Below are 144179 nucleotides of genomic sequence, written 5' to 3'. Positions count from 1 at the left end.
GGGGGGCGGCGCGGCTCTTTTAAAACATCGCCGCCGACATGGGGGGCTCGCTAGCACCCCCCCGAACCCCCAACCCGGGTTTGGGGGGGTGCTAGCAAGCCCCCCATGTCGGCGGCGATGTTTTAAAAGAGCCGCGCTGCCCCCCAATCTTCGGCTCCTCAGCGGCGAGCGAGTGAAGCCAAGCCGGCAGCAATGTCGCCGCCGCTGCAGCCAACGCGCGCTACGATCTTCCGGGCCAGCCAGGCTCAGTCACGGAAGGCAGCCGCTTGGCCCGGGATGCTGGGCCGAGAGGAGCCGGGCTTGATCCGCTGAGCCTGGCTGGCCCGGAAGATCGTAGCGCGCGTTGGCTGCAGCGGCGGCGACATTGCTGCCGGCTTGGCTTCGCTCGCCGCTGCAGCCAACGCGCGCTACGATCTTCCGGGCCAGCCAGGCTCAGCGGATCAAGCCCGGCTCCTCTCGGCCCAGCATCCTGGGCCAAGCGGCTGCCTTCCGTCACTGAGCCTGGCTGGCCCGGAAGATCGTAGCGCGCGTTGGCTGCAGCGGCGGCGACATTGCTGCCGGCTTGGCTTCGCTCGCCGCTGCAGCCAACGCGCGCTACGATCTTCCGGGCCAGCCAGGCTCAGTCACGGAAGGCAGCTGCTTGGCCCGGGATGCTGGGCCGAAAGGAGCCGGGCTTGAAGATCGCAGCGCGCGTTGGCTGCGGTGGCGAGGGCTTGCGATGGAGGGTGGAGGAAGCGGCCATGGGAGGGCGAGCTGCCTCAGGGAGGAGGATCGGGCGGGACCAGGTGGGGGCTGGAATTTCTCCGCTGGGAAGAAGCGGCCAGGGCGAAGGGTGGGCGAGCGGCGAAGGGCGGGCGAGCGGGTGCTGGGGAGGGCTTCTCGCCCTCCCGCCAGCAAGAGGGGGAGCGAACGGCGTGGGCAGGCGAAGGGCGGACGAGCGGCAGCGAGGAGTTTGCGTGGGCGGTGGGGAAACTCCTCGCTGATGCCAGCAAGAGGGGGAAGACCCAGGGAAGCCGCCCAGCAGCTGATCTCCCGGTTGCCATCTACGCATGCGTGCCCATAGAAAAAAAGGGCACGCATGCGTAGATGGTATTTTGACTTCCGGGTTGAAAAATCGCAAATTACCCTGTTCGCAATGGTCGGGGACGCAATAACCGGGGGATCACTGTATTCCAAATAAATGAGTCTTAATATTTGGTTAAAATGATAGTACGGTGTTCCCTTGACTTTCACGGGTCCGACATTCGTGAAAAGTGTATACCACGGTTTTTAAAAAAATATTAATTAAAAAATACTTTGTGGGGTTTTTTCTATACCATGGTTTTTCCCGCCCGATGATGTCATACATCATCACCAAACTTTTGTCCGCCATTGCTGATTGGCTGAAATCTCAGCCAATCAGTGGTGTTATCCCGGCGTGCATTATTTGTGAATAGTTTTACAACTATTAAAACTATTATAAGACATGCCCAAGATGCCTCCTGAACGTTCTGCGCTGAGTGTAGCCAGCGACAGTAAAAAGAGTAGGAAGATGCTGACGATTAAACAGAAGATTGAACTGTTAGATATGTTAAAAGAGGGTCGCTCATATGCGGAAGTTGGGCGGCATTATGGAATAAACGAATTGAGTGTGAGATACATTCAAAAGGATGAAAAGAAGATAAGACAAACAGCTGTGATCACATTCAACAAGGAAGCAAAAAGGATGGCGACGCCTAGAAATAAACGGCTTATAAAAATGTAAGCTGCTTTGTCCATATGGGTACTAGACTGCCATAAGAAGAGCATTGCATTGGATACCAATGCGATTCAGACAAAGGCACAGCTATGCTACACCCGTCTGGCGAATAAAGAAGGAGGCAATGCAGCTGAGGAAGAAGAAGACATTGATGGTGGTGCCGATGACTTAGATGACCCCCAGCCATCAACATCAACTGCTTCTCCAACCACATTCACATTCACGGCAAGTATTTATTTATTTATTTATTTTTATTGATTGATTGATTGATTTTGTCCAATACACAATGAAGGTTTTAGTGGGTATACACATAGTAAAATATATGATGAAGGTTATAAAGGATATACTGATAGTAAAATATATTTAATAAAGAAGATAAGATAAGATATAGAAATAGAACATATCAATGAAAGAATAGAAGAAGAAATATAGGAATAGAAGAAAGGTATAGGAAATATAGGAGAGCAATAGGACAAGGGACAGAAGGCATTCTAGTGCACTTGTACTTGCCCCTTACTGACCTCTTAGGAATCTGGATAGGTCAGCCGTGGATAATCTAAGGGTAAAGTGTTGGGGGTTTGGGGATGACACTATGGAGTCCGGTAATGAGTTCCACACTTCGACAACTCGGTTACTGAAGTCATATTTTTTTACAGTCAAGTTTGGAGCGCTTAATATTAAGTTTAAATCTATTGTGTGCTCTTGTGTTGTTGTGGTTGAAGCTGAAGTAGTCGCCGACAGGCAGGACATTGCAGCATATGATCTTGTGGGCAATACTTAGATCTTGTTTAAAGCATCTTAGTTCTAAGCTTTCTAGGCCCAGGATTGAAAGTCTAGTCTCGTAGGGTATTCTGTTTCGCGTGGAGGAGTGAAGGGCTCTTCTGGTGAAGTATCTTTGGACATTTTCAAGGGTGTTAATGTCTGAGATGCGATATGGGTTCCAAATAGATGAGCTGTATTCGAGGATGGGTCTGGCAAAAGTTTTGTAAGCTCTGGTAAATAGTGTGAGATTGCCAGAGCAGAAGCTACGTAGGATTAGGTTTGCAACTCTTGAAGCTTTCTTAGCTATGTTGTTGCAGTGGGCTTTGGCACTTAAATCTTTTGTTATTAGTATACCGAGGTCTTTAACCGAGTGGGGGTTATCTTTGATAATTTGATTATTCAGTTTGTATTTGGAGTTCAGATTCTTTTTCCCAATGTGTAGGACAGAGCATTTGCTAGTTAAGATTTGGAGTTGCCATGTGTTAGACCACTCAGAAACAGAGTTCAGGTCTTTTTGGAGGGGAGTTGTGTTATCGGTGGTGTTGAAGAGTCAGCGAAGAGGACACAATTACTTGTGATGTAATCGCAAAGGTCATTGATGTAGAGATTAGATTTATTGGATTTATATGAAGAGCGTTGGTCCCAGTATGTAGGTGCGTAGGAGGGCTGGTTTGATAATTTTCAAAGGCACTATGGCCTGAGGAGCGTGTCATTGCACGGAGAAGCTGCCTCAGTGGATACACATGCAGCCGAGGAGTATGTCCATGGCACGTTTAAGGAGATAATTGAAGAAGGGGCCTACCTTCCAGAACAGGTCTTTAACATGGACGAAACAGGCCTGTTCTGGAAGAGGATGCCATTGCGCACTTTCTTAATGAAAGATGAAGGCAAAGCCTCTGGTTTTAAGGCCCAGAAAGATTGGGTAACTTTGATTAGGTGTGGAAATGCGGCCGGCTTCATGATCAAGCCAGGTCTCATTTATAAGTCCCGAAATCCCAGGGCCCTAAATAACAGAAATAAGAATGCATTGCCAGTGTACTGGATGCCTAATCCTAAGGCATGGATTACAAAAGCCCTCATGTGGGACTGGTTTCATCAGTGCTTTATCCCGCAGGTGAAGGATTTTCTGGCTGACAAAGGGCTCAATTTCAAAATGCTTCTCCTAATGAACAATGCTGGAGGCCATGATGACCTGGTGCATGAGCATGATAGGGTACAAGTCAAATTCTTGCCACCAAACACCACACCACTTATCCAGCCGATGGATCTGCGCGTTTAAGGTGCTGTACACATGCAATTCCCTTGGAAGCCTCATGGAAGCAATGGACACTGATGAAAACTTCCCATTGAAGGGGTACTGGTGTGAGTACATGATTGCATCGTGTCTGAAGAACACTGAGAATGCCTTAACGGATATGAAGAAACAGACAATGAATGTCTGCTGGAAGAAATTGTGGCCAGAAGTGGTGCACGATTACAAGGGATTTGCTCCCGAAGAAATTCAACATGCTGCAGTCCATAAATCTGTGAAGCTGGCACAGTTACTGAGTGTAGAAGGCTTTAATGACATGACACCCGATGAAGTCAATGGTTTGCTTGATGAGCATGGTTTACCGCTGACAGACAAAGATCTGGAGGATCTGACCAAGTCAGCGAGTGAAGAAGAGGAGGAAGAGGAAGCTGAACGAACTGAGGAAGAAGAGGTTGGCCCAACACTTCAACAGCTTGCAGAAGTGCACCGAAGCGCTGCACATCTCCAACAGATTGTGGAACGTTGGGATCCCAACATGACTCGTTCAATACAATTTAAGGCCTCCCTTGATGACATTGTCACACCATACAGAGCCATGTTAGCCCAGAAAAAGAAAATGCACCAACAGCTACCCATACCTATGTTCATCACAAAAACCAAGAGGTCTATCACGCCATCGCCTTCAGCGTCCATTGCAAAAGTGCCTGATGAAATGGTGATTGAAGAAGATCATTAATTATGTTAATAATTATTGCTAATAAATAACAAAATAAATAATTATTGTTAATAAATAATTATGTTAATAAATATCAGGATCATTAAGTATCTGATTCAATTATGAGTACCAGTAATAATGGTGAGTAATAATCTAAATGGTTGTTAAGGGAATGGGAAATGGTAATTTAGGGGTTTAAAGTGTTAAGGGATGGCTTGTGATACTGTTCATAGCCAAAAATGGTGTATTTACTTCCGCATCTCTACTTCATGGAAATTTGCCTTTCACGGGCGGTCTTGGAACGCATCCCCTGCGAAAGCCAAGGGAACACTGTACTTCCATTGTTTAAGTATAAATTTTGTTAATATAGAAATTTTACTTAGAGCCTATTAAACAATTGAGTTAGCTGTTTACCTACAATCATATGTATCTAAGTCCCATTGAAAAGGAATAACCTTACTATCAAGTAAATTTTTATTAAGGTTAGTTCCCTTCTTCCCTTCCCTTAGACTTTACATAGTTGAATTATAGGGTATTGAATTGATTAGTATCATCTGTATTATAGAGAGAAATGAAAACTTTGTGCCCAGACCAGAGGTCTGTGTGTTTGTATGTGTGTGTGTGTGTGAGAGAGAGAAAGAGACAGAGAGAAAGAGAGACAGAGAAAGAGAGAAGGAAAGAAAGAAAAAGGAAGGAAGGAAGGAAGAGAAATAGAGAAGAGAAGAGAGGGTGGGAGAGAATGAAGAGGAAGGAAACACCACAAACTCTGGTACCAGACATGATTTCAGAAGACACTTTGAAATAGCACAGCAATTTAGGGCTGGAAGCAGTGAGCACTTACCTCCATTTACCAGGACGCCTCCCAGCGGGCGGCAGTCATGGGCAGGTGGGTGGTGGTCATGGTTACATGGGCATATTTAAGTATCTTAAAGGAACAGGCTGTGGCGGCTGCCTTCTGGGCAGCTTTACTGTGAAGGGACGAACAAAAGTTTGGCCAAGTCATCTCCTCCTTCTCAGCCTCAAACATACACACAGAGCAAACACACATACACCTCAGGACCTTCTGCTAGGAGACAGCACATGAGTGAGCCCCTCTGGCGCTGTGAGATATGTGCATTTTTGCTCTATGTATATGTTTGAGGCCAAGAAGAAGGAGATGACTTGGCCGAACCTTTTTGCTTCCCTTCGAAGTTGCTTAGAAGGCAGCTGTGGCAGCCTGTCCTTTTTTATTTATTTATTAAAACAGGGTACAGAAAAGCAAAAGGGATATATACAATATACATTCTAACATTTACACTTTACTTATATAGTACACGTAGGAGAGGGAGGAAAGAAGAAGGGTAGGGGGTTGGGGAAGAAGGGAAAGAGATATAAGGGGAAGGGGGATAGGAAATTGAAGGGGAGTGGTAAGAAGAGAAGGCCAGCGTTAGAGCTGGGGCTTTCATGCTTTGCAGCCTTTAGTTTGAGCACATAGGTGGTGTAAATTTCCCTAAAGTTTTATCCATATGTTTTTGATGTAATTATTAGTGCCAATACGTATCAGTGGTTTAAGGGTTTGTTTTCTTTGTAATTTAAAATTCGTGTCAATCAATGTTTACAGTTTGTCGTTTCAATTTGATGTTATGATTTGTGATGTAGGTTGCTAGTTTTTCAAGTTGTTTTTGTTGGATACTTTTCTTGATGAACAATTTTTAAGTAATTCCTTTTTTTTAACCAGAGGTGCCATTTGTCCCATGCTTTGTAGAAATCTGTCTCATCCCTGTGTTTGCAGTTCCATTGTTAGCTTGGACATTTCTGCACATTCCATTATTTTAATCAAAAGTGGTAGAACGGTTGGTTTTTTTCCTTGCTTCCAGAATTGTGCATATAAAATCCTTGCGGCTGTAATAATGTGAATTATAATATATCTGTTTTCTTTACTAAAGTTTTGTCTTATGATTCCTAATAAAAATAGTTCGGGTTTTGCATGGATGATCTGGGAAGTAATTTGTTCTAGCATAGTTTTGATTTTATACCAATATTTTTGGGTGGTGGTCATGGTTACATGGGCATATTTAAGTATCTTAAAGGAACAGGCTGTGGCGGCTGCCTTCTGGGCAGCTTTACTGTGAAGGGACGAACAAAAGTTTGGCCAAGTCATCTCCTCCTTCTCAGCCTCAAACATACACACAGAGCAAACACACATACACCTCAGGACCTTCTGCTAGGAGACAGCACATGAGTGAGCCCCTCTGGCGCTGTGAGATATGTGCATTTTTGCTCTATGTATATGTTTGAGGCCAAGAAGAAGGAGATGACTTGGCCGAACCTTTCTGCTTCCCTTCGAAGTTGCTTAGAAGGCAGCTGTGGCAGCCTGTCCCTTTAAGCACAGCAAAATTTAGTTTAGCAACTGGGAGTTGCCACTTTGGGGCCTGTAAGTCCCATCCGGAAAGCAGAGAGAAACAGCATTCCACCCGGCTGCTTCTCTCTGCCACAGAGCTTTCTGGATGGGACTTAGAGTATCCAAAGCTAAATTTTACTGTGCTGTGGAAGATCCTCTCACTCTCTCAGCAAGAGCAGTGATGGAGAGAAGCAGCCACTGACCCAGAGAGAACATGGAGTCGCTCCACTTGTTCTCCGGCAACCTGTTTTCTCTCCCCTGCTGCTCTTGCTGGGAAAGCATCTTTCACAGAACAGCAAAATTTACTTTAGCGACTGGGAGCTGCTGCTTTGGGTCCTGTAAATCCCATCTGAAAAGCGTTGCGGCATAGAGAAGCAGCTAGGTGAACCGTCTTGTTCATTTCCAAATTGCTTCAGCCCTCCTGCGCCCCTGCCATCCCCTCAGTCCTTCGGCCTAGCATGGCAGGCTGCAGGCTGAATAAATTGCTTTGGCCCAGGTGCTGCCTTTGAGGCTGGGGGTGTGTGGTGGCATGCAGTCAGAGGTTGGGATGAGGCTGGAACAGGAATTGCATTTTCCCCAACCCAGCTGAGGTGAACAGCAAGCGGACGGAGGCTCCAGCGCAAGGCCGAAGCAGGGGAATAGTGTGTTCCTGACCCTGCCAAGGTGAATGGCAAATGGGCAGAAGCTCTGGAGCAAGACCGGGGCTGTGGAATTGCGTGTTCCTCAAATGGTTGGAGTGAATGGGAAAGCAAGCCAGGCAATTAATTAATTAATTAATCAATCAATCAATCAATCTATTTATTTATTTATTTATTTATTCATTCATTCATTTATTTGTTCGTTCATTTATTTATTCATTTATTTATTGGATTGGATTTGTATGCCGTCCCTCCCCGTAGACTCGGGGTGGCTAACAACAGTAATAAAAACATCATATAAACAATCCAATATTAAAACAGTTAAAAAACCTTATTATAAAACCAAACATACCTAGACATACCATGCATAAAATTGTATAGGGGGAAAGAGTATCTCAGTTACCCCATGCCTGGCGGCAGAGGTGGGTTTTAAGAAGCTTACGAAAGGCAAGGATGGTGGGGAAGGGGACAGGGGAAGCTAGCTAGGCCACAGCACCACATGGGATGGAGCTGCAGTGGCAAAGTAAGCCAGACAAGCTGGAGGCCGGGGACTGTGGTGGTGGTGGTGAAGCTAGCTAGGCTGTGACTTTTAGGCTTATTTATCCGAGGCAGGCAGATCAGGGCTGCTCAGTTGGGACGCAGGCAGGTAAGGTGCAGAGACTGTGGGAAGGTAAGCAAACCATGAAGACTGTGTAGTCAATGAGCCACACAGTGTGCTATGCCGGGGAGGCCAGATGAGGAGTGGCTGAGCAGGGGAGCCAGAATTTTTACTACTAGTTTGCCCAAACCATGGCTAAATCCCACCTTATCCAATTCCATTTTAAATTGTTTTTTCTCAGATTTTAGTAATACACTATTTTTTGGAGTATAAGACACACCTTAGTTTTCGGGGAGGAAAATAGGGAAAATCTGCTTACCAGGTATTCATCTGGTTAGTATCCTTAGTCTGGTCAGCTTCAGCACATTATTTTATCCCCTGGTTTAGGGCTTAAAAAACTTTATTCTGAGAGAGTAACAATGATAGAGCTTGCAAGCAGGAAGAGCTGGGAACATCGTTAGCACCTGGTTAGGGCTGGAAAGAAACTTATTCGGAGCAAGTTAGAGCAGTGAAAAAAATCCTGCAAAGACTTAGGGCTTGGAAAATATTCTTCACAGAGAGAAACAATGAAAGAGCCTGCAAGGTAAGAGCTGGGAAGATCATTAGCACCTGATTAGGGCTGGGGGGGGAAAGCTACATTCAGAGTATAAAACGTATCCTAATTATCAGCCCCTTTTGGGGAGGAAAAAGATGCATCTTATACTCTGAAAAATATTGTAATTTATGTCTGGAATTCTGGACTTTTATATAGCCCAAGGGCTATCAATAAAGTAAACTAATCTTATGGAAGGCTATCACAGCTGAAGTTGTTGTTGTTGTTGTTATTATTATTATTATTATTTTTTATTTTATTTTATTTTTTTTAATTTATTTATTAGATTTGTATGCCACCCCTCTCCAAAGACTCAGGGCAGCTCACAACAATGATAAAAACAATATTATAGTGAAACAAATCTAATATTAAAAAGAAATATATAAAACCCTATCATATTAAAACCAGACAACACATGCATACCAAACATAAAATATAAAGAGCCTGGGGGAAAGGTGTCTCAAATCCCCCATGCCTGTGAGCAATGACTCCCTGTCCAAATAGGGCTGCAACTGGTGCACCAGGCGAACCTGGGCAAACGCCCTCTTCGCCACAGCTGAAAGATGATGTTCCAATGTCAGCTGTGGATCGAGAAGGACGCCCAAGTTCCGTACCCCCTCTGAGGGGGACAGTAATTCCCCCCCCCACAGGGTGATGGATGGACAGATGAAATTGTCCTTGGGTTGCAAGACCCACAGCCACTCCGTCTTGTCGGTTGAGGTTGAGTTTGTTGACACCCATCCAGGCACCGGCACATCCCTTCCACTGTTTCGTTGACGGGACATGGGGTGGTGATGTATAACTGGGTATCATCAGCATGTTGATGATACCTCATTCCATGCCCTTGGATGATAGTATTTTTCCCCTTATAATTCCTTTGCAACACTGTAGATAAGCTAAGTGTGTAAGTTTACTGCCAATGTATCACAGTAGGAATGGAATGGAAGTATTGTGTAATTTCTAGGTCCATGAGAGTAACAAAACTCAGAGCAGAAACTCCTGGCAGAATTATCTTGTCAGCAAGCTTTTAAGGGAAAGGAAAAATCCAAGTTGGGGATCAGCAAATTGAAGGAAGGCATCTCAGTCCAGAAAATGGATTGGAATATCAAATCTAGAACAAGATGAAAACTGTGAATCACCTTTGTGTTTTTGCAAAAAAAACCCACAACCCTCTGTGAACATGAATGTAAAATTTAGTGAAATTGAAGTCAGCTGGTGAGATACTCCAGATCAGAGAGCCCACTTGTTATTATTGGGAAAGAAATGTCAACTTCTGGAAAGAAATATGGACATGGTGACATGACCAGATAAAAGTTATATGGAAAGAAGCAACTTCCTAAGGAGAAATTTCCTGATAGTTAGAACAATTAATCAGTGGAACAATTTTCCTCCAGAAATTGTGAATGTTCCAACACTGGAAGCTTTTAAGAAGATGTTGGATAGCCATTTGTCTGAAGTAGTGTACGGTCTCCTGCCTAAGCAGAAATTGGACTAGAAGACCTCAAACGTCCCTTCCAACTCTGTTGTTATTATTTATTATTAAGGAAGTCTTATAACTAAATATAATGTAATAGTTAAAGGGAGTTCCTTTAGTTTTTTTTTACATCTGAAATGTGGTATGTAAAAAGCAACTAAGGAAATGAACCATACTAGTTGTTGTAAGAGTGGATTATCACACACTTTATCACATTGATAAAGAAGCCAATAGACATTGAATAAACAATATTCAGATATAGAATAATCCTTTGAGGAAAGGGCATGTTGATGCATCAAATTCATATTACAAAATGAGACAGATTTCAATTTAACATACTTCCCAATACTAGCTTCCCAATACAAAGCTTATTTAAAATATAAAGTGGATTTTAATCCTTATTAAATTAGGCAGCAGAATATTTTTTTTAAATGATCATTGTTAGGGCATTTCACTGTTTCCAATTTGGATCAATTAACTTAACTTGCTTGAGTGACAAAAAAACCAGAGTCCTTTATAATACAGTATATGTTATTGGTTTGGTATAGAAACAGCCCAATGTTTTATTTGTTATAGCTGTCCCAAATACAGAGTGGTAGTTTATTTCTTATTTTAGGATTGGGCTTTGATACTGAAAATAGATACTGAAATCCCCCACAGCATAAGAATAAAACATTGAGTACTGATTTTCTATTGTTCTTGGATCCTTCTAATATAACAGAGTCTGGATGCTTAAGGAATCTGCAATTTGCTATCAAGAATTAGCAGTTAGGTAGAGTAGATTTTTCAGGAATATAATATTGATTTCCATTAATTAGTTTAACTCCATCTATAACCCTATAAAATATTTTTCCATATCTAAACAATGTGACAGCATCTATATACTGCCAGCAAAGAGAAAGGTTAGGGGGGGTGCTGGGAAGCCCCCCAGGCCGGCTGCGACCTTTTAAAACAGCCGCGCCGCTTCCCAGCTGAGTCCTGAAGCCAAACGCCAAAGGCGAACTTCCGCGTTTGACTTCAGGACTCAGCTGGGAAGCGGCGCGGCTGTTTTAAAAGGTCGCAGCCGGCCTGGGGGGCTTTCCAGCACCCCCCCTAACCCCCAACCCGGGTTCGGGGGGGTGCTGGGAAGCCCCCCAGGCCAGCTGCGACCCTTTAAAACAGCCGCGCCGCTTCCCAGCTGAGTCCTGAAGCCAAACGCGGAAGTGGTGTTTTTTTTAATTAATATTTTTTTAAAAATCGCGATATAGCGTTTCGCGAAGATCGAGATCGCGAAACTCGAGGGATCACTGTACACCATTTTTGGCTATGGACAGTATCACAAGCCATCCCTTAACACTTTAAACCCCTAAATTACCATTTCCCATTCCCTTAACAACCATTTACTTACCATTATTACTGGTACTCACCATTGAATAAGACACTTAGTGATCCTGATATTTATAAACATAATTATTGATTAATAATAATTATTTTTTTTGTTATTTATTTGCAAAAAATATTAGTCATTGCGTGGGAAAAACCGTGGTATAGGAAAAAAACCGCAAAGTATTTTTTAAGTAATATTTTTTGAAAAACCGTGGTATAGGCTATTCGCGAAGTTCGAACCCACGAAAATCGAGGGAACACTGTAACCTTTCCCTGGAGTGGGAGGGAATGTAGATTTTATAGTATCCTTCCCCTGGAGTGGGGTGGGAATGGAGATTCCCCTGCCATGCCCACCAAACCATGCCCACTAAGCCACATCCACAGAACCGGTAGCAATTTTTTTGAATCCCACCACTGGTTAGTGGTTGGTCCACTCTTTCCCTCCACTCATTTCCCCTCCTCTTAATTTTTTTTTAGGAGCTTTACATTACCACAACTGTGGCAGGGTGACCTTTTAACATCTAAAAATCACTGGTGTAGTAGCAAATCCTACAGAGCAAAAAGGGAAAGGAGCTACAGAACTATCAAACAGGATGGGAGGGGCTGGAAGGATTTTTGACCAGGCAAAACGAAGGCTCCAGCTTTTTCCTGAGTTGTCTTTCTCTATCTCCTTTGCATGTTTTCTTACATCAATAGATAGCAAGTTTTCTGAAGGCCAATTGCTCAGCCTCGACAGCAATAAAATACAGTCTATTTCCCTTCCCCACCCTAAATTACACAGTTGAAGCAACCAACTCTGCAGTCTGGGTTCTGTTTTGATAATCAAAAGAATCCTCAGCGCACAGAAGCATCATCTGTTTTATTCTAAGCATGCATGACAGGTTTCTACAAAAGAGCGAGCAGATCTTTCAGCCTTTCCATCTGCCCTCTCCTGTCATGCAAAGGATCCTTCTAGATATCTCGTGGGGAAAGGGGGGGGGGAGAGAAATATTACACAATGCTACAATTGCTATAAGGGAAAACTTAGAAGGTGCCTTTTCCTTTTCTTTTCTACCAAGGAACTCTGGATTTCCAAGAGTTTGCTTTCTGGTTCTGCGTGGCATTCTCCATTTTTTCAGTTTGAGCAAAGTATGTTCTGGAGAGTAAAGGAACAACTGATGGGTATTCTGCAGGCAAACGAAATGTTAATAGTCCCTTAGAAACTGCACAGTGGGAAAGGGATAATTCAATCACAGGGAGAAAAAGAAGAGCGACTAGAAATGGGCTCAGTGGGAGGGAAAGTCATTTCTCCAGCTGGGCCTGCATCAAAGCAAGTAAAGGGGGAGGTAAACCTCCCAGGTTTCAGGGCACCTATTTCCAAGGGAGCCTGCACTGAACTGCAGCATTTTAAAAAAAACACACATTCAGGATAGAACGTTTTGTCATGTCCTTCCCTCTCATCCTCAAGAATATTATGGCACAAAAACTGGCAACGTAAGGGGAGGAAACGGTGAGAAGAAAAAATTCTTGCAAAACCCTCCTGCCATCCTTGCCATACATCCCATTCACCAATATCGACCATCCTTGACTTTATTTATTCGTATAACCTTACTTATTTAATGCTATACATTTATGCATAACAATCTAATAGGGGTTTAAAGAAAGGGAAATGTATGTATGTATGTATGTATGTATGTATGTATGTATGTATGTATGCTCAAAAAAATAGAGGGAACACTTAAACAACACAATATAACTCCAAGTAAATCAAACTTCTGTGAAATCAAACTGTCCACTTAGGAAGCAACACTGATTGACAATCAATTCCACATGCAGTTGTGCACATTCAATTTTGTACAGAAGTATTATTATTATTATTTATTAGATTTGTATGCTGCCGCTCTCCGTAGACCCCGGGCGGCTCACAGCAGTAATAAAAACAGTGTACAATAACAAATCTAATATTTAAAAATATCTAAAACCCCATAATTTAAAAAACATATACACAAACATACCATACGTAAACAATATAGGCCTGGGGGAGATGTCTCAATTCCCCCATGCCTGACGGCAGAGGTGGATTTTAAGGAGTTTACGAAAGGCGAGGAGGGTGGGGGCAATCCTAATCTCTGGGGTGAGCTGGTTCCAGAGGGTCGGGGCCACCACAGAGAAGGCTCTTCCCCTGGGTCCCGCCAGACGACATTGTTTAGTCGACAGGACCCAGAGAAGGCCAACTCTGTGGGACCTAACGGGTCGCTTGGATTCGTGTGGGAGAAGGCGGTCCCGGAGATATTCTGGTCCGATGCCATGAAGGACTTATAGAATATTTCATTCATTCAGATCTAGGATGTGTTCTTTGAGTGGTTTTTTTTGAGCAGTATATGTATGTATGCATATAGTTGTGGGTTCTATATCCTTTTGCTGCCATTTTGCTCAGGGTCACGCCGTGCATGCCTGCAGCAATTAAAAAATAGCTTCTGTGCATGTGCAGAAGCAAAAAGTAGCACAAAAAAATAGCACAAAATCCAAGATGGCAGGGCTCAGTGGTAGGCTCCCACTTACCTCGCTACCAGGATGGTCCTCGACGGCCGACACAGGTGCTCCTGACGTGTGTGCACACACACTGTGTGACATTTGGCTTCCACGCATGCACAACAAGACAAATGTCATGAGATTTTGGCTATTTTTGCTTCCGTGCATGCGCAGAAGCAAAAAACGGCAAAAACTGACAAAAATCTCATGACTTTGAGAGATTTCGGCTATTTTTGCCTGTATTTTTGCTTCCACGCATGCATTGAGCAAATAACTGGCGATTTTCATCATAAATCTGTTGGGGGTGCCATTCCCGGCAGAAATCTGTCTGTGTGCCGTTCCTAGGCCATTTCCACTACCCGGAGGGCATTCACGCTCAAGAGAGGAGGAGCCCATGACTGGCGGAGCTCATGGAGACACCATGGAGATACATGTCCTTCCCTCTCATCCTCAAGAATATTATGGCACAAAAACTGGCAAGATAAGTGGAAAAAAAACAGTGAGAAGAAAAAACTCTTGTAAAACCCTTCTGCCATCCTTGCCATACATCCCATTCACCAACATTGACCATCCTTGACTTTTTAGTGAACTCAAAAAAACCCAAACGTCCGCTTCAGTCTTGCTGCCTATATTGACACTTGCACTGAAATTAATTGCATCGCTCTGTAGGAAATTGGAAAATAACAGTAGCAATGGTACTTAGACTTATATACTACTTTACAGTACTTTACAGCCTTCTCTAAGTGGTTTTAACAAAGTCAGCATATTGCCCCCAATAATCAAGGTCCTCATTTTACCTAAAACACGATTTAAGTATTGCCCACAAGATCATATGCTGCAACGTCCTACCGGTCAATGACTACTTCAGCTTCAACCGCAACAACATAAGACCATGCAACAGATTCAAACTTAATATTAACCGCTCCAAACTTGACTGTAAAAAATATGACTTTAACAATCCAGTTGTCGAAGCGTGGAACTCATTACCGGACTCAATAGTGTCAACCCCTAACCCCCAACATTTCTCCCTTAGACTATCCACGATTGACCTCTCCAGGTTCCTAAGAGGTCAGTAAGGGGCGTACATAAGTGCACTAGTGTGCCTTTCGTCCCCTGTCCAATTGTCTTTCCTTTATCTCATATATCATATATAGTTTCTTCCTTTCATATATCTTCTCTATTTTTACATATTATCTTTATATATATTCTCTTCCATATGTATTGTGCATTGGACAAATGAATAAATAAATAAAAATAAATACCAAACTCGGAAGGATGGAAGGCTGAGTCAACCTTTCGTTGGTCAGGGATCGAACTCCTGGGAGTAGGAATGCTGAATTAGGCTGCAATACTGCATTCTAACCACTGTGTCATCATGGCTCTCGCTAACTCAGTCAAAATAATAAGAAACCCCCCTCAGGATATGGAAATCTTTCATATACGCAATAAAATTCTCCCAGCCTGGACCAATCAACCAAGGTCAACATTTGATCACAAAAGTGATGAAGATTGTCTATCCCACTTGAGAAAACAGAATTTCCTCCACAATGGACCCAGCCCAACCTTCCCCCACCAGACAACTCATAACAGATCAGTTTGGATATAATGGATCTAGTATTAATACAGATATTCCTTATTCAATGTCCACAACTGGAACCAGCAACTTGATAGTTAAGGAAAAGGTTACTAAGTGAAACCATGACTGTGCTTACAATCTTACTTCAGCTTTCCTTTGTTTTTCGGTTCTGTGGAGGTTAGCGAATGCAAAGATTGTGGCAATGTAGGGTCATTATGCACAGACTGCATATGCTTCCATTCAAAATTCAAGCAAATACTTTTGAAATTATGTCTTCGCTTTATATTCTAGCTTTGAAATATAATTTAGCATTGAACCCTGAATATTTTTGCATCAAATCTTGAATGAGGATAAGATTGGCTTTTTCCTCAGTCCTAGAAAGCTAAAAGTAAAAAACAACAACAACTGGCTCCCCTCCCCCATCATTCAACAGCAGGTGACCTTCCTAGTTCAGGTTCAATCTGCAGTCCAGAATCCAACAAAGGAACAGATTAGGGAGAAAGAAGTAGATTTGTAAACAATCATTTGCATCTCTGAAAATGCTGAATAAACTCTCTTTGGATTTTACATACCTGTTGTAAATATATTTTGAGCTTTATTTTCTAGTCAGAAAAAAATCTGGATAGGGTATTTCCTCAGTGGCAATAATGGACTGTAACTATTGAATCTATACTGTCTGAAGTTGCTGTTCCTTTGCTGCAAATATTGTAGGTTTGGAGAAAGAATTCAGCCACTGAAAAGAGAAATGAATGAGAACTATTGCCAATGGATATGCCTCTAAATTACAAAGGTTCATTTTACCCACTGCTATGCTATGCTTTCCTATTTATTTATTTATTTATTTATTTATTTATTTATTTATTTATTTATTTTAATTTAATTTTAATTCCAACTGTGCCTAGGTAGTTTACAAATAATAACTTGAAAAGTTATTACAATAAATAAAAGAAGGGATCTAGTTGTAATATTTAAATAGAAAATAAAAATAGCAGACACACACATACATACACACACACACAAGCCTGCATCCAACTGGTTTGTTTTAGCATAGTGTACAAATCCAGTCTCTAAAGTTTTGAGGGCACTGTTTTTTTGCATCTTATGAAGTGGGAAGAAAAACATGTGTGGGCTAAGCAATAAACCATAATTAAACAAACCATGGCTTAGTTTTTAAGTTTTATCTCTACATTAATGAAGAAATAAATAATACAGAAAATAATTTCAGTCAATTGATTAAAATATATATCTCTATAAAATGATTATTTCTTTTTCCTCTTATTATACCTTATACTGGAAAGTATAAAATTCAGAGCATTAATACAGAAATTCATTGTTTGCTATATTCTGAAACCCACGCTTAATTTTCTACTTTCCAGAGAAGCAAAAACTAGTTATGGAATGAATATTAACAGGGAACTGATGTTGAACTCTATACTGAATTCAGATCATTTTTCAGATCAGCATTCCACAGCTTTTTTCCCCTATCAAAATAGAACAAGTAAATTAAGCACATTCCTTTTTTAAAAACATGAACACAGTGACATTTTACACAAATATTTATTTCTATAACCTTACTTATTTAATGTTATACATTTATGCACTATAGCCAATCTAATAGGGGTTTAAAAAGAGGGAAGTGTATGTATGTATGTATGTATGTATGTATGTATGTATGTATGTATGTATGTATGTTCAAAAAAATAGAGGGAACACTTAAACAACACAATATAACTCCAAGTAAATCAAACTTCTGTGAAATCAAACTGTCCGCTTAGGAAGCAACACTGATTGATAATCAATTTCACATGCTGTTGTGCACATTCAACTTTGTACAGAGCAAAGTATTCAATGAGCATATTTCATTCATTTAGATCTAGGATGTGTTATTTGAGTGCTCCCTTTATTTATTTATTTTGAGCAGTATATGTATGTATGTATGCATACAGTTGTGGGTTCTAGATCCTTTTGCTGCCATTTTGCTCAGGGTCACGCCAAAAATAACTTCTGCGCATGTGCAGAAGCAAATTACACAAAAAATAGCACAAAATCCAAGATGGCAGGGCTCAGTGGTGGGCTCCCACTTACTCGCTACCAGGATGGTCCTCGACGGCCGGCACAGGTGCTCCTGATGTGCGTGCACACACCCTGCATGAGATTTGGCTTCCACGCATGCGCAACAATCCAAATATCATTAGATTTTGGCTATTTTTGATATTTTTGCTTCCGTGCATGCGCAGAAGCAAAAAATGGCAAAAACTGACAAAAATCTCATGACTGTAAGAGAGATTTCGGCTATTTTCACCTGTTTTTTTGCTTCCACACATGCACTGAGCAAAAAACCGGCGATTTTCATCATAAATCTGTCGGTGGTGCCGTTCCCGGGCCGAAATCTGTCTGTGGTGCTGTTCTTCAGCCATTTCCACTACCCGGATGGCATTCACACTCAAGGGAGGAGGAGCCCATGACTGGCGGAGCCCATAGAGACACCGACAGAACTGGCTCCGTGACATCATTGCTAAATTACTAACAGCTCCAAAGAATCGGTTAGAACCAGTAGGAATCCATCTCTGTATGCATGTATATATCATATTTTTTGGATTATAAAATGCATAGGTGTATAAGATGCAGCAAGAATTCGAAGAGGTAAGTAGAAAAAAAATGGGTTGCTCCCCCCCAGCCCCCAGGAGCACTTTGCAGACCTTTCAAACCCTTTGCTCCATTTTTGTGAAAAATTGGCTATTTTTTGAAAAAGTGGGGTGGTTTTGTGCTTCCCCTAGCCCCCAGGAGGACTCTGCAGACCACCCAACCCCTCTGTGCACCCTTTTTTATGCAGGGGAGGGCTTTGGGAAGACAAAAATGGCTGCATTGGGTTAATAAGATGCACCAATATTTCCACGCTTTTTAGTGGGGGAAAGTCATCTTATACTCTGAAAAATATGGTATGTATGTAAGAGAGATTACTTCTTAACTACACTGAAAACAAAATTTCATTGTAATTTGTCACTGGCCCTTGTTGTCCCTTATAAATATGCATAAAAACCCATATTCCTTCCAAGCTATCTTGCTATAACTCAGTATTGTTATTTAAATCATACTGTACATAATAATTACAATTATTATCGTAAGTTATTTTCAGATAAGATATAAAATGGGATGGAGAACATGGACCTTCAGCATTTTGGAAAATCGATAATCTAGTTGATTTTCACCAAATTCTTTTGCATATTTATATGGCATCTTAATGAATTCTTGCTGAAAAATGAAAACCTTGCCATTCAGAAAAGAAAAATCATTTTCTTTTACCAATGTGACATTTTTAGTATAATCAAAAAATCCTACTAAAAAGAAGTGAGATAACTGTGAAGGTTTATTATTTTAACAGATATTTTATATAATTGCTACAAAAGATATGAAACACCACACCCCCATTATTAATTTAATTATTAAATTAAACTTCCAAGTTCAGTATCTTTCAAATCTCATGTTGTTTTGGAAATTGCTAAGAATGAGCAAATGAACACAGAGATAGCAATATTGCAATACTTAATATCTTAGTTAACTATTATTGATTTTGCTACATCAGACCCTCAGTAGTGAGTATCAATTAATATTCAGCTCATCTAGAGAGCAATTGCTACAAAAAGCTGGTTTGTGAGATCAGAAGGTTTTTCTGTGACAAGTCTGGAAATCATTTCCATGAAACATGCAATAATTAGGTAATACTAAGTATAGTGAAGTATACTAAATATAGCAAAACCTATATTTAATGAAGCATTTTGGCAAGCAATTGAAACTCAATTACCGGTGAGACTGTTCTCCTTATTTATTATTTCCCCGTTAACTGCAAGGCCCTAGGGCAATAATGGTGAACCTATGGCAAGGGTGCCACAGGTGGCACATGGAGCCATATCTGCTGGCACATGGACTGTTGCCCTAGCTCCAACATGCATGTGTGGGCTGGCCAGCTGATTTTTGGCTCACACAGAGGCTCCGGGAGGCCGTTTCTGGCTTCTAAAGAAACTCGGATGGGTGTGTGGAGGAGGGCGTCCAGGGAAGCCTTTGGAGCCTGGGTAAGGCCAAACACCTACCGGCCTCTGGGGGCTGGGAAAAGCTGTTTCCTCTCCTCTCCAGGCATTGAATTATGGGTGTGGGCACTTGCACATGTGTGATAGCACAGGCCCACGCTCTTTTGGCACCGCCCTAGAGTTTTGATGGAGACCCTATGGGGCCCTTTCTGTGGGCACGCAAGCCATCACACAGCTCAGCCACTGTAGCAAATGATTAGGAAACTGTCAGAATTAATACCTTGCTTTTTTCCACAAACATCCTCTCCCCCCCTTAAAACAAACAAACGGAGATTTAATTTTAAAATGTGAAAGGAATGAAGAAAGTGGCAGTAATTATTATTGTTGTTGTTGTTGTTGTTGTTGTTATTTATTAGACTTGCATGCAGTAGCCACAATCCTCTCAAGTGGGAGCCCAGATGAATCAGCATTAACATGGAGAGATGTAGAATGAGGCCTAAAAAGCCTCCAGGCACTATTTTATGTGTTACCACGATGTTAGAGTCAGTTGCCTGGCAACCTGTTCTTTAGTTAAAATTTGGGATGGCAATAATTATAGGCAGGAAACCAGATAGGATGGCACCTTTTGTGCCACCTCCACCCCCCAAACGGTTGGAGGCAACTGAGAGGAGAAGCATGGGAGCAATGACATCCATTTTGAGTTGCTCCTGGTTCGGTCCATTTCTGCGAACCAGTAGCTGAGCAGAAGAGGGCTCTGTCCACCCGCCCATCGCATACACAGGCAAAATGATAGCAAATGGTAGATTGAAAAACAGATTGAGAAACAGTGCTTTCAATCCCAATAAACTGGTGCAGATTATGGCCTGCAGAATAGACAGGTCTTAATGTATTGTGAGATGTAAGGGTTAACATGTAAGGGTTAACATGGCAGGGGTGAGCACCCAGTGGACTGTATTAAAAAAGGCCATCTTAAAAGCCACTGGACTGTATGTAAGACAAATAACTAAAGGTAAAAGGAAGAAGAAACCGCTATGGTTTAGCAATGATGTAAGGGCTATAGTCAATGAAAAAAAGGCTGCCTATAGGAGGTACAAAGAGTCTGGAAGTATAGCTGATAGAGAGGTGTATAAAATGAGACAGAAGGAGGCGAAACAGATAATATATGCTGCTAAAGCCTCAAAAGAGGAAGAAATTGCCAAATCTGTAAAGAAGGGGGATAAAAACTTCTTCAGATATATTAGTGATAAGAAGAAGAAAAACTGCGGCATCACAAAGCTTAGTACAGGGAATAATACATGCATTAATGGGAATAAGGAGATTGCTGACCATTTCAATAGCTACTTCTGTTCAGTTTTCTCAAAAGACACCTTACAAAATAATACTATAGAGGGATATAGCATTGCTTCCAGCTGTACGGATTCAGCTCCAGTGATCTTAGAAGCCGATGTCTTAGAAGAACTTGAACGATTAAAGATAAATAAGGCAATGGGTCCAGATGGCATCCACCCCAGAGTTCTTAAAGAACTCAGATCTGTCATTGCTACCCCCCTGACTGATTTGTTTAACCAATCCTTGTTAACAGGAGAAGTTCCTGAGGATTGGAGAATGGCCAGTGTTGTGCCTATCCACAAGAAGGGCAGTAGAGAAGAAGCTGGTAACTACAGGCCAGTTAGCTTGACATCAGTTGTAGTTAAAATGATGGAGACTCTACTCAAAAAGAGGATAAATCAGCACCTAAAAACAATAACTTATTGGACCCAAATCAGCATGGCTTTACTGAAGGCAAATCATGTCAGACTAATCTCATTGATTTCTTTGACTATGTCACAAAGGTGTTGGATGAAGGTGGTGCCGTGGATATTGCCTACCTGGACTTCAGCAAAGCCTTTGATACGGTTCCACATAACGAGCTGATAGATAAATTAGTGAAGATTGGATTTAATCCCTGGATAGTTCAATGGATTTGCAGCTGGCTGAAACATAGACATCAGAGAGTTATTGTTAACGGCGAGTATTCTGAGCAGAGTCAGGTTACAGGCGGTGTGTCACAAGGGTCTGTTCTGGGTCCTATTCTTTTTAATATGTTTGTGAGTGACATAGGGGAAGGTTTGGTAGGGAAGGTTTGCCTATTTGCCGATGACTCTAAAGTGTGCAATAGGGTTGATATTCCTGGAGGCGTCTGTAATATGGTAAATGATTTAGCTTTACTAGATAAATGGTCAAAGCAATGGAAACTGCAGTTTAATGTTTCCAAATGTAAAATAATGCACTTGGGGAAAAGGAATCCTCAATCTGAGTATTGTATTGGCAGTTCTGTGTTAGCAAATACTTCAGAAGAAAAGGATTTAGGGGTAGTGATTTCTGACAGTCTCAAAATGGGTGAACAGTGCAGTCAGGCGGTAGGGAAGGCAAGTAGGATGCTTGACTGCATAGCTAGAGGTATAACAAGCAGGAAGAGGGAGATTATGATCCCGCTATATAGAATGCTGGTGAGATCACATTTGGAATACTGTGTTCAGTTCTGGAGACCTCACCTACAAAAAGATATTGACAAAATTGAACGGGTCCAAAGACGGGCTACAAGAATGGTGGAAGGTCTTAAGCATAAAACGTATCAGGAAAGACTTAATGAACTCAATCTGTATAGTCTGGAGGACAGAAGGAAAAGGGGGGACATGATCGAAACATTTAAATATATTAAAGGGTTAAATAAGGTCCAGGAGGGAAGTGTTTTTAATAGGAAAGTGAACACAAGAACTAGGGGACACAATCTGAAGTTAGTTAGGGGAAAGATCAAAAGCAACATGAGAAAATATTATTTTACTGAAAGAGTAATAGATCCTTGGAACAAACTTCCAGCAGACGTGGTAGATAAATCCACAGTAACTGAATTTAAACATGCCTGGGATAAACATATATCCATCCTAAGATAAAATACAGAAATTAGTATAAGGGCAGACTAGATGGACCATGAGGTCTTTTTCTGCCGTCAGCCTTCTATGTTTCTATGTTTCTAACATGAACTGGAGTACAGCCAGCTGTTAGCAGGATTGCCATCTGGATACTCCCTTAGGGTGGAACGAGATATAAAAAGAAAATGTCAGGTTCTCAATCTGTTGTTTGTTTGTTTCTTTGAACAATGTTAATACTGACATTAACATTAGCAATAATAGGACGGGGTATTATGTGATAAAAGACTATTAAATGAAGACAACAAAGTGGAGCAGGCTTGTGTTGTTGAATTGTTGGGTCTTCTCACCTTTTTCCAGATATACATGTTTTTCCCACTCTCAAACCAACTAAAATTCTCCAAAACATCTTAAGTAAACAAAAAGATGCTTAAGGAAGAAAGAAAACCTCCAACTTTCCCGATTAAGGGTTAGCACCCAATAGTCTATATGCAGAAGTTTAGCCAATGTTGGCGAGACAAAAAATTTAAAAATCCCAGAAAAACATGTAATTCCAATTTGTTTGTACGGGTTGGAGTATTTTGTACAGCTTGAATTTTTTCACAGGTAGGATGGATATCCTTGGAGTCTATTAGGTATCCCAGAGATTAGATCTGGGGCACCCCAATCTTGCATTTGGAACTTTTTAACTTGAGGCCAGCCTCTCTAAAACATTGTAATACAGTCCTGAGGCAGCCAGTTAGTTCCTCAGAAGAGCTTGCAGACAAGAGAATGTCGTCAAAATAGGGGAGGATCCCGGGATGCCTAACAGAAGCTTCTCCATCAGGCTCTGGAAGATCCCAGGGGCCACACAACCCCCAAATTGAAGACCACGACATCAAAAGGCGCCGTGATGGGTGACAATGCATCTGCTGTGGCCTGGTCTACAGAGTTGCTGGTATGCCTGTTGTAAATCCAGTTTTGCAACAATGGATTCTTGTTCCAGAGGATGCAGCAAGTGTTGAACAACAGGGACAGGATATGGATTTACCTGTAAAGCCTTATTCAAAGTTGCCTTATAATCCGCACATATGCAAATTGATCCATTGGGTTTGATTGGGATAACAATTGGGGTTTCCCATTTTGCATAGTCTACAGCTTCCCAAACTCCCTGTACCACTAATCTACCCAACTCTTGGTCCACTCTTCCTTGGAGGGTGAGGCTGTCCAATTAAAAATTACTCCTAATTCTAACAATAAGGAGTGAAAATTACTGCCATTAAGGGCATGGACACCAAAGCCTCAAACCAGTCCAATCCCAATAATGAGGGAAGGGGACCCCCAACAACAATAAGGTTTAGGAGACCAAAAAACTGCTTGTATCTGATGGCAAATTTCCCACAACCTCAGCAGGGATTTGATTACCTTGATAGTCTTGCAGTCGCATAGTGGTCGAAGCCAATCTTCTTTTGGATATGGAGGGAACCAATCTTTTCAGGGTGCTCCAAGGGATAATAGAAAGGGTGGAGCCAGTATCAATCTCCATTTGACAGGGCTTTCCCTCCAATTCTAACCTGAGGTAAATCTTTTTGGAGATCTCAGAGTCGGTGTGGCCAATTACAGTGTCCTTAAGTCTGGAATCTCAATAGATAATAAAACAGTTCCTGTTTTTCCACTCCTGGCCCTGTCTGCTATATACAGGATGATAATTTTGAGCTGATTTGACTTGCTGTCAACATGGCTGGCCAGATCTGCAAACCTGAGCTATGTGCCATTTCCTGCCACAACATCTGCAGATTGGGTTTTTAAAATGTCAATCTGATCATAAATGGGGTCCTCCACCACTCTCACAGCGTTCCTGTGTCCGCCTGTATTCTTTCTTTCGGTTAGGTGTTTGAGCCATTTCGAACCAGCTCACCTCGTACCCCACCTCAGCTAGGGGATCCCAGTCCACCTTCTCATGAGGTATAGAAGCTGCTCCTCTCCCTGAAATAAACCCTGCAGACTTCCGTAACTCCACAGCTGATTGGTTGGACATCTTACAGGCTCTAGCCTCTTCTACACAGATTGGAGAGTAACATCCTTCCTTGCCAGTATTTATTTATTTATTTATTCAATTTTTATGCCGCCCTTCTCCTCAGACTCAGGGCGGCTTACAATATGTTAGCAATAGCACTTTTTAACAGAGCCAGCATATTGCCCCCACAATCTGGCTCCTCATTTTACCCACCTTGGAAGGATGCAAGGCTGAGTCAACCTTGAGCCGGTGATGAGATTTGAACCGCTGACCTTCAGATCTACAGACAGCTTCAGTGGCCTGCAGTACAGCACTCTACCTGCTGCGCCACCCCGGCTCATTGCTCAGTAACCACTTCTCAAGTCTTAAATCTCTTACTGCACATCCCAATTGGTCTAAAAGGAGATCCTCTAAGTCCCGAAACTCACAATATTGGGCAGCTGCTTTCAGAGCTGACATAATCTGATTTATAGTCTCTCTTTCTGCTTGATACCTATGCTTGAATGCATGTCGCCTGGCTTTCTTTAAGGTGAAGGTGCATGCCCTGGTAGCTTGTCAAGGAGTATCGGCCATGAGGCATTCTGCACTTTCTGAAGTGCCATCAAGTTTTGGGCTGCTTCAAACATGTCATGGCCATGAAGGCTTAAAAACACAGCCAGTTTATGATCCATTGGTAGTCCCTTAAAATTGTTTGCCGCCAAGAAACAGTCAAACCTGTCCAAAAAGGAGTCCCAAGAATCTGTCTTTTGGTCAAAGGGGGCAAATGTCGAGAGGGTGGCCATGCTGGAATGGCGGCTCATAAGCTGATTCTGCAGCTAGAAAGGAAAATAAACGACCTCTTATCACCTTAAAAAAATTATCTCAGTGCTTCAGAAGTGACATTTCATTTCGGAGCTGCCAACATCTCACCCTTGTCACCAGTAATGTGTAGACTAACTTGGTGCTGAATGAGAGAGGTGAGGCTGGGAAATGTTCAACCTTTTATTTGGGCCGTAGCCTTGCTAATGTGACTCACACCTGGCTAACTGAGGGAACAAGCGAAAAACTCTATGATCTGACAGCTCTTATATAGTCTCAGCTGTCAGCATCTTAACCAATTGTTGACCTGTAGTTCCCCCGTTTCAGCTGGGGTGGCCTTCAGCCAATCACAGGCTTCTCTGACTCCACGTGGTCTCACTGCATGTAACACTATAGCTTAAGGATTGTAACAGCCACTGAATGGGACAGATAGGAGATTAGCAGAGTGCATCAATGAACAACACCCTTGGCAGGAAAACTATTGAATGTAAATAGGCAGGAAATTCCATTGACAGCACTGGTGATGTTACCATGTGAGGAAATGAAACATTTACAAGTTCACCAAGCTCAAAGACCATAAAGGAATCGCATTTCAGATATTAACACCCTTGAAAATGTCCAAAGATACTTCACCAGAAATCGAAATCAAATTATCAAAGATAACCCCCACTCTGTTAAAGACCTCGGTATACTAATAACAAAAGATTTAAGTGCCAAAGCCCACTGCAACAACATAGCTAAGAAGGCTTCAAGAGTTGTAAACCTAATCCTATGTAGCTTCTGCTCTGGCAATCTCACACTATTTACCAGAGCTTACAAAACTTTCGCCAGACCCATCCTCGAATACAGCTCATCTATTTGGAACCCATATCGCATCTCAGACATTAACACCCTTGAAAATGTCCAAAGATACTTCACCAGAAGAGCTCTTCACTCCTCCACTCGAAACAGAATACCCTACGAGACTAGACTTTCAATCCTGGGCCTAGAAAGCCTAGAACTAAGACGCCTTAAACAAGATCTAAGTATTGCCCACAAGATCATATGCTGCAACGTCCTGCCTGTCGGCGACTACTTCAGATTCAACCACAACAACACAAGAGCACACAACAGATTTAAACTTAATATTAACCGCTCCAAACTTGACTGTAAAAAATATGACTTCAGTAACCGAGTTGTCGAAGCGTGGAACTCATTACTGGACTCTGTAGTGTCATCCCCAAGCCCCCAACATTTTACTCTTAGATTATTTACAGTTGACCTATCCAGATTCCTAAGAGGTCAGTAAGGGGCGAGGACAAGTGCACTAGAGTGCCTTCCATCCCCTGTCCTATTGCTCTCCTATATCTCCTATATCTTTCTTCTATTCCTATATCTCTTCTTCTATTCTTTCATTGATATGTTCTATTCCTATATCTTCTTTTCTATTCTTTCTTAGATATATTTTACTATGAGTATCTCCTCTATAACCTTCATCATGTATTTTACTATGTGTATATAGATATATACCCACTAAAAGCCTCATTGTGTATTGGAATAGATAGATAGATAGATAGATAGATAGATAGATAGATAGATAGATAGATAGATAGATAGATAAATAAATAAATATTATTTGGTAGGTGGGTCCTGAAAATTGGTGTGTGCAGAGTGAGAGGTGGGAGACTCTGATGATAATAGTTTGTTCTTCTTGGTTGATCTTGAAAAAGCTAAGCAATACGAGACCTCACTGGTATTTCTTGAGAGACTATCATGGCTACAAGCCAGGCTGGAAGGGCTCCCAGAAAAGGCAATAACAAACTAATTCTAGTACTGTTGCTAAAGAACCTTCATAGGCATAGACAAAGCTTAATAATATTATATGGTGTATAATAATAGGCAGTGCTAAAAAGTCAAAATGAGCAATAAATAATCTTAGAAAATCAGAGTGGTTGAAATTACTTAATTCAATCATCTTTCAAGTTAGGCAGGGGAATATAGAATATAGATCTTATTAAATTAGGATTCCTATCGACCTACCATATTGATATAGTATTATTGTCTTTTCATCTTCCTGGAGTGTGCCCTGCCTTTTCTATCCTACTTTCAATTTTTTTGTCAATTGGTCAATTAGCAAAGAGACTTTAATTGGAAGAGGCATTACAGTTGCATAATGATAGAATAATTTATGTCATCATATTCTACTACAGCTTGTGTGTGTATGTGGGTTGTTGTTTTTTTTGTTAGGGTTATGGCTTTAATTTGTACTTTTGGTATGCTTGCTGGGTCCTAACATTTTAATTTTTAGAATTGCACATTTCATCCTGAGTAGAATGACATATTTCTTTATGCGCTTTTTACGCTTTAAATTTGGGGCACTGTAATAAAACTTTGGGATAATGCTGACTCGGATGATGCCATTACCTATTTGTGTAGTAGATCTGTTCTACTTTTAAGACTTTCTGAGCTATCAGGGATTATTGGAAGGTACCTAACAGACATCAGCCATTTTCTCTTGCCCAGATGGTATGGCATAAGACAACTTGAAATCACATGGTTAGACAGAAGCTGAAAACACCCTGGAGGGGTGCCTGGAGGATCCAGCATCTTGTTCAAGACAATCCATCTTTTGTTCTCAGAGTGTGCCTTCACAGCCAAATTCTCTTGGCCTTTGGAAAGCCAGATGGGCCAGGGCTGGAAAAATTGGTAGAACAGATCCAAGTTTATTAACACACTGCGGTATGTAAGGTTGGATTGGATTCAGCTTCAGTTAATGTGGGCCATCTTGTTCTTTTCTGTGATTGTATTAGAAGAAACTGAGTTTAAAAGACCAGCAGTTCTAATCCAAAGTAAAAATCAGCGCATTGCAAGACAATGTATTTCAGGTTTTATATACATTTATATCAAAAACCTTTGCAAAGTTGTGAAGCAGAAGAATAGAATAGGGTTGCAGCTTCTTATACAGAAATTGGTGAGGTATTTAGTTTTTGTTTTGTTTAGTTTTATTAATTTATAGCCGCCCTCCTCCAGGCAGACTCAGGGCGGCTTACAGAATGAAATAGACTGAGTAACAATAAATAGAATTTAAAATATTCAAAATAAATAAAATAATAATAATACATTTATGGTCATTGTCAAAACAATGAATTGTCATTGGCAATGAAAGTCGTGTGACACCCAGAGACCAGTCCCACCATACATAAAATCAGAATAGGTAAATTTAAGAATAGAATAAAAAATAGAATAAAAAATAGAATAAAATGTCCCACCCACTACAAATTCCCCACCCTGAACCACTCAACCATCTACATGACAAACCGAGTAATATTGTCCAACAGTTCACTGATGGTGACTCTTTAGTTCTTTGTTAAGTGCGAGTATAGCTCTGGGATAAAAACTATTCAGGAAACGTGTGGTCCGAGTTCTAGTTGTTGTGTATCTTCTGCCAGAAGGCAACAGTTCAAAGAGATTGTAAGCAGGATGAGAAGAGTCTTTGAGAATGGTATGCACCTTCCTAGAACAGCGAGATGTGAAGATGTCGTCCAGAGCAGGTAGCTGGTGCCCAATAATGTTCTGGGCAGTTTTAATAATTCTCTATAGAGCTTTTTTGTTCGCTACAGAGCTGCTCCCATACCTGTTGTGGTTCCGTCTGAGGCCCCTCCGGGAACGGCTGACCTTCTGTCGGTTTCCAGCTCAGAGGGAGAGGCTGAGGAACAGGAGGTGCAGACAGACGAGGAGGAGGAATCCCAGGCTGAAGAAGAGGGAGGACAGCCAGAGTCCCACCAGGGGGAGCTCTCCCCAGCAAGCAGCCTGGATTCCTTAGAGGAAAGTGCACAAGCCATAATTGATCTGCGACAACGAAGAGCTACTCAGAGACGGAATCAATTGGCTAAATACTTTCAGCATTAAAGCTGGGTTTGGGTGTGGTGCTCTTGGGAAAGGCTAAAAGGCAGACCCACCCTTCCTGGCTTGTGGAGTTTTATCTTTGAGAGTCGTGGGACCTGACTGTGAACTTTGGCGTCTTGGAATCCTGGTTTGTGCCTTTGACTATTGAAACCTTGGGGGGGGGGGGGTGCCAGCAAGAAGCTTGCTGTATTGTCTGGACATCAGGACCCTGCTGTACCGTATTATATCCTGTCTGTTGGGAAGATCAGGTTTTCCTCTGTGCTTATTTTTTCCAGTTATAAAATACTTTTGGCTTTTACCAGAGTGTCTGGCTGTTTTTTCCAGTTGGTGTTGAGGTCTGGGGGAACCCAGACAGAACAATACCAAGCTAGAATGCCGTATGTCAGGACATTCTCAATGATGCTGCGATAGTAGGACAACAGTAGATGCTGAGATAAATTTATCTTCCTGAGCATTCCCGCAATAAACCCACAGTAAAAAGAATTAATCATCCTTCTTTCATGCTAATAGCCCGAGTGAAATTGTCACTCACAGTTCCCAGACCTGTCAGCACAGATGTGTCTTTAATACCTTTCAAAAGGCAAGGACAGTGGGGGCGGTGTGGATCTCCAAGAGGGGAGGGGGAGTTGGTTCTTTCTACTCAGAAGGAGTAGAACTTCTCTGAGATATTCCAACATTTTTGCGTGATAACATGTTATGTAGGTATGAAACAGACTCTACACGGTATATTGCTCACTATCAGTTTTGAAGTTGTGGTCGGCTTGGAAAAATTATTTATTGATTTATTAGATTTCTATGCCGTCCGATTCCTCAGACTTAGGGCAACTCACAACAAAAGTGAGACACCATGGTTCTCAAAACCCAAATATATACTGTTGCCCCTGATGAAATATCACAAAAACCTAGTACCTTTTGGCTCATGAATCAACTTCTGAAAGGAACATAAATAAGTAAATTAATTATGTGATATCAAATGAGGCCAACTTCTGATAATTATATGAAGAAATGCCCTTAACTTTCATTTCTCCTTTCTGTGGAGAAATAAAGAATATCCTTGGAAAAATATGGTAATCTGCAGCTTTTCCAAGAATATTCTAATAATATCTTTTAATCCATCCATCCAACTTATTCATGGTCTTCTTCTTTTACTCCCCAATAATCAATAATCCTAAAAATCATTTCTAAATCTGTAATATGAAGTATTTATTTTCTTTTTCTTGCTATTTCTCAAGTTTTCACAGCCATACCCTCCCATAGGAAAAATAAGATAACATTTTAGTGACAACAAAGATTTGCATAGCTAAAGTAATAAGTATGCTGATCTTTGTTGTTACTGAAATAATACTTTCACTATCTTATTTTAAATTTCCTATTTCCTTCATATAAAATAATTTATTTTCCCATCTCCACTGTACTGCTATCACGATTTATTCTTAAACTCAAGATACAAAATTATCTACTGCAAGTTAAATAGGAAGAATGAATAACATTACCATAATTTTATTTTCTTAATATTTAACATTAATTTGAAGTTTTCACTATGCATATTTACTTTCCTGTTGAGCTCTCCTAAATCTTTTTTCTGTTCAGTTAACATAGTTGTTGTATTTACATATCTTAAACTGTGAGTATTTCACTTTTTAGTTCTTATTCCACTTCCTGTGCTGCCATTCTGATAATATATTCACTACACCAGTTAGGCAGATATGGGCACAATCTGTTTCAAATTCACTCTTTTTTCTATTCTGAACCATTTTGTTTCTCCAAATTCTAACTATATCTTAGTATCTTTATTATTCCAGATTGAGTGTTAAGAGGAGAAGTCTGCATTGGTTGCCGATCAATTTCCGGTTACAATTCAAAGTGTTGGTTATGACCTATAAAGCCATTCATGGCATCGGACCAGAATATCTCCGGGACTGCCTTCTGCTGCACGAATCCCAGCGACCGATTAGGTCCCACAGAGTTGGCCTTCTCCACGTCCCGTCGACTAAACAATGTCATTTGGCGGGACCCAGGAGAAGAGCCTTCTCTGTGGCGGCCCCGACGCTCTGGAACCAGCTCCCCCCAGATATCAGAGTTGCCCCCACCCTCCTTGCCTTTCGCAAGCTCCTTAAAACCCACCTCTGTCATCAGGCATGGGGGAATTGAATTTTTTCCCCTTCTCCCTAGGCTCATAGAATTTATACATGGTATGCTTGTTTGTATGATTGGTTTTTTAAATTGGTTTTTTTTTAGATTATTTTTTAATATTAGATTTATTACATCGTTTACTTTGTTGTTGTTAGCTGCCCCTAGTCTTCGGAGAGGGATGGCATACAAATCTAATAAATAAATAAATAAATAAAAGTCTGCAAAAAGAAATGAGATGCTGAAAACTAAGTGTTGTGATTCCGTCTGAGGCTCCTCAGGGAACGGCTGAACCTCTGCCGGCTCCATGCTCAGAGGGGGAGGACGAGGAACAGGAGGAGGAGGAGGAGGCCCAGGCAGATGGGGAGGAGGAATATCAGGCCGAGGGAGAGGGAGAACAGCCTGAGTCCCCCGGGGTGGAGCTCTCTCCAGCAAGCAGCCTGGAGTCCTTAGATGAAAATGCACAAGCCATCATCGATCTCAGGCAGAGAAGAGCAGCACAACGAAGGGGACAATTAGCCAGGTATTTCCAGCCCTAAATAGGCAACAGCTGGGTTTGGGTGTGGTTCTCCCCAGAAAGGCTGAAAAGGCAGACCCACCCTTCCTGTATTGTGGAATATTATCTTTGGGAGTCCTGGGACCTGGCTGTGATCTTTGGCGTCTCTGATTCTGGCTTGTGGTCTTGAAGGCTGAAACCTTGGGGGGAAAGGCGTGGGTCTTATTCTCTACAGTGGTATGTGTGCCAGCAAGAAGTCTGCTGTATTGTCTGGCCGTCAGGACTCTGCTGTGAAGCCTCATAGCCTGCCTGTTGGGAAGAACAGGTTTTTCTCTGTGTTTATTTTTCAAACTATAAAGTGCCTTTGCTTTTACCAGCGTGTCTGGCTGTTTTTTCCAGTTGGTGTTGAAGTCTGGGGACACCCAGACAGAACACTAAGGTTATGTCATTTTAAAAAAATGAAAATCAACAGGCACAAGGCAAGCAGAAGGGACAGCAATTTATCTTTCCACATCACAGTTTTTCATAGCTAAAGGTGCGGCCAGTCTGATTACATAAAACACAAGATTATTTAGCACCTCCATGTAGGAATCTATACATTTTGGGAAATATGTGGAACAAAATCTGTGCATCCTTCCAAACTTTACAAGTTTCAGAAAACAGCAATTTCTTAACATCCAGCTTTCCCAGCCATACCCCCCCCCACTGGAAAAATAAGATATAATTTTAGTAACAACAAAGACTTGCATAGCTAAAGTAATAAGTATGCTGATCTTTGTTGTTACTGAAATAATACTTTCACTATCTTATTTAAGTTTCCTATTTCCTTCATATAAAATAATTAATTTTCCATGGCAAGCAGAAGGGACAGCAATTTATCTTTCCACAGCACAGTTCTTACACAGCTTAAGGATGTGGCCATTCAGTCTGATTACATAAAATACAAGATTATTTAGCACCTCCATATAGAAATCTACAGATTTGGGGAAATGTGTGGGACAAAATCTGTGCATTCTTCCAAACTTTACAAGTTTCAGAAAACAGCAAGCATTTTAAAAGTGTTGTGATTTTCCTTGACTCCCAGAAGACAGACAGTCATTGACAAAAAAGGCAGTAATCTATCCTTGATCATGGTACTAGGGAAGAGAGTACAGCTTGCCAAAAATGCTGTACTAATGCCTACAGATTGCAAACAGTTGGGTCCCAAGTAACAGCTTGGTGAGGAGGTGGAACAATGGAAAAGTTCCCAGAATGGCTCAAGTCTAGCAGGAATTAAATCTCTAAGAGATCCTTCTCTATTTGAGGCACAAAAAATATGATGCCAGCATATGAATAATTGTATATTTGAAGATAAATTACAGTGCTTTCTGAAACACTTAACATAACCATGCAATAGCTGTATTATCTATGGAGAAGTTTACATTGGCTATAAGTTTTGTTTTGTGATTTTTAACTCATCTTATTTATTATATTTGCTTGTTGTTCTTATTCCATTTTTGTTGTTGTACTTTTTATTTCTGAGTCATCCATAATCTTTACAAAGATTAATAGCTATATGGTAAATAAATGATTAAACAATCTAGAAATCTGATATAGGGGAGGTTTGGCTTATTCTAAAACTGCCCCTCTTTTGTTTCAATGAGTTTTAACTTGTTTTATGCAGAACAACCTCCCCAAATATCAACAATCAATTATATGGGAAAAATCATTAAAGGGCATTTACTATACATAACTATTAATGCAACCAGTTACTATGACATTTAATTTATGCGTACTTGTGCAATTTTTAAAGAAAACAAGTACTTTCAATCCTCAAGTCTATGAATGCCTTTAAGATTTCTGTTTTTATTTTAAGATGAACAAATTGGAGGGGAAAGAAATTTCACCCAAAACAAACAATGGCCATACAGTCTTATATTTTTTCAGAGATAATGATATTAAATTAAATGTATTTATTCTAATAAAGGATGTGAACAAACTATAGCACATCTAAACTTGAGGGAAATGTGCAATGGAGTATCCCAAGGCTTTGTTTTAGGTCCAGTACTCTTCAATATACTGTATTCATCAATGATTCAGATGAGGAGATAGATGGAGAACGTATCACATTTGCAGATGACACCAAGCTGGCAGAAATAAGCAACCAGAAGATAGGTTCAAGATATAAAAGGATCTTGACAAATTTGAACACTACAACTATCTAACAAAATGAAATTCAATAGTTAAAAAAAGTAAGGTTCTACATTTAGGCAAGAAAAACAAAATGCACAGGTACAGTACAGGTGGTACCTGACTCAATAGTAGTAACTGTGAGAGAGATTTTGGAGTCCTAGTAGACAATAACTTATATATGAGCCAGCAGTGTGCAGCAGCTGCCAAAAAAAGCCAGCACAGTTCTAGGCTGCATTAACAGAGTGATAGAATTAAGATAACATAACATGTTAATGCCTTGTAATACTTGTAATACTGCCATCAGGTAAAAAAGATGTTGACTCTAGAAAGAATGCAGAGTAGAGAAATAAAGATTATTAGGGAAGTGGAGGTTAAAACATATAAAGAGCAGTTGCTGGAACTTGGTATTAATGAAAAGAAGGACTAGGGGTAACCTGATAGCAGTGTTACAATATCTAAGGGACTGCCCCAAAGAAAAGGGAGTTAACTTATTCTCCAAAGGACCTGAAAGCAGGGCAAGAATCAAGAAAAGAAGCAACCTAGAACTAAGGAGAATTTTTCTGACTGAACAATTAATCAGTGGAATAACTTGCCTTTAGAAGTTGTGAAACATAGAAACATAGAAGACTGACGGCAGAAAAAGACCTCATGGTCCATCTAGTCTGCCCTTATACTATTTCCTGTATTTTATCTTAGGATGGATATATGTTTATCCCAGGCATGTTTAAATTCAGTTACTGTGGATTTACCAACCACGTCTGCTGGAAGTTTGTTCCAATATTTTCTCATGTTGCTTTTGATCTTTCCCCCATCTAACTTCAGATTGTGTCCCCTTGTTCTTTCCTATTAAAAACACTTCCCTCCTGAACCTTATTTAACCCTTTAACATATTTAAATGTCTCGATCATGTCCCCCCTTTTCCTTCTGCCCAGAATATACAGATTGAGTTCATTAAGTCTTTCCTGATACGTGTTATGCTTAAGACCTCCCCCCATTCTTGTAGCCCGTCTTTGGACCCGTTCAATTTTGTCAATATCTTTTTGTAGGTGAGGTCTCCAGAACTGAAAACAGTATTCCAAATGTGGTCTCACCAGCGCTCTATATAAGGGGATCACAATCTCCCTCCTGCTCCAACACTGGGAGTTTTTAAGAAGAGATTGAACAACCATCTGTCTGAAATAGTATAGGGTTTTCTGCCTAAATTTCGGGTTGGACTAGAACACCTCCAAGGTTCCTTCCAACTCTGTTATTCTGTTATTTCTTTTTTTTCAAGCCATATCTATATTGATAATTGATTTACTTTTTAAACAACAGCAGATTTTTCCAGATTTGTATGGCAAAGTAGAAAACCAGAAATTAAATATAAACTGTTGCAAGATATGAACAAAACAGGTAAGATAGGTTCAAAATTGCATTTTGAGGCATATTGTTTGGTATGAATAAAGAACTTCAAAGAATAGAAGATTGGAACTACAGGAACATGATTTGAGATTTTGTTGGCACGGCTATTCATGGTTTAACAAATGTAAAGTAAATTTAAAAACATGTTGTTAGATCTGCCATACTCAAAGTTTAGAATATATACAAAGAAAGACTGTCTCCTAAAATCCCTTATGGTTGTCACCCAAGGGAGCTTTTTTTAAAAATAAGAACTAATATAGCTATACAAACTTGGCTGACATATGCTAATTTACTAACTTTTATTGATTAAATTAAAAACAAGGGAAGAGCTGGAAAAGAAAAATTATATGTGTCAATGGTTTTTTCTTATGCATAACTGGATAAAAAGAATTATGATTCTGTAGATAAAAATGAGATTCTGAAAGAAATTTATATATTAATGACAAATGTCTTACAGCGCTATCTGTTCTACCAGCACATCTACAGTCACAGGATCAAAATTCATGACAGTTCAAATGAGTACAGAGTTTATTACATGATAAGTAATAAACTGGCAACTACAGGCCAGTTAGCTCTGGTAACTACAGGCCAGTTAGCTTGACATGTTGTAGTTAAAATGATGGAGACTCTACTCAAAAAGAGGATAAATCAGCACCTAAAAAACAATAACTTATTGGACCCAAATCAGCATAGCTTTACTGAAGGCAAATCATGTCAGACTAATCTCATTGATTTCTTTGACTATGTCACAAAGGTGTTGGGTCAAGGTGGTGCCGTGGATATTGCCTATCTGGACTTCAGCAAAGCCTTTGATACGGTTCCACATAAAGAGCTGATAGATAAATTAGTGGAGATTGGACTTAATCCCTGGATAGTTCAGTGGATTTGTAGCTGGCTGAAGCGTAGACATCAGAGAGTTGTTGTTAATGGCAAGTACTCTGAGCAGAGACAGGTTACAAGTGATGTGCCACAAGGGTCTGTTCTGGGTCCTATTCTTTTTAACATGTTTTTGAGCGACATAGGGGAAGGTTTGGTAGGGAAGGTTTGCCTATTTGCCAATGACTCTAAAGTGAGCAATAGGGTTGATATTCCTGGAGGCGTCTATAATATGGTAAATGATTTAGCTTTACTAGATAAATGGTCAAAGCAATGGAAACTGCAGTTTAATTTCTCCAAATGTAAAATAATGCACTTGGGGAAAAGGAATCCTCAATCTGAGTATTGTATTGGCAGTACTGTGTTAGAAAAAACTTCAGAAGAGAAGGATTTAGGGGTAGTAGCAGACGTGGTAGATAAATCCACAGTAACTGAATTTAAACATGCCTGGGATAAACATATATCCATCCTAAGATAAAATACAGAAAATAGTATAAGGGCAGACTAGATGGACCATGAGGTCTTTTTCTGCCGTCAGACTTCTATGTTTCTATGTTTCTAGTAACAGTCTCAAAATGGGTGAGCAATGTGGTCGGGTAGTAGGAAAAGCAAGTAGGATGCTTGGCTGCATGGCTAGAGGTATAACAAGCAGGAAGAGGGAGATTGTGATCCTGCTATATAGAGCGATTGTGAGACCACATTTGGAATACTGTATTCAGTTCTGGAGACCTCACCTACAAAAAGATATTGACAAAATTGAACGGGTCCAAAGACAGGCTACAAGAATGGTGGAAGGTCTTAAGCATAAAATGTATCAGGAAAGACTTAATGAACTCAATCTGTATGGTCTGGAGGACAGAAGGAAAAGGGGGGACATGATCGATACATTGAAATATGTTAAAGGGTTAAATAAGGTTCAGGAGAGAAGTGTTTTTAATAGGAAAGTGAACACAAGAGCAAGGGGACACAATCTGAAGTTAGTTGGGGGAAAGATCAAAATCAACATGAGAAAATATTATTTTACTGAAAGAGTAGTAGATCCTTGGAACAAATTTCCAGTAGACGTGGTTGGTAAATCCACAGTAACTGAATTTAAACATGCCTGGGATAAACATATATCCATCCTAAGATAAAATACAGGAAATAGTATAAGGGCAGACTAGATGGACCGTGAGGTCTTTTTCTGCCGTCAGTCTTCTATGTTTCTAAGAATTTTCACAAGAGTCTGAACTACTAATGGTCAAAGCAAATTGGCTGTAGATACAAATCAATGGAGTACAAGGTGGGAACAGAGAGACTTGAAACTGATTATACATTTGATCCTCCTTCAGGTTTAGCCTGGTCATCTCCTATACCTCCTACCTTTACAAGTGATTGCAGGGACATTGCATCTTCACCCACCCACCTAATGTTCCCCATTAGGTCTCCTGGCCCTTTTTCCCACCTGGCTGGGTCCTCAATGACCTTGAGCCTACTCCCAATACTGCTAGGTCGTACATCCTTGAGCCTCCTCCTATCATATCATGCCTTGCTCTACTTACCTCTTTCAAAGATTTTCTTTCCAAAAGAGAATTGGCGGATGTGCTATGCAGTCTTCATATACAGAAATTATCACATGCCATTGCAGAAGCAACTACTATTTTGAAAGTGGCCATGCCCTGAGAATTATAGATGCTCTCAAAATGGAACCTGCTTCTGGGAAGGCACAAAATGGCTTCTTTATAAGAAAGTTACAGGGTACGTTGGCTGATATTTTTTTTCCTGAAAGATATTTCTGAAGATCACCTTGCCAAAAGGTGATCTTCTCTTTCCATTAATTTGTATTTTATCTTTCTTTGAAACTTAATAAAGAACGTTTAGAGAAAAATCTGCTGGATTATCCCTCTCATTTACATGATCTGAAAATAGATGGAAAAACATCATCTGAAATGGAATTGCCACTCAACACTCTCCAAATATACAGTCAAGCTATTGCAGTACAATTTGGATTAAATATTGTGCCAATCTTACCATCAGCAAGAGAAAAATAACAAAGACTGAAGGAGTCAAGATGCCGTACAGAAATATCATTAAAAATGTAGATGGAAAAGATTGCTACAAATATCTGGGCATCCTTCAGGCTAATTATATCACACACACTGGAATCAAGGTTAATAGTAGATGAGAATGAAGATTTCCAGAGAAGAAGAAAATCTCTAAGAATAACAAACTCAGTGGCAGAAATAACATCAAATCCATTAACATCTGGGTAATTTCAATCATTAGATATACAACTAAAATAATGGAAGATGCAAATTGAATTAAGAGCCTAGGATAGGAAGACAATGAAACATGCCTTTCATCCATACAACAAAGCTGAGATTTACCAAGGAACATAGATGGGCATGGAATATTGTGAGTATACCAGACAACTGAATAGGCATTGGAAGCACTATTTAAAGGATAGTAAAGACATTTGCACTAAAGCAGCTTTACTCAATACCAAAGAGACCAAACGGACCTATAAGAAAAGCCAAAGGAATAGAACAAAGACATGGCAAGGCAAAATATTTTACAGGGACTACATTAAAAAATAGCAAGCAAAGCAGATTAACAAGACCTGGTAATGGCTAAGAACAAGAAACAGAACAAAGAGACGCAGGTGTTAATTCTGACTGTGCAAGACCAAGTATTAAGAGAAAATGCATATAAAATGAGAATTGAAAAGACAACAGATAGCAAATATCATCTCTGTAAAGGAGCTGAAGAAAAAATGGAGCACCTAGATGGCTGCTGCAAGAAGACAGCATTGACAAAATAAAAAGAATGGTGCATTGGAATACCTGCAAGAAATACCATTTGCCAGCAAGTAAAAACTGACAGGACCAAAAATAAACAAAGCAATAGAAAAAGAAGAAGCTAAAGTGTTCTGGGAGTTCAGGACGCCAACAAACATCTGCCACACAATACCTCAACCCTAACAATTGTTGATAAGAAAGGTAAAAAAAAGTTCTGAATAATGGACATTATCCAGTAGCTGAAAACAGCAGAATAGAAAATAACAAAAATAGTACCAAGTGCCTTGGGTACAATCCCAAAATATCTAGAGTATCAGTCAGACACTATCAACATGATAGGTGACAAGATAGGCAGCTAATAAAACAAACAAATAAAATTACCATAAATAAATTACAAAAAACAATTTATATCCTGTGACGATACTTTTAATATTGTTAAACATCTGCCTATCCCAGGCCCTTAAGGTTTTGATAGATAGACGAAAATACCAAATCCAGTTTAAACATCTATCTGGTCACAATAATGCCTTTTAGAATCTAGGTTTGTGAAGATATCTGGGCATTCCCCTTCTGTCTTTCCTTTCAGTTTCTTTCATTTCCATTTTAATGGAATTTTCTGTTTTTTTTCCTGGCAGTCCCAGTAGCCTGGCGACACATGTAAAACCTTGCTGACATCCTTGCCAAACAGACTATGTGTGGGAGTGACAAATTACATGGCATTTGTGGGGGAGAACAATTAGGGAAAAGAGAGAGAGAATATCTGTAAGTAAGCTTATGAGAATATTAACTTGTTCTATGCAAGGGAAAAGATCTTCCTTTTTTGTTGCCATATTTTCATCTAGCTCACTAAAAAGAGAATTTGCTTTTAATATTTTAAGAATGGATTTTGTCTTGCGTAGAAAGATGTACAAAAATCAAGGGCAGCTGCTGGAAACAGTATCGCACAGAAAATGAAGGATATTCACAGATGTCCCTTAATTAACTTTTTCATCTATGGATATCCTTCATTTTTTGTACGATCCTATTTCCAGCAGCTGCCCTGGATTTTTGTACACATTTTTGTTAAATTCCCAAAGGGCATGTTTTCATCTACTTGTAGGCCAGTGTGAATGTCCAGGAAGATTTGAGAATGATGGAAAGAGGAGTAGTAGAAACCTACTATTAGCAGTAGCATCCCGCACCATGCACAGCAATAAAAGAGCTCAATATAATAAAGTTCTTTCAAAGTTTTTTGAAAGAACTTTATTATATTGAGCTCTTTTATTGCTGTGCATGGTGCGGGATGCTACTGCTAATAGTAGGTTTCTACTACTCTTTCCATCATTCTCAAGTCTTCCTGGACATTCACATTACTCCGAATTCCAAGATTAAGGCAAAAAATATAGAGGTCATGATCAAGGATATATACTGTATAGAGAAAAAATACTTTTGAGTGATTACACAGCATGAATATTAACCCATGTCTATTCCAGAATAGCCTATATTCAGCCAGTCTCCATTTTCTAGCATGAATTATTTCACCCATACTGCTCTTTTCAGATTTTATACAATGCCATTTAGGAATAATATTCAGGTAAATGGCTAGAGTTGCCACTAAAAGCCTAATCCATCTCTATCTGCTCTGCAGAAACTACATAATTTTGTTTGCATCTTATTTCTCACATATGTGCATTCAAATATAAATTAAAATACATTAATATGTAACCATCAGCTTGCCATTCTGCATCCAACAACTGATAACAGTACTAACTGAAAATGTAGTAGAGAGTTTTTTTGTTGTTTCTCAGCATCCTTCAGCCAAAAGAACATTTTCCATGTTTTCCAAGAGACATAGTACAGATGACTGCAAAGTACACTGCGCACACAGATGGAGAAAAGCCTGCAGCAATTTCTATTTGTGATGATAGGGATTATATAATATCTACATGTATGTGCATGCATATTCTCTCAGGCAGTGATCCTTGGGTGTGAGAATAAGATGTTGCCATTGATTTTTAAGACTGACAAGTCTTAAAATAAGGGAGCCCTAAATCAAAGAATCAAAAGAGCCATAGATGTTATTATACAGTATAACATAATACTAAAAACTGGTGTACTGTAAATATATTTGTTGGAAGTTCAAAGCTGTATAAAAGCCATGTATTTTGACTGCTGAGTAGCCTAGAGCTGCACATGTTATGTTAGCTTCTGTTGTACCGATTCAGATATGAATAAAGCCACCACCTATTATTTTTTTGTAAAATGAAAGAAACAAATCATCATTCAGCCACATTTGTGTAAGTTGCAATATTCAACCAGTCTGGTCATGCTGGATGTGGAATTCTGGGAGTTGAAGTCCACATAGCATAAAGTTGTTAAAGCTGAGAAATATTGGTCTTGATTAAAAGACAAATTTGGTACTATTTCATGGCAAGTTTATTTATTTCTCCTTTATCCCATTTCAAGGCCACCCATCTCCTTAAAAACTTCCAGATAAAGCAACTGTGCCCATTAAAAGAAATTATAACCAAACAGAAGAAACAAATATAACAGAAGAAGTCTCTTCTCCATCTTTCCAAGTTGGTACTTCCTCAGAATGATTATACCTTTATTATTTTTATATATACTTAATATTCTTCCCTCCTCCTATATTCTCCACAACTCTGTGAAGTGGGTTGGGCCAAGAGTGAGTGATCCAGCTGGTTCTCATGCCTAAGGCAGAATTAAACTCTGTCTCCTGGTTTCTAGACTGATGCTTTAATCACTAGATCAAACTGGTTCGTTGTACAGATATGTACGAAACAGTGCCATCTTGTCTCTGAAGTTGTATTTTCTCAGTGGCAGCATGGAACGGCATTCCCCAAGACATTTGAATGGTCCCAACCCTGCTAGTCCAACACAATATGTTATTTCTTCAAGCATTTAGGTAGATAGATGAGCTCTGCTAGCTTGTTTTATTATTATTATTATTATTATTATTATTATATTATTATTATTATTATTATTATTATTATTATATTAATTAGATTTGTATGCCGCCCCTCTCCGGAGACTCGGCATGGCTCACAGCATATGATATAAAACAATAAATACAAAGACAAATCTAATTAATTAAAAACTACATAAACTAAAAACCCAATATATTAAAAATCAATCAAATTCAAATCAGTCATGCATCACATTTATTGGCCAGGGGGCCAAGATCTAATTACCCCAAGCCTGGTGACATAAGTGAGTCTTAAGACTCTTATGAAAGGTAAGGGGGGGGGCAGTGCAAATCTCTGGGGGGAGCTGATTCCAGAGAGCCGGGGCCCCCACAGAGAAAGCTCTTCCCCTTGGTCCTGCCAAACAACATTGTTTCTTCCTCTGCTAGTAGACTTTTGTTTATCCTCAGATATAGGGATAATGCTAACCCTAATATGTTGCATTTCCCCCCTATGTTTAAATCCTTGTAGGTTGCCCAAAGTTATTTGGTTGAAATGGGCAGTTATAACTCTATATAAATAAATTTCCCACATCCAAGAGTGTTCATAATCCCGTTTTTCCAATCTCATTCTATTTTTTACCACTTATAGTCTATTACTGACAGGAGCTAGATTTAGCCAGCATAGCCATGGGAAAAGGTGCACCTACAACTTTTTTTTTTTTTGAAATCTTCATCTGTTTTGTTGAAATCTGATTTTCCATCAAACATCAAAGACATAATTTTCTGGTTTTAATAGAGCAGTCCAAGGACTTCTTGATCCATGAAGTGGCCAGATCATCACATTCATCCATCAGTCCACAGTTGGTTTAGTAGGAAGAAGGGAGGACCTGGCAGTGGTTTTTTATTTTTTATTTATTTTAAAAATAAAATAAAATGAAATTTGTAAAAGTTCTGGATTATTAGATTTTTTTGCCTAATTCTATAAATTTTGGTGTATGTGACATTGTCTCAAGTGGCACCACTTAATATGATTAAAATATATAGCTGCCAACCAGGTCAAATTTAAATAGAGGTGCTTGTTCTTATAAGGACAAAAGACACACCCTCATTTTTATACAAGTTCAGATCAGAACTTACCGGTACTTCAATGGCCCTCTGGAACTTTCTGAAGAACAGAGAGTAGGAAGTGAGGGATGAAGAATGCATGTTCTGTTATTATAATGTATTAGTATTGCTTCAATTTCATTATTGTTTTATTGATGTACTCTGCTAGGATCCATATAGATCAATGGCATATAAATGATGGAAATAAATGAATATATTTATTCTGCATAGTTCAAAAGAAAGCTTATTATAAATTTATAAGGAATTATAAGTGCATTAAAGATAATTAAATTAATACAATTGAAATTATTTTCTTTAATCAAAATAAATGAGTATCTGTGCAATGATAAAAGGATGGGAGAGAAATGGATAAGCTGGAAGATCAAACATGAGAAAATGGATGAATAAAAAAATTGAAAAAATTGCTGTCAGTCGCTTATATGGAGAATCTGGGTGGAATGAGATTACTGTATGACATCAAATATATACCCCCTTCCCTTATCACTTTCTCAACATTGGATTGTGGCATGACTGCAGTTTAGGTCATTGAGAATGAAGGATGCATCGATCGATTCCTGTATCCATATTGATACACAAACATTATATATTCCAAATTACCTATTGGAAGCAGAGTTCCATTTTCAGATTGGAACAAAGTATATTCAGTGTTTCATTTTTCCTTGAGTTGAAAACATTAGAATTTCTCAGTTCTACACAGTGTGATTTATGCTTCAGGCTTACTTTTATTTTTGAATAGAAACATCATGATTGTTATAATTTAAACTGTGTAGGTATTTTAGACAGCCAGTTTAGGGTAGTAGTTAAGGTATCAGGCTAGAAACCAGATGGTGGTGAATGCATGTTATGTTGGGTAATCTTGGGCTGGTTATGAAGGCAATGATGAAGTGATCCCTCGTTTTTCACGGGGGATGCGTTCCAAGACCACCCGTGAAAAACGATTTTCCGTGAAGTAAAGATCTTTTTTTATGTATTTAATGAGTATCTGGACTTTTAAAACGTACCCTTTGCATTAAAAAGTCATTCTATAATGTTTCTCAGCTGGAACTACATGTGATATCCTACCATTTTCAGGACTGTAGAACGATTTTATGATTTTTTAATGGATTTAAATTTTTTAATGGATTTAATGGATTTAAGCCCCCTTTGAAAAACCCGTGAAGTAGCAAATCTGTGAAAGTTGAACCCCGAAGTAGCGAGAGATTACTGTATTTCAAAAATATTACAAAGAAGACTGGCTGATCCAAAGGGCAACACTGATTTGAAGGCAACAACAAAAAGGATTTTATCTGCCCCCAACAAAAACAAAATTCCAAGTCTACCATTTTGCATAATTGTTCCTACCATACCACTGTGGCTCCTAATACTGAAAATCACAAAGAAGGCATCTTCAAAGTTGTGGCAACCATGTAAAATTTAAAAAGGGGGAAAATAAATGTAAGGTGGGTTCCTATTTTCCTGTCCACTATTGAAGGTCTTGCAAACATTGCTCATTAATTATCTGAAGGTAAGATTCAGACTTTGGTAAAGACTCTTATGGTAAAAATGTTAGGAGTCACGCCTACGGTGATTAGCTATGTGGCACTTCTTCAACAGACCTTCAACAGGGGGAAAAACTGTTGCTTCTCATACAGGCTGAAGAGAAAGTATTTTCTGTAACTTGGTTCACATATCCTGCCAAATCTTTATCATGGCTTGCTTAGTAAAATGGCTGGATTCATACAATGTATTCTATAAAACCGAATAAACACACACACACACACACATACAATCTTCTCTTTATATATGTGTATATATATAATGTATGTGTGTGCAATGAAGGGCTACCAAAATTTTTACTATCCCACTGTGGGTATGGCTTATGCAGGATGCCCTGCATTTTCTTTCAACATTTTTCAGTGCAAATTGGGTGCTCTGGGGTGGAGCTCCATTTTCATTACCCCATTTAATAGGAAAGTGAACACAAGAACAAGGGGACACAATCTGAAGTTAGTTGGGGGAAAGATCAAAAGCAACATGAGAAAATATTATTTTACTGAAAGAGTAGTAGATCCTTGGAACAAACTTCCAGCAGACGTGGTAGATAAATCCACAGTAACTGAATTTAAACATGCCTGGGATAAACATATATCCATCCTAAGATAAAATACAGGAAATAGTATAAGGCCAGAGTAGATGGATCATGAGGCCTTTTTCTGCCGTCAGTCTTCTATGTTTCTAATGTGTTCCACCCCGTCTGAGCAGTAGCCCACCCATGTTTGTGTATATGTGGTGTGTGTGTGTTACTATAATGTGTGAGCCTAATTAATAAAAATTCTGGATTTTGAAACTAATTTTGTATTGTAATAGCTTCACGTTTTATCACTAGATGGAAAGGACAAGAAAAACTGGTATCATCCCCCATTTTACCTAGGGATATTATTAGAGTAATTTAAAATGTCAGTATTAAGATATTTGCTCATGCTTGCCGACTCTGGTCCATAGAACAATTACTTGTGAATTATGATGCCCTCTACTGGCTTAGTTATTTGTCAGTCCAGAAGACATATCCTAATGGAAGCAGCATGTAAGAATGTAACATTTGCCATGATGCATATATATATCCTGAAAGAGATTGGTAAAAGATTATAATCCTGAGGCTTGATAATTAGAGAGCAAAATGGGAATAGAACTTCAAGCTGCTTCCATATGACCATCCATCCCTACTATATAGAAATCTGGCTAGGGAATTTTCTAGGATATGAAATAATTGACCACATAACAATACCACAATAGCAAATTTTTGTGTATTGTAAAGGAAAAGGAAAAAAGAGGTCATATTTTGCTATTTTTTTAATTTAGGCAATAGTCCTAAAAATTGTTGAGCACTTAACATAATTCTGTCAGCCAGTTAATTGAACTTCAAAATAATTTCTGAGCTTAGTTCAGACTCACATGCTATACTTGATTGTTACCCCTTTTATCTTATTATATTATTATTATTATTATTATTATTATTATTATTATTATTATTATTATTATTATTATTATTATGTATTAGATTTGTATGCCGCCCCTCTCCGAAGACTCGGGGCGGCTCACAATAGTAAAAGAACATAATAGTAAAACAAATCTAATATTAAAATATATATATATATATCTTTAAAAGATATATACAGTGGTCCCTCGATCATCGCGAGGGTTCGGTTCCAGGACCCCAAGCGATGATCGATTTTTCGCGAAGTAGCGGTGCGGAAGTAAAAACACCATCTGCGCATGCGCAGATGGTGTTTTTACTTCCACCGCCGCCCGCCCTTCGCCCGCCCCGTTGCTCGTGCCTGGGGTTTCCCCGCGCACGTGCCGCCCGCCCACCCACGCCGTTGCTGGGGCCGCTTCCCAGCTGGGAAGCGGAGCTGGGATGTCCCCAAGCGCGCACGCGTTGCTGGGGCCGCTTCCCAGCTGGGAAGCGGAGCTGGGGTTTCCCCAAGCGCGCGCGCACCGCCCGCCCGCCCACGCCATTGCTGGGGCCGCTTCCCAGCTGGGAAGCGGAGCTGGGGTGTCCCCGCGCGTGCCGCCCGCCCGCCCACGCCGTTGCTCGCGCCGCCGCTGGGGTCTTACCGGGGCAAGAGGGGGAAGACCCAGGGAAGCCGCCCAGCAGCTTATCTGCCCGGCGGGAAACTCCACCATCTACGCATGCGTGGCCATAGAAAAAAGGCACGCATGCGCAGATGGTGGAGTTTACTTCCGGGTTGAAAACTCGCGATATAGCCCTTTTGCGATGCTCGAGGACGCGAAACTCGAGGGATCACTGTATATATATATATAAAAGATATATTAAAAGATATATATATATATATATATATATATATATATATAGATAGATAGATAGATATAGATATATAGATATATATAGATATAAAACCCCAATAGTTAAAAAACTATACAAAACATACATACCAATCATAAAATATAGGAGCCTGGGGGAGGTGTCTCAGTTCCCCCATGCCTGGCGATATAGGTGGGTCTTGAGTAATTTGTGAAATATGTATTACATACACTAGATGCCCAAATAGTATGTTATTTTTGCTCATCGAATTATTCCATTCAGGGCATTTTGCAACTTCCTTCTTTCTGCAGGCCATAATAAAACTCCCAAAACTTGTGATATGTGCCCTTGTGGTATGGAAGAAATCTAACGGATTGCAAAAAACCCCTCTACATTGCAGATTTTTATTTGATCTTATAGCAAAATTTGATATTTTTTTAACTGGACAAAATATGTGGCCAATCTGATAAATGAAAGAATTTCAGATCCCCTCATCTGTACTTGAGAAGGAAGGGAGAGAAGCCAAAGAGTGAAGGCCTCTTCTCAGCCCAGCTCTTACTTCACTCTTCTTCCACTTATTCAATCCTTAAAAAGATTTAAGGAAGATCGTATTTTTTTTATTCCTCTCTTAACAAAACTTGCTTTTCAGTTTTTAAAAGTTAAACAATATCTTACAAATCCCTTACAAATGTACTATTTATTGCTAAAAACAAAATATCTCTCTTAAAATATTTTCCCAAATATTTAATATTTTTATTTTTTTTCACAATTATATGGAATTTTTTCCCATTAGCCACAATGGCATTGAGCCTACTTCTGCTGATTTACTGGCTGCCTGTAATTTAGCAGTTCAAATTTTACCAGGCTCAAACTTCCATCTTTCTGTGGTGGGTAAAATGAGGACCCAAATTGTTGGGGGCAATATGTTGACTCTGTAAACAGCTTAAATAGGGCTGTAAAGCACTGTAAAGTGGTAACAGGTCAAAGTGCTATTGCTATTTGTCAATGCCCCTGAATTTCACAGTAAGATAAACCCCATACTGCTTCTCCCTCACCATTCTCTCCCAAGCAGGGAAAATGCTGCTTCAGAAACCCAAACTAATAACAACCATTAGTTAGATTAATTTAGGCATGCTCCAGTTGTTTTAGTTTTAACTCCCAGAATTCCCAAACAGTATAGTTGCCACTGATAATTCTAAATCAAAGTCATAAGTTTGAAAGACTCTATCAGTCTTTTATACCCTAGGTCCTCCAGTCATCTTCCAACTTAAATCTGATTGCATAATTCATTCCTACTTTGGAGTAAAAATATAAGCATTGTAATATAAACCTTGAAAAAGGCTATCAATTCCTTAAAAATCCTAATTTACCACCTAATATTAAATGTGAGTTTTGACTGGAAAAGTCAACTGCCTCTATTTTAAGGGGAATAAACATCTTATTTTATATAACTATAATGTTTTTTTGAGAAGCACCTGCATGTTAATTCAAGGCTAAGATATTGATAGAGGAGGCTGACAACTAATACCATTATGAGGACTGGTTCTAAATATGGAGGAATGAAGCAGGTTAGCTGAGGATGGATGAAAATGATTCACAGATAAGCTTTTACTGAATAACTATCATGTATTAAAGCATCAAACAAACAAACACTTGCCCTACTATTAACACAAAAAAGCACTAGAACAAACTGGAACAAAAAAAATTTATTAACAAGAATTAACTATCACAGTGTCCTTAGGTCTAAGATTCAAGACTGATGTTAAAAGAATACATTTAAACATTAAGGCAGAAAAAACCAAATATATTTTCACTATGGTTTTTTTCCCCAAATGTTAGCTAAACTGCTTTTTAAAAATACTCTTTTTAAAAATAGATCCTGGTATATTCCAAGTAGGAATTTACACATGCACACCCCGTCCTCCCAAAAAGGCAGATAGATCCAGAATGTTTTTTGAGAACATCACTAAAGGTTAGTTCAATGCCAATCTATTTCCTCCTGTCCAAATGATTACAAGGTGGCCATTTTCTAATATGGTTTTGTAAGCAAATCAAGTACATTCAAAGTTTATGAAGATTACAAGAGGTGAATGGAAGCCATGCAGCCTAAATAGGGAAATGTAAGCTGCAAAGGGCAGGCAAGAAGATGATGTCCACAAGGCATCATTTCAGAGCAGTTTTCTCTACCTTGGCAACTTTAAACGTTGTGGACTTCAGTGGGGAGAATTATCCCTACCAGATTGCTGGTCGGGAATTCTGGGAGCTAAAATCCACACAGCTTAGTTGCCTAGGCTGAGAAATAGTGATTTAGAGTCCTGAAAAACAGAAAGTGCTATACAAAGAACAAATATTTTTCTGCCTTCTAACAATGAACCAGAGACTGTTTTGAGCATAAAATGTACAACTTTTGAAAATTATTGTAGGGCATTAACTACCCAAATGCATAATCTTGCACAAAATACTATTTTATTTTAAAATTGCATTGTTGGAAAGAAACATAGCCAAGGGGAAAAAAAATCATATAACTCAAGCTAACAAACCAGATAAACGGAACAGAAACAAGTACATTGAATGAGAAATGAACATAGGGATGTGCTGAATAGATTTAGCTTGACACTTAAAAAATGTCACATTTAGAAAGGAATAAAGTGGAACTGCTCCTCTGTCATTAATCACATGTCGTTCAAAGAACAATACACCAGGAAAAAAAGGAGGAACTGCAAAGATATCGGATTTTGCTGATACCCTTCCAATAGACATCTTGCCTCAGATATAATACTGATATGGCCTGGCCTAGCAGATATATCTGCACCCCTGTACATTATTCATTACCAAGGGATAAGATAGGTGAGATTCTACAAAGGAGCTGTCTTCTGTCTTCCACAGGGCCAGCTCTGGAACTCTACTGAAATCAGCAAGATGCAGAATTCTCTAAATGTTGCTTCTTTCTTTGGACTTTTCATTTCTGACAATCCTAGATAGAAATGAGAGGGGGGAAAAGAGCAGAACTCTTTCATTAATATGGCTTTGGAGCTGATAGTATGAAGCCCCTTACCCATTGCACTTCTTTGCAGAGAAATAACTCTTTCTTGAAGCAAATATCTTGTCTACTCCGACATTTTTCCCAAGAAGAAACTGCAAATCTGTCTGTCAAAAGAGGTGCTGAGTTAGGAGCACAGGCAAGCATTCCCTGCCCCTTCAACCACATGCCAGTTCCCCCTTTCAAACAGGTGTGTGGGTTGTATGAAGCCGGCTGTGAGAGCAGACAGTTAAGTTGCTCTCTGTAGGAGCTGTTTCAAAGCATTTGCGGTGCTTTGAAATGGCTTTGGAATTAATTCATTACTGTGAAAGGGGGGAGGTTAGTCTCAGCACCACGATATCATCCAGCCTGTAGTAGAAGATAGATAAAGGACTCCTATTCTCTAGTCTAAACAATCATCAGTGTAAGACATAGCTTATTGCTGCCAAGATTCAGTCAAATCTTGATCACATCCAAAGCATTTTACCTTTATGAAACAGCATCCTTGTAATTGGTCACTACACACCATTGTGTACAAGCACAGAGCTCCTTACAAGTAATATTCCTGCAGAACATTTTAACTTAGCATTCTTTGTAACATTCTACCTGCCTACATGGAAGGAGGGAGTTTTAAGAAACATTCTGTTGGGAAACGCCCAGCCTCAGTCTGAAACGGTGCGGCCCAGTCACAAATTGTGAGTTTAGTCGGTATTTATCTAGAGAATAGTCAGAAGTTAACAATTGTTAATACAAATATATTATCATAAGTCCTTAACATTACTAACTTTTGCTACCTGTCAATTCAACAATTCAATAAAATCAGCAAATAAAATCTAATTTAATTTACAGGAACTGGGTAACTAATCATAAAACTATTAAGTCAAGAAACTAAAAATAATAGTTATTCCCATTTTGTATAAAAAATTTCAGGAATTTATCTCAAATGGTGGCCCCCAAATAAAGAAAAGGGGTTTCTGTAGAATTATAGATTTTTTATCCACATTTTAAAAAGGGAATGCTTTAACTTGATACATTTTGGAGCAATATGTTTTAACTATTAATGTTATACTGATGTAGCAATAGGGTCTTACATATTTTCAGATAAAAAAATAACACACCAAATAAAGATAAAACACAACAAATTAAGCTTTTGACAGATCAATTAAATAGCGATATAGTCATTTATACATTGCACAAAAGTTCATTCAGATTTATTGCGAGGTTATCTCTCAAACAGTGAAGCTGAAATTAAAAAGATGAATTTTAAAATACACTTTTTGTTCAGTTAGACAGGATTTAGACATCAAGCTTTATTTTAACTACTATGTTTATTTGTTAAAGTCTTCATAGATGTTAACATGGAACCTATTTACAATATGTAATAAGAAACTAGAGCTTGCAACATATCAGTCAGGTGCAGAGATCAGAACTCACATTACTTAAGGACATTATTCCGGTGGAAAGAGGTACAATAGTAAACTAGGAAGAGACAGGGGGGAAATAACAGACCTCAGGAGGGGGTGGCTTGATAGTGACTGGCTGGGAGGCTCTTCGGGGAGGTGAAGGTTTGGGCTGCACTTGCTGCTGAACTGTGTTGTAGTAGGTGACCCCTCCATACACCTGCGACTGAGCCTGCAAATCGAAAGTAAAGAAAGAAAAAGTATTGCTTTGTTCCAAAATGTTATTATATATGTATATTTAATTCACTGAAATTCAAAACAGACATGTTAATTGACTTAGAAACTCAGAGTTAAAAAGACAACAATATCTAGTAAATTGTGAAATGATAAAATAGCGTGGACTCCATGAAGGACGTCTTCATGACGTCAAAGCTCCGCCCATGGAAATCCCTATTGGGATTCCCGACCTCCGTTTGAGCCTCCTGAGTGGCTGATAGCTCTTCTGCAAAGGTGACAGCCGGGCGGCGGCGCTTCTTGGCGGCCTCCTAAACCCGAACCTTTCGGGTTTGGCGTTCGGGAGAACGCCGAGAAGCGCCCAGCTGTTTCAAAAGGCGACAGCCGCCCGCCGCCGCCCAGCGGAGTGCCGGTTTTACAATTTTTTTCCCCTTTGCCCGCATTAATCCATTTTACATTGTTTCCTATGGGAAACATTGTTTCGTCTTACGAACCTCCTCCTGGAACCAATTACCGTATATACTCGAGTATAAGCCGACCCGAGTATAAGCCGAGGCACCAATTTTTGCCACAAAAACTGGGAAAACGTATTGACCCGAGTATAAGCCGAGGTTAGAAAATGCAGTGGCTACTGGTAACTTATAAAAATGGAAAACAATAAAATTACATTAATTGAGACATGTTTTAGAATATTTATTTTAAAGAAAACCAGTAAACTAGCTCTGTAAATTTAAAAGAGGGTAAACAAATTAACAATATTAACAATAAATTAAAAAGTAAAAAAAGTAGCTCGATCAGGAACAAAGCTAAAACCTAAGAGTTAAAATCCTTCAAAACTGGATTCCTTCTCATCATTAATTGGATTTACATTATTGTTCTGTTTTTATATATGCTGTGAGCCACCCTGAGTCCTTGGAGAGGGATTGCATACAAATCCAATTAACCCTGCTGTTCTGTTTAAGAAAAGTAACAAATCTTCTGTTCCCGGGTCACCCTGACCCGGACCGAAAACTCTTCATTTGCAGTGCTTATGTTTGGTCAATTTGAATACTTTTTTCACTTGGAAAGTAGTCTGAACATTTCTGCACACAATGATATGAAAATTGAACTGAAGAAATTAATCCTTATTGGTTTATTTTGCACATAAATATGCCTCCCCCCCCCCGTTTTTGTGAATTTTCTTTAGGTTTATTGATAATTATGCCTGCAAAATACATTCTATTTTACTAAAGTTGGTATGGGATTGGTAGCTTGAACATTTCTGAACATAATGATATGAAAATTGAACTGGAAAAATTGATGCATATTGGTTTATTTTGTTGATGAAATGCACGCCCCCCCCCCCCGTTTTTTAAAAATAGTCTTCACTTTATGGATAGTTTTGCTAGCAAAATACATTCTATTTTACTAAAGTTGGTGTGGGATTGGTAGCTTGAACATTTCTGAACATAATGATATGAAAATTGAACTGGAAAAATTGATGCATATTGGTTTATTTTGCACATAAAGTATGCCTCAATTATTTCAATTTATATAAAAATTATGCTGTTAATTTCAAACTTACATACTTTTTTTTAGTAAAATGGATTTGTTTCATAAAATTAGTTCTCTGGCTACAATGTGGTTGATTTTCAAAAGGATATTCCAAATATTTCTAGACAAATATGTATAAACAGTGACAATAATGGCACACAGCAAGGCCGAGGGGGGGTGGCCCTTTTGTGGCAAAAATAAACCAATAAGAACCATTTTTTTCAGTTCATTTATATTTTTCTTATATTCAGAAATGTTCAATTTAGTATATCAAACCTTTTGGGGGAAAATTCCTTAGGGATTTGTAGCCTTAAAAAATAGAAATTGACACGAAATTAAAAAAGGATGGGGGAGGGGCTTTTTGATCAAAATAAAAATATAAGTCTCAATTTTTCCAGTTCAATTTTCATATCATTATGTTCATAAATGTTCAAACTAGTTTTCCAGTTGAAAAGGTTTTCAAAAAGACCAAATTCAAGTGCCTAAAAAAAATCATTTTGGTCCAGGTCTATATGACCCGAACAGACTAAGTGTGACTTTTTTTTTGCCCAGAAAAAAAAAATTCCCCCCACCCCCACAAATATTTTTTTGATGGTCAGCATTGTTAAATTGAGTAAATGAATGCCTAAGATTTTAAAGAATATTTCGGATTTGGAGCATAAAAAAATAAAAAGTGAAAATGGTTGCAAGCAGCTGAGGGGGGGGGGAGGCCTTATTTCTGATGTTAAAAAACCAGTAAGAATCATTTTGTTCAGTTCCTTTATATTTTTCTTATATTCAGAAATGTTCAAGCTACCAATCCCACACCAACTTCAGTAAAATAGAATGCATTTTGCAAGCAAAACTATCCATAAATTGAAAAAACTTTCACAAAAACGGGGGGGGCGTGCATTATATCAGCAAAATAAACCAATAAGAATTACTTTTTTCATTTCAATTTTCATATCATTGTGTGCAGAAATGTTCAGACTACTTTCCAAGTGAAAAAAGCTTTCAAAAAGACCAAACATAAGCACTGCAAATGAAGAGTTTTCGGTCCGGGTCAGGGTGACCCGGGAACAGAAGATTTGTAACTTTTTTTGCCCAGCAAAAACTAAGCCCCCCACCCCCCAAAAAAAATTCTCATAGAGAGAACCCCTGAAATGATGAACCTACATGAAATTTCAAGTTTCAGATATGCAGGGAAAATTTTTTACAGGGACTCAAACTTGGCTTCGGGTCACATACGACCCGAACAGAACAGCAGGGTTAAATAAACAAACAAACAAACAAATTAATAAGTGTATCCAAAGAAGAGCTTCAGCATTAGCTGCTGTGAGGTTATCAGCATAGAAAACCAAATAGATAGATAGATAGATAGATAGATAGATAGATAGATAGATAGATAGATAGAAATAGATACAGATAGATAGATAGATAGATAGATAGATAGAAAGAAAAATAGATAGATAGATAGAAAGATAGAAAAATAGATAGATAGAAATAGATACAGATAGATAGATAGATAGATATAGATAGAAAGATAGATAGACAGAGACAGACAGATAGAAAAATAGATAGATAGATAGATAGATAGAAATAGATACAGATAGATAGATAGATAGATAGATAGAAAGAAAAATAGATAGAAAGATAGAAAAATAGATAGATAGAAATAGATACAGATAGATAGATAGATGATAGATAGATAGATAGATATAGATAGAAAGATAGATAGACAGACAGACAGATAGAAAAATAGATAGATAGATAGATAGAAATAGATACAGATAGAAAAATAGATAGATAGATAGAAAAATAGATAGATAGAAAAATAGATAGATAGAAAGATAGACAGATAGAAAAAGAATTCCTGTCTAGCTCTGCCTCATAACACATTATTAGATCCTATCCTAGCAAGGACAGCAACTATCACAAAATACCATTTTTTAAACAGTTTAAATCCTTTCAAAGGAGGGGGAGGAGAATCTGACAGCAGGGGGCCTTTTTAATCCGACTAAGGGCAATGCAGAGAGAGACTCACCATTGCTTTTCCCCCCTCTCGGTTGGAGCAAATGGCTGCCTCATTTGCTTGAGCCAGGGAGAGGAACTACGGCGTGGGAGAGGGGACAAAAGCTAGTGCCTCCTCGCTCTAGCTCAAGCAATGGCGCCCTCGTGTGGTGACTTTGTCAATGACCCGAGTATAAGCCGAGGTTGTGTTTTTCAGCCCATTTTTTGGGCTGAAAAACTCGGCTTATACTCGAGTATATACGGTAACTTCGTAAGACGAGGTATCACTGTATATCTGTTTGTCTTTTAACTGAGTCTGGCTAATTTAATGACTGGGCATCATTAAATTATATCTGTAAAAACCAAAACTGGTTATAATTTTGGTTAAACTGATAAATAAATGAATAATCACTCATTTTGAAATCACTTATTAAAATATGTACTACCATTTTCATTAAATTTCAGCAATTTTTAATTTAGATTTATTGGACATTTTCACATATTATAAACAAATGGAAAGAAAAAAAACAAGTCAAAGAAGATAAAAAGAAAGGTATAGTTAAGAAATACATAAACAACTTTAAATAATCTTTTCAACAGATTAATTATAATCATATTGTCCCTCTTAAAATTTTTACAAATCCTCTCAACCCACTCTTTTAATCTGCATCTCTTAAAATCTTAAAATCCATAAATCATTAATTCATGTTTTTCTTCTTTCAGAAAAAAAGTCCCCCCAAAAGGCCAGGATTTAAAAGCAAAACCTAAGTAGACTTACTTGAGTGTTAGGATAGAGATGGGGAGGTGGGGGAGGTGGAAGTGCTCCTGGAGGATAGGGGTAACTGGGGTTGCCAAAATTCATTACTCCGGGAGGGGGAAAGTAAGTTGGTGCTAACAGCTGTTGTGGTGGTGGTGGTGGTGGTGGCTGCTGCCCAGGAGGCATGGAGACAGGTGGAGGATATAAACCAGGATTAGCCAGAGGTGCAGGTGTCTGATGAGGATGCAATCCTGGCAAAGACATAGTCAAACAATTCTGAAATCAAAATGCTATCAGGAAGCAAAGATGGAATATATATCATTTTACTGTATCTGCTCACTTAAAAGAATACTTGATTCATCTAGCTGCTAAGAAGAATAAGTCACTGGAACATACATCTACAATATGCCACATATTCTTTGCCTGCAGAGATTGATTTTCAAAGGTTAATCTACTTGATTAACAGAAGGACCAGAATATCTCTCCCCTCCACTCTGTTATATATTTTAAAATTCTTTCTTCTTGTGCAATTATTTTATTAGACTTAGACACCAACTGACCACAAAACATATCTGGGCAAGGAACAAAATAAAAACACAATAAATTAGAATAACCAAAACAGTATCAAGAGTCAATACAGACTATATACCAAAAAAAATCATCCAAAAGAGGACTCCATCTACTCTAACCCAAAACAACCAGATTAGGAAGGTTTTCTGGAATATTGTTAGGGCGGGAGCCACATGGATCTCAGAGGGATTTCATTCCATCATGCAAGACATGTTTCCTGGTTCCATTTTTTTAATTTAATCAAAGGGATGTGGTGCATGCCAACATGCCAGTTTATTATATTTTGAGAAGGCAGCCAAGAAAAGAGAAAAACAAAATTTCAAAACATCAGGTAGACATAGTAAAAGACAGTGTGTTTCCTAGCCAGTGGTAGGACCTGAAGTAAGTATAGGTTCTCCTCTCTCCAAAACTGAAAGGTAAAAATGTAAACTATGCATCAAAAATGTGTAAAACCAATTATTATGAATGTTCTCCTTTTCCAAAAGATCAAATATTTTATAAAAAAAACAAAGCCTTTTACCTTCAACTTTATGGTCCCAACAAATCCAATCTCAAGTTATGTTTCATTTTCTTTCAATTAAAGTAACTCCAGCTTGCAAGACTCATATTGGATTTTAATGCTTAGAGAGAACGTTAAAAAATTCAACCCCCATCTTTTGTTCGCCTGACATTTGAATTGCCAAAACTCAGTTTTGGAGCTTTGTTTTAGAAACTTATAAAAGCTTTTGCAATATGGCAAAATGGTAGAATGGGATCCAAAACTTCCTTTTGCAATATATAAAAAGTAAAGCTTTATAATAGCACCAGAGAGTTTTGTCACTCCAAACTGCGAAGGAAGAAAGTGTATCTATTTTTCATCTCCCTCAATTTCCTTAAAGAATTCACATATATTAATAGATATTAATATTTTCTTTAATGCAGAAGAGCAAATATGTACTAGAAATGATAACACTATCTCAATTTGTTGCTTTTAACAGCAAACAATGTATTTGTTGAAATGTATCTCAAGAAATAGAAGTGCATGAATTTGGGGGTATTTCTAACAAGCTGGTAAAACTGAAGTACAAAGGAAATGTTAAGAGAAAAATGAAGGAGAGAAGAGGAGCTATGAAAAACCACCCCCTACCTGGATGTGAAAGATGCATTTCTGGTTGAACAATCACCCCTTGAGGAGGAAGTGGAGTAGGATTTTCACCATGTGTATAAATTGGACCTTGGAACTGTACTGTAAGGACAAACCATTAGACATTATCTTTCATACACTGATAGAAGTAATTATTTTGAAATTAAAGTAAAAAGAAGCGTTAGGCAAAATAACAATAACAACATATAATTTTTAAACAGTTCAGTACATTAGTAACTAAAGCAGCAAACTGGGTTTAAGTCAATTATGGATCAGTTTCTCAGGGCTACTGTAAATTAAAGTAACATATTTTTTGGCCTATAAGACACCTAATTTTTTGGGAGGAAAACAACAACAACAACAAAATCTGCCCGCCTCCCAGGAGCAAAGAGCCTGGTCAGCTTCAGCACAGCCTCATTAAGCACAAGCACCCCATTTTTGGCCTCTGCATATCCTGTTTTTGGCCTCTGCACACCCCATTTTTGGCCTCCGTGAATCCCATTTTCAGCCCATTCCCACTGGCGGGGATAGGTGGTGGCGGCAGAGATCTCCACCATCCAGAACAGGTCAAAAATGGAACAAGCAGAGGCTGAAAATAGGGCGCATGGAGGTAGCAATAAATAGCAGAAGCAATGGGTGGTGATGGGCAGTGACAATCTCCGCAGCCTGGAAAGCTAATAGGGCAGACTAGATGGAGACTAGGGGCAGACTAGATGGACCATGGGGTCTTTTTCTGCCGTCAGACTTCTATGTTTCTATGTTATATTCTGGGAGGCAGATCCAACCATCAATCAGCTGCCTGTGCTAAATCAGGCTGTGCTGAAGTTGACCAGACTGTTTGTTGCAAAGATGCAAATTGCTGGGAGGCAGAAATTGAAGAATGGGGGCCGAAGGGTGGGTTGGGCTTCAGCAACATTCATTGTATAAGATGCACAGACATTTCCACCCTCTTTTGGGGTGGAATACATCTTATACACCGAAAAATATGGTAATCCTCAGGTTACGATGGCAATCTGGGACCAAAATTTCTATCACTAAGCAATGCAGTCATACAATGTAGCATTGGCAATCACATCCATGCTTATTGCTATTGTTAAGTGAGGATTATGTGAGTTGTTAAACAAGGACCATTTGGAAGAGGTGAGAATGCAAGGAAGCAGGCCACCAAGCGAAAGCTATGCAGCATAAATACAGGCAGGTGTCATGAGTACGTGCTATGGATACAGGCAAGTGAGTGTCAGTGGGTGCTCCTGACTGTAGGCAGGAGGGTGTCATCGGTGATGCTACACAGGCAAGAAAATAGATGCTGCAGACCGCTTTAGAACACAGGTGGGCAAAAAGAAAGCAGAAGTGAGAATAACTTGCGGGAATGACTTGGTCCTCCTGCTGTCTTCCCTATTCACTATGTTTATGGAAAGCCAATAGGGAAAGTTGCAAATAGTTATCAAATGATTGTGAAACATTACAAATTTTAATTGCAGCTCAGTTTACAACCAAGCAAATTGCATTCATGTAACTGCAAATCTGAAGACTGTGAGTATATCTTGTTTGACACTATCCTAAGTTTGAACAGTTGCTGAACAAATGGTCATAATCCAAGGAGTACCTGTAACTTGAACAGGACAGCACCATACGTTCTATCAAATGTGTCAGATTAAAGGCAAGATGCAGATGAAATGCACAAATAACATTCTACGTTTTAGAAATAAAAAGTTTTCTAACAAGGAGCAGGCTTCCAGAAATCCTTTCTCTAGCTTGTGGTTTAGAAAGAGTGCATATTTAGTATCCAATTGAGAACTTTCTCACTTTCTCCATAAACCCTTCAGGGTTGATACATAGTCCACAATACTGCAAAACCCAATCCAAAACAGATATAGGAATCCTTTTAATGAACAGTTTGCACTCACGTGCATCATAGTAATGTCCTTCCATTATGCTTATATGGACTGGTGGAGCAGGTTCGGGGACAGGCCTCTGACGCTGTGATGAGTAGCGCTTGGCACGCCCAGCTTGAACTCCCTGGAAAAAAGCATAGCAATGTCTAATTTCTTAAAAGATTGCCAGAATGAAATATTTTCCTTTTTGATGAGCTTTGTTAGCTACAAAAGATTTGCTCAAATGTGTATCTCCTTAAAAGTAGCTAATCCTAAGAGATGAACCCCACATATTTCTTTTTTCAATTCCTTGTTTTCCTGGTCTTAGAGGCTCAGAGAGATAAAATGTTTTGCAGGAAAGACATGAATCCTGTGTCAAACTTTGTTCTTCTTCTTCTTCCTCTACTACGATCACTATACATTCATGTTTCTCTCTAATACTATACAGGAAGGATTGAGTCCTATTGGTATCCCATCTTGTCTATCATTCTAATTCCCAAAAACATTACATCAAAGCTAGATGAATCTATTACAAAGGCCAGTATTCCACAAAGCTCGAGTTGCTGGACTGATCCTATTGCTTGAAAAGGGCTCTCATCCCTTCGTTGAGAAATTCTACAACTACTGTTTGCATTCTAGTTCTTAATTGAACTCATCATTTCAGAAGCAAGAAAAGTAAATGAAATGTTACCATGTCTTCTATCCTGTTGAATTGAGGGGGTGGGGCTGCTCCAATGTGCATCTGATTAGGCAAACCTATTAGAAAAGACAAAGGAGAAAGAAAACATCAATTATTCTTCAGCTTTACTTTTAAGAAACATTTTAAAAATGGAAAGCAAGTTTGGAGAAGTCCTAGCTAATATGAAAAAGGCAAATGCTGCTGATTTTGAGAAAGTTGTGCCCAAATCCTCCCATGTTGCCACATGGTAGGGAATGGTCCCAGGAGGAATGAGGCTGGGAAAGTACGCTAAGAGTATATACTGTATTTTTTGCTCCATAAGATGCTCCTGACCATAAGATGCACCCAGGTTTAGAGGAGGAAAGCAAGAAAAAAAATCTGCCTCTGCCTCTCAGTATCCATCCTTGCAGCAAACAGCCTGATCAGCTGCCTCCTCCATGTCTGCTGCTTCCGGTGGGGAACACTGGAGACTTTGCAGTCGATCGGCAATTGGATTGGCTTCCCAGAATACTGCCGATCAGCTTTCCAGGTGGTGGGGATCACTGCTGCCGTTCAAAACCGCTGCCTATCACCCATATTCCCTCTATAACACACACAGACATTTCCACTCATTTTTGGGGGGAAAGGTAAGTGTGTCTTATGGAGAGAAAAATACAGTACTCCCAGCAGGGTCAGTCAAGTCATCCCACCTGCCCTGCTAAAAAGTAAGCCAAATTGGGCAGCAACAATATAAAAAGATGTTGAGGGCAGATGATTATTTAAGTGACAACAGTGAATTCATTTAAGTGATAATGGTATCATTCCATTCAGTGCAGAAGGCAATGATAAATCTCTCATGCATCTCATTGAGAGAACCACACAAATTAACAAAGGAATAATATTGGAATTCCAGATGACTGATATCTCAGATCAAATGTCACACAACATACTATTGAGGAAGAACTGAGCAATTATGGGGCTGGTCTAGAAATTAGAAGACTGAGTTCCAATCCTGCATTAGACATGAAAGCCGACTGGGTGGCTTTGGGGTAGTCACTCCCTTTCAGCCAAATCTACCTCTTAGGGTTTGCTGTGGGCAAAATAGGAAGAAGAAGTATGCATATTTGCTGTCTTGAGTTATTTATAAAAATAATAAAGGTATGGATGGATGGAAACGGACAGACAGAGCCACCTAGATGTTGAGTTGCTGTTATGCAGGTAAAGAAATCTGAAACGTCAAAAAGAAAATTATACTGAGAACTTGGAATGTCAAAAATATAAAATGGAAATAGGAAAAGTATCAAAAACACTTAGACATCAACCAATAAAAAAGGAATTTTACTGTTTCCATAGTTAGGAAGGATATAGCAAATACATTCACGTTTATTATCAAAACAAAACAGAAAATCAATAAGCTTTATGTTGAAGTTGGAGATCAAAATACCAAAATGGGAACTAATCAGAAAAATGTACTAAAATGGAAATGAAGAAGTAGAACTTACAATTTCTCCTTGACTTACAGCCACAATGAAACCTAGAATTTCAATTATTCAATTATATGGTCCTAAGTTGAGGCACTATGTAATCAGACTCAATTTTAGGCCCATCACAGATCCCCCAGATTTTTCACATTAATCCAGCATATCCAAATAAGTGTTTTTTGCTGTTTTATGCTGAAAAACAGCAAACAAAAACAACAACAAAAAAGCACCCTACAATCATGATCACAGGACACTGTAACTGACTGTAAATATCTGCCAGTTACCAAGTACCCCACATGTAATCTCATGATCATGCATGTGTGTGCAAAGCTTGTATCTTTAAGGATGGGCCACAAGTACTATTTTGAAGTTTGTCATAACTTTAAATGGTAGTTAAGCGACTGGTCATAAGTTGAGGATTCTTCAAATAACCAAAACATCTCTCTCTCTCTCTCTCTCTCTGTGTGTGTGTGTACAGACAGTTTTGGTCTTTGAGAGGGAGGGAGAGAGGATCCGGATTGTGGGGGCAATACGCTGGCTCTTTTAAAAAGTGCTATTGTTAACATGTTGTAAGCCGCCCTGAGTCTATGGAAAAGGGCAGCATAAAAATCGAATGAATGAATGAATGAATGAATGAATTAATTAATTAATTAATTAATGAAGCTTTGTTTCCCTCCCACAAGGAAATACAGTGGGAAGTCAGAAGTTATACTTGCTCCCACTGAGGTTTTGCCTCCCCATTGTCATTCTGTTTCATTGTTTGGGTAAGTAAAGATCTCTGAAATGATGAACAAGAGTTGTTCTAGTTTATATATTCTGTAAAAAATAAAAAATAAATCCTTGCTTAGCATATCACTTACCTTGTGGTGGTATGAACTGGGGTTGCCCTTGATTCCAGTTTTGTTCTGTCATATTCAACTGAGTCATGTCTTGTTCAAGACCATCCAGATTTGCCTCAGCAGGTGCCTCCCAATTACCAGTCTTTGCTGAAGGCGGCGATGGTATAATATCAGCAGTTTTTAATGGTGCTGGCATCAACCCTGATGGTGGTGGAACTTCATCTGCCAATTTTCCTGTCTCGCCTGCTTTGGTCCGACTCCTTCTTGCCCGAGAGTAGGATTTTTTTTCCATAGGCCTATCTGGCTGTGTCTGTAGAATATCTGCAGGTGGAGTTTGATTTTCCAAAACAACTTCTTCTTTTTTAACAGGGCTGTTTTGAACAGGTGGTATCTCAGATTTGGGAGAAGGCTCTCTTGCTGGAATTGGATCTGATCGTCTGGTCCGGTAACTGCTCTCAGGTTTTGATTGTTCATTGAAGCGAGGTGAATGTTGATTACTTACATCCACAGCTCGATAACTTGGGCGAGTATCTTTATAGCCACTAGGTTTGGGAAATGCCCTTGGGCTGGCCATCCGCCCTGTTCCTGCTGAGTTTCGATTAATGAATGTCCGGGGTGCCACAGTAGTATTGTCTACACTCTGATGTCGTGGTGGCTTACTTGGTCGTTCACTGGACCAATTGGATTCTCTTTGTGGTGGACTCCCAAACCTAAATGAAGAAGAGGTCCTATTGATCAGAAATGAATGTTTTATGTTCAATTAATCATCACAATTATTCTTCTCTCAAGATCAGGAAAAAAAAGCAAGCCCTACAATATTGTTCCATAAAAAGTACACTGAACAACTTCTACAAATTCACCTTGGTTTGCGCACTCTCCTGGGTTTGATGTCATCAGGGTTGTGTGCAGAGCGGATATCATAGCCGTAAAGAGCAATTAGCTCTTGTCTGGATTTTGGTGCTTGCTCATCTTCTCGAAATTTGTCATGTTCCCACCGTCCTTCGTCTTTCCACAATTTACGCTGGCGACCCTTAGGTCTTGTGTACCAAGATATGGAAAAACAATTAGATTTAGAACAATTAGACTGGTATGTATGGGTACCAAGTTTGGGGACTACTGCTCTATACCATAAAGCAATGAACTAAAGCCAGAGCCATTAATGCATGATTCTACAAAGGAAAATTTAGAACTTAACCAAATCCTTGAAAATCTTTCATTAATTTTTTTTTTCATAGATTTCAGAAAGACCATTATGCTTCTCAAGAAAAAATGATAACTCGCATGGGAAGACTTTATCATGAGAGACAAATTAATAACTTCCTAGAGCTGTATTCTCCTATTAATGGCTGTTCCAAGTCAATTAATCATCCAATAACCACTATAGACCAAGTGTGAATTCCATACTTTCCTTCTATTTTATTATTTTACTATATAGCCCACAGAATGAGACAAAATTTAAAAATTAAAATGTAATCCTCATTAGTGGTCTGGATATCTTTTTCTGTTAGCAGCCAGTTGTGCCTGCAAAAAAAATGTTCCTGCCTATGAATTCTTTCTACAATTGTTATCTACTATTCCTGTCACCTACCGGACTTCCTCTTCCTGAGTTTGTCCACGGAGGTCATGCTCAAAGAAAAGACCTTTACGAGGTATGTACGCTGGATTCTTCCGGTCTTCATCATCATCAAGATGCTTAGGAAGTTTTTTACCAATTTTGTTTTCAACTTGTTCAGTGCTTTCCTAAAATGAGAGGCATCAAACACTCACTGACCTATTGAAAACCCAACACCGATATATCAGAAACCATGGTTTAATAAAAATGTGATCAGATATTATGATTATGTACACTGGATAGACAAGGGGGGATAATTGCAGGGAGCCTTTGATTTATAGTCATTTGTTTAGTGACCAAAGTTACAATAGCACTGAAAAAACTGACTTAGAATTATATATATTTTCACTTATGACCATTACAGCATTCCATGATCATGTGATCAAAATTTGGATGCTCAGTAACTGGTGTGTATTTATGATAGTTGTAGTGTCTCAGAGTCATGTGATCATGTTGTCCAATCTTATGGCAAACAAGTCAATGGGATAGCCAAATTCAGTTAACAGTTGTGTTCCTAACTTAACTGCAGAAATTCACATTGTAAAATGAGGCAAAACCCATTTAACAAATGTCTTTTTAGCAAGAGAGATTTGGGGCTCAACTCCATATTTATTGAGGATTACCTGTACCAAATATAAATCAATCACTAACATTTTAAAATATTTTTGAAAGTACTAATATGAAATATTAGTCATGTAAATCAATAACTGACTTCATATTTTATATATTGTTAGAAAATGATGATATGCACAAGGTTGTATACGATGAAATATGTGTTACGATAGGAGGAATAATGTGTAGTCAATTAAAATACGTCCTCTTAAAAAAATTTCTATAACTTTGTTTATATATATTAGTGAAAAATACACTGCTCAAAAAATAAAGGGAACACTTAAAAAACAGAATATAACTCCACGTAAATCAATCTTCTGTGAAATCAAACTGTTCACTTAGAAAGCAACACTGATTGACCGTCAATTTCACATGCTGTTGTGCAAAGGGAATAGTTGTGCAAATGAAATATTCAATTATAATTTTTCATTCATTCAGATCTAGGATGTGTTATTTGAGTGTTCCCTTCATTTTTTTGAGCAGTATATTTCAGCAGGGTATTTAAGCAATACAGATATAGATAATTCTCGATGTAATTAAAATTGGGTTTTCTATCACTAAATGATATGATTGTAAAGTATAATGACCTATGACTGCATCGCTTAGTAATTAAAATCTTGGCAGTTTCCATCGTCATTGTTAACCAAATCCCAGTGGTTAGTTGAGGACATACCGCCATCTTAGTCCCTCCCTGCTCTGAGCCTCAGTGAGGTAACTTTCTTCACCAACATACCTTCCCCGATCTCTGTCCTCTTGGCTCCACTACACTGTGGGCACTCCTGGCTGGCAGCAGCTTGGCCAACACTAAGGCTGAACCAGAGGTCCAAAGCCTCCAGCAATCTCAATAAGCCACCACTATCCCCAAGCCTTTATCCCAACAGTATCAGTGCTACAACAAATGTCATCTCAAGCCCCATGAACAAAGCCCCAGCCACCGCAACTACCACCACGCATCCCACCAGCTCCTACAATGCCCAGTGAATATTTGTTGTCTTCTTCTTCCTCCTGTTGAGACACCCAGCTAGATGTATGTGTTGCAGAGAAATGGGAAAGATAGGTGGGTGGGGGAGTTGAAACACCCTTGTGGGTGGGCTGCCAACCATGCAAATTTTGAACACATTATCACAAGAACAGTGCAATAACTGTAACTTTAGGAACCAGACATCGGTACCTTTCATTCAGAGTGGTTCTAACTTCCAATAGTTGCTGAAAGAATGGTTGTTAATCAAACACTGCTTTTGTATTACTCATTTAATTATGCATAAAATATGTATTATAATATAAATTGGTAAAAAATGACAAAAATTGCATTGAACTAAAATGAAAAATAATGGTGAAAAATAATGAATGATAATAATAATGGGGAAATTTGATTATAATACACCGCTCATTACTTTTGAATTTTATTGCTACTACACTAAACCAAAATAGCTCTTTACTTTTTAGCTGCAAATATCAGAAACACAAAATATTGCTCACAAAATTTTTATAAAACTACTTGCTTAGAATTCAGCCTCAAAAATAACACAAGCATAAGAAAAAAAATCTACTGAAATGTGATAGCTTAAAAATAAAGGATTTTTTCATTCTATGACCATATTTCGCTAAACAATACAAATACTTATTTTAATTTCCATGTTATTTAATACTTAAGCTCAAAACATACCTGCCCATCCCCACTCTGCCTTTCACCTGCAACTGTGCCTTTTGATTCTGGTTTCTCATCCCCTTTGTCTGCTTTTGTTCTTAATTCAGTGTCATTTCTGTCCCGCTTTAAGTCCATTTTATTGGTTTCTTCTTCACTGTATTCTCCTTCCTCAGCCTAAAACAAACATCCAATTTGGTTTAATTTAGAAGGACTAGATAATAACAATTTTGTCTATACTTACACTATGCAAGACAATATGTTCAATTGTGTGTAATTCAATACTTTTTAAAAAGAAACACAAAAACCTAAATGCTGCAAAGCACATATATATATTACATAGCATATATCCCAAAGGTATTTTTTTCAAAAGGCAACCTGTCTTTGCTTTTCCTTGCAGACATTTCACTTCTTAACCACGAAGCTTCTTTGATTCTGACTGAATGGTCAGAACTGGTTTTGTTACAGTCATCTGGCATTAGTGCTCTTTCTGAGAGTTAATGAGGCTGCTTTGAGATTTATCTGTGCTCTCACAATCACCTGATACGTCCATTCTGATGACAATCCATGGGAGAGGCCAGGATGGGGCAGCTCTAGCCCTCCAGCTCTATGACTGAGTTGTAACATTTAGGACCACCTCCCTGCCAGTAGTCCAGTTCAAAACAAAGCTGTTGCGACATCCAAGGAACAGGACCTGGCGCACTCTGGATGTGCCATCCGAACGTTACCTGTGCCAACCGCCAGCATAGTACTGACACTGAACAAGGGTCCTTTGTGATGCAGTGAGTCCTGCGGAAGACCCCAGAGGACGTCTGGCCTCTCCTATGGATTGCCATGAGAACAGGTGTCTCAGGTAATACCAATGCCCCTTCTCCATGGCATCCTCCAGAGAGGCCAGATGGGACATACCAAAGCTTGGCATGCCCTACGGGTGGGCGTCTGATTATTCCTGAGCCCCCTCATGATCATGGACCTGCTGCAGAACTCTCCTGCCAAAGGCAGCCTCCAGTGACACAAAAGCATCAAGTCTATAGTGGCGGATGAGCAGTGACGGATAAGTCCATGTCACAGCCCTGCGAATCTCTTCTACTGGAGCTTGAATGGCCCAGGCAGTGGTAGTAGCCGTGCTCCTCATCGAATGAGCAGTGATCCCCCAGAGCACTGGGAGCACCTGAGCCTCATAGGTGTGGGCGATAGCTGCCCGAAGGCAACGGCCTACTGTAGGATGTGGCACCTTGTGGCTTAGAGTTGACGGCTGAAAGGACATGAATATGTCATGATTCGGGGATTCAGTCCTCCAAAAGGAAGCAATTCTGGAGATGTAAATGCGAAGGGCCTACCTCACATCCAGAATGTGCCAGGTCTGTTCCAAGACCTGCCGCAACCCTCCTGAATACCAGCCAGGATGGAATGGAAAGAGTGCATTTTGAACCTCCTGTACACCAGATATCTGTTGAGGGCTTTGAAATTTAGAATTGCCCGCTATCCCCCTGAGGCTTTGGGTACTATGAACAACACTGAATAGCATCCCATCCCTTGCTGATCCGGTGGAACTGGTTGAATGGCCTGAATAGTCATCAAATGCTCAACAGCAGATTTCATGAGTGTCTGCCTAGCGGGGTTCCCCGAAATGGAACAGCAGATGAAAAACCTGGAGGGGGGCGAGAAATTCCAGGGAGAGACCATGAGAAATAGTCTCCCAAACCCAGGCATCCTGGGTAGTGTCCTGCCAACACACTGAGGCGACCTCCAATGTGGAGGAGGGTGCTGAGATAATTTCCTGTGACAGAAGAATTGGGAGCTGCCTCTACTGGAAAGAATGCTTGAAGGCATTCTTTCCCAGAAATTGATGTCTGCCGCTACTGGAAGACTCAGAGTGGTCACCCTGAAATCCAGACCTGGAGGAGAAAGGCCGCTGCTGATGGGGGAAACCTGCCTCGGCACCCCTCCCATTTGAAGGAGGGCCATCTGTAATAGGGTGCGAATCTGAAATTAGGACTTCTACTCAAAGATTGCGAGATCTTCCTCTTTCCCCTTGTCTCGATGAGGGAGGGCTCAAGAGGTGTCCCCTTCAAAAAGGGACGCTGCAAACTTCAATTTGTTCTGCATGTCCATTTTCCAGTGATAGAGCCAGACCATCCTGCAAGCCATTACAGCTGACACCATGGCTCTGGCTGAGAATCTGGCCATGGTAAGAGAATTAAAGCTGCATCAGCTGTATATTCCATGGCTGTGATAATCTTACTCAGGTTCTCAGCCAGTGCAGTGAAGCCCTGGTAAAAGAAGAGGAAGGAGTTGAGCCCCAAATAGCTCAGGAGACTGCCACATAGTCCTGCGAAACATCATCTCCTGCTTTCTGTCCTCTGCCTTCAAGGCGTCCTCCGCATTTGGGGTTAAAATAGAGGAAGAGGTTAGTGCCACCACTGGAGCATCCACCCTGGGAACCTGAACGAGATCCAAAAGATCAGAGTCCACCCCAACATGTGCTCTGAGCCACTAGGCTTCATGGTGGCTGTGGTCCACTGTCATCTTATAACATCAAAAACATGGGAGGGATGGGTACGGCGTCCGGCTTCTAAACGCTTTCAGTGAATAGAAAATCATCTTGTTCAGTTACCTTGGAGAGTGAGTCCAACTGGTTAGATGGTTTAGGCAGTCGTGCCATAGGTGGGCATTTAAAAAGAGGGGTTTTAAAAGAGCCAGATTGAAGAGACCCTAAAAGACCAGACTGTCAGAAAACTCAACCTCACAGAGCGATCCCCCTCTTCTGGCAGCTCTCCTTCCGAAAGGGATGAGCCATCCTGATCTGACTCAAAGCTGCAATCCACTTCTGCAGAGAGCCAAGGGACCGCAGCTGGTCCACAGGCATTGGAAACTAAGTCCAGTGATGCAATCTGGCTAACCCGGAGCCCAGAGCTAGCTCCCAATGATCCAAGCGGTAAGGGAAGGTGCCCTCGCTCTATCCCCAGCAGCGGAGAGCACAGACAAACAGCTGATTGATCCAACAGTTGGCAAAAAAAAAATTCAAGGTGTTTTCTTCACTGACAATCCTAACCTAAATTTAGCTAAGGAGAAATCTCCAGTGTGTCCTTCAGAGTTAGGACTGAGTTGAAGAACTGGACTGTGGCAGGGAGGAGGTCCTAATTGTTACAAAAGAAAAAAGAAGCTAAGCTTTGCCTTTTGGCAAAAAAAAATTCAAGGAGTTTTCTTCACTGACAATCCTAACCTAAATTTAGCTAAGGAGAAATCTCCAGTGTGTCCTTCAGAGTTAGGACTGAGTTGAAGAACTGGACTGTGGCAGGGAGGAGGTCCTAATTGTTACAAAAGAAAAGAGAAGCTAAGCTTTGCCTTTTGGCAAAAAAAAATTCAAGGTGTTTTCTTCACTGACAATCCTAACCTAAATTTAGCTAAGGAGAAATCTCCAGTTTGTCCTTCAGAGTTAGGACTGAGTTGAAGAACTGGACTGTGGCAGGGAGGAGGTCCTAAATGTTACAACTCACAGAGCTGAAGGACTAGAGATACCCCATCCTGGCCTCTATGGAGGATGCCACGGAGAACTGCTGAAATATGCATGACCTGAATGACTGAGACTCTCCAGATATACAAAGTGTTTTAAAAAAAGATCTGAATGGCTTTTCATGATAAGGAAGTAAATATTTCACTTATTGAATCCAGTCTCTAAATCCGTGATGGCAAACCTATGGCATGCTTGATGGCAAACCTATGGAGTCCTTTCGGTGGGCACTTGCACCATTGTCAGCTGCTCTTCCAATTTCCATCGCATGTATGAATGCCAGCCACCAACTGTCTGGCATGCAGGCATCCAATGGAACCCAGAAGAGCAGATGACTGCTGGGCACATGCATACTGGCGAGCTGCGTTCTTCTAGGTTCCGGCACTCCAGCATGCGCATATGCACACACTTGTTTTGGCACTCTGTACCCAAAGGGTTAGCAGTCATTGCTGTAAATCTACCTAGCAAGTTTTTAAAAATCCAACAAACTGCTTTGTTACATATTCATGCACATTATAAAATGATGTGTAGGACCTCAACTCACCTCAGAATCCTCAGCACTTTCATAATCAGAGAGAACAGCTAAAAATAAAGAGTTGTTTGAGGTGAAAAATATCTTCCAAAATGCAACATTTTAAAGGCTTAATTATCATATTTTTCCCAATTATTTCATTCATACCCTCCAAATCCATTTGCAACCTTGTTTTATCTTTGAGTTATATTGCTTGTTTTGAATATTCCATCTATTGTAATTTTTTTTGGTAAAGCATAAATATTGCTCCTCTACATCTATTTCACAAAAAATTACAGCACTAATCCATTGACTAATAAATACATTTTTCCTTTTCCAAGAATTCTGCCTAAATTTTTCATCCTTCCCATGGAGGGTATCTCTTCACAGATCCTTATACTTGTTTCATGTTTGTTTTTGAACCCTTTCTAAACTCATTGTCCATATTTACAAAATGTTGGTCTTCATCACCCATGACCTTTTACAATCTTAATTCCTCCATGTCTATCATTTACTGATACACTGCTCCTTTATTCCATTTTTCTAACTTGCTGTTCAGTATGGTTCCAGAACTCTTGTTTCTCCCTCTCCTAAAAATATTCTTATTTATGAAATACAGTACTTTTGTTTTCTGTTATTTTTTTCTCTAGATTCTTGCTCATTATGCCTATTAAGATCTAATAAAGAAGTCTAACTGGATGAGTGTGCAAACTAGTTTTTTCCCAATGTTAATCATTTTGAATGAATGAATAAATAAATAATGCAACTTCCTTCAAAAAGATGTAAAAAAAAGTGGTGGTTATCTAACTATCACTCTCAGTAAGCTTGGAATAAGTTAATTATTCTAAGAACACAAAGGGAGGTGGCCATTTGCAAGCCATTTCCAGAGATGTCTGCAAAACGTGGATTGACTCCAAGCTTTCAGTTTCAAGGTCCTTCAAAGCAGAGAGCACTCACCATGAAGCCAAAAAAGAGAAACCTAAAATGCTGGACCCAGAGGAAAGGTGGAAGGGAAATGTGACAACTCTTGCTGATCTTGAGAAAGAAAACAAGGCTGCCCAAAGCAAGAATGGGCCAGCACAAAGAATATCACAATGCCACTTATTCCCCTCATTTGAGGTGGACAAATCATTTCAGTTTGACTTTAGATGTGAAGATACCACAGAAAGGCTGTTGGCTGCCCTGATATATTTTTTTAAGTATGTGGAAGTTGGAGCAGTGTTGTATTGGTTTTTCAGAAATTTTCAGTGGTCTTTAATAGTACTGATCATGGATACTACTGAAGTGGCTCAGTGAGTTACAAAAAGGAGCCACAATGTGATGATTTCATCCCTTCTTATCTAAAATAACAGTAGACATTTTCAAGAAACTTTCTCTCTGTTCAAATTGGGAACATTTACCCAGACAATTGGAATAGAGTGTCGTCAGTATGTGGATAACATTCACCTTCATCCTTCTTTTCCTGACCTTAGGGACAACAACAATTATGCCAATCTGTAGCTGGTGTCTGAACTGGAAAACTCTAGCCTTGGGAATCCATGTTTCTTACAATTATATTATTGCAGTGTAACCATCTTGAAGAACTGCGGTCTGCTATGGTAGCCAAACAACAATGTGGAATATTATGAAATAACAAATCTATGCCCTGGTAATTGATCATATATTGCTTCCGCTGCTCACAACAGAAATATTAGACTATACAAAAGGTCATTATCATAAATGAAGGGGTAGAATAAGAAATACAGATTTGCAACAAATATTTTATGATTTTAAAAATATTGCTATGTAATTATTTTATATTTCTAGCACCAATCACTACTGTTAAAAGCTACTATCACTTACCATGTCCTTCTATGCCATCTTCACTTTCCTGTTTTGAGAAAGAAAACATTTATCAAAAAAAGAAAACAAGAAGATGCAAATATGGTACATTACACTGCTTCAGGAATAGTTGCTTTAAGATTGGGCATAGTCTGAGGAGATCCAAATTAAGAATTCTCTTGGCTTTGTGCTTCATTAGATGATTTTGTATCAGTTATTACTTCTTAGTTGCCTACCTGCCAAACTACTATGAGGAAAACATTGGAGAAATTATTATGTACTTCTGAAGGAATGATTAGCACGTCAATGCAACAAATAAACATATAACTATAACAGAGATGTATTATCAGGTTATTAATATAAATATTAGGTAGAGGTGGAATTGTATCAAAGCTACAAGAAGAAATCCTACTTGGAGTTCAATTCCAATAATTTTCAGTGAAAACAATTATGTCAGTTAGAAATACAGTATATGGAATGGAATGCCTAATAAAAAAGGATGACTTCCCATGTGAGATTGACTTTATGGGGAAACCAACTTTAAAAATTAGGAAAAAGACATGGAAAATTTGAATGGATGTGGGGATATTGACACTAGCTCAATTGACAGATGAGGAAGATGAATTTTAACACATGTTGTGTTAAGAGATAAATATCATCTATCAGATATAAACCAATGGCAATATTTATAGTATATGTTAACAGTGTTTGAATTAACAACATTTTCACCCAAGATGCAAGAACTTATCAAATCCTTATTTAACAATCTATTTTTAAAAACCTATTAGTTTTTGTAGATATTTGTCATAAATTTGATATGCAGATGCTGAGAAGTGAATGGAATAGAATTAGAGGTTCCTATAGTGCTTACATAATAGGATAACATCTTAACTTCTATAACAAGAATGTCAATGAACCTTAAGACTATAATTTTGGTTATTTTTCCTTATTCTTAAACTTCTTTATGTGTGCTGTTTGACTGCTATTTAAAACTGAGCCTGATTGTTGTTAGGAGTAATTATTTTGCTATAATGTAAGTAAAGCATCAGACTATTCCAAAAGAAAGAAGACATATTTTCCTTTCATTTACAGGAAATCCTGCCCGATGGAACTTTGGGATAATTTTATCTTCTTCATAAAGAATATGAATAATTTACTTAAGGAAAAAAAGTAATTCTTGGAAAATGCTGGACCCCAAATTATTATTTAATACATGTACTGTCCAGGCGCATTTTAAAAATTGAAAACTGGATTTATATTCAGCTGTCCGTATTAGCAACATAGATGTTCCTGAAACATCTAAGCCTCTATGTGCCTTAAAAATATAAATGTTATCTATGTCTCTATACAAACATAAGAGATCAGATAACAAGAATGTGTCAAGGTATTATTTTACAGATTTTACTTTTTATAGAAATGTTCACTATGGTAATATAATATTACCATATAATACAAAATAGGTATAATAAACCTAAATTAAAGATGCAAGATCTGAATGCTAACTTCTAAGTACTTACACAGTTTTTAATACTATGGAAAACAGGTTCAAAATGGAAAATCATTATACAGAAAACACTTGTTAAATGTAAATGTAGATTTGCTAAATGAATATGTAACAGATACATTGTAAAATAATATTTAATTCCTGCATCTACCAAATAAAATCTCCTTTTCTGACTTTGAACTTTCAATACATTGTTTATTATAGTTCACCAAGAATTATTTTCAAAGTAGAATTACAGTATCGATTTGGGTGTTTAACCTAATGTATTGCTAGTTTCAAAATGCCAAAGCAAAATATTCAGGACCACATTTTCATGACATTACATAAAACCCACAATGCTTATTTCAAAAGGCACCTCAGGTGTAACAAACTAAAATATGACATGCATTCAAACGTAATAGTACTAGAAACCTAAGAAGAGTATGTGTAATCTCAAAAGTTCAATTTAAATACCCGCAAAATAAGATACCATTGTTGAAATTTGCTTTACCACCACCATCCTTTGTCTTAGAATAACAGGTACGCACCTTCTGCATACTGTATTATACTCAGAGATACAATTTTGTTTTAATGCAGCACGCAAACGGAAGTGGTACCCATCTACTTCCGAGACGATAGAACAGCTATGGAGAAAACATCGAAAAGAAAACCAAATACTAGCTTGTTTTTCTCCATCCAAGCGGAACCTGGTGGGCTATTTAGTCAGAGGCGAATTAAAGGGGCACTCTGCACATGCTCAGAACCACTGTCCCCTCCCCGGCTCTGTTCCCAACTTTGCAGGAGCGTCCCAAAGAGAGGATCATAGTCAAAACCTCCCCGCTATACTATGCAAAGGAACCGATCCTGAGAGCTTTCCCGTTCCCTCTTTCCACTCACACACTCCGAGTCGGCCGGGCTACCTCCAACCGTCACCGGCGCCTCTACATTTTCAGTACCAGCGATAGCAGCGACGGTATTTGTCGCTCCGGCTAAGCCAACGCGGTGACTGCCGCTGCGCGGGGAAGAAGCTGCACTTCCAGGCGGCGAATCGGACTCATCCTCTTCGCTGCTATCCTGAGAAGCGCGCTGCCTCCGACGATCCGCCATTTTGACAGGAACCAAAAAAAGGAAACGAGTAAAGCGAAACGCTTAAAAGGAGGAGGAAGAGGAAGCAAGGCCCAAAGAGGATGACGGGTAATGACGGTGACGTCCCATCCTGAAAAGACTACGATTCCCAGCAACCAACGCAGGCCTATATCAAAACGTCTATTCGTTCACCCAGAACTCTGCTTGGATGCCCGAGGAGGCGCGGAGAGTTCTTGACGGAGGGAGAAGGTTGCGCGGGGAAGAAAATTCGCGCCCAATCAAGGGCGATGACATCACGAGAAAGCGATTCAATAGGCGGGGAAAGGGGGGAGGCGGGAGAAATCGTGGCGACAATGTCACGTGATCTCCCCCCCAACTGCTGCATAAGACGTGGGGACGGAAGGTGTCTTGCTAGTGCAGCTAGTCAAAAATAGCATGACGTTTTCCCATTGCAGGGATTACATCATTCCAGTTTTCCTGCAGTGCTAAAATAATTGAGGCGCAGCAAACTCCTCTGTAGAAAACAGGTTTAAAAGAACAGCGGCTTATGTAAGGCTAGGGTGACCAGTTGATCATTAAGGAGACAACGCAAAATGCGATCCAGGCAATGCGGATATCAACAGTGCTGTCTTTGTGCATCATTCTGGCAACTCTTATTGCAAGACCAAATGCCATGAGGGGGGCTCATCCCCATATTCTGGTCTGATCTTTCCCATGCTGTATTTGATGGCAAAGCTCCCGAGCATGAGAGCAGCCCTGACTAAACAGTCTGAGATGCTGTTTCTTGCTTTCATTCCCCTCTGCAATCTCTTGAAGCCATCTTAAAATTCAAAGGCTACCTCATTTTATGGCAAGAAAATTTATGATGTGAAGTACTTTTTTTTTTGCCCTGAATATTCTAACTTTATTGGGATGACTCCATTTTATACGATATGGAAGAAAAGTATTGCTATCCATTTTCTGTATGCTACATTTTCATACACTTTTCATTTCTCCTTTTTACTTATTAAAAAAACCAAAATGCAGCCTTTCTTTTTAAAGGAAATTTCTTTGTTTTGTTGATTTTCGTTGACTTTTTTGTAATTGGCAAATACTGTAACTATAACAATTGTATTTAACAAGTGTCATTCTTTTGGCTATAAAATATTCAGAACATTGATTTTCTACCCAGGATTTGTGTAGGGGATGGATTAGGGATTCTTATGTTTATTATTGTCAAATCGTTAAGGAAGATTTCAACAAAGGACAAGACATTGGACTAGTATCTATTTTGACCTAATACGGCCTGGAACTGCCTAGCTAAGGAAAGAGCAGAGCAGTACCATCTTCCAAACCCTGCAGGAATCTATGGGAATACGACAAACTTTGTCTGGGGAATGAAATACAATTGTTAGGGAAAGACCCCTATAAAAATCTTAAGGAAGTTTTATTAAGAATAGAATGAAGGTATTTGATTCTGGACAGATCAGATATAAGGGCTATGGTAATTTGTGTAATTTGTAATTTATGGTTGTAGATTTTCTAGAAGTTAAATAAAATAATAGATTGTTATTGATGGACTTGAGGTTTAACTTTGCTTTTGTGCATACTGATTGTAATGAGGCAATGTCAAATGAAGCAATACATGACAGAAGCATTAATATTATTTCATTTTATTGTAAAAAAAATTATTTCAATTTTGTTTAAACATACAAGCAGAATTTCTCTTTTAATACTCCCTGTTAACACTGTTTAAACTAAATGAACAAAGCAAAACAATTTTGAAAACAAAAAAATGAACATTAACAGCCACAATTTTGGTATTTACAAACTTTTTTCTTTATAAGTTATTTACAAGACAACTGATTTTACATATTGAAAATGGTATAAAAAGAATTCATTTGCAGACAACCACATTTGAAAGGGTGGAAAAACAAGAGAAGGGGAATTATAGACAGTTTTTAGAACTACCAAAAAGTTGGTTTAAAATGTTAGTTTTTTAAAAATCAGATATAATTTGCATTGGCGCTTTTCATTAACACAGTTTCAAATGTCGAACTCCATACGGGGTGGGAAACCTTTTCCCGGCCCATTCCCAGCTAACATCAACAGCAAACTGTTTCTACAAACCCTACTTATTTCCATATGCCTAGTCATCTTTTTTATGATGCATGTATTATTACTGATTGTAAGTCTTTCTGAGTCAACATTCTGTTCACTGAGTGAAGGGAAGAGATAATATGCTGTTTTATTCGGAATACAAGCTGAATTATTTCTGATAACTGTCTTATTGTGGATTAAACAAGAACATTGTCTTCTGAAAATGGAATATTGATTCAAGAAATGTGACACATTTCTAATTACTTTAGAAAAAAGCAAGATCAAAATCAACATTGTCTTCAAGAAGCTTCTACCAAAAAATCTGCTTCCTTGAAACATCCACGCTTGTACTTGGCAGAGGACAAAAAATAACCACTTATGGATGCATGCTGGCATGCTAAAAAGCAAAAGATCCAAATACAGCCTTATTTAAAACAAAAGCAGGCAAACATTTTGCACTACTTCAACTACAATAGACATGGCAGAAAAGAGGATCTGTTCTTGTCGTTTTAATTTCAAGTCATAGAATATAACTTTTAACAATGTTCATACTAAATGGCTACCCTTGGTGGAAAAAATAGTACAGTACTTTAAATTCCCAGGGAAAATGGCCAGAAATGTCACTGTAACTGTCCTGAAACACCTGGAAATTAAAATGGAGAATGAAACCATTTTTAGTGTTCGCCATAGATGATGCATAAAATTATATTTAGGGTTTTTTTAATAGTTCAAGAAACTGAAACCTCAATTTTTCTAGAAATTTTAGCCATTTTTTAAAAAGAGCTCGTTTCAGTATTCCTGTTAAGCAGGCAATACACAAAGAAAGGCAGCTTCCAAAAATGATGTAGATCAGGCAGAAGGACATGCGATTTTACAAACGAATTCCCTACACTCAGGGAAGATGAAAGTATTGATTTCCACTTATTGTAAAAGTTACAGGATTATGATTGGCTTTAAAAAGTGCCAAACTTTAAAACAATCACAAATTGAAGTTTAAGCTCCTTCTCGGTATTTAAATTAGACCCAAACGGTCTAATTAAAAAAACCCAGTAACAATTGTTTCACAATTTTGACAAGATATTTGGTTAAACAAGAAAAACATCTAGAGACAAACTAGCATGGCATGGTTATTTCTGGATTTTGCCAAATTATATATCAGAACTGTGACAAAGATGTGAATACATGCAGCTTTTCATTACCAGAACTGCCCGCATTCAGTATTACAAATTCAAGACCTGATTAGCAATTGTAATTTGAATCAGAAGGCATAAAAGAAAAGCCCTGAAAAGACGCTGGGGAAGGAGAAAATACATGAATCAATATGTGGATGCTTTATAGAACAGCAGTTAGAAGCAATAGGTCAAATGAAGTATCTTGTGTTGCTCAATGATGGATAGCCCCTTCCCCCAAAGTGGATTGTACTGGTTGCAGTTATCCAATGTAGCTCAACAGGTGGTATATCATAAATTGTTAACCTTATTTTTTCAACACAAACCTCCAATATTTTCTACCAAGCAAGGGGGGGGGGGGAGATGAAAAAAAGTGAAGATAAAGTATAAGCATAAAAAATATTTATCATGAACAAGAATATACATCATGGAGGATGGTAGAAGAAAAAGACATAACAAAACATGTCCTGTTCTCTGCCATTCGCAGCAAATGATACAGGCTGACCATCAAAGACAGATCTCTCCTAGTTTGATACGTTTATTTCCTGCATGTCCGATGAGGAGTCTGTTTCTTTTGCGTCTCTAGCCGGCAACGACTTCGTTCATCCAGCCATGGCAGTTCAAAGTTCCTGTCAGACAGAAAATGGCCCATAGACTATTATTTGTAATGTTGAAAAGAAGAGAATGGTTAGCTGTTCTGTCTACATATGGATAACTTGGCTATAAGCCTATATTCTGCCAGCAAAGACATTAAACACAAATCATAAGCACAATTTCTAGATTTACGTAACATATGAACTGTAGCTATTGAAAGGTGTTTTTTGAAGAGCATTCTTTTACAATATTGGATGCCCTATAATGTTTGCTGAATAAACCATAGTTGACTGAGTTTATATCTGCTATCCTTTAAGCAATAGATTACAAACTGTAACAAATCCATCCACATAACATGCTATGATGAAACTTAAGCAACCATATTGTGGCTTCTATTAATTGTAGAAGTGAAACATTTAAAAAATGTGAATTTTAATTCATGGGAATTAAAACTAAAAACCAATCATTTTTGTCCATGTATTTTATCAATGCACTTTCAACTTTTTATCTTTGCAATGTGAAAGGAAGGAAACCAGGACTGCAAGAACACAAGTAATAAAGGCCAAAGAAGTGTGATTTGTATGATATTCACTATTAGGATGCAAGAATCCCATCAAAAAAATTAGAAAGTGTGTGAGTTTTAAAAATACAATAGAACAGGGAATGTTTCAAGTTTAACTCTTATAAAATATATTTTATAAGCAACAGGTTATATAGGATTGATAGTGACAAATATTTATTTCCTTAATCCATGAACAAATGAATCAACAGTTACAAGTGAGTTTCCCAACTTTTCCATATTTCCTAGTCTTTTTTTTAAAAAAGTAGCTGTTATTATTATGTTGTTAGCTCAGTCAAGGGATTTTTTTTACTGAGTCTCTATGATATCTCAATTTTACTTTGTAAAGTCTAAGATAGTCAATTCTCTATGACTGCCTTTGCAGCACTGTCCCTAATTTTTCCAACAGCATATAATAGTAAAATGCCCCTAGGATTTAAGGTAAAGATATTGGCTACATACTATTTGATACATTTTTGATTTGGTTTTTTCTCATTACAGTGAAATCCAAGTTAGTCCACAAAATAAGCAAGAAAACCACTGCATAAACAGAAAAAAGATACTATGCTACAAATTTTACAAAGTACATTCTTCCTTAATGCAGATATATATACTTACTGTGGAGTTAATTTTGGTAATGGTCGACCAAACGCTACAACAGGCAAATATGGGGTGATCAGCAAACTTTCAACTAGAAGTAGAAATGGAAGAGTAATTTTACATATTTAGCTACAGTGTTCATTCACATTATACTTATTTGAAAACATCTGCTTTTACAATAGAATAATCCCAAGCCAACATTCTTTGCACACAAAATAGGGATATGAGAATTTGGACAACCACTCACCATCGTCTGACTCTGGGAAAAATGAGGTAACTTCAGGCTCAGATTCCTGAATTCCTTTCTTTTTATACATTCTAAGTTGCAGTCGCTGCAAAATTCTTTGCTCCCGGATACGTTGAATATCCCACCTGTGGATGGAGTGAGCAAAATAACAACAGAAAAGTTTCACATTTTCATTTATGGGAAATTCAAGTATTTTAGGTTCTATAAAAATCAGCATGTCAGGAGTAGTGCATCTCTATATTAAATGCTTTTCAATTTCTATAGGTTATCCCAAGTTCTTGTATTGCAGTCAAACCATAATTTTTTGCTAGATGAAAGTGTTATCCTGCTTTCTTCAATTAAATACAAACCCCCAATGCAAAATCATTTAGCATATAAGGCACATGAATAATGGTAAAAAATAGATTTAAGATACACTAACTGCATAAAACCTTTCATATTACATGCTTAACTGCTTAAAACCTATGCAAACTTTATTGTTAAATATTTAAGTGAAAGCAAATACTGAAATTTCTGGCATATAAACAGCTTTATTTTATCACTCACCTTTTCCTTCTTTTCTCATCCAATTCCAACTTTGCATGTCGTTTGGAAAAGACACTGTCATCTAAATTCTGTGAAAAGTTTTAAGGAGGGAAAAAAACCACAGGTAGTATTACATGCTGTACTTTTCACAGTATCTGAGTTCCTCTATTTCCATTTTCTGATGGAAAGCATTTAGGTCTGTCTTGCCCATGTGTTCTTAAGAAGCAGATTTAAATTTTGCTTTATGATAAAGTATCATCCAAGGATAAAAGGAAATAGGTCAGAAGATGTTCAAAATTGATTGCCAACTTTCTTTCTGGGAGACCAGATGTGCTTTTTGTATCTTTGCAATACCATTGCAAAAACCTATTACTAAGATATTATTACTTTTTCCATCACTATTTATAAATACAATACTATAAAAAATATGACCTGTCTAAAGATGTTTGTTCAAGAAACAAAATTTGAAAAAATTAAGCAAAAATTAGTTAATTGTGGTGCAATTGGTTAAGTTAATTACAGTGAGTTTAAAATACAAATATAAATGAACAATTCTGAAAACCAGTCTCTTATTTAACAGTTTGTATTTTATTTAAATAATGATTAAGCCTCTCATATCACATCCCTCGAGTATGAACATTAATTGAGGGGCAGAATTGGATAGGTTTTATCAAAACTGAAATGCTTGTATTATTACAAAGATTTTGAAATTATTTCTTTGTTAGCTTTCCAGTTTGAAATGCTCTGATTATATTATTAGTATATTTTCAGCTGACAAGCTCAGTGTCTTTAACCGCTGAGCCAGAAATTAATAAACTCCCAAATATATTTCTCTGAAAGTGCTGAAAATTCCGAATCTATATGCTGAAGTAATATACTGAGTTTATCACAGGCTTAATGAATTAATTTGGTATTTTATTTTGTGATAAAATTTTACCATGGTAAATAATTTGCCATCAAAACTTTGGATGGCTTCAGGAACCCCTCAAAATATGCATTCCAGCCACCAAGTCAACAATGCAAATCAAGAAATAAGCATTGCAAAATTTACCAGAGCATAACAGCAGAGATTACCTATTTTATCCAACATTTCAATGTATGTTTCCACACATTGTTGCAAGAAATATCTGTTTGGACAGTATGGTTTAAAAACTCAAATATATTAGGGTAGCTGTCTATATAGTTATAGAATAAAGAAACTATAGTCTTCCTAGGTCAGTGATCGGCAACCTTTTGAGCTTGGTGTGTCAAAATTCGCCAAAAAACTGAGCATAACTCGGGTGGTGTGTCACCTTGAGAAAAAAACTGGGCGGCATAGAAGTATATATATATATATATAGGTAGGTAGGTAGGTAGATGTATATGTAGATAGGTAGGTAGGTAGATAGACAGATAAACAAACAAAATATAAATATAAATATAAATAAATAATAAATCACTTCTTTTTTATTAAAAGAAATTAATAATAAAACAAAACCAAACTCTATTACTATTAAAACTAAAACAACCAGCAAATTCAAAAACATAACTATTAATAAAAACAGGTGAGGGTTGGGGTTTTTCTTTCTCTGTTATTATTTAAGTGCTTTTACCATATGCTTTAAATCAGTGATTTTCAACCTTTTTTGAGCCGCGGCACATTTTTTACATTTACAAAATCCTGGGGCACACCATCAACCAAAATGACACAAATCTAATTAATTAATTAATTAATTAATTCATACATACATACATACATACATACATACATACATACATACATAAATAACCCCCTCATATATACAATCCCATGTAACATCCCCTTATAAATACAGTCAATCATCAATCATCCCTCCTGAAATTTATACCACTGTCTCATTTCTGGGTACTTCTCCTGTCTTTCCCCCTTTTCTCTCTCATGTTTCTCATTTCTCTCTCTTCCTCCCTTTTCCCCTCATTCCTTCTCCCTCTCACTTCTCTTTTTCCATCCCTGTCTCTCTCCCACCCTTATGTGTGTGTGTGTATACACCCGAACCATTTCCAAAACCAGTTGAGGGCTGGGGTTTTTTTTATCTTTTATTCTTTTCAAAAACAGGTGTGGGCTGGGGGGGGGTTTCTTATTATTTGGATGCTTTTTACCATATGCTTCAAGAATCACCTCTCTCTCTCTTTTGTTTCTCTCTCCTCTCATTCTCTGCCTCAATCATTTTCTCATTTCTCCTTTTTTCTCCCCTTTTTGTTCTCATTTCTCTCGCTCTCCTTTCCTCTCCCTATCTGTCTTGCTCTTGCTTTCTCTCTCTCTTGCTATCTTTTTCTCTCTCTTGCTTTCCTTCTCTCTCTCTCGTTCTCTCTTATTTTCTTTCTCTCTCTCTCTTGTTCTTTCTCTCTCATGCTTTTTCTCTCTTGTTCTTTCTCTCTCTCTGTTCCTCTCTCTCGTTCTCTCTCTTATTTTCTCTCACTCTCTCTCTCATGCTCTCTTGTTCTTTTAAAAATTTTTAAAAGTGTGGGCGCACGCTACTACGCATGCGTGAGTTCTGACATCCATAATTCGCTACCCCTCCTCTCTCTCTTTCTCTCTCCTCCTTCCTCTCTCATCTCTCTTTCCTTTCTCTCATTCCCTCTTTCTCTCTATCCTTTCTATCTCTCACTCTTTCCTTCTCTCCCTCCCTTTCTCTCTTTCCTTTCTCATTCCCTCTTTCTCTCTATCCTTTCTATCTCTCACTCTTTCCTTCTCTCCCTCCCTTTCTCTCTCTTTCCTTTCTCTCATTCCCTTTCTCTCTATCCTTTCTATCTCTCACTCTTTCCTTCTCTCCCTCCCTTTCTCTCTTTCCTTTCTCTCATTCCCTCTGTCTCCTGGGGCTGACTGCGCCTGCCCTGCACCCCCAACCGCGGAGGGAAAGCATTTGCCTTTCGGCACCGCCAACCCCCCCTCCACCAGCAGCAAAAGCCTGAACGACAGAGCTGAAAGGCAAACGGTGCATCCCTCCAGAAGCAGCAAAAGCCGCCCTAAGCGGCGTCGCTCAGGCTTTTGCTGCTGGTGGAGGGGGGGGGTTGGTGGTGCCGAAAGGCAAACGGCGCGCCCCGCCGCTTAGGGCGGCTTTTGCTGCTTCTGGAGGGGTGGGCGCCGATGCAGCAAAAGCCTAAGCGGCGGGGTGCACCGTTTGCCTTTCGGCACCGCCAACCCCCCCTCCACCAGCAGCAAAAGCCTGAACGACGGAGCCGAAAGGCAAACGGCGCGCCCCGACGCTTAGGCTTTTGCTGCTTCTGGGGGGGGTGCACCGTTTGCCTTTCGGCTCCGTCGTTCAGGCTTTTGCTGCTCGAGAAGGGGGGGGTTGGCGGTGCCGATGCCAAATGCTTTCCCTCCGCGGTGGGGGGTGCAAATGGCACGACGTCTACGCAGGTTTTTTTTTTTCAGACTCTCTTTTTTGCGAGCCCGGCATGATTTTTTTTAATTACAAATTAATAATAACCCCTCATCCTTCCCCTCTTCCCCTCCCTCTTTTTCTCCCTCTCTCCCTTTATATTTAACCCTTCCTTCCTCTCTTCCTCTCTCCCTCTCTTTCACTTTTCTCTTTGGTGAACCCCCCAAACTGTTCAGACTCAAGAAAAAGCTTATCAAGGGGGTGGGGGGGTTGTGAAAATCTAGTTATGAGCCGCCAAAGGAGGAAGCAAATGGCGCGACGTCCACGCAGGTTTTTTTTTTCACTCTCTTTTTTGCGAGCCCGGCATGATTTTTTTAAATTACAAATTAATAACCCGGTAAGGGTTTACCTGTAACAGCTGTAAGAGAAACGGCAATTAAGTTATTCAGCCCTCCCCGATGCGATCGACCCAAGGTGAGGAGACACCATGCGCTGCTCGTGGAGGGAAAGAAGCGAAGGAGGGGAGGGGAGGTTGGAGTAGATTTCCTGGCGGAGCGATATGGGATGAGCAGTTTAATGTAAGCAAAGTAGGACCCCGGGTAAATAGCCCTGGGAGTGAAATTAAAATTGCAACCGGCGCAATTTTTAAAAAAATTGGTGCAAAACAAAATTAAGGGGAGAGGAAAAATAATAATAATTGCAGTTGCTGTACTTGCAGTCGGTGGGAAATTGGAAAGCGGGGAGATTTGCATCTTCACCACTCTAAGCTCCCTGTTTCTCCGGCGGCCGCGTGTCACCTAAAATGGCTCCGCGTGTCAGTGCTGACACGCGTGTCATAGGTTCGCCATCACTGTCCTAGGTTATCAATTCTACACCAGCAATTATATCTAGTCATGTTGCTCAATTCTTACTACAAAGCTATTTGCTTACATACCTCCAGAAGTTCAGAAGGATTCATATCTTTCAGGGGCTCTACTGTGTGGTCCCTCCATGATGGAACTAAGAAAGAGAAAACACTGTTATAATACTAATTTTAAAGAAGTATTTCAGTGAAGGAAGCTAATAATGTTACCATCAAATATTCAGAATTAATTTAGATTAGACATTTCAATAGTATTACTTAACACCTTCCTATCCTTTATCTTCTTTTCCACCATTCTAGAAGCATATTTGAATTTTGTTTTTAGAGAACATAACAATTTTTCAATATTATGAAAAATTTCAATATTAACTTGTTAAACTTATTTTTAAAAACTTCCCCACACCCATGTTCACATAATGTCTTTTGATTTTATTCTCCAGCACCCTCTGACAAACAATAGGATGTGCTTCAGGTTTCTTAGTCAGCTTTGAAGTTCAGCAAGGCTTTAATTTCAGCAATGTTCAGATATTACAATCCAAAATAAGCGCTGTGGAATCTTAACTGTTCAGTGGTAAGAAACCACTTTTTATAAAATTTTATGAATGGTTTTTAGTTGCAAAATCAATCATGTATTTATTATATTGTAGAGTCAATAATCCAGCACTGAGCTGAAAGGATCTCCCCTTTTATTAGATTGTACAAGTCGATATAAATCAAATTTATCCTACAGAATACAGGACAGTTCTAAGCCATAATATGGTTGTATGATTTTCTCTTAACAAGTTATATAATCTTGCCATTGTCCTTTATAAAACATGGCTTATAACAATGTATTCTAGGAATCAGATGAGCCAATAACTAATCAAATCACCATATTGCTTATAACTATGTATTACTACAATGAATGTTTATATAGAGTATATCTTAAATAATTTAAAGTAGATATTCTGGTTAAAAAAGCTAAGCTTAAAAAAAAAGCTAAGAAAGCTTAATTTTAGCCAAACTTTATCAATGAAATCCATAAAAGGCCATTTGTCTACACATAACTGTATCAATCCTAATCGGTATCCTAAAATTACAAGGTAAAATGATTTCCAGACTATCAATTGGTCTTTTATTTTTCATAAACCAATTGCCTACTTTATAATAATCTGCTGACTGTTACATAACAAATTTGGAATGTCAAATTTGAATGCAAGATGAAGACCTATTTTAATAAAGAGTACAATAAATCAGAAAAAACTCTTAGCAGCTCGGATTGCTAATTCCTACAAAAATCTAGGCAACAGAACAGATATATTCTAGCTAGGTCAAAACACATTATTCATGGTCTATCATTGTCTAATAATACAAATATACTGCCTTTCAATGCTTTTCAGATTGTCTTCTATTATTACCAGATTTTATACACACACTTAATTGTTCACTCATGTTTTTAAATATTGTACTTATTTTTAACTTATGAAATCAGAATTAAAAATATACATATTAACTTACATAAGTCTGATTTTGTTTGCATATCACAGTAGGCCTGAATTTCTTCAAATATTGAATACTGCCTATTAGACTATATAACCATAACCCTGCTCAATCTACTTTCAAGAATAGAAAAAATGTCAAATTCTTTTCCATGACACCATACCTACAATCTATGGTTGCTGTCTTATCCATTTAGTACTAGAAGTCATGGCTTGATCATGTTTCCGATCCTTGAGTTGTTTGTAAGAAGCAAGACAAGGATCTTGGTTTAAAGAATAATCTGGCTAAATACTGTATTTTTCAGAGTATAAGACACACCTTTTTCCCCTCTAAAAGAGGATGGAAATGTCAGTGCATCTTATACACCAAATACAGCCATTTTTGGTCTCCTAAAGCCCCACTCCTGTGTTCCATTTTTGCAAAAAATGGGCCTGTTTTAACGCAAAAATGGGGTGCACAGAGGATTTGGAAGGCTTGCAGAGTGCTCCTGGGGGCTAGAAGAAGGCAGCAAAAACACAATTTTTGCAAAGGGGGGGGGAACAAAAAACAAGGGTGTTTTTTGTAAAAACGGAGGCGTTTATGCCTTCCATAGCTCCTAGGAGCACTCTGCAGGCCTCCCAAACTCTCTGCATATTCCATTTTTGCAAAAAAAACCCAGCAGTTTTCTAAAAGAAATGAGGGCATTTTTGTCTCCCCCCCCTCTGTGTGCCCCATTTTTGCAAAAATGGGTGAAAAACAGGGTGCGCAGAGGGTTTTGGAGGCCTGCAGAGTGCTACTGGGGGCTGGGAGAAGGCAAAAATGTCCCCGTTTTTGCAAAAAATAGGGCCAATTTTGAAAAAAATGGGCTGCACAGAGGGTTTGGGAGACTTGCAGAGTGCTCTTGGGGGATGGGAAGGACAAAAACTTTTTTTTCTTACTTACCTCTTTGGAAATGCGTCTTACACACCGGTGCATCTTATAGTCCGAAAAATACAGTACTTTTTTCATTTATCCATTCACACTTATAGAAGAGGTAAATTAGCAGCAATATAACAGTGTGTGGCAGCACATTAGCTTATTGACAATAAGATTCTAAAATATTTGACTCATTGTGATGTGTGAACCCTTCCTGATCTTATATTCTTTGTTTCAATATGAACTACAACTGGAACTTTGCTATGGCTTTTCTTAACAATGCTATTATTGATTATAGGTATAATCAAGACTTATTTTTAAAAAGACTTCAAAAACACTTGACATTACATCATATCTTAGCATTTTGTTATATTTCAGCTTTGGCAATTCATTATCTTTATAATTTTTAAAATAATCTGATCAGGCTAACTTAATCAGGGTTCTGTGTGCTAATCCTTCTCTTCTAATCCTCAGCAGGGCCAATAGTTAAAGCCAATCTATAACATGAAGCCTACTTTAATTATTTTTTGCTTCGCTCTCCATTTCTACTTTTCTATTTCTAGTTTTCCTTCCTTCCACTTTCATCATTTAAAGTAAAATAGCTGCTGTATTCCTCAGTTCAGAATGAACTACCACCATAGTTTGGATATTGATTCAGACAGATGGATTTCAAAACTTAACTCCATCTTGTCGCACAGGGTGACAATTGTTATAGCAGCACCCTCATATATTTAAGATAAACAATTGCCACAAAAACAGCTAAAAAATGTGTCAGAGCAACTTCGCAGTATTGTACAGTCAAAATAAGTTATAACCGAGGAGTTGCCTAGGAAGGAAATGAAAGCAGAAAGATTCCATAAATACTTCTCAATCATACAAATAAATCCACTTATCTTGAATCAGTTAAGCTACTTTTCAAGAATTAGTTAGCTGATACATTTTTCATGTGCACAAACCAATCCCTCCCCCCTGAAATATCATGAAAGGGGACAAAAAGGACAGAAAGGGATGTTTATTGCATATATTGTGAGCATATTGAGACATAAATGTCACTGTTATTCATAAATATCACCACAAGTCATTAAATAGGGTGGCTGATCTTCATACACTGCTCACACGCAGTATAGAACAGGGAAGATTTCAAAGATTTCAGACCCAGTCAATCACCTGTATCATCGCCACTCAGAAATGGAATGTTGCTCTCTAGCTGTCTTCAAGTGTTCAAAAGACTCTTAAAAAGAGCCCCCAATTAATGAGTTCCATGCCCCCTCCAACCCAACACCAAGCCAATTATCACAAAGGGATAAGCAAGCCTCTTACTTGCTACAGTCTCCTCCTTCTTGGGAGAAGGTTCTCGCAATGGAGAAGGAGGTGGTTGATGCCAGCGGCACAAATACATTTCAGTGGTGGAAAGGTACGGCAAATCTTCTGTTTCACTGCAGGATGCTTTATCCTTTGAATGGCATCCAGGTCCTTTCAAAGGAGTTGAAGACTTCAACTGTGTGTCCACCAATAATCGTGTTTTCTCTGGTGTCTCTTGACTTCGCAGTTCACGTCTGCTTATCGACTCAGTTAAAGAACTACTAGGTTCCTCCTTTAATGGAGAAGCCTTTGTAGTTTTACATTTGACTCTTGAGAATTCAGCTACCAGCTTCTTCACTGGAGTTTTCCTCTCGGCACTTCCAAATGCAGATTTTCTGCAAAAATACAAGGAAAAGCTAAAAACAGCAAATAGATAAAGTCTATAAAGGACCTTAGCTCTTATCAAGATAATTAAAATTAGAAAAAGCATTTTAGTTCTAAGATTTAAAGGAAATTCACTTATGGGTTTAAGAAAAGGTGTTTTTTTTTTTAAAGAAATCACAAGATTCAGTTGAGCACAACTATTAGGATCTCAGAACTCAGGATAATACCAAATCAACAAAAATACTCTCTTATAGCTCCTGATCATCTAGAGATAGACTTTATCATCACAGTGTTTAGTAAAAACCCTACTTTGAATAAAGTGCTTATCTCAAAACCAGAGATCAGTAAATTATCATGAATCAATTACAACTGTAAGTCATGAGCTCTCTGTCTGAAATTTAACCTCATTATTATTCCATCTGCAAATGTGGGAGAGATGCAATAGCACTAATATTTTTAAAATAAAGTTGTGGGTTGTGCATAAAGTAAAATTATAAAAGTGTGCATAAAACACTTTCATTGCTAAAAGGCAGAGCAATTAATGTTTTAATCTTCTATGGAAGATATTTTTTAACATCAAAATACCGATATGTTCTATTTTAAAAAAGAAAAGGCAATGTGAGAAATGATTAGGGTTATGGTGAAATGATTAGGGTTATGGCCTGTGAGACTAGAAAGGTAAGTAAAAATACAATAAATATGTTTCATTTTCTTTTTCCTATTATATTTTTAATTTCTTTGGTCTTCTACTTAGTACTTTCTTTCTTTACTCTGCATAAAGTTCCTTATCCTAAAAGAGAATAATAGAATGGATATGTAAGACACACCATTATGTCCTCAATTTTCCCTTGGCAAAAGAGAGGAACAAAGACATGAAAATATTAACATATCAACTTAACTATCATAATACATCATGCATATCATCATTATGCTCATACCATTCATGATACTTATAATTATGCATATCATCACTAAAATAATATTTCCTGCAACTAATTCTACTTAAGAGACAACTAAAAGGGAGAGTGCCCCATTTGACTCATTATTTGCCTCTGAAGGGAGTTTGTTCTCCAATGACTATCAAGGGAAGGTTCGGGTTTTGCCCCGTGTAATATTTTGAGTGTCTATGCGACGTTTCGGTGAAATCACATTCACCGTCATCAGGCTGAAGTTTTAAGCTTTGTGCTGTTGTAAATATGGAAATACAGTATATATATATATATGTGTGTGTGTTTTTGTAAATTTTCACGGGTATATGTATGTAGATTGTTCTGAGTTCGGGTTTTGCCCTGTGTAATATTTTGCATGTCTATGCGACGTTTCGGTGAAATCACATTCACCATCATCAGGCTGAAGTTCCAAAAGTAAAAACATTCCAACATAGAAATGGTGGGTTTCCCCCCTCAAATATGGAATGTTAAAATACAAATCAATCTCCTCTATTCTTTGGTTAACAATTCTAAATCAAGATGCAGGCATTATAGGCATTCATATTAACACAACTTGACCATTTTTTTTTTTAAAAGCAAGCTTACCGGTTTTGATGCTAGGTTTTAATCAAATTCAGTTCAATTTGAAATACTTTGTGGTTTGGGGATCTAGCTTCAGGTTAATACTCAATTAATAGAATTTGATTCATTCACAATATATTCCTAGTAAATATTTTTTACATTAGATTTAACCGCTGATGTTTTCTTTAAAAATGATATTGCAGGATACTAGGATTTGTTTATTAGTAAGAGAGCTCTTTCACAGAACAAAGATTTTCAGTCATTGATCAAAACCCTAACACAGGGGTCCCCAAACTTTTTACACAGGGGGCCAGTTCACTGTCCCTCAGACTGCTGGAGGGCCGGACTATTAAAAAAACGTGTGAACAAATCCCTATGCACACTGCACATACATTATTTAAAGTAAAAAACAAAATGGGAACAAATACAATATTTAATATTTATTCTTCCTCTTTCTCTCTCTCTCTCCCTTTCTCTCTGTCCTTCTGTCTTTCTAGTTCTCTCTCTTTCTCTCTGTCCTCTCTCTCTTTCTTTCTTTCTCTCTCTTCTCTCTTTCTCTCACTCACTCTCTTTATATCTCTCCCTCTTTCTCTCTCCCTCTCTCTGTCTCCTTTCTCTCTCTCTCCCTTTCTATCTCTCCTCTTCCTTTCTCTCTCCCTCTCTATCTTTCCCTCTTTCTCTCCCCTCTCTTTCTTTCTCTCTCTCTTCTTTCTCTCACTCACTCTTTCTCCCTCCCTTTCTCTCTACCTTTCTTTCTCTTTCTCTCTCTCCCTTTCTCTGTCCCTCTTTCTTTCTCTCTGTCCCTCTCTTTCTTTTTCTCTGTCCCTCTCTTTCTTTCTCTCTGTCCCTCTTTCTTTCTCTGTCCCTCTCTATCTTTCTCTGTCCCTCTTTCTTTCTCTCTGTCCCTCTCTTTCTTACTCTCTGTCCCTCTTTCTTTCTCTCTGTCTCTTTCTTTCTCTCTGTCCCTCTTTCTTTCTCTCTGTCCCTCTCTTTCTCTCTGTCCCTCTTTCTTTCTCTCTGTCCCTCTCTTTCTTACTCTCTGTCCCTCTCTTTCTTACTCTCTGTCCCTCTTTCTTTCTCTCTGTCTCTTTCTTTCTCTCTGTCCCTCTTTCTTTCTCTCTGTCCCTCTCTTTCTTTCTCTCTGTCCCTCTTTCTTTCTCTCTGTCCCTCTCTTTCTTTCTCTCTCTTATCTCTGTGTGGGGGGGAGGCGGCTGCTTGAAAACCCCTGACGTCCATCGCCTCCCCGACACGGCACAAGGCGAGCACACCTCGCCACTGACACAGGCGGCGGGGACTGCCCTGTTCCCCTGTCCCCCCTGCGCAAAACTACGCAGCCCCAGATCGCTCACTTCTCCAGCCAGCAAAGCCGACTGCCCGGCTTTGCTGGCTGATGCAGGAAAGGAAAGCGTCACATTTAAAAAGCACGCCACTTTCTGGGACTGCGGCGCCGTGGTGGCCTTCAAGGGCGGCCCTTCGCGGCGCCCCACCACCCGTTCCTGCAGGAAGAGATCGGGCACTTTACCGGGAGGTGGAGGCGGCGTGGGGCCGGACGCTGGGTGCCGGGGAGGGCGAAGGAGTGGACGCGCCTCTCAGCTGCAGAGCGGAACGGGGGTGGAGATCAGCGGCGGAGTCCGGCGTTGGGGGCTGGGGCCATGCGGGACCGCTCATCCAGGCTTGCCGGTCCACGCGTGCCTGGATGAGCGGTCCCGCATGGCCCCACCGCCGGACTCCGCCGCTGATCTCCACCCCCGTTCCGCTCTGCAGCTGAGAGGCGCGTCCACTCCTTCGCTCTCCCCGGCACCTAGCCGCCTCGTGCCCGATCTCTTCCTGCAGGAACGGGTGGTGGGGCGCCGCGAAGGGCCGCGCTTGAAGGCCACCACGGCGCCGCAGTCCCAGAAAGTGGCGTGCTTTTTAAATGTGACGCTTTCCTTTCCTGCATCAGCCAGCAAAGCCGGGCAGTCGGCTTTTCTGGCTGGAGAAACGAGCGATCTGGGGCTGCGTAGTTTTGCGCAGGGGGGACAGGGGAGTCCCTGCCGCCTGTGTCAGCGGCGAGGTATGCTCGCCTTGTGCCGTGGGGGGGAGGCGATGGAGGTCAGGGGTTTTCAAGCAGCCGCCTCCCGCCCCCACACAAACTTAGCCATGGTGCACTTAGCTGTGACTTTCAGTGGACAGTTTTTCAATTGCCAATCGCCTTTTCATGAATTTCGCGTCCACTCACCGCGGAGGAGGAGGGGAGGAGGAGGTGGAGAGGCAAGGGGGCGGGGAGGAAAGCGGGCCTGCAATTGGCCAATTTCTTTCTCGCATATAGGGAGAGGAACTGTTGCTGCTCTGCCATAGGGCAGCAACAGTTTCTCTCCCTAAAGGCGACAAAGGAAGGGGCCAATTGCAGGCCCGCTTTCCTCCCCGCCCCCTTGCCTCTCCACCTTCTCCTCGCTGAGCAGCCGACCGCGGTGAGTTGACAGGAGATTCGGGAGCTTATTTTATCGACCAGTAAAATCTCGTGAGCTTGCCACGGGCCGGTTAAAAGACCTCGTTGGGCCGCATCCGGCCCGCGGGCCGTAGTTTGGGGACCGCTGCCCTAACAGAATAGATTTAAAATATGTAACTGCAGCTTTCTAGTTTTACCGTTTGTGACCCTTCCCATTTCTTCCACATGGGAAATGTTTCAAAGGCAGCGGCTGAGAAGTCTCCAGGAGTTCTTGTGGTGGGCATTCTATGGGTAGCTTTTCTGGTATATCAGGGTCAACTTTTTCTTCTGTTTCATACTCTTGAAATATCTTGTGTTTGTCACGCTCATTGTCCTTCTTCACCAACTGCATCCTCCTTTCCATACGCTCAATTCGAGCAAGAAGCTAAGAAAACAACATTGCAATTTGGTATTAAAGGGTGTTCCATTAATAAAATACAATGTCTGTAGTTATTAATATTCACTCAACTTTGACATTATATAAAAACAAAGTGCAAGTTCTGCACAAGTTGAACTATTTTAATATTGCTATGTCTGCAGTGCTTACCAGTATATTGTATACAGATAAATCCTCAATTTATGACCAAAATTTAGTCCCAAATTTCCTGTTGATTTTGTTGTTCAGAAAGTCGCAATAAGTGAGGGCATGACCCTGGGACATTACAACCATCATAAATACATGCCACATGTTTAAGTTTTAATCATGTGAATACAAGAATGCTGAAAGGTTGTGTGAAAAACAGTCATAACTCACTTTTTTCAGTGCTGTTGTAATTTTGAAAAGTCACTAAATGAATGGTTAAGTCACCTGATATGTTTAAAATAATTGACAAAACTGACACCATTTGTATGTAGGGAAAAAAACATTATTTTCCAAAATATATTGGCACCCATTTTAGCTAAATGACCAGCAACAGTAATCCTTTCTGCATTAATAATAATAATAATTATTAGTATTATTATTTATTAGATTTGTATGCTGTCCCTCTCCGCATTCTTTGCCAGGATAGTTTTTGTTTCAAAAAAATAGATCTACTTTCTTTTTATGAGGAAATATCATGGGTGTTATTTTTACTATATGTAAACCAACTATGATATACACCAATGTTACATTAAGTACCCCATGTTGCATCCTTTGCCAAGATAGTTTTTGTTTCAAAAAAGTAGATCTACTTCCTTTTTATGAGGAAATATCATGGGTGTTATTTTTACTATATGTAAACCATCACAGAGAATGTTTAGAGCTGTCAGTGCTATGGATTAAAATGAAAAAAAAAATACTTTGGAGCATGCCAAGGCATGCACAGAACATTTGTTTGCAACTCATTAAACCATACTCAACTTTTCTTGGGACTGCATGGCAGTTTCAAAAAGCAACAGTGCCATCTGGGAAATGTTTACTTTTAAAGCTTTAAAAAATGGCAGCAATGCACATTTGCCTGTTTTGTTCAAAGCATTTAAATTAAAGCTGTATTTAAAATATGATCTTAACTTGAGGATTATCTGTATATTCTATTTTGAATTTAATGCACATAATAATATTATTATAATATTTTAATTTAGGATATTTTTACTCCCAGAATATTAAATTATAGATTATTCAAGAATCATATCACCACAATTTTATGAAGCAACTAAACAACAGCATGGGAAAAGTGATTGAAGGAGAGGGTCAAAAAAGTGCAGATGGTAATCATGCAGGTGCAGTAAAGGTCTCAGACCTTTAATTATTTATTAAATTATTCAGATGGTAATTGTTAGAATGTACAATTTAAAACCAATTTCCAAAAAGCTTATATTTTAAAAATTAGTACTGTAAATAATATGTAAGATGCTGATGATATCAAAGAGGATATTCCAGGATTTGTATAACTGAAACTGAAGAGAGACACTTCACAGGAAGAAAGGGTGAAAAACAGAACAAAAATAAATAAAATAACTGTAGATATCTTATAAATCTGCAATTAATGCAGCAAGAACAGAACCAGCAGTTCTAGTATCCACCTACTTCACAAACTTTCATTTAACTCTTACTTGCATAGTCTGGCTCCTCCTAGTGTGCATATTTATGATTTGCTCTTTTTTTTTTTTTTTGCAAGCCTGTGCAGGAGCATGTGAACTACTCAGCCTCCTATCATTAACATCCTTGATGGCAAAATGGCAGCTGACTCCTTTATATTGGTTAACTTTGCACAGCCAAAGTTTTTTTTACACTGTAAGGCTGGTAAACATTTTACTGATACAAACAGGAAAATAGTAAATATTTTTGATACTAGTTTCTGAAACCAGATGCTAATGCTATTATTCTACTCCATATGCACTTTGGACATAGCCTCTGAATATTATGATTAAAGCAAAGGAAAATATTTATTTCCTTCCCAATAATGGGTGCAGCAGCTGCAGGAACTTGGGAAGAGGGGGCTATTTTTAGGCTGCAGACTTGTCATGCATACAGGCCAGGATTAAAATCCTTTCTGGCAACTTAGGGACAGGAGCTGGAGGGGGAACAGTTAAAATAATAAACCATCAAACAACTCTTCTAGGATTCTAGGACTATGGCTAAGTAATGTACATTATGCACTTCTTGCTTCAGAGAGCACTCTCTTAAGAATAGAAAAATAAACCAATCTTCATTAGTAGCTGATCCACATTCTGTCTCCACAGTCTTCAAACCATATCCATTTACTCTATTAGTAACAGGATAAGAAAACAATGGAAACTTTCTTATGCTTGCTTGCAGCTTCTCTTTTGTATGGAGAAGTCTAATCCTCCAGTAACATCAGCCCTCATATTGCAACTTCATAGGTTCTGAACAGCAGAATTTTACATAATTTATATCATTTTACACCTGGGAACACAAGATAGGCAAATGTTGGGTCTAGACAAAGATAAAAAGGAATACCTTATCAGAATGGCACATACTGTTTTTTCTGCAATATTCATAATTAAAAAGTGGATTGTGCTTCTGGAAAATGAGTGGAAGCAAATCCCAGAGAGAACTGAAGTAGAAAATAGCACCAAACCTACATCTGTAACAATTATTTAAATGTAGCAGTTAAAAGGCCCTCCCTTCTCCACATTTGGTGTCCACATGACATAAGCTGCATCTGGTTGTTTTTGCTGCCCCCTTTAAATTAACTCATTTTCTGCCATACTCTTCCCCAAAGAACATGCCTGTTGCTTTAAGTTAACCCTGGTGTTGCCAAAGACTTCCTGCCCTTGGACCATATACCCTTCTTCCTTCTAAATAGCCAAACTCTTTCCAAATATTAAATATATGGGCTGTAGTAGTGTCCTTAACCCTACTATTGGGTAGCCAAATCATCCAACAGTCTTGACTTAACTTCTAGGTTATTGACCTGCTAGGTTGCTTAATCTGACATTTATCAATATTACAAGTCCAATTAATTAGTAAGCTAACACTTCAGTTACATATTGTATTGCTGTTTGTTGTATTGATTATACAGAAAAGAAACTCCAAATTTTTGAATTTTAAAAAACTTATTGTTTAGTTAATCTCATACTATTCCTAATTTCATTTCCATTTCAGCAATCAATCTCTAATTACATTGAACTCTTTACCAATTCTTCTACTAATACAGCTATTTCAATTGGTAGGTGATATCTCTCTAGAATTCTTAATTCTTCTTGCTTAAATCTGAATCTACAGCAACTCATTCCCAGGACTAAGTGCCGAAATCATATATTTTGCTCTCATCCCTTTATATTATCAGTGCAAGTTTGCCTTTCTCCCATTTTACTACACATCTACACATTCACTCACTAAGCATGTGCAACCCCTACATTAGACGCCATGCTTTACATTAACCCCTCCCACTGTTAACACTAAGATCCCAAAACTAACCCTTCAAAAATCAGTGCACACCCAACATTTATTAACCCTTGAGTTACCACGTTTTTCCTGAACACCTGAACATTAGTGAACAATAATTCACCCCAACTTGAACGTTAGCCCTCTCCACCCCACATTACCCAACACATAACTCACTGTGTCCCTCTCGGCTTTGAGTTCTTCGATCTCCTTTTCCTTGGCCTGCAACTGTTGCTGCTGCTGCTCGATAAGGTCCAACTGGAGCAGCAGGATCTGCTTGAGGCAGGCCGCCTGGCTGGAGTTGCCCCCGCCGGCCCCCATGGGGCTTTTCCGAAGGCTGTTCCCGCCGCCGCTCCCGGTGCTGCTGCTACTACTAGCACTTTTCCACTTGCCGCTTGGTTCCGATGAAACCGGAGAACCCCTGGATGCCACTGCTGGGGGTGGAGGAGGCTGCCCGGGTTCGGCCGTAGCGGAAGCCGACGACAGTGGCGGCGGCGGCGGAGAGAGAGACGTCGGAGGTCCTCCAGGCCCGGCTTGGGAGTCGCCGCGCTTGCTGTCTTTGGTGGCGGTAGCAGCAGCGGTGTGTCCGGGCAGCACCGCCTGGTACTTGGAGGGACGGGAGCTGCCGGCGGCATCGCCCACGCCCGCTTGCCGAGTACTGCCTGGCGGGCACGGCGAGGGTACTAGGCCGCCCCAACAGCAGCCGCCGCCGCTGCCTTCCGGTTGCTGTTGTCCAGGTGCCGCAGCCGCGGGAACGATTGCCCGGCCCTTGGGGCCCGCTGCCGCCACGGGGGCCGGCACGGGGATTTGATTCTGCGGGGGAGGCGGAGGCTGGCGGAGATGCGGCGGCGGCGGCTCCTCCTCTTCCTTCGGGCCAGGCTCCAGCAAGCCCGGCCCCGTCGTTGTCGCGGTTGCTTTGTAGACGGTCGATCTCATGGCGATGCAACACCTTCAGTCTCCAGATTCTACTACGACGTCTTCTCCGCCTCCCCCTTCTCCTCTCCGCTGCCGGTCCAAATTCCCCACCTGGACCCCTCCTGGGGCGCCGCCGTCGTCGCTACCCGCCCCACCAAGACCCATCGCCTCCCTTTCTTCCTACACCACCTTCCCCCGGCCGTTTCTCCCGAGTCACCAACCTTCACAGCTCCCTGCCGCTAGTGCAAGAACCATATCTTTGCTTTCCTTATTTCCTCCTTTTTTCGAGACTACGGGAGTGCCAGCCCTGCTGGTGTGAGGAAAAGCAAAGGGGGGCCCTGCTGGCTCTCCGGAATGGAGGGGCCGCTTCCTAATAAACGCGCCTGATCCGCTTAGATCAGTCTTAGTTTCTCCTGCAAGGAACGGGGGTAGGGAGGGGAGAGGTGCTTCTGCTTCGCCCTTTCCTCCCCCACAAGGAAAGAGGAACGAGGGAATGGGTGGCTTTTGGTTTCTTTCCTTCTAACGGACACAGCGGTCCCCAGTGGGTATTGGGGAGGGTACAGATCAGGAAAGGGGATTACGTCTTTCCTCATCGAGCAAAACTGATAAAAAAAGAGAGGAAGTTTGTGGGCTGACCAAACCAGCTCCCTAATCCCCCCTTACTAGCGGATCCTTCTCATTGGGAAGCAACTTTCCCCCACCCCGAGAACGTGGGAAAGGTTACCAGCGTGCCACAGTCTACAAGAGGAGCCGTACTCAACACACCATGTTGTATACGCCTTGTACACTGGAAATGGCCCTGCACAGTACCTCACTCGACTACCAGCTTTTCCTCGATCCTTTCTGCTTATAAGGTGGCCCCCATATTCAGAAAGAGAGCGCTGTGGAAATTAAGGGAGTTACTTCCACCTACTGTTTATTAATAAAATGAGTAGGGTGGACAAACTTAAGGAGCTACTTTTACACGCAAAGGTTGGCTTCTTTTGAAAGGGGCATTAAGAAAAATATTCCCTCCTCAAATACTTATTTTGAGGGGGCTGGATGGGAGATGCGTGGCCTGAAGCGTCCAGGAGAGGCGCGGGAATTTTTCAGGCGTTTCTCCCCTTTTCTAAGCCCTAAAGCCGAAAATCTGTCACACTCCTGACAACAGATTGCGGAGCCGGGAAGGGGAGAAAATCGATGCCAAAAATCCAGGGCTCCCGTTCTGTTGAATCAGTTACCTTTAAACGGCCGCCATGGCCCGGGCCGCCTCCCGGCACCACGCATGCGCCAACCGCCATTGAGGGAAGGGAAGAGAAGCACCCTGGAGGGGGGAGGGGCAACACTTTGACTTGTTGGTGAGGTGGAAAAGGGAAGATAAAGACGGGGAGTAACAGAAGAGCGGCGGGAGCCAGACTGAAGACGTCCCCCCCTGCTAGCCAGTGCTAATGTATTATTATGTATTATATATACATTATATATATTATATATATCAGCCTGGCTCCCGCAAGAGTATATAATGTAGATACAACACATGAGATATCCATTAAATACCAATCTCTAAAATCAGAGATCACCTTGAGAATGCGGGAAAAAGTATTGTATTCGTTTTATATTAGTACACTTCGAATTTCAACAGGCATAGCTCAACAGCTGGGGCTTCACTAGTATATATATTTTTCCACTGAACCTTTAGTACCTTTGAGACCCTGCTCTGAGCGAGGTCCATAGTTCGATGGTTCAAAGTTCCAAGGAAACATCGCAAACTCCCCCCATCTCTGCTCTCCAGCTGTGAATTTTCATATTTGGAAAGGTCCTGGATTCGAAAAGGTGAAAGAATAAAACAGTAACTTCATAAGTGAGCAAACCTCTTCCGCAGGGCTCTCCATCAGCGACTACTTTGAAAAGTTTCGTTATGATAATCTGTCATTTCTATAGTTTATGAATCTCAGTTGCCCAAAGCTAAGCTGGGTAGAGGAGATCAAGAATTATAGTCACTTCTACAAGCAGGTATGCAGGAGACTGCATCTCAAAATAGAAATGGTAACTACATAAATTAACAAATGATCAAAAAGAACATCTGTCTGTCTGTCTATCTACACACTGTCCTGTTTGTTTGTTTGTTTTGTCCAATACACAATACACAAGGTTATAGAGGATATACTCGAAGTAAAATATATCAAAGAAAGAATAGAGGAAAAATATAGGAATAAAATATATCAATGAGAGAATAGAAGATATAGGGATATTCAGAAATTGATAAATGTAATAATCCTTTCCTTGTGATAGTTATGTGCTATTTTCCAATTAATGTTGGGAACAGAAGAACCAGGAATAAATTTTCTAAGAAACTACAACCTTCTAAAATGCTGCAGTCTAGACAAAAAAAAATTCATCAGGAAGTTGGGGAAAAAATTGGTTCAAAGTTCCAATGAAAGTTCCAAAGTTCTAATGGGTGAAAAAAGTAACTACTTAATGTTTTGTTTCAAGCATAGAACCTTACGATTTAAGCAAGAGTATACATAAAAAAAGGAATTGATACAAATCTAAAAGTATGATCAATTGCTTTATAATGAAAAAGATACAAGGCTGATGAGGAATTCTGAGTGTGCAAGCAACAGGTCATGTTATTGTTAATATCAAAAAGGGTTCTAAGAAAAAAATGGATCCATAGATTGATCTTGTATCAGAATTAATGTAGAGTGGAGATAAGAGAATGTAGAAGCTCTTTGGAACAGTGTGAAAAGAATTGTTATAGATTGCCACAGAATTATGTGGAGCTCCAGTAACAAGAAAATACAGAAATAGTGTTTGTGAATTATTCCCTAGAAGAAAATGTTTGTTGAAAAAAATGATAATAATTAAAAAATGAGGATGTTGTTTTTAATATTGAGAACTTTTTAGAGTCCACTTGGTTTTTTACTGCATTAAAGAGCTGTTGTGGCACAGTAGTTAGAATGCAATAATGCAAGCTATTTCTACTGACTACCAGCTGCCAGAATTTTGGCAGTTCAAATCTCACTGGTTCAAGGTTGATTCGGCCTTCTATCCTTCCAAGGTCAGTAAAATGAGGAGCCAGATTTTTGGGACAATATGCTGACTCTGTAAATTGCTTTGAGAGAGCTGTAAAGCACTCTGAAATGCTATTACTATTAACTTTCTTCATAGGTTTTAGTCTCCAATTTCCTAATCATCCTTGTCGTTCTTCTCTATACTTTCTAGGGACTGAATACATATTTTGTATTGTGACCAAAATTGGATGCAGCATTCCTACTAAAGCATTATAAAGCTGTACTAACACTTAATGTGATCTTGATTCTATCCCCCAGTTGATGCAACCTAGGACTGAGTTGCCTTTTTTGGCAGCTGCAGCTCATATTTGGCTCATACTTTAGTGACTTCTAGATACCTCTCTCAGTAACTGCTATAGAGTCAATACCGCCTGTGCTTTTGGTTTTCTTAACTACAGTAAATGTAAAATCTTACTTTTCTCAACATTGAATTGTATTTTGTTGAATAGGGCTCAGTATTCAAGTCTGCCATCTTTTAAAGCCGGGGTGTCAAACTCAAGGTCTGTGGACCGGATCCTGTCTGCAGAGTGCTTACATTTGACCCACGGGGCCGGAAATAGCAAAAGACTGGCCCGTGGTGACTCAGGCAACCAAAATGGGGGGCACAGACCCCCTGAGCCCCATTTTGGCTGGCAAAGTGCTATAGGAGGCTATGCAGGCCAAGAACGGGGTGGCTGGAAGGGTGCAAGGCATCTGGGCCGGCAGGGTGCTACAGGAGGCATCTGTCCCACCTCCCCCCCCCCCCGGATGGACGTCAAGAACTACAATCCTGATCTGGTCCTCGAAGAAATCTAGTTTGACGTGTTGGCTATTCCCTGCAACTTGGTGTCTGCAAATTTGATGAGATCCACTTCTAATGCCCTCATCTAAATTGTTGTGTAGTCATGATGTTGAAGAATAGTGGGCCTAAGATGGAATTTTGGGATATCCCATTATATGTTTCCCTCCATGTAAAAAGTATGTATGTAGCAAGAAAGGTACATGGGAAATGCAAGCAAAGTAACTAAGACAGTGAAGAAAAACGTTCAGGAACATATTGGACATCAAAAGAAATCAGGTTAGTGAGTTTTCCCTATTTTTCTGGTTTCCTTGTTTCTATTGCCATTGGCTATGCAATGGTACCTCTACTTAAGAACTTGATTCGTTCCGTGACCAGGTTCTTAAGTAGAAACGTTCTTATTTCGAAGCATTTTTTCCCATAGGAATCAATGTAAAAGCAAATCATGCGTACAAACCCATTAGGAAAGAAATAAAAGTTCGGAATTTGGGTGGGGGAAGGAGGAGGAAGAAGAGGAGGACAGTCGCTGCTGAAGGAATAAGGTGAGGTAAGGGCAATAAAAAAAATCCAAAACTTTAAGGCTTAAAAAAAAAAAGAGGGACTCTGAGGCGGCGAGGAGGAGCACGTGCCTCGCATACATCCAGCGCGAGGCTGCCTCCCATACACTGCGCCAGAGAGAGAAACCCAGGCGGGCAAGAGAGGGGGAACCTCCTGCTCCTTTGACTGAAAGGCGGCTGCTGCTGCTGCTGCTGCTACCTGCTGCCTCTTCCTTCCCATGCTAAAGGGCTCCCTTCTCCTCTCGCTCATTCGCTTTGTAGCTGGTGCCTTTCCTTCACTGTGGTGACTCCTCAGTTTGGCTGAAGCCGAGTTGATCCGGCCAGGGCGAAGCACCCCCTTTTGCCTTTCTGCACCCAGACGCTCCGGGAGGCAACCTCGCACCGGGTGTATGGGAGGAAGCGCGAGGGAGTCACCACAGCGAAGTGGTTTATTCCCTCTCCAAGCGCCCAGAGAAAAGAAAACACTGTTCGCTCTGGGCTGCCAAAGCCTCCTTAAGCGCCACCGAAAAGCTCCTCCTCAGCCCAGAAAAGCCCGAGATGGCCGGGATTAAAGGGGGAATGTCAGGAAACTGACCGGGCCTTTGTGCCGCTCTCAAATTTCCTGGGCTCGGGTTCTTAAGTAGAAAATGGTTCTTAAGAACAGGCAAAAAAATCTTGAACACCCGGTTCTTATCTAGAAAAGTTCTTAAGTAGAGGCATTCTTACGTAGAGGTACCACTGTACTGTCAAAAACAGAATCAGACCCATACGACACCTTTGAGATTAGTAGACGTACACATTTTTAAATGTTTAAAATTAGTACTTTTAAGCAAAACAATTACTAGCTATGGAATACTTCTGGAGAGGGAAATTTAAGACATTTAGATGGGACAAGTAAGATAAGATTGTGGCAGGCTGGTAGGCTGAACAAAAAACGAGCACCACACAGGAAAATATTTTTATTTCATAATTTTGTATTTATCTTTTATTTTGTTTTGTTGTTTACAGCCAAGGTAATTGTATTTAGTTTTCACAGAGTCACTGACCTTGAATCACGTTGTTTCAATTATTTCTACAGCACCTTAAGTCAATTGATGTCTTTGAATATGTCACAAAGTTGTTGAATATTGCCTATCTGGACTTCAGCAAAGACTTTGAAACAGTTCCACATAAAGAGCTGATAGGTAAGTTAGTGAAGATTGGACTTAATCCCTGGATAGTTCAGTGGATTTGCAGCTGGCTGAAACATAGACATCAGAGAGTTGTTATTAATGGCGAGTATTCTGAGCAGAGACAGGTTACAAGTGGTGTGCCACAAGGGTTTGTTCTGGGTCCTATTCTTTTTAATATGTTTGTGAGTGACGTAGGGGAAGGTTTGGTAGGGAAGGTTTGCCTATTTGCCAATGACTCTAAAGTTTTAAAGACTCTAAATAGGGTTGATATTCCCGGAGGCATCTGTAGTATGGCAAATTATTTAGCTTTACTAGATAAGTGGTCAAAGCAATGGAAACTGCAGTTTAATGTTTCCAAATGTAAAATAACGGACTTGGGGGAAAAGAAACCTCAATCTGAGTATTGTATTGGCAGTTCTGTGTTAGCAAAAACTTCAGAAGAGAAGGATTTAGGGGTAGTGATTTCTGACAGTCTCAAAATGGATGAATAGTGCCATCAGGCGTTAGGGAAAGCAAGTAGGATGCTTAGGTATAACAAGCAGGAAGAGGGATATTGTGATCCCACTGGTGAGACCACATTTGGAATACTATGTTCAATTCTGGAGACCTCACCTACAAAAAGATATTGATAAAATTGAATGGGTCCAAAGATGGGCTACAAAAATGGTGGAAGATCTTAAGCATAAAACATATCAGGATAGACTTAATGAACTCAATCTGTATAGTCTGGAGGACAGAAGGGAAAGGGGGACATGATCAAAACATTTAAATATGTTAAAGGGTTAAATAAGGTTCAGGAGAGAAGGGTTTTTAATAGGAAAGTGAACATAAGAAGAAGTGGGCACAATATGAAGTTACTTGGGGGAAAGATCAGAAGCAACGTGAGAAAATATTATTTTACTGAAAGAGTAGTAGATGCTTGGAACAAACGTCCAGCAGATGTGGTTGGTAAATCCACAGTAAATGAATTTAAATATGCCTGGGATAAACATATATCCATCCTAAGATAAAATACAGGAAATAATATAAAGACAGACTAGATGAGGTCTTTTTCTGCCGTCAATCTTCTATGTTTCTATGTTTCTAATCAACTTTGGATACCATCTGATATTAATAAATCATTATAAAACAGGGCAAGACACATTAATGACATATTAATGATTTATCAAATATCACATGAATTATGAAGAATTAAACCATTATTATTTTATTAATGGAGATATTTTGAAGCCATTTTGTTTTTGTACTAGTGAATACAATAAACAAACTTTATTAATAGTCACTATAATTATAAACTACCATATTTATTTATAATAATTAAACATCATAATTGTACCATTTTACCGAAGTGGTAAAAGAGGAAATTGAAAACATATTTTAAATGGTAATTAAAAAATTAAATAATGAATGTAACTGTATTAAACAGACATAATTTGCAACACAAGGACTTCATTACAACAAAAAATGTATTTCTAATACTATATCCATGTTACCATATCTAAATGTTCACAGAGGCTTTACATATTCCTTTCATTTATTTTAACTTTGCTTATGAAGTTACAAAAAATACCTGATTTTTGGTGTTGGTGTTTGATTGAGCTCAAGATTTAGGGTATAAGTGGATAAGAATGGAGACAAAGTAATAGATAAACTGAAAATGATATTATTTTTAATGTACAATATATGAATCTTGGGCATAGGTCAGAGATCTGCAACCTTAAATACTCAAAGAGAGCCATTTGGACCTGTTTCCCAGAGAAAAGAAAACACCAGGGGCCACAAAACCTGAGTAGGCATGGCCAACTAAACATCATTCCACCAGTCACATAATCCCCCCGCCCCCAATCTATGCCTACCCAACCGGTCACTAGGGCAGAGAACTAGTTTTTAAAAAACACCCGGAACCACAAAATTATTTTGACATTTTTTCTCTCCCTCTCTCATCTTCCCTCCCTCCCTCCCTCTCTCTGTATTGCTCTATGTTTCTCTCTCTCCCCCTCTCTCTGTATCTCTCTGTCTCTGCCCTTCTCCATCCCCCACCATCGCCTTTATCTTCTGAGGCCAGGTGAGGAGTGACTGGGAGGGGAGGATGAAGGACGGGTTCAGCCAGTGGTGGGATCACCCAACAGGGAGCTACAGCAAAGCACCAGCCACATGTGGCTTCGGAGCTGCAGGTTTCTGACACCTGGCAATTCATGGGTTTCAAGGAGGAAATCAAGAATTACATAAATTCAAGGACAGGACTAGTTACCAATCCCATTATCTCTGGGAAAATGGATGTCATTGCACTTTAAATCTAATGTAAACATACAGTAGAACAGGGCAGTAAAGGATGAATACAACATCTTGGTAGTTAAACTAAGTGAACTCCAGAAGTGTCAAAAAATCGAGGTGAAAGTGACCAAAAGTTCATTCTATTTCATATGTGATTTATTCATAATCCATGTAGAAAGGAATAGAGCTTAAATCACAAGGTTGTCATCGCAATTTTTATTTATTTTTAACATCACCATCTTCAGAAACCCTTAGGAAACAGGACAAACCAATGGACTAAGAGAAAGTGGGGTAGAGAAGAAAGCAAACGTCCAAACGCTGAATAACCATAGATTAGATATACACAGCCTAAAGTGAAAACAGGCTGGCTTTATACAACGCTCTCAATCAGGATTCTCCAAAGTGGTCAATGGAACCATCTGTTATTGTGGTCGTTGACTATTAGTAAAAGTAGTGTTATTTAAATTATTTCCATATAATAAATATTTGGGAATTGGTGAAGAATTTAAACTTCATGAAAGGGTTGATGAGGTCGAAAGTTTGAGTAAGCCCTCTTCTAACCAATAGCTTTTGTTTGATTTTGGCTTAATATATTGTGCAACTCAAAACATTCATGGGGATATTTGAAACCCAGCAAATTGTCATTTATTCAGTTAGAAATTACTTTTCATAATAGATAAATGCATCCAGAAAGTGTAAAATAATGATGAAAATAGGTATGTTTTAGGAAGAACTAGAGTGATTGAAATGGTTCTTTTGGGCATCGGATTTGGGATGCATTGAAAGGAACAGAATATAACTACCGGTATTTCTCTTTCTAAATAAAGGGAGTTGTGTTTGGGTGTATGCTATATTATCTTTTATGCAGAACACTATATGATCCTCTAAAGCTTTTGTAAGTTACTCCATAAACAAGTTATTCTAAACTTGCATTCACTTGAGTGCATAGTTCCCTCTAAGCTGAGCAGTGAGCAATCGCTCACTTAAAAATCATCATCAACTCAGAGTTTTCCAAACCTGCCCAGAAGCCGAGAGGGAAAGAGTGAGAGGGAAGGAGAGAGAGAGGAAGAGAGGAAGAGAGAGAAACAGATAGAAAAAAGAGGAAGGAAAAGAGAAAGAAAAAGAATGGGAGTAAGGAAGAGAGAAAGAAAATCAAAATCTAGTTTGAAACTAGCTCAACTATTTAAGAGGCATTTTGATATTGATAGAGTTGCCCTATTAAGAGCTCACTGCTTTAGACACACGGTACAGTATTTTATTTTGAAATTCTCTGAGGCAAAACAGGGTGGGTTTTTTATTTATTTGTTTGTTTGTTTGTTTATTTATTTATTATTTCTCTGCCGCCCAGTCCCGAAGGGACTGCCGCTCAGACACTATACTTTTCCGCCTCCCCCCCAAAAAAATTAGAGGGAACACTGCTTGAGTGTGAAATTTTTTAAAAATGATTTTGAATTTTTACATTGGAACTGTGACTTCAGTTGAACTGACTTCAGGACCCCACAATTTACAGACCACAAGGGATAGTGAATATAATAGACTGGAATTTCCTCTTAATCTGTTTCTCTGCATATTCTTGGTCTGGTAATCTCAAGATCTTTCCTTCCTGCCTTTGCCTTTCCAGATCTTTTACTTTCTGACTTTCGGCTTGATAAGATGCTACTAGTTGAGAGCTAGACTTTGACTATCCCTCCGATCTTTTGTTGTAAAACCTTCTTGTAAAGTTGTCATAATTCAGCTGAGATGTTCCTCATCAGGATCGCAATTGAAATTACTTCCTCTGGCAGTTCTAACTACTGAATGTCTAGAGCAGTGTTTCCCAACCTTGGAAACTTGAAGATATTTGGACTTCAACTCCCAGAATTCCCCAGCCAGCGAATGTTGGCTGGGGAATTCTGGGAGTTGAAGTCCAAATATCTTCAAGTTGCCAAGGTTGGGAAACACTGCTCTCGGGTATATTCAGATAATCAATATATATCAATGTTTAGATTTTGTATTACATGCAGTACATCAACATTTCAATCAAATCACATTATGAATACACACACACACACACACATACATACTGTACATATACACATACATACATACATATATGAGGTGTTATCCAGAAAGTAAGATTACAAGGCACGTAGCTCTCACAAGAAATGTTTGCAGGGGAAGTTGGTATTACTATCGTGTAGCGGGAAACCAGCAGAAGAGAACAAGCAGTGCCAGTGGTCAGTAAATCATCGACTGGCATTGTGGTGAAAGATAGAGATGAGCGTCCTCATTCCATTTCCCTCCAAGTGCGAAGTGCGTAGTGTAATACACCACCTGAATGCTAAGGGCATGAATGCTGCTGTGATGGGTACCCAAGAAGCTTACTGAAGCTCACAAAATCGACAGAGTCAGTGCTGCCCAAAAATTTCTTGACGTTTCAAGATTGAAGGCGAGGCTTTTCTCAACTGTATAGTGACAGGAGATGAAGCTTGGGCTTTATCACCATGCTACAGAGAGCATATGTCACATCAATGCAATGGTGCCATACCCATTCTTCTCCATCCAAAAAATTGAAAACTCAGCAAGTGGCAAGAAAAATCTTGGACATCCATTGAGCACAAATCTCGTGTAAAATTGTTGATGCAATGCCTACTTGATTTGCATATTAAAACTGTCCAATGCATATATTCTGAAATGAGAAACTAGACGTTGTAAACTCTAAAAATGTATTTTTCTACTTGAAACAGAGCCACAGATGTGGTCCCTAATCATTCAAATTAAATACAGCCTTCCCTCCCTTTATTGCTAGGGTTTCACACACACACAATTTTTAATAAAATGAATGTCCATAAAGCCAGACACTGAATGAGTGAGACAAATTTTATAACCCAGATAAATGGACTCCTATATTTTTAGGGTGCAGTTGTTAATTGCTCCATTGCTGAAATGTGTTCCTCTTTGTCTTTGTTCTATGCACAGCAAAGACATTTTCTCCCATCTTTTCTTCAGCTGGATTTCTATGGGGTAGATGGAGAACCTATGGCATGTGTTCCACAGATGGTTCACGGAGCCACATCTGCTGGCATAGGAGCTATTGCTGTAAATCAGCCCCAGCGTGCATGCGTATGCCGCCCCCTCCCAGGAGTCTCCACGCAGCCTATTTTGAGGCAAGTAAAGGGCTTGCATGGAGGCTCTGAGAGGGCGTTTTTGACTTCCGTAGGGTCTTGGAGATGGAGGAAGCCGTTTTCACCCTCCCCAGCCTCCAGGAAAGCATCTGGAGCCTAGGGAAGATGAAAAAATGGCCTTCTGGTCCCATCAGAAGTTAGGAAATGGACTGCTTCCAGTCTCCAGAGGGCTTCCAAGGGGCGTAGACTGTTTTTGCCCCTGCCAGAGTCCTAGAAAGCCTCTGGAGCCTGGGGAGGGCAAAAAACAGACCTACTGGGCCCACTGTGTGCCAAAAGTGTAGGGAGCATGGGGGAGTTGCGCATGCATGCACAGGCGGCAGGACGCATTGAATTATGGACGTGGGCAAGTGTGCACACACTCTATCAGCTTTTGGCAAATGACAGCAAAAAGGTTAGCCATCACTGAGGTAGAGTTATCATTGTAGACAAAGGCAGAATATATAACATGACATTACCAGTTTCATTGGCGTTTATTATATTGTGTATTTGCCCAGGTTAAAAACTTGTGCTAGGGCTGAAGATTTTTCATTAGTTTTAGTGTGATGTAATATGTCTAGTTTTATTTCTAATTTATTTCATACACACACACACACACACATTTTGATGTTTTCCTTTTGATTCTGAATAAAAGTACTGTATAAGATGTTGATGGCCATTTGACCTCACAGTAACGGTAATACCATAATTATTATAATTATAAAAGTAAACATGCATTAAATAAAATAGCCTCTCATCACAATGGTAAATAGGTGGGTAAGGGATCTTGATCAGAAAATGTTTCAGCAGTTTTGTTTGACAGAAACTGATTATGCTGGTACAAAATTGTACAATAATGATTTGGGATGAAAATTATTGATAATTTACAAAATAGCAAGTTCACTTACAGAGAAAAAAAATCTGAACATTGTACCCACAGGCATCTCTCCCAAGTATATTAGTAAAAGAATGGTAATACTATAATGAGTAGATAGCTACTCATTTGCTACTTGTCTTGCCATCCCCAAACTGCTGTATAAGGCAATCGTGTTTATCTATCCGACTGTACTGGTCACTCACATCCCATTCTGACTTTTAATTTTGCTACCCATCAAAAAAAAAAGTTTTCTATCATGCTTTGTTCCTATTGTATCTGGGTCAGTCTCTGTCAGAATAAATTTTGATAGCATTTCCGTTTGTAAAAGAGCTTTTAATATATATATAACCACTAAGTTGCTTGAGATTCAACCGTAAGTAATAATTTTAACTATTGTTTGATTTGGTTTTTTATAGAATACATTTTTATGTACAGTATTGCATCCACATAGGATGAAATTCAAATACCATGGAATTTTAAGAATTGTTATATATACCTAATCTCCTTCCTTGACAATGCAGATAATTTTGAACCAAACTAAATTTTACAATGAGCCCGTTCTGACATTTCCTTTTCCTAAATGGCTCTTAAGTGGAATATACTTCCAAATGACTTTCTTTATCTGAAGGTAAAGCTTTCATTATTATTATTATTATTATTATTATGGGTGAAAGCACAGTCAGCCAGTTGTTCAGATTAGATTTGACATTTTTATCCACCTACTGAATCTTTCCCAAGGACTGGAATAGGCAGATGTTGCTGTTTGAAGGTATTAAAGATATCTTTGCAGGATGCAAACTCTTCCAAGTAAAGCTGCCTTTGTAATTGACTGATTATAGAGAGACTAGCCCAAGGTCACCAGCTGTCTTCATGTCTAAGGCAGGACTAAAACTCAATTTTCCAGTCTCTAACCTGATGCCTTTACCATTTTACCAAAATGGGCTCTCTTTTCATTAATACTATTATATTAATCATAAAGGCAATTTGGAGTAATGATTAAGATGTTGGACTAGAAACTGGGAATTCCTGAGCTCCCTTCAACAGAGAAGCTTGGATCAATCATTCTGTCCATTCAACTCATTTGAAAGCGGGAAAACAGGAGGAGGGAACCTTGAGTTGTTCAGAGTAAAAGAGGGGTGTAAATTAAGTAAGTGCAGACACATACAATGTAAAGTTACTATGGCTTTTAACTTTTGATGATATTATTATATAGAATGGGCTCATCTCTTCATTATAACATACTATATCCAGAGTAAACTATGCCAGAGAAAGAGAGCAGGCATGAAGAAGTTGCAAAATTTTAAAAATACTTCAATAAAAAGAATATAAATGGCCAGGGGTGTTACTAGGCAACAACCTGTCTGCTTCTGTTTCCCCTACCAGCAAGCACAGAAGGCCAGTACTTATTGCTCCTTGTCCTGCACTTAATTGTAAAGAAAGCCCAATTACTCAAAGCTGCACAGCAAGCTAGCCACTCATTACATGAGTGCAAGAAATAGAAAGGATACAGGAAAGGCAGACCTCATGCTGTGTGAAACAGGCACATAGTCCCTGGTAGAACATAGCGTGATGCTCAGAAAGGGCTGAGAATCAATAAAAGATAGTATTTGTAGCTCAGAGTTGAACTGTGGGTCCTTGGTGCATGCTGAACTTGATGGTTTTCTTGTAGATGTTTCATTACCAAACTAGGCAACATCATCAATGCTAGAAGGAAGTGGAGTTTGCCTTTATGTTTATATGCTAGTCATTTACCTTTGACTATGTTGGTGTGAGTGATTTTGGTGATTAGATTTCTTTCCTAATTAGGCTGTTGCTTACTATTTAGTTGTTTGTCTGGGTTGATTGGGATATTATTGGGTATTCTTGATTGTTGGTTAATCTCTGCTCATATCGTTGTTGATTGCTGGGCAGGAAGTGTTTTCCATTTTCCTTTTTTATTGTGTCTTTTGAAGGGTATGTAGATGTTTATCTCTCTAGCAGTGCCTGCTAATGTTTGAAATGTCTGAGTGTCATGCCTTCAGGAATTTTCTGGCATTTTTAGATTTGATTTGATCTAGGATGCTTACAGTTTCCCACTTGAAACTGGTTCAATCTATCCAGCTGTTGTGAAATAAGGAGTTTTCATCATGTCTTTCGATTACCAGTTCACATTCACTGATGCGCTCTGTCAATCTTCTGCATAGTGGCATTTGCAGTCCTAACACGATATATTGTAGATTAGGACTGCCCCCCCCCTCACCTTTCGTAAGTCATTAAAAACTCATCTTTGCCGCCAGGCATGGGGAAATTAACACACACCCCAATTGTCAAGGTTGGTGTATAGTTTGATTGGATTGTGTGATAATTCTATTGTAAGGATTTTAAATTGTATTTTTAAAAATTGGATTTGTACACTGTTTATGTTGTTGTGAGCCGCCCCGAGTCTTCGGAGAGGGGCGGCATTCAAATCTAATAAATTATTTATTTATTTTTCTTCTTCTTCTTCTTCTTCTTCTTATTATTATTATTATTATTATTATTATTATTATTATTTGCTAGATGTGTATCAAAATGCTATTTTCATTCTTATTTTCTCTTACAACAAGATCACTGTAAAGCAGATTGGGCTGAAAGAGGCTTTTATAAAGTACTTTTTATCAATTGTCAGTTCTTTCCTCCATATTAATTTTGTCTTTAAAGCCATGAAAAGAAATATGCAAAAGAATAAGACATAATTAACTATACTGGATCACAAGCTCTACAACAGCCACCTTTCTTTTAAGCCCAAACTAACAAGCACATCAAAAAAAATAAATGAAAAGCGAGTAATCAGTTTACTTAACGTTATTATTACTACAAATAGAAAATTATGCTATAGAAAAAAAAAGAAAAAGCAACTGCAAAAGAAACAACTCTGAAAAAATAGTACTGCATTTAGTGCTCTCCTGTTACTGGATTTGATGAGAGAAAATAAAACACATCAACCTTGCAAGGGTATTAAAACTGGTGTGATAATGTTTGTATAGTATATGTTATAATTTTCATATATGTTGAAAATAATATGTTGAAAGAATGTTGTTTCTTAATTTCTGCACCAACTGAGGAAGCTTACACTGCCCAAGGAGCTGCTAATGCAGTTCTACAGAGGAATTATTGAATCTGTCATCTGCACCTCTGTAACTGTCTGCAACCCAACAAGACAGACTTCAGAGGATAATCAGAACTACAGAAAAAACAATTACAGTGTTCCCTCGATTTTCGCGGGTTCGAACTTCGCGGATAGCCTATACCACGGTTTTAAAAAAAATATTAATTTAAAAATACTTCGTGGTTTTTTTTTCCTATACCACGGTTTTTTCCATTCGATGATGTCATATGTCATCGCCAAACTAATAATTTTTGCAAATAAATAACAAAAAAAATAATTATTGTTAATAAATAATTATGTTTATAAATACCAGGATCACTATTCAATGGTGAGTACCAGTAATAATGATGAGTAAATGATTGTTAAGGGAATGGGAAATGGTAATTTAGGGGTTTAAAGTGTTAAGGGATGGCTTGTGATATTGTCCATAGCCAAAAATGGTGTATTTACTTCCGCATCTCTACTTTGCGGAAATTCAACTTTCGCGGGCGGTCTCGGAACGCATCCCCCGCGGAAATCGAGGGAACACTGTACTGCCAACCTCCCTTTCATTGAGGACTTGTATACTGCACAAATCAAAAGAGGGTTGTGAAAATATTTACTGACCTCTATCATCCTGGACATAACTTGTTTTAACTCCTACGCTCACTTCACACCAAGACAACTAGATACAAGAACAGTTTTTTCCAGAATGCCATCAGTCTGCTAAACAAATAAGTCCCTCACCACTGTCAAACCATTCACTAAAGCTGCATTACTATTACTATTAGTCTTCTCATCATGTCTATCACCATGTCCTCCCACTTATGACTGCATGATTATAACCTGTTATTTGTATCCTTATGATTTATATTAATATTGATTGTTTCCTGATTGCTTATTTGTACCCTATGACAAAGCTACAGTGGAGTTTTGGAACGTTGTAAAATCTTTGTTCCCTATTAAAAAATTGGTCAGAAATTGCAGACAATGTTTGAAAAGGTAGTCTCTTGATTTGATTCCATTGCAAGCAACTATTGCCAAAATCCCAAACTGCATTGCATTTCAGGCACTATAGAACAACAGTCTTATCAACCAGACCTCAATACTAAGGAAGATGAATGAATGAATCAGCAAACAAAGTAATAACCAAAAGCCAACGTGGGTTTGTCAAAAACAGATCATGTCAGGCTAATCTTATTGAATTCTTTGATAAAATGACAAAATTAGTGGACCAGAGGAATATCATCAATATAATTTACTTGGACTTCAATAAGGCATTTAATAAAGTAGACCATAACCTACTATTAGAAAAAGTTGAAAAATGTGGGTTAGGCAGCAACACCACTAGATGGATTCAAAACTGGCTGACCAATCGCATTCAAAATGTATTGCTCAATGGAACTGCATCTACATGAAGTATGCAGTGGGCCTGTTTTAGGCCCAGTACTCTTCAACATCTTCATCAATGACTTGGATGAGAGGATAGATGAGGAACTCATCAAATTTGCAGATGACACCAAACTGACAGGAATAGCCAACACTCCAGAAGATAGGTTCAAGATACAGAAGGATTTTGACAGACTTGAACATTGGGCACTATCTAATAAAATTAAATTCAACGGTGAAAGGAGTAAGGTTCTACATTTAGGCAAGAAAAACAAAATGCACAGGTACAGTATATGTGGTACCTTGCTCAACAGAGTAGTAACTGTGAGAGGTGCCATTTAAATATGAGCTAGCAGTGTGCATCAGCTGCCAAAAAAGGCTGCATTAACAGAGGGACAGGAGCAAGATCACGTGCAGTGTTAATACCACTTTATAAGGCCTTGGCAAGTCCTCACTTGGAATACTGCATTCAGTTTTAGTCGGTACGATGCAAAAAGGATGTTGACACTCTAGAAAGAGAGCAGAAAAGAGCAATAAAAATGATTAGGGGACTGGAGGCTAAAACATATGAAGAATGGTTGCAGGAACTGGGTATGTCTAGTTTAATGAAAAGAACGACCAGGGGAGACATGATAGCAGTGTTCCAATATCTCAGGAGTTGCCACAAAGAAGAGTGAGTCAAGCTATTCTCCAAAGAGGGTAGAACAAGATAGAAGCAATGAGTGGAAACTAATCAAGGAGAAAAGCAACTTAGAACTAAGGAGAAATTTTTTGACAGAACAATTAATCAGTGGAACAGCTTGCCACCAAAAGTTGTGAACGCTTCAACACCGGAAGTTTTTAAGAAGATGTTGGATAACCATTTGAAATGATGTAGGATTTTCTGCCTAAGCAGGGGGTTGGACTAGAAGACCTCCAAGATCCCTTCCAACTCTGTTATTCTATTCTTTACCTCTATATTCCACATTGATAGCTGGCATGTCCCTCCCTCTCTCCAGTTTATGTTGGCTTCCCTGTTCATGTTGCAGTATGAAGCAAGTGTCAGTCTTCCAATTCAGGGAAAACAATGACATCTTCCTTTAAGGAAGCAGGAAATAAGACATGCCACCTCCATCAGATACACACATACATACACACAGAGAGATTTTCCTTAGGCACCTTTTTCAGGCAGGTAAATTTGCTAAAAATCTAATGGCACAGTTGACTCAAGAACCAACAGTCTTCCAGAAAATGCAGGAATCTGCATCTTGCAAGATTGGATAATCTCAGGCAATGTTTGTTTGTTTGTTTGTTTGTTTGTTTGTTTGTTTGTTTGTTTGTTTGTTTATTAGATTTGTATGCCGCCCCTCTCCGTAGACTCGGGGCGGCTCACAACAATAACACGAACAATGTAAGAACAAATCTAATAATTTAAAAAACACTAAAAACCCCATTATTAAAAGCAAACACACACACAAACATTCCATGTATAAACTGTATAGGCCCGGGGGAGATGTGTCAGTTCCCCCATGCCTGACGGCAGAGATGGGTCTTAAGAACTTTACGAAAGGCAAGGAGGGTGGGGGCAGTTCTAATCTCCGGGGGGAGCTGGTTCCAGAGGGTCGGGGCCACCACAGAGAAGGCTCTTCTCCTGGGTCCCGCCAAATGACATTGTTTAGTCGATGGGACCCGGAGAAGGCCAACTCTGTGGGACCTAACCAGTCGCTGGGATTCGTGCGGCAGAAGGCGGTCCTGGAGGTATTCTGGTCCGATGCCATGAAGGGCTTTATAGGTCATAACCAACACTTTGAATTGTGCCCGGAAATTGATCGGCAACCAATGCAGACTGCGGAGTGTTGGTGTGACATGGGTATATCTTGGAAAGCCCATGATTGCTCTCGCAGCTGCATTCTGCACGATCTGAAGTTTCCGAACACTTTTCAAAGGTAGCCCCATGTAGAGAGCATTACAGTAGTCGAACCTCGAGGTGATGAGGGCATGAGTGACTGTGAGCAGTGAGTCCCGGTCCAGATAGGGCCGCAACTGGTGAACCGGGCGAACCTGGGCAAATGGGAGCTATAGCTTCTTGCCTTGCCAGAAATAGCTCTTTTTCCTCTCTCCCCGATACTTTATTCCTGAGAAAAACTTTCACATTTAAAATGTAGTAATGTAAATTACATTTAAGACTCTTATCTGTTCAACTTCTGTAACACAAACATTGTGTCTTACACATAGTTCTAAACCATAAAAGCCTGTAGTTTTAACTTAACATAATGTGTAAATCCAGGCACCATGACTTATGAATATAATTTAAGGCTTAGAAAATTGTGTGAATCTAACTTGTCTTAGTAGTCCTCCTACATAGAGCAATTAATCTCGTCCTTGAATTTCCACAGGAAAGGTAGCAAGTATTATATATATCATGACATCATTGTTCACAGGACACTTACATGACAACATTATGTCAGCCAGCCCTCTATGACCCCATCTACACTCATCCTTATCATGCATTCATGGTAATTTAAAATCTGAGAATGTTTTTTATTTTATTTTATTAATAGAGTTGAAAGGGACCGTTAGGTCATCGAGTCCAACCCCCTGCCTGAGCAGGAAACCCTACAGCACCCCAGCCAAATGGAAGTCCAATCTCCTCTTGAAGGTGTCCAGAGTTGGGGAGTTCACCACCTCCCCTGGCAGGCAGTTCCATTGGTTGATCGCTCTGACAGTCAGGAAGTTCTTCCTTATTTCCAGGTTGAATCTCTCCTTGGTCAGCTTCCAACCATTGCTCCTCGTCCGGCCCTCTGGTGCCCTGGGGAATAAAGAGACCCCCTCCTCACCGTGGCAACCCCTCAAGTATCTGTAAACTGCTATCATGTCCCCTCTAGACCTTCTTTTTTCTAGGCTGTCCATGCCCAGTTCTCTCAATCTCTCTTCGTAAGTCTTGGTTTCGAGTCCCCTAATCATTTCGGTTGCTCTTTTTTGCACCTTCTCCAGAGTTTCGATGTCTTTTTTGTAGTGAGGTGACCAAAATTGGATGCATGTCTCTAGGTCACTTTATGTAATTAATATAATGGGTGACAACCACCTAGTATTTTACCTTGAAATGCAACTTAGACAAAATAAAAGTAAATTGTGCCAATCAAGAAAACGGAGAGGATGAGGTAGTTGCATAGAGTTGCTTCACCAAGCTGCATTTAGATTAATGTACTTTGTAAACAAGCTGGATGCAAAATGGCAGCCATTTTGTAAAGAGATAAAAATTTCTTATAAGAAACATTTTACATGGGTGCCCTACACTCAGAGTTGCAAGTGTGTCCACTATTGCATATTCCTGGCTGAAACATCCTCCAATTTTCTGAACAAAGACATTTGGTATAGAATATTCTGCAGAAGCCTCACTACACTAACCTAGCTTCACAGGCTATATAAAGATAAACTGATACAGCATTCCAAATAAAGTATCTGTCAGGGGGGGGGGAAAGCCTGAAACAAGGCAAAGAGAAACTGCATATAAAAACAGACAATGCAAAAATCTTTACCTTATCAATCTGTGACTATGCTCCTTCTACTAGCAAGATCTTAGATCAAAAAATTAACCCAGGCTTAAATATAGAATATCTTTTCCCATATTTTCATATTGTAGAAGCAGAAGGGAAGGACCTGAAATGTCAATGTCAACAACACTATAAGAGGGATGTATAACTAAAGCAGAATACCAAGAAATAGCCCAAACCTGCGAAGATGAAATTAGGAAAGCTAAGGCTCAGTATTAAGTAACCATACTTGCAACAAACGTCAAAAATAATAAAGTTTCTTTCAATACATTAAAACCCGAGAAAAATCAAAGAAACCATCAGTCTACTAATGGGAAATGATGGGCTAAAAAGTAACAGGCAGTAGAGATAAAACAGAATGGCTTAATTCAATCTTTGCATTTGTCTCCATACAAAAAGATAATAAAATCCAACTTACAAAAACAGGACTGTAAAAAACAGCATTACAAATTAAAAATAAGCAAAAATAAGGTAAGAGAACACCTGTCAACTCTAGACGAATTCAAATCACCAGGTCCTGATGGATTGATTATATCTCAGAGTTCTGAGGAAACTGACAGACGTGATCTCTCTGAATCATTCAGCTATAGCTTTCAAAGTTATTGAAGCACTGGAGAACTACTTGAGGATTAAAAAGGAACTGATGTGGTTTCCATCTACAAAAAAAGAGAGAGGGAAACACAGATTAAAAAAAACAACAGAATATTCAGCCTGACATCAATACCTGGGAAGATCACGGAAGAGATAATCAAGGCATAAGTCTGCATATATCTAGGAGCAAGTAAAGTTATCACCTGAAGCCAAAATGACTTTATCAAAAACAAATGATGGCAATCAAATCTTGTTTTATTTTTTGACTAAGTGACTAGATTAGTGGATCAGGAAAATGAAATGGATATAATATACCTGCATTTCAGTAAGGCATTTGATAAAATGGACCACAATCTACTTCTGGAGAAATGTGGGATAGATAGCATCCCTAGCAGATGGAATTGTAACTAGCTGACAAACCATGTTCAACATGTAAGCCTTAACAAAACTACATCCATGAGGTATCTAGGGTGCCATTTTAGGCCCAACACTCTTCAATATCTTCATAAATGATTTAGGTAAGGGAATAGAAGGGGAACTCACCAAATTTGCAGACAACTTTAAGCGGGCAGGATTAGCCAACACTCCAGAAGATAAGCCATCCAGATGGTTCTTGCACACTTAACAATGAGCCCTATTTAACAGAATGAAATTCAATGTTGAGAAAAGTAAGAGTTTACATTTAGGCAAGAAAAGCTACAAGTACAGAATGGGCGAAACTTCACTGGCTCAATACTAATAATTGTGAGAGGGATGTTGGATCCCGGTGAACAAGCTCTTAAATAGGAACTAATAATGTGCAACAACCCAAAAGGTCAATACAATCATATGCTGCACTAATAGGGGGATATAATCAAGATATAATTAGACCCCCCCCAATATGAGTGACATTGAGCTGGTCGTGCCCACCTTGGCCCCTTGAGGTCAAACAACCCTGATGCAGCCCTCTGACCTCACTTAATTTGCGCCTTCACATTCCCCAATGAAGCAATTTTATGTGCTGTAAAAAGTCACTCACTCTGGTGACTCTGGAGATGACCTTGGTGTTACCACCGGAATATGCTTTGTTTTGACTGAAATGTAAATTTCTCCGTGCAGCTGCGAGGCTCAATTCCCCATCCTCCTTCCTATGGCAACTCACGGGTTGACATCTAACTTTATGCAGAGTTTGTTTCCCAGTTGATGTCAGGGTAGTTAAAGTCCCCCATTACTACTGTGGTGCATTTCCTACATATATTTGTAAACTGTTTAGCAAAAAGTTCACTTATTTCTTCTGCTTGGTTGAGTGGCCTGTAGTATACACCTATCTCAATGCCATTCCCACCCACCCCCTTTTTTTTATATTCACACATACGCTTCCTAGGATGCTTTCATTCTTGGTTTTGTGCATTTCTGTAGAGAGGTAGTGATTTTCTACATATAATGCCACTCCGTCTCCTCTTTTGCTAGGTCTGTTTTTTTAACAGTTTGTCCGTCTTACACTATATGTTCTAGGTCAGGGGTCTCCAACTTTTAAGATTTGTGGACTTCAGTTCCCAGAATTCCTCAGCCAGCTTTGCTGAGGTTTATCTTGTGTATTTTGATAGCTTTGCTGGCTGAGGAATTCTGGGAATTGAAGTCCACAAGTCTTAAAGTGGCCAAGGTTGAGACCCCTGTTCTAGATGAGACCTGCATTTTCTTCTGAGGCTGCTGGGTCTTTTGATAGGATGTTTTGAAGGTCTTTAGTTTGATTGTGGGCCTTGGAGATGCCATGTGGTTATAATAGTCTGTTGGTGATTTCTGGAATATTTTTTATATATGGCAGTGTTATCCTTTTCACATTTGCATTGGTTGAGCTGTAGTAGAGTGAATAGTCAGACAATTTTCGATGCAGCTAAGACTCAGTGGTTCTCAACCTGCGGAGTCTGCGGAGAGGGGTGGCATACAAATCCAATAAATAATAAATAATAATAATAAAACCTTTCTAATGCCATGACCCCTTAATACAGTTCCTCATGTTGTGGTGACCCCTAACCCTAAGTCTAGCGCCAATTCTCCCAACAGAGCTTTAAGCTGATTGGCAGGAAGGTCAGAGCAACACCCCCACTGTAAACGCTTGATTGGTCAGACCTTCAAATTTCTAGGTTCTATCATATCTCAAGACCTAAAATGGTCACCTAACATCAAAAACATCATCAAAAAAGCACAACAAAGAATGTTCTTTCTGCGCCAGCTCAGGAAGCTCAAACTGCCCAAGGAGCTGCTGATACAGTTCTACAGAGGAATCATTGAGTCTGTCATCTGCACCTCTATAACTGTCTGGTTTGGTGCCGCAACCCAACAGGACCGACACAGACTTCAGAGGACAATCAGAACTGCAGAAAAAGCAATTGCTGCCAACCTGCCTTCCATTGAAGACCTGTATACTGCACAAGTCAAAAAGAGGGCGGGGAAAATATTTACTGACCCCTCACATCCTGGACACAAACTGTTTCAACTCCTACCCTCAAAACGTCACTACAGAGCACTGCACACCAAGACAACTAGACACAAGAACAGTATTTTTCCGAACACCATCACTCTGCTAAACAAATAATTCCCTCAACACTGTCAGACTTTCTACTAAATCTGCACTTCTACTAGTTTTTCTCATCATTCCTATCACCCATTTCCTCCCATGTTGACTGTATGACTGTAACTTGTTGCTTGTATCCTAAGATTTTTATTAATATTGATTGTTTCTTCATTGCTTATTTGACCCCTATGACAATCATTAAGTGTCGTACAACATGATTCTTGACAAATGTATATTTTATTTTATGTATGCTGAGAGCATATGCACCAAGACAAATTCCTTGTGTGTCCAATCACACTTGGCCAATAAAATTCTATTCTGTTCTATTCTATTGTAAAAATATGTTTCAAGGCACCAGAATAGAAGCTTTATTTCCTAACACCATGGGAAATTTGTCTTTTTCCATGGTCTTAGGCGATCCCTGTGAAATGGTTGTTCGACCCCCAAAGGGGTCCCGACCCCCAGGTTGAGAACCACTGAGCTAAGTGGATATACATTCTGTTGGAAGTCATTGCATAGATCAGTGACCGCGAACCTTTTTTGACTCGGGTGCAAAAATGATGTGCGCGTGCACAATAGTGTGCATGTGCATGCCCACATCCATAATGCAATGGCCTCCCACCAAGCAGGCACACAACCCCTGCACTGCCCCGTGCCTATGCACAACCTCCCACACTGCTCCCCCGCACGTGTGCACGGGCCTCACTGAAGCCTCCAGACTTCTGGTGGGCCCATTGGGTTATTTTTCGCCATCCCCCAGGTTCAGGAGGCTTTCCTAAAGCCTGAAGAGGGTGAAGACAGCTGAAAAGAAGGGCGAAAATTAGCTGACCAGTACACACGATAATGCGCGCTGGAGCTGACATAGGGCAATGCCTCGTTTCCCATCAGGCATGGCTCCTTGTGCCACCTGTGGCACCCGTGCCATAGGTTCGCCATCAGTGGTAAGGATGTTCTGGCTCCTTTCTCAGATCTTCAGGATTACTACAATATGTGCTTGTCTGAATGGTGTTCTTAATACAGCTTTTCTTGTGACAGGTTGGGTTGTTACTTTGTTTGTGGAGCATTTGGATAGTGTGGGTAGTTTTCCATAAAGTTGCATGTCTAATTTGCAATCACTGGCTCTGCTGATGAGAATATCCAGGAAGGGGAATGCATTGTTTTCTTCCTATCTTTTTTTACTCCTTTGAAGATATTATTATTGAAGATAAGAGCCGGGGTGGCGCAGCAGGTAGAGTGCTGTACTGCAGGCCACTGAAGCTGACTGTAGATCTGAAGGTTAGCGGTTCAAGTCTCATCACCGGCTCAAGGTTGACTCAGTCTTCCACCCTTCCAAGGTGGGTAAAATGAGGACCCGGATTGTGGGGGCAATAGGCTGGCTTTGTTAAAAAGTGCTATTGCTAACATGTTGTAAGGCACCCTGAGTCTAAGGAGAAGGGCGGCATAAACATCAAATGAATGAATGAATGAACGAACGAACAAACGAACGAACGAACAAACAAACAAACATTGTTGATAATTTTATGTATTTTTTTTCTAGTTGATCCTTTTTTGCTACGTCAAAGGTACTGTATCATTTATATACTGGATCCATACTTTGTATACATGAAAGTTCTATGGATTCTATGCATTGAATTATTATTATCTTTGATATTACTAATATCTCTGCTATTAGTCCTGAAGGGGCTGATACCATAGTTTTGAGTTATTGATTTATTTGTCCATCAAACTGAAAGGATGTGATCCAAGTAAGATCCAATCATTCTTCATATTTCTACTTTGCTATATTTGGTTAGGTCAGGGGTACTGCGAAGTACTAAAGCCATGGATTCTTTGCTAATTCTGGGTCAGTGGATGTAATAACTCCTGTGATATCAGATGAGTCCATGATTTCACCTTCATCTATTGAAGTGGTTCTCAACCTGGGGGTCGGGACCCCTTTGAGGGTCCATTTCCCAGGGGTCGCCTGAGACCTTGGGAAAAGACAAATTCTCCATGGTGTTAGGAACTAAAGCTTCTACTCTAGAGCCTTGGAACATATTTTTACAATGTGACCAATCAAACATTTACAGTGGAGGTGATCCTCTGACCTTTCTGCCAATCAGCTTAAAGCTCTGTTGGGAGAATTGGCGCTCGACTTATGGTTGGGGGTCATCACAACAGGAGGAACTATATTAAGGGGTCGCGGCATTAGAAAGGTTGAGAACCACTGATCTATTGCCGTCTGTTTGATTCTTTGGAGACACTGTGGTAGGGAATTTATTTATTATATTTATTGGATTTGTATGCCGCCCCTCTCCATGGACTCGGGGTGGCTCACAGCATATATAGAAAACATAGTAATACAATTGATACAATTTAATACAATTTAAAAACTTTTTTAAAAATCCTAAAAATACTTTAAAACATTCAACTCATAGATATTTGCTACTCTGTGGGAGATATTCAAGCTTTTCTATCAATTTTTTGGCAATGTTGTAGTTTGCGGTACCTGGTAATGGTACAATTATATCTTGCGTATTTTGGGAATTCACAGAAGCATGAGAGTCATTTGCCACTTGTCTGATAATTTGACTTGATGGATTGTTAAGAGTGCTCTTCATCTGGTATTGGACTGGTTTTCACTATAATTCACCATATAGGAAAACAATCCTCCTCCAATTAGGGACTGGAGGCTAAAACATATGAAGAACAGTTGCACAAACTGAGCATGTTTAGTTTAATGAAAGTAAGAACTAGGGGAGACATGATAGCAGTGTTCCCATATTTCAGGTTGCCACAAAGAATAGAGAGTCAAATTATTCTCCAAAGTACCTGAGGGTAGAACAAGAAGCCATGGGTGGAAACTAAATAAGAAGAGAAACAACTTCATCTGTTAAACTACTGAAGTTTGCAGACGATACAACAGTGGTTGGTCTCATTCGAGACAATGATGAAACTGCATACAGACGGGAGGTTGAACAACTAACCCCATGGTGTGACCTGAACAATCTAGAACTGAACACATTCAAAACTGTAGAAATGGTGGTAGACTTTAGGAGAAACCCTCCCATCCTACTGCGTCTCACAATACTAGACAACACAGTATCAACAGTAGTGACCTTCAAATTTCTAGACCTCAAATGGTCACCTAACATCAATAATGTCATCAAAAAAGCACAACGATGAATGTTCTTTCTGTGCCAACTCAGGAAACTCAAACTGCCCAAGGACCTGCTGATTCAGTTCTACAGAGGAATCATTGAGTCTGGCATCTGCACCTCTATAACTGTCTGGTTTGGTTCTGCAACCCAACAAGACCGACACAGACTTCAGAGGATAATCAGAACTGCAGAAAAAACAATTGCTGCCAACCTGCCTTCCATCGAGGATCTGCATACTGCTTGAGTCAAAAAGTGGGCAGTGAAAATATTTACTGACCCCTCACATCCTAGACATAGACCGTTTCAACTCCTAGCCTCAAAACAACTCTACAGAGCACTGCACACCAAGACAACTAGACAAAAGAGCAGTTTTTTTCAGAACACCATCATTCTACTAAACAAATAATTTCTTCAACACTGTCAAACTATTTATTAAATCTGCACTACTATTACTACTACTTTTTTCTCATTTCCTCCCATTTATGACTGTAGGACTGTAACTTGTTGCTTGTATCCTTAAGATTTTTATTAATATTGTTTCCTCATTGCTTATTTGACCCCTATGACAATCATTAAGTGTTGTACATCATGATTCTTGACAAATGTATCTTTTCTTTTGTGTATACCGAGAGCATATGCACCAAGACAAATTCCTTGTGTGTCTAATCACACTTGGCCAATAAAGAATGCTGTTCTGTTCTGTTCCATTCTATTCTATTCAGGAGAAATTTCCTGACAGTTAGAACAATTAATCTGTGGAACAGCTTGCCTCCAGAATTTGTGAATGCTTCAACACTGGAAGTTTTTAAGATGTTGGATAACCATTTGTCTAAAATGGTGTAGGGTTTTCTGCCTAAGCAAGGGGTTGGACTAGATGACCTCCCAGGTCCCTTCCAACTCGTTGTTGTTGTTGTTGTTGTCATCATCATGATCCATAATATGTTGCAATCTGTCCATAATAATACTGGTTCAGCCTTTCAGATGTTCAGGATTGCAGCAGTGTTGCAGTACATGAATTCAATCCTCTACTGCAAATATTCTCTTTCATCAGTAGCCTATCAACTCAAGCATCATGTGCATACATACCATGGTTACTTAATAAATTTAATTGGCTAGATAAGAAAGTAAGCCAAAACTAAGAATGATAGCTTACAGCATATTAGCCATGGATAAACTAACCATAACACTTCCTTTAAAAAGTCAATCATAGTGACTCAGCTGGGTCCAAGTTCTGCCTTTGTCAGGCTTTAGATGTCATAGGAGGCCTAATTCAAGTCGTAACTATTTACAACCAGACGCAGCCAAGAATCTGGTTTGATCATCTGCTTCCCATTACAGACATAGCTGGAGGTCATACAGTTTGCTTACCCATATTCAACTGAGCCATGGTATGTTCATTAACCCCGTTTTCTGAGTTTGCACAGCACACTTAAATAAATTCAGGACTGGGTTGTGCAATGTGAGGGTAAACTGTAGTAAGTTTACGCTTCACTGTGTTGTGTGAACAGAATCACTCTTATACTTGAGTTTGTAGCATGCTATGAACATTTTGTCCCAGATTCCAATGTGATAATAACAAGAGGGTCTCAATTGTTTTAAAAAACCAAAATTGTATTTTTATGTTCTAATTATAACACAGTGTAGTGGGGTGATCTCTAAAACATTCCAAGACTCCGATATTTTTGCTCTGAATATAATAATATCCTTCGGAATTTGCTGGCATGGGATTCAACAAAAGAAACTCTTTTATCTACTATATAATTACTTATTTACATAACTTTGATTTGCTGGCCAATCTTACTCTTATATTATAAACCTGTGGCCACTAGGTGGCTCTGGATATCCAATTGGTGCAGCCCTTGCCCAGATTCTCTATGTACAGTACTTGTATTTGGGTACCTTTGCTTTATCTTTTTTCAATATGTAAGTGCAACTCTATTTTTATCCCAAGGTACCGTAGTTCCGATGTACATTGGACATTGTTGTGATTCCTTTGTGCTTCTGTTACCCATAGCATCCTCACCAGTATTGTCATTATTATGCAAATGTAACATTTTCCTCCAAGAACTGCAATCAGTTGAGTACAGTGGAACTCATTAGCTAGAGGAACTAAGAATTATACAGCAGAAATATAAGTCATCTCATATACAGAAATAGTAATTCCTACCATGGTGTTTTAAAGCAAACAACGTGAACTTTCTAGAAATTACTGTGAACACGTTCGATGCCTTCTTATTTGCTATTTATAACCACACTTCTGGGATCAGACTCTGAAAGAAGCAATTCGGAAATCTGGATGTAGGCAGGTGTTACACTGTTTGCAACCGCTTGGCAAGGCAGTAGACTGGCAAATTCCAAGGCATATATAGGTCATTCAGTTGGAGAAGTATTTTAGCAAGTGTTTGCATGTTACAGTAGATTAAAACATTGGATGTTTGACTCATAGTGTCTTCCAAATTTATTTTATTTATTTATTTATTTAGTCCAATACACAATACATATTGAAGAGAATAGACATGAAGTATTATATATAAAGAAAAGATATAAAAAATAGAGAAGATATATGAAAGGAAGAAAAGATATATGAGATATGAGATAAAGAGAGACAATTGGACAGGGGACAAAAGGCACACTAGTGCACTTATGCACGCCCCTTACTGACCTCTTAGAAACCTGGAGAGGTCAATCGTGGAGAGTCTAAGGGAGAAATGTTGGGGGTTAGGAGTTGACACTACTGAGTCCAGTAATGAGTTCCACGCTTCGACAACTCGATTGCTAAAGTCATATTTTTTACAGTCAAGCTTGGAACGATTAATATTAAGTTTGAATTTGTTGCGTGCTCTTGTGTTGTTGCGGTTGAAGCTAGTCATTGACAGGCAGGACGTTGCAACATATGATTGTGTGGGCAATACTTAGATCGTGTTTTAGGCGTCGTAGTTCTAAGCTTTCTAGACCTAGGATTGATAGTCTGCTTTCGTAGGGCATTCTGTTTCGAGTGGAGGAGTGAAGAGCTCTTCTGGTGAAGTATCTTTGGACATTTTCTAGGGTGTTGATGTCTGAGATGTGGTATGGGTTCCAGACAGATGAGCTGTATTCAAGGATGGGTCTGGCAAAAATTTAGTAGGCTCTGGTTGGGCATAGTTTGAAATTAATCCCCTGGACAATCAGCAGAGTGCAGAAATAACCATCAAGCAGAGTTATTTGAGAAGTAGCATCCTTGTTTGCTTCCCAATTTTGGGGTGGGGGGGAGGGGAGGAGAGACTATTTTGAAGGGTTAAATTTCATCTTGCACTTTCACCCCTGCCCAAATTCAGTATAAAGGAGAAATGCAAAGCTTGACTTCTGGATGTTTTCCCAAGCCATTAATAGCCCCTTTCTAGATCACATAACTGAGATATCATTTTAGAAGGAAGGAGTCAGCAGCCTTCTTCTATATATATTTCCTTTGTTGACTTCTTCTTCCATACCAAAACTTGATCCCTTTTCTGACAGTATTCCTGCTAATTATATTCAGTTAGCCAAGTGAAGTCCTGAATCACTTTATTTCTTCTCTTCAATATGTCATCAGATTGGAAAGAATTTTTTTTTAAACTGTTGTGTCCATCTGTAATTCATTGTGTCTTCTGGGGCATGTTTGCTATGTGAATGTTTTGCCCATGATTAATACAAAGATATATTTAATGTGCATGCAAATACAATGTTTCCACTTACCTTTGTGTAACAGAAACAATCATGTACTGTATTGTAAAAAAAAACCATATTATGTAATAATGCTAATCTGAGTAATATTCTTTGGGATATGTCAGGTTCAACCTCAATGATTTGGGAATAAAAAGTAAGTACCCAACAGCCAATCATTGTAGTTTAGCGTCATGTTTGGAAATCTCTGCTTCCCTCACTTGTGCAAACTGAAAAACAGTGTTGTGCCTCTCAAAAACATGTGCTACATTTGTGCTGGTACAAATGTAGAATCTGTGTCCCTTCATAGTACAGTATTTATCCACTTGGACTCCTATTATTTCCCTTGTTTTTCTCAGCAGAGGCAAACGACATACGCTGGCTACTGCAGATGTAAACAAATCTAATACTTGGCGGTACTGCAGTCCCCCTGCATCCAGGAGTTTTTTTGCCAAATTCCCGCCCCCTCCTCCTCCTTCACCCGCTAGGGGAACACTGACATAGCCACAATGACAAAAATGGAGATGTCTTGTTTAGGGGTCAGAGCTCCGTCTCCCCCGATTCCAGCCTCCATAACTAAGTCAAATCCTTATTTAGACTTTCAAAGGAACAAACTAGCGCAGAATGAACGAAAACAACTCTCCCTCCTCCTGCTCCCAGCTAGCGAAGTAAAACACGCCTTGCTTTGTAACAGGAAGTTTCCGTAGCCAAAGAAATGTACAACACACACACACACACACGGTTAGTATCCTGCATGTACACGTGCAATATCCCCGCCTCTTCACTTTGGCACATGTCACTGCAGCAGAGAAGTCCTAGGGAAGAAGTTGGGTCTAAAAATGGATCGTGTTTCACATGGCAGGGACACGTGATCGAAAGAGGCAAGTCTTTTTTTAAACAAACAGCCCTTCGTACTGAGAGATGGCTCAGGAAAACAAGCAGCAGAAGAGAGCAGCTCACATGGGGAGCTGTAAAAAGACAGCCCTAGATTACTGGCAAGCAACTGCCTGGAAAAGCCACAGCAACTGATTTGGCTGGCTGAGCCAGACTTTGTCCTAAATCAGGTTTCAAAGAGAAAATGTGATAGAAGCCATTGCCAAATACACCTATTCGCAACAAAAATGATTCGGAGTGAGGTTGGAAGAGGGGTGTGTGTTACAGGTTGGTTAAAGATTGATACCACATTTGGAACACTGTGTTCAGTTCTGGAGACCTCACCTACAAAAAGGTATTGACAAAATTGAACAGGTCCAAAGACGGGCTACAAGAATGGGGGAATGTCTTAAGCATAAAACGTATCAGGAAAGACTTAATGAACTCAATCTGTACAGTCTGGAGGACAGAAGGGAAAGGGGGTGACAGGATCAAAACATTTAAATATGTCAAAGGGTTAAATAAGGTTCAGAAGGGAAGTGTTTTTAATAGGAAAATAAACACAAGAACAAGGGAGCACAATATATTTTACTATGAGTATCTCCTCTATAACCTTCATTTGTGTATTTTACTATGTGTATTATTATTATTATTATTATTATTATTATTATTATTATTATTATTTATTGGATTTGTAGGCCGCCCCTCTCCGTAGACTCGGGGCAGCTAACAACAGTAATTAAAAACATCATGCAAATCCAATACTAAAAACAACTAAAATACCCTTATTATAAAACTAAACATCCATACAACAAACATACCATGCATAAATTATAAAGGCTTAGGGGGAAAGAATGTCTCAATATATATATATACCCACTAAAACCCTCGTTGTGTATTGGACAAAATAAAAAAAAAATAATCTGAAGTTAGTTGGGGAAAAGATCAAAAGCAACCTGAGAAAATATTATTTTACTGAAAGAGTAGTAGATCCTTGGAACAAACTTCCAGCAGATGTGGTTGGTAAATCCACAGTAACTGAATTTAAACATGCCTGGGATAAACATATATCCATCCTAAGATAAAATGCAAAAAAATAGTATAAGGGCAGACTAGATGGATCATGAGGTCTTTTTCTGCCATCAGTCTTCTATGTTTCTAAATACTGTAGCTGCCTTTAGCATCGTAATGGTTAGGCCACCCTGTTTTAGGGATCTGCAGTTACGCAATACACCATCTAGACCAGTGGACTTCAAAGTTAGTTAACTTCAAGAGATACAAGCTGAAATTTCCAGAATTTCGCAACCAGGGTGAGATTGATAGTTTTTGTAGTTTATCCTATGATGAGAACCCAACCATATTGTAGTCACCGCACATTCTTCAAATATGCAACATGGTTTGCTTGAAATTAATATATTAGGGAACATGGCAAAATATATTTTGTTAAGTTGACTTTCTAATTTAGGATGCTGGGTGAACCTACCTGGAAATGTATTAGCATAAACTGAAAGGAACAACAAAGAAATAAGTTCACAAATTAAGCCAGTTTTCCCAAGCTAGAACTGTGCAGTTTTGCTGACAGCTTGCTCTGCTATGATTCCCCAATTAGAAGATGCTGATTGGGGAGTTATGATAATTGAAGTGCAACATGGATAACCTCGTGTTAGGAGAAGCTGCTATGCGACATATCCAAGTGGGTATGTCTTTGCCTGAACATTATTTCACTATGGCTAATGTAGTCATTAGCTGAGCCTGCATGTGCTAAGCCATAAATCAACATACATAAACTATAATGGATAGTTCAAATATTGTTGTCATCAACCGTTCAGTTGTGTCCGACCCACAACCACTCTATGGACCAGCACTCTCCATGCTCTCTGCTTCTTTCAGATCCTCCACAGTCCTCTGGGTATCTTCCTTTATCATATTCAGTCTATAGGGCAGTGATGGCAAACCGTTTTTCCCCCAAGTGCCCAAAGAGCATGTGTGTGCCCACACCCATAATTCAATGCCCGGGGAGAGCAAAAACACCGTCCCCTGCCCCCTGGAGGCCCTCTAGAGGCCCTCTAGAGGCCTGTTTCCTGATGGATCTAGTAGGCTCGTGTTTCACCCTCCTCAATCTCTAAAGGCTTCCCTGGAACTGGGGGACAATAAAAACGCCCTCCCCCATGCTCCCGGAGGCTCCCTGGATGCAAAAAATACCCTTCCAGAGCCTCTGTGGGAGCCAAAAATCAGCTGGCCAGCACACACATGCACATTGGAGCTGAGCTAGGGAAATAGATCACGTGCCAGCAGACACGGCTCTGTGTGACACCTGTGACACCCATGCCGTAGGTTTGCCATCACTGCTATAGGGCGACCCTTTCTCCTGCCTCCATTTATCACTCCCATCATGATAGACTTTTCAGGTGAGTCTACTCACATGACACGTTCAAAGTATGACAGCCTCTGTTTGGCGACCTTGACTTCAATTTTTGGTGAGGTTTGATCTAGGACTTCTTTGTTAGTTATTTTTGCACCCCATGGGAATGAATAATAGATCTCCTCCTATCTGCCTTTTTCAGAGTCCCTGGTTTCACTGTCGTAAGTAGCAACTGGAAAAATTATTGCGTTTATCTGTATTTGCTTATTCCTCACATTGTAGTTCTTCCAAGTGTTGTATGTCTCCTGAACTCAGAGCTGCAGCCACCACTTTAATCGATTTTAGAGCCCAAGCAGATAAATTCCTTTACTGTGCCGATGGTCTCATTGTTGACTCTGAACTCTGACTTACGTGTTCTCTGCAGTACTCATTATCTTTGTTTTCTGATGGCCTGTTACAACCAAGCCCAAGCAACATAAACCCCACAATGGCTTAGTCTAATTTCAAAGATTGTTAATACATACCGTGTTTCCCCGAAAGTAAGACAGTGTCTTACTTTCTTTTTACCCCCAAAAGCCCCACTACGTCTTACTTTCGGGGTATGTCTTACATTGGAAACAAATTGAAAGGGTCGCGTTCCCGAAGGCATCTCCCCAGAGTCCAGAAGGGCAGCCGCGGGACAGGAGCCTTGTGAGCCCTTTTCCAAGTTCAACCTCAGGGCTCCAAGCGGCGTGCACGCGTGGAGCCACAGACGCATGTTGGGGAAGCGTGTGTCTGGAGGGGAGGAGCCACTCTGCGCAGTTGGGCAGCCCCACCTGCCTGCCGGAAAGGAGGCGGGCGAAGGAGGGCGCAGTTCCAGCCGCTCGCCTCGGAGCTGGTCGGCCTCGCTGGCCGCTTGCAGCCGAGCCTCGGCAGGACTCGGTTGCTGGGACGAGCGCCTTTGCTGCAAGCCGCCGCCCGCTCGGCTCGCTTCGCACCAGCGCCGTCCTTCGCTTTGCCAAGCCGGGGAAGAGGCGGTGGCACCGCGGCGAGGCGAAGGCGAGGGACGCGCGGGGAGCTTGGAAGCGACGTCATCAGGCTCCCCCCCGTGTTTCCCCGAAAGTAAGACATATGTCTTACTTTCGGGGTACGGCTTATATTAGCCGACCCCCCTGAAACCCCCGATATGTCTTACAATCGGGGGTGTCTTACTATCGGGGAAACAGGGTAGTTCCAGAGGCAGGTTCCAGTTAAATTTTGCTAACGGTGCGCATTTGCGCATGCACCCACGTCCCACCGCGAGATTTCAGTTCTGTGTATGCTCAGGATGACCTTACAAGCCAAAACACATGGGGGGGAAAAATAAAGATCTGCATTAACACAAGGGCAGCTGTAAGGGCTTTTTTCCACGTGGAGAAGCCATCTAAACTCAGAAATAATTGCCAAAAATTACATCATCACTGGGCTCCTACCGGTGCAGAGCAACAGACCGAACTGAAAGGAACACACCACTGCATAGTTCCCAACAGACCAAAGCAAGGCTACATCTATTCTTTAGCATTTCTTGTATCATGTGCAAAAATCTGAAAATATTTTTTTTTCATAGTACCAAGATAAAATTTGCTAGCTCTATCCACAAAGGCAGTGCTAAAAGCATAACTGCAGTGGCCTGTGGAAAAGCTGGCATCCTGGTGATGTGTAACAAACTCAGTAAAAGACCTTGGAATACTAATATCAAATGACCTAAGTGCTAAAGCCCTTTGCAACAATATCTCCAAAAAGGCTTCTAGAGTTGATAACCCGATCCTACGTAGCTTCTGCTCCGGCAATCTCACACTACTCACCAGAGCCTACAAAACGTTTGCCAGACCCATCCTTGAATACAGCTCATCTGTACGGAACCCATACCACATCTTGGACATCAACACCCTCGAAAACGTCCAAAGATACGTCACCAGAAGAGCCCTTCACTCCTCCACTCGAAACAGAATACCCTACGAAAATAGACTAACAATCCTGGATCTAGAAAGCTTAGAACTACGACGCCTAAAATACTATTTAAGTATTGCCCACAAGATCATATGCTGCAACGTCCTGTCTGTCAGTGACTACTTCAGCTTCAACCGCAACAACACAAGAGCACGCAACAGATTCAAACTTAATATTAATCGCTCCAAACTTGACTGGAAAAAATAGGACTTTAGCAATCGAGTTGTCGAAGCGTGGCACTCATTACCAGACTCAGTAGTGTCAACCCCTAACCCCCAACACTTCTCCCTTAGACTATCCATGATTGACCTCTCCAGGTTCCTAAGAGGTCAGTAAGGGGCGTACATAAGTGCACTAGTGTGCCTGTCCAATTGTCTCTCCTTATCTCATATATCATATATCTTTTCTTCCTTTCATATATCTTCTCCTCTATTTTTATATCTTTTCTTCTATCCTTTTCTTTATATGTAATACTACATGTCTATTCTCTTCAATATGTATTGTGTATTGGACAAAATTAATAAAATAAATAAATAAATAAATCACAGATTATTGAATCATTAACTTAAATGACGGTGCATAGCTATTTCCTTCTCAGTTACTAAATAGCTGCCAAACAAGTTTCTATAAGCCAGTGTGCCAATGGGCAAGGAAACCACGAGTTACTCAGTGCTAATTGTGTCCAAGTGTTTCCCTGCACATGCGAGGTGCCTTTATTGCTCAAGTGAGAGTAGCAGGCTGTGAAACCAATTGGTATGGGGGAAAATAGTCAAAGCACCTTAGTGCAATTGTTGGCATACAAGCCGGCTTTGAATTTCCCATAAGCAACTATGGAACCGTGAAGCAGCTGCCATGTGTAACTCGGCCAAGGGAAAGAAATTGGAGGTTAGGAATTGAGCTACAAAGCTCTTCTCTCTTAAAAACTTTTGCAGTGTTTTGGCAAGAAAAATTGATGATGAATGACCCTAAACTGCTTAATGCATACTTGACATACCATAACTTTGCTGTGCTTGCGTGGCTGCATTTGCTTTTTTTTATTATTAATATTTTTTATTGATTTTTATAATATAAAACACACACACAACATATGATATATAACATGTGCTCAGTGATTGGGCCCACCACCAGGCAATCAATCATACCCCACCACCGGTTGGGGGTATTTCTTGTTTAAATCATTTAAACCCAAAAGTGAAATATTTCTTTACATATTATAGAGTGATTCCAACTTGTTTATTATAGCTGGGTCTCGGATCCTACTCACCATATATCGTCTTACCTTGTCCCATTGCCCCATCAGCTGTTGCAAATCAGTTTCATTAATCAAATTCATCCTTTTATCCATAATCTTGAATTGAATGTGGTCCACCATATACCTATACCAATTTTGCATTGTCCATTTTGTCGCGTCTTTCCACCCCAACACTATTACCGCCTGAGCGCTTTCTATCGCTGCTTGTTTTATTTCTCTGTATTCTCCCATCTCACTACTTTTAACTAATGCTGCTATTTCCTTAGTAATCGTCCATCTTATGTTTAATATCCTATTAATATCCTCTTGCACTCTTTGCCAAAAGTTCTGCACCACTGGGCATTCCCAGAGCATATGCATAAACACTCCTTTATCTTGGCACCCATGCCAACAGATACCTTTAACATGAAAAGATAAAAGACGTAGCTGCATTTGCAAAGCTAACCAACTGCACCAAAAAGGCCAAGAAGGAAGAGAATCCTTGGCTTTCTCTAGAAAGAAAATTGCTCTGCAGAATGAACTGCAGTGCTGTGCTTAGAAGGTTTTTTTTTTTAAAGGGAACATAACCTTATTTAAGGGATTGCCCTACATTCCAGATTGCCTCAGTTTCACAAGCAGCTAAAATTATACCACACCCAGTGCAACTCCATCTTCCAATTCAAAGCTCTGCAGAACACACACAAAACTACCTAGTGCACACACACTATCTCACACATGTCCATACAATATATGGCAAAATGTATACAGTGATCCCTCGAGTATCGCGAGGGTTCCGTTCCAAGACCTCTCGTGATAATCGATTTTTCGCGATGTAGCGGTGCGGAAGTAACAACACCATCTGCGCATGCACGCCCTTTTTCCATGGCCGCGCATGCACAGATGGTGGGGTTTGCGTGGGTGGCGGGGAAGACCCAGGGAAGGTTTCTTCGGCCGCCCAGCAGCTGATCTGCTCGGCAGCGCGGGAGCAGCGAGGAGCCGAAGATCGGGGTTTCCCAGCCGCCCACGCAAAGGGGAAACCCCGATCTTCGGCTCCTCGCTGCTGCTGCCCGCCCGCCGCTCGAGAGCAAGAGGGGGAGAGATAGAGAAAGAGAGAGAAGGAAAGAAAGAGATGAGAGAGGGAGGAAGAGAGTGTGAGAGAGGAAGAAGCAAGATAGGAAAAACCGCGGTGTAGAAAAAAAACCGTGCACGTATTTTTAATTTATTATTTTTTGAAAAATCGCGATATAGCGTTTTGCGAAGATCGAGATCGCGAAAATCGAGGGATCACTGTACATACAATATATGGATACTGTAGCCTAGAGGATAATTTTCTGCCTTACAAGGCAAAGGTTGCAGGTTCAAGTCCCAGTGGGTATGGCTAGCTGATGAGGCCAAAATAAGGCTGAAATAGATCTATCCTAGTCTCCCTTAATTTTCAAATTCTGCAAAAAAACAGGTGACACATACAGATAGAATTGTCGGCTATCAATAAAATTAACTGCCTTGGAAATGGCCCTGGGTTGGGCAGAGAGGCAAATAAGGAGCTGTGATGTTCCTTCAAAACACCAGGGTGATTCAACACAAAAATATGTAACCCTCCCCTGGTGCAGAGCTGAAGGGATTGGATACTGTAGCCTAGAGGATAATTCTCTGCCTTACAAGGCAAAGGTTGCAGGTTCAAGTCCCAGTGGGTATGGCTAGCTGATGAGGCCAAAATAAGGCCGAAATAGATCTATCCTAGTCTCCCTTAATTTTCAAATTCAGCAAAAAAACATTTGACATTACTTATTTCACAAACTTTACAAGCCTTTCTCTTTAAAAGTAAAAACTGCTTTACAACCACAATTGAAGCCAAAATTTCTGTTGCTAAGTGAGACATTTGTTAAATGTTTTATCTCATTTTGCAACCTTTCTTCCCACAGAATCACTGCAGTAGTTAAATTAATAACGCAGTTGTTAAATGAATCTGGATTCTTCATTGATTTTGCTTGTCAGAAGGCCCCAAAACACTGCAACTGAGTCAGTTGCCAAGCATCTGAATTTTATTGATGTGTCCATGAAGATGCAATGGTCATAAATCTGAAAAACAGTCATGTCACTTTTTTCAGTGCTGTTTTTAGCATGTTTTTAGTACGTCAAAACGTGCAGAATGCAGCCGTGCGAGCAGTCATGGGTCTTTCCAGATACATCCATGTTTCTCCACACTCTGCGGACTGCATTTCTGGAAACAATTCAAAGTGGGTGATGACCTACAAAGCCCTACATGGCATCAGACCATATTACGCATGGGATCGCCTTCTGCTGCATGAATCCCAGCAGCCGGTTAGGTCCCACAGAGTTGACCTTCTCCAGGTCCCGTCAACCAAACAATGTCACTTGGCGGAGCCTAGGGGAAGAGCCTTCTTTGTGGCGGCCCTGGCCCTCTGGAATCAGCTCCCTCCAGAGATTTGCACTGGCCCCACCCTCCTTGCCTTCCGCAAAAATCTTAAGACTCACTTATGTCACCAGGCCTGGGACAATTAGATCTAGACCCCCTGACTACTAAACATGATGTATGGTTGTGATTGAATTGGTTGATTGATTTTAATATACAGTGGTACCTCTACTTAAGAACTTAATTCATTCTGTGACCAGGTTCTTAAGTAGAAATGTTCTTAAGAAGAAGCATTTTTCCCCCATAGGAATCAATGTAAAAGCGAATAATGCGTGCAAACCCATTAGGAAAGAAATAAAAGCTCGGAATTTGGGTAGGAGGAGGAGGAAGAGGAGGAGGAGAGTCTCTGTTGAAGGAAGAAGGTGAGGTGAGGGGAATCAAAAAAATCCAAAACTTTAAGGCTTTAAAAAAAAAAGGGACTAAGGCAGCGAGAAGGCACACGCACCTCCAATATACCCGGCACGAGGCTGCCTCTCATACACTTCCTCCCGTACACTGGCTGCTGCTGCTGCTACCTGCTGCCTCTTCCTTCCCATGCTGAAGGGCTCCCCTCTCCTTTCACTCGCTCGTTTTGTAGATGGCGCCTTTCATTTGCTATGGTGACTCCTCAGCGACCCAGAACGAAGGGAGTGTTTCTTTTCTCTAGGCACTGGCAGAGATTTATTCCCTGTCCAAGCACCCAAAGAAAGGAAAATGCTTCGTTCGCTCTGGACCGCCAAAGGCCCCTTAAGCGCCACCGAAAGGTTCCTCTGGCAGCCCAGAATGCCGGGATTAAAGTGGGAATGGCAGGAAACTGGCCAGGCCTTCATGCCACTCTCAAATTTCCTGGGAAATTCTTCCGGGCTCAGGTTCTTCTTAAGAAGAAGCAAAAAAATCTTGAACACCTGGTTTTTATCTAGAAAAGTTCTTAAGTAGAGGCGTTCTTAAGTAGAGGTACCACTGTATTGGGTTTTTAGCTTGTAGTTTTTTAACTAATTAGATTTGTTTGTACACATTGTTTTATATTGTATCTTGTGAGCCACCCCAAGTCTTCAGAGAAGGGCAGCATACAAATCTAATTAATAATAATAATAACAACAACAACAACAATAATAACAATGTATGTTTGTGTTTTAAATTTTTATAGCTATAATATACACTGAAGAAGGCATTTAATTTCATTGTACCATGTGCAATGACAATAAATTAAACTAAACTAAATTAAACTAAATTATTGTAACTTTGAATAATCAATAAATGAACTGTTGTTAAATCAAAAATTACCTGTAATAAACTCCTTGAACTTTCTTCCAGGATAATCAACATCATAATTTGCACCAGGCCCTCCTTAAAAATAAAAGTACCAAATTTCAGAACTTACCGGAACTCAGACTTTCAGTTTCTTTTATCCCAGATTATCCAGACGTCAACAGACACTTTTCAGAGTACAGTATTTGCTCTTCTCAAAATACACAAAAGGAGGGAAAACCTTTAACCTATAGGTTTGAAGTAGCCTGCAAGGGATTGAGAACAAATCATTGGAAGTTTCCGTTTCTTATTCTTTTCACAATACGTCTCTGTTGCCATGAGAGAGGAATTAGGCAACAACCTATGCTTCGTCTAGCGTGGTCTCTTTCTGCTTAAAAGTGGGACTTTCCTTCCGCTGTAGGGAGCAAAAAAAAAAAAAAACCCAAACAAGCCACCTCTAGATATGTGAATCCTTATCTCAAGGCCAAGGCCATTAAAGAGGAGGAGAGAGAGAAGCTTCTACAAAGCTCTGTCCCCGACTATGTCTGACCTTGATATTGTTGTTCAACTTTAGGGAGATTTAAACTCAGATTTCCTCTAAAGTCACAACGTCCACTAATTTTATTTTATTTATTTATTTTATTTATTTATTTTGTCCAATACACAATGAGAGTTTTAGTGGGTATATATATATATATACACACACATAGCAAAATACATGATGAAGGTTATAGAGGAGATACTCATAGTAAAATATATCTATGAAAGAATAGAAAAGAAGGTATAGGAATAGAACATATCAATGAAAGAATAGAAGAAGAGATATAGGAATAGAAGAAAGGAATAGGAGATATAGGAGAGCAATAGGACAGGGGATGGAAGGCACTCTAGTGCAGTGTTTTTCAACCAGTGTGCCGTGGCACACTAGTGTGCCGTGAGACATGGTCAGGTGTGCCGCGAAGCTCAGAGAGAGAAAGAAAACAAGAGAGAGAGAGAGAGAAAGAAAGCAAGAGAGAGAAAGAAAGCAAGAGAGAAAGAGCAAAAGCAAGAGAGAAAGAAAGCAAGAGAGACAAAAAGAAAACAAGAGAGAGAAAGAAAGAAAGAGAGAGAGAGAGAAAGACAGAGACAAAGCAAGAGAGAAAAAGAAAATGAGAGAGAGAAAGAAAGCAAGAGAGAGAGAGAGAAAGAGAGAGAAAGAAAGCAAGAGAGAGAGAAAGAGAACAAGAGAGAGAAAGCAAGCAAGGGAGAGAGCAAGAGATAGATAGAAAGAGAGAGAGAGAAAGAGAGGGAGGGAAGGTGGGAGAGAAAGACAGGGAGGGAGGAAGGGAGGGAGAAAGAGCAAAAAAGAGGAAGGAAGGAAGAGAGAGAGAGAAAGAAAGAGGGATGGAGAGAGAGAGAAAAAAAGAAGGGAGAGAAAGAAGGAGGGAGAGAGAAATAGAGCGAAAGGGAGGAAGAGAGAAACATTTTTGTCCAAACTTTTTTTAGCTGCCCCCCCCATGTGCCCCAGGGTTTTGTAAATGTAAAAAATGTGCCATGGCTCAAAAAAGGTTGAAAATCACTGCTCTAGTGCACTTGTACTCGCCCCAATCTTTAAACCATGTTTTTAAAACTTTGCAGTATTGTGGCCCCTCCCTTTATATAAAACAAATGATTTCAGTGGAGTTACAACTGGGCAAGAAATAAATATATGACTTAACAATTTGGAATGTGATCTATATATTGCCAACCGAAAGTGCATTTTGACCACATGTATTTATGACAGTGAGCTGGGTTAGGTGAAGGTGAGGGTGGATTCCCTTTCCATTGCTTGCTGCCTGGCCCCACAGTTTGAGAAAACCTGCCTGAAATCAAATTATGTCACAGAGGATTTTGAAGGTAAGCATCTCCCACATACATTAACGGGTGTGCATAAGTGCACCAGTGTGCCTTCCATCCCCTGTCCTAATGTTTCGTTATTTTTTTCATTCTTTTCTACTAGTACTATGTATATGAATATTATTATATCTAATATTTCTTCTTATTTTTCTTGTTACTTGTATCATGTATATGACTATTATTATGTCTTTGCCTACCTTCAATATGTACTTGACAAAACAAACGAACAAATAAATAAATACATTGGAGGAAACTGCATATTAGTGTAACAATAGAAATGTTAACCTTTTCAGACTCTTTCTAAACAAGCATTTCATTTTCATGTGCATATACATTGGACTTTAAAGAATCAGGGTAGGAAGAGAATTGATGCTTCTGAATTCTGGTGTTGGAGGAAACTCTTGAGAATATCATGAACAGTGAAGAAAACAAACTAATGGATCATCAAAGAAATCAACCCAGAATTCTCAGCTCAGGCATAAATGTCCAGGCTCAAATTATCCTACTGTGGATACATTATGCAAAAACCTGCCTTGCTCTAATATAGGAAAGCTGGAAAGAAATAGAAGAATAACATAAGTGGATGGACTTACAGTGGCAATGAGTGCACTATTGGGAGACGTGAAAGAGCAAATTAGAGATAGATTTTTATTGAGAAAATCTGCCTATGTTGTTGTTAGGAGTCGAAAGAGTTTAGTCTAGTAGTTAAAGCATTAGGCTAGAAACAAGAAACTGAGTTCCAGTCTCATTTTAGGGATGAAAGCTAACTGGAGTGACTTTTGACTGGTCACTCTGTCTCAGCTCAAGTCACCTCAAAAGTTTGTTGTGGGGAAAATAGGAGGAAGAAATATTAGTTATGTTTATCACCTTGGGTTATTTATAAAAAAGATAAAGGCAGAAGAGGATTTTTAAAAAATGAATTATGGCACAAAATCAAATCAATACATGCCCTACTTTTTAAAATATTATCAGAACTGCTTTCAAAAGTATTCCTAACCTGGATACCTGGCCAGACTGCTGACTGCAATGTAAACAGACCCTATTAGGGTCATCTAGTGAAAGCTAGATCTAGAATGCTTGCCTACTTGACAGCAATGCATGATGAAATTTGCTTTTTATCCAGTGTCTTGCAGAATTCAATACTGTTCTTGGTTTGGGAGAGTGCCCAACACAAGATCACGTCCCTGGAGGCTTTCACGAAGAGATTGCACTGCCATTTGTCAGAAATGGTGTAGGGTCTCCTGCTTGGGTGATCTGTGAGTTGGACTAGATAACCTGCAAAGTCCCTTCCGACTCTGTTAATCTGTATGCAGTTGGTTTCTAATGCTAATGGAGGACTAGAGGACAGGTCTCCAATTTTAGTCCAGAACATAGTACCCCACTGGTCTATTGGAGTGGGGGGGGGGAGAGGAAGAAGGGAGGAAGAGGAAGAAGAAAGAGGAGGAGGTGTTGCAAGGGTCCATGGAGGTCTTCTATTCCAAACCCCTGCTTAAATATACCCCAATTTTAAATATACCCTATAGTGGACCTATGGCATACCAAGCCATATTTGCTGGCACGCAAGCCATTGCCCTAGCTTAGTTCCAGCATGCATGCGGGTGCCTGCCAGCTGATTTCTTGATCACATGGAGACTCTGGGAGGGCATTTTCGGCTTCCAGAGGCCTCCAGGGGGGCAGGGGAGGGTGTTTCCCCCCCACAAGCTCCAAGAAAACTCATTGAGCCTGGAGAGGGTGCAAAATGGGCCTACCAGGCCCACTAGAAGCCAAAAAATGGAGGAGAGGGGCGCTTGGGGGTATTGAATACAGATGTGCGCATGCACAAGTGTATGATAGCATGCACATGCATTATTTCTTTGGAGAGGGGCGGCATACAAATCTAATAAATTATTATTGTTGTTGTTGTTGTTGTTGTTGTTATTATTATTATTATTATTATTATTATTATTATTATTATTATTATTATTATTATTTCGGCACCCAAGGAAAAAAAGATTTGCCATCACTGCTCTATACCATTCTAGCTGTCTCATCCCTTCTTGAAAATCTGCAGTGATGGAACATCCAAAACTTCCCAAGGTGAACCATTCCACTGGTTAATAATAATAATAATAATAATAATTATTATTATTATTATTATTATTATTATTTATTCGATTTGTAGGCCGCGCCTCTCCGAAGACTTGGGGCGGCTCACAACAATAATAAAAAACAATATTATAGCGAAACAAATCTAATATTAAAAAAGAAGCATATAAAACCCTATCATATTTAAAAACCAAACAACACATACATACCAAACATAAAATATAAAAATGTAAAAAAGCCTGGGGGGAAAGGTGTCTCAACTCCCCCATGCCTGGCGGTATAGGTGAGTCTTGAATAGTTTATGAAAGACAAAGAGGGTGGGGGCAGTTCTAATCTCCAGGGGGAGTTGATTCCAGAGGGCCAGGGCCGCCACACAGAAGGCTCTTCCCCTGGGGCCCGCCAAATGACATTGTTTAGTCGACGGCACCTGGAGAAGGCCAACTCTGTGGGACTTTATCAGTCGCTGGCATTCGTGCGGTAGCAGGCGGTTCCGAAGGTACTCTGGTCCAATGCCATGCAAGGCTTTAAAGGTCATAACCAACACTTTGAATTGTGACCGGAAACTGATCGGCAGCCAGTGCAGGCCGCAGAGTGTTGTAGAAACGTGGGCGAATCTGGGAAGTCCCACAATGGCTCTCGCAGCCGTGTTATACATGATCTGAAGTTTCCGAACACTTTTCAAAGGTATCCCCATGTAGAGAGCGTTGCAGTAATCGAACCTCGAGGTGATGAGGGCTAATTGGTCTGACTGTCAGGAAATTATTCCTTAGTTCTAGATTGGATCTCTATTCAATTATTTTTAGTCTTTTACTTCTTGACTTGCCCTCAGGTGATTTGCCGGGTAAGTCAACCCCCTCTTCTCTGTAACAGCCCCTCAAATATTGGAAGACTGCTATCACATATCACACTTAGGCCTAGACGATAAGAAGATTCTTTATCATATAGTTTAGCCTTCAGTCCTTCAACCATTTGTCTGAAATGGCATAGGGCAGTGATGGCGAACCTATGGCAAGGGTGCCACAACTGTCAACGAAGCAGTGGAAGTGATGTGCCGGTGCCTGGAGGCTGTTGGGGTCTGGATGGGTGTCAACAGACTCAAACTCAACCCTGATAAGACAGAGTGGCTGTGGGTTTTGCCTCCCAAGGACAATTCCGTCTGTCCGTCCATTACCCTGCGGGGGGGGGATCACTAATCCCCTCAGATAGGGTTCGTAACTTGGGCGTCCTCCTCGATCCACAGCTAACATTAGAGGACCATCTTTCGGCTGTGATGAGGGGGGCGTTTGCCCAGGTTCGCCTGGTGCACCAGTTGCGGCCCTATCTGGACCGGGAGTCACTGCTCACAGTCACTTATGCCCTCATCACCTTGAGGTTCAACTACTGTAATGCTCTCGTCATGGGGCTACCTTTGAAGAGCGTTAGGAAACTTCAGATCATGCAGAATGCAGCTGCGAGAGCAATCATGGGCTTCCCTAGGTATGCCCATGTTACACCAACACTCCGCAGTCTGCATTGGTTGCCGATCAGTTTCCAGTCACAATTCAAAGTGTTGGTCATGACCTATAAAGCCCTTCATGGCATCGGACCAGAATATCTCCGGGACCGCCTTCTGCCGCACAAATCCCAGCGACCGATTAGGTCCCACAGAGTTGTCCTTCTCCGGATCCCGTCGACTAAACAACGTCATCTGGCGGGGCGCAGGGAAAGAGCCTTCTCTGTGGCAGCCCCGACCCTCTGGAACCAACTCCCTTCAGAGATCAGAATTGCCCCCACCCTCCTTGCCTTTCACAAACTCCTAAAAACCCACCTCTGCTGGCAGGTATGGGGAAATTGATTCCCCCAGGCCGTTTCATTTTATGTATGGTTTGTTTGGGATAAATGACTGTTTTTTGTAATAAGGTTTTAAAATTGTTTTTTAACCATTAGATTTGTACAAAATAAATAAATAAATAAGTAAGTAAGTAAGTAAGTAAGTAAGTAAGTAAGTAAGTAAGTAAGTAAATACCTACCTACCTACCTACTTATCTATCTGCTGGCCCATGAGCTGCTGCCCTAGCTCAGCTCCAACATGCATGTGTGTGCTGGCCAGCTGATTTTTGGCTTGCACAAAGGCTCTGGGAGGCCATTTCTGGCTTCCAGAGAGCCTCGGGGGGGAGGGGGATAGGGGAGGGCATTTTTAATCACCCACGGCTCCAGGGAAACCTGTGAAGGGCAAAACACAAGTCTACTGAGCTCACCAGAAGTTGGGAAACAAGGTATTTCCGGCCTCCGGGGGGGGGGGGGAGCTGTTTTCGCCCTCCTCAGGCATTGAATTATGTGTGGGTGTGGGCACTCGCGCATGTGCGATAGTGTGCACGTACGCTTTTTGGGCACCCGTGGGAAAAAAAGGTTCGCCATCACTGGCATAGGGTCTCCTGCCTGACAGGGAGTTGGAGTAGAAGACCAAGGTCCTTTCCAGCTCTGTTATTTATGCCTTATCACCTTTGTTGTGCTTCTCTGCATTTTGCCCCTTAGGAGGAATGGCTCTGCAGTTATTGTCCTTCAGCCTTAAGAAAAAGGACACTCTACCAAGAGAGCCTTTTGGGCTTGTTCCAGAGAAGAATGAGCACCAAGGAACTGTGCCTGGCCCATATCCAAGTCATCTCTCCCAGTTTGACATTCATTCCTACTTCTTCCTGGTCCCATAAGGAAGGTATGATAGTGATATTAACAACAGTGGTATTAACAACGTCCCTGGCCTCATATATGAATGTGTTGGATTGGTGTGTATGCATGTTGCTATGTTCATTTACTAGTTTTATTAGGATTTTAGAGATTAGACAATACTTTTGACTTCTTCTATTGTTTTTGTAACTCTTTTATTGCTGTAAACCGCCCTGAGTCCTTC

At 39.8% G+C, this 144179-nt stretch overlaps 2 protein-coding genes and 2 long non-coding RNA genes across 7 annotated transcripts in view; all 4 read right to left on the bottom strand.

The window, feature by feature from the left end:
• LOC139154931 (uncharacterized) overlaps window positions 1-16268 on the bottom strand; it is a 19107-nt gene extending 2839 nt beyond the window's left edge. The window contains exon 1 of the long non-coding RNA XR_011556985.1: window positions 16174-16268. This is a non-coding gene — a long non-coding RNA (uncharacterized lncRNA). The remainder of the gene's footprint in view (window positions 1-16173) is intronic.
• Window positions 16269-49347: 33079 nt separating this feature from the next.
• On the bottom strand, window positions 49348-74873 carry CASC3 (CASC3 exon junction complex subunit). Of its 3 annotated transcripts, XM_070730043.1 has the most exons (13): window positions 74471-74720; window positions 72112-72139; window positions 70303-70340; window positions 66266-66421; window positions 63964-64115; window positions 63236-63412; window positions 62397-63085; window positions 60089-60153; window positions 59431-59542; window positions 57527-57625; window positions 55852-56081; window positions 51427-51549; window positions 49348-49872 (listed from the first exon to the last, which is right to left on the bottom strand). In XM_070730043.1, exons 1-13 carry the CDS (start codon window positions 74678-74680, stop codon window positions 49858-49860), a joined length of 2094 nt encoding a protein of 697 aa, XP_070586144.1. In that variant the 5' UTR covers window positions 74681-74720; the 3' UTR covers window positions 49348-49857. The 3 variants fall into 3 exon arrangements, with proteins under 3 accessions (XP_070586144.1, XP_070586143.1, XP_070586145.1); XM_070730042.1 differs by lacking the exon at window positions 49348-49872 and having other exon boundaries at window positions 50889-51549; window positions 74471-74873; XM_070730044.1 differs by lacking the exons at window positions 49348-49872; window positions 74471-74720 and adding an exon at window positions 74122-74217 and having other exon boundaries at window positions 51099-51549.
• A 1422-nt stretch (window positions 74874-76295) lies between these two features.
• On the bottom strand, window positions 76296-97542 carry MSL1 (MSL complex subunit 1). Of its 2 annotated transcripts, none has more exons than XM_070727347.1 (8): window positions 96682-97542; window positions 92831-93057; window positions 88329-88705; window positions 84708-84772; window positions 80454-80521; window positions 79908-80032; window positions 79679-79751; window positions 76296-78536 (listed from the first exon to the last, which is right to left on the bottom strand). In XM_070727347.1, exons 1-8 carry the CDS (start codon window positions 97438-97440, stop codon window positions 78446-78448), a joined length of 1785 nt encoding a protein of 594 aa, XP_070583448.1. In that variant the 5' UTR covers window positions 97441-97542; the 3' UTR covers window positions 76296-78445. The 2 variants fall into 2 exon arrangements, with proteins under 2 accessions (XP_070583448.1, XP_070583449.1); XM_070727348.1 differs by lacking the exon at window positions 96682-97542 and adding an exon at window positions 95575-95673.
• A 19875-nt stretch (window positions 97543-117417) lies between these two features.
• On the bottom strand, window positions 117418-137678 carry LOC139153433 (uncharacterized). The gene is made up of 3 exons (XR_011556829.1): window positions 137466-137678; window positions 118409-118499; window positions 117418-117930 (listed from the first exon to the last, which is right to left on the bottom strand). It is a non-coding gene; the product is annotated as an uncharacterized lncRNA (long non-coding RNA).
• Between the last annotated feature and the right edge of the window lie 6501 nt (window positions 137679-144179).

Source organism: Erythrolamprus reginae, chromosome Z (assembly GCF_031021105.1).
Source record: "Erythrolamprus reginae isolate rEryReg1 chromosome Z, rEryReg1.hap1, whole genome shotgun sequence".
Taxonomy (NCBI): Eukaryota; Metazoa; Chordata; class Lepidosauria; order Squamata; family Dipsadidae; genus Erythrolamprus; species Erythrolamprus reginae.
Note: the sequence above shows the minus strand (reverse complement) of the source record. Positions and strands in the feature narration are given on the sequence as shown.

Excerpts from the sequence above, each read along its gene's own strand:
- CASC3 (XM_070730042.1), bottom strand. The coding sequence starts at position 74,680 with ATGGCGGATCGTCGGAGGCAGCGCGCTTCTCAGGATAGCAGCGAAGAG. Across the intron at positions 59,543-60,088 it reads TCAACAGGATAGAAGACATG|GGAGTTCAAGCTGGGCGTGC; the intron begins GTAACATTTCAT and ends GCTTTTTTCCAG. Across the intron at positions 57,626-59,430 it reads AGGACATTACTATGATGCAC|TACAGTTCCAAGGTCCAATT; the intron begins GTGAGTGCAAAC and ends TTGTCCTTACAG.
- MSL1 (XM_070727347.1), bottom strand. The coding sequence starts at position 97,440 with ATGAGATCGACCGTCTACAAAGCAACCGCGACAACGACGGGGCCGGGC. Across the intron at positions 80,522-84,707 it reads ATCCTTCTGAACTTCTGGAG|AATTTAGATGACAGTGTCTT; the intron begins GTATGTAAGCAA and ends AACTTTTCACAG. Across the intron at positions 80,033-80,453 it reads GATGAGAAAAGAAGGAAAAG|GTGGGATATTCAACGTATCC; the intron begins GTGAGTGATAAA and ends CTCCATCCACAG.